We start from the raw sequence: 144,179 nt of genomic DNA on the forward strand, positions 1-144,179 counted from the left end.
AAGAAGCCAGGTAAGATTTGGAGGCAGATTTGTGTCCTTTCACCTTTTTACTGGGGGGTGCAGTGCCCTCCCCAAGGTCCTCCATAAGTGATTCTTTTTTTTTTTTTTATTCAAAAAGTTTTACAAAATTTTCCCCTTTCCCCTCCCCTCCCTTCGCAACCCTCCCCGACTTCCCGGAACGAGCACAAGGTATAGTTAAAAATAAAACAAACATATGCTAAAAAATTTTCGTCCCAACTTAATTATACCCCTACAATCATCAATTCCTAACTTCCCCCAAAAGCAATCAAAAATAATACATCATAATCATTCAAAAACAGTCTGATAACTCTTAGTCTGATATCTACGTTGAATATAGTCAATCCATTTTTTCCATTCCTTTAAGTATCTTTCTTGCGTATTGCTCCATAAGTGATTCTGTTACCCTGGAATGGGAGGGGCGAGAAGGCTGAGTGGCTGCCATTTTGAAATTAGAAGCATGTGGCCAGTCACAAAAATTGCTCAGGGACCCTTAACGTGGGTTAAAAAAACCCGCTACTCACTGCGCCCAACGTCCTGCAGCCCTCCGATCCTGAATCCTCAAGGGCAGAAATAACCAATGAAGGCAATTCGAGCAGCCGCTCGAAACAACGTTGCTAGCCATCCGGCTAGAATGTGACTGCAAAATGGCACCGGGCAGATCTTCGCGCCAAATTGTGCCACTCAGCAAAGGCTGTAAGCATGGCTTCCTTAGCCCATTGCTGATGGTCCTGCAACTGGGCTCTTGGGTCAGCACATCGAAGCTGGCTCGTAAGTGTTGCCTGTATGGTCCGCCAGCCGGCAGTCCAGCCACGAAGTGGCCCCCAGCAGAAGAAAAGAGAGGGAACCTTTTCTCTGCTGGATAACTTCCCACCAAGAAGATTCAATGCAGAAAGAAGAAAAACAATTTGCCGAAGGCAGGGAAGACATGTCTGTCCAAGCCAGACCGAGTCGATAAACTGGAGTACAAGCAGGAAGAGGCGGGACTTTAAAATCAGCAGACTCGGTCCTACTGGCTGACAGACAGAGTCTACCCATGTCTGACTGCCATTCCCCCCAAGCAGCAGAATGTTCTAATGCTGAGAAAGATACAGGAAAGAGAAGGAAAGAACAACCAGCAGCAAGAATGGACTCAGTGACGGTGGTGGTGGATATGCCACTGGATGACCTAACAGATTATTTAGGGCATATCACACGAAAAAAATTACCTATGTGATTGCTAAGAGTTGACACTTAATGGCATGTAATCAACCATTTGCTTCTATTTTATTTTATGGTTTAATTTATTATACAATTATTATTGTAAACAACCTCATTAATGACCTTTTGAGAAAGCAGAAGAAAAATAAATATAAATAAAATCTTACAAAATTACAACTCCAGCAAATGGCATTAGCAACTAGAGAGGGACAATATCCCAATATTCCATACCTTTACTCCAAGGATTATTTATTTCATTGCCCTATTTCAGCTTCAGCAAGTCAAAAAAATTAGAGTCCCCATTGACAAGAAAATAATTTTGGCCCAATTTATAAAAATTGAATAGCCAATGAACTTGGACAAGACAATGCTATGGAAATTAGCAAGGTTTCAAAGCCTGTTGCTAAACATATTTTAGCAAAAGTTCCCAATGTTTTCTAATATTATAGTACTGTTTTTATGTTTTTACTGATTTTTGTACATTTTAATATATTTAATTAATGTTTGGCCACTTTTATGCAGGTTATTTCAACCAATGGTCAAAACAATAAATAAACTGATTACTATAAATAAAATAAAAATGACCTTGCTATCGTCATTGTTGAAAGACCTGAAAGGATAGGTTAGAAATTGATCATCATGGAAAGATTCTATGTAATCTTCAAAAGTCAGAAATGACTTGATGATAGATATCTTCATTAGGTTCAAGCAATAAATTATCCATTAATGAAGAAATATCATTTTTCCTCAAGTCTCTGGAATAATTCAGCTTGGAAGGTTGCTAACCCCTAAGTCAAATCATATATATATATTCTTATAAAAATGAAATAAGTCTCAGTTGTCTTATTGTAACATTTTATTTGGAGTAGCAAAAGGTTAGTATCAAGCAAATTTATAATAATCCTAACTTAAATTCCAGGTGAACTTCTAATACTTCCATAAAAAAAGATAGAAATAGTAATGTACAAAACTGGTGCAGTGCAGCACAAAAACTGGGTATGTCAAAATTATTTTCATTGTTCAGTATAAAAATGGCAGTTGAACTTTCTGTTTGCATAATGACTAATAACTCAATCCAACACACATCTATATAGAAGCAAGTTGCATTGCATTCAATTAAAGTTTCTATTACTATAAACAGATATGGGTAAAGAATTGCTCCTTTGATCACCACTGGACTGAAAGCATTTTTTCTAGTTATGACAATTAGTCCTGTCAAAATCCTATAAACAGAGATAACAAGGTTCTTTGTTGACAATTATTTAGATAAATAGCCTAAGCAAATTGTAGGACTAGGCAGATCTGAAAGCTCTCATAAACTACAAGTGGTGTAGGCTTTAGTACTTGGGATCACCTGGCAATTCCTCAGCACTTTTAGTCAGAATTGCAGTCACTAAAAAGGAAAGGAAAAAAATCCCAATGAAACAATATTTCCATAACACTGTTACGAAAACTGTCTGGATATGGTTGCCAGGAATAAAGCATAATTTGTCTTTATCTTCTTATTCAGATAAATATCAGATTTGTCAGTCTGTCCACATACAGGTCGTCCTCTACTTATGATCACAACTGAGCCCAAAATTTCTGTTGCTAAGTGAAACATTTGTTACGTGAGTTTTGCTCCATTTTATGGCCTTCCTTGCCACAGTTGTTAAGTGAATCATTACAGTTGTAGAGTTAGGAACATGATTGTTAAGTGAATCTGGCTTCTCCCTTGACTTCGATTGTCAGAAAGTTGCTAAAGGCGACGTGAACCTGGGACATTGCAACAGTCATAATATGAGTCACTGCACTTGTTAAATTAGTAAATTGTTAAATGAATCTGGCTTTCCCATTAATTTTGCTTGTCAGGTCGCAAAAGGGTGTCACATGACTCCAGGATACTGAAACTTGTTACAAATGTGAGTCAGTTGCCAAGCATCTGAATTTTGATCAAATGACTATGGGGATGCTGCAATGGTTTTAAGTGTGAGAAATGGTCATAAGTCACTCTTTTAAGTGCCGTTGTAACTTTGAATGATCACTAAACAAACTTTTATAAGTTGAGGACCACCTGTATTTACCTTAGACTTATTCCAAAGTAAATAAGCATAGAATTGCCTCTGTACTTAGGCATATATTAAATTCAAACAATTTAATATTTATTTATTTCTTCAAACAAGGAATAAACAACATACAAATATGGGGTGTTGATTTTTACATTGTGCTTAATGTGAGGTTGTTGTTATATAGGATGTGGAAAGTTCAACTAATGCAAAGTGCTGCTGTCCTGATTTTTGAAATCTTTGCACAGGATGCCAATTTCTTTCCAAATATTATATAGTATACGTGTGTATGTGTGTGTGCATGCACACACATGTGTGTATCACTGTACTCTCGTTTAATAGCTTTCTCCTATCTATGATCTATAGCTGATCTATGTCAGTTATACAAATGATGCAAAAGGTGTAATTTGGTGTATTGTAAAGGTTAAGAAATGGTGAGTTCTAGGTCTCTTTCAGGCATAGAAGGGGTGAATTTGCCCCATCCAATTGAATTTTCTGTTGTTGGCCAATGTCAGCTGGAACTTTCTTTCCAATACTATGTGAGAAGATGCCATCTATAATGGCCTTTAAGATTTTAAACACAGATCCCCATCAGTTGTCATTTAATTATTTTTAAATAATAAACTTTGACAAAAATAATTTAATTCTACTTTGACATGCAGTAATATAATTGATATATTTCACATTTTAATGTATTAAGAATTTAAATAAATATACATAAATAGAGGCTTTCACTATTGCGAAAATTCAGTCAAGCAGTGAATGGCAGCAGATAGATAAAGATACTGTAAACCCAACTCACTGCTGCCTTCTAGGTGTCTGACTAGGTGGCTCAGTCACTGAGCTTGTCAATCAGAAAGGTCGGCATTTCAAATCCCTAGTACAGGTCTCCTGCGTAAGCAGAGGATTGGACTAGATGAACTCCTTCCAACTCTGTTACTGTTAGTAACAGTCCTCTGAATATTTTCAGTCAATATAATAGCCCCATCATAAACCATGATTTGGAAATCCATGGCTTGGATTCAGAGAGCACACTAAATACATTTATTTACATGCTTTGAAAATCCCATTGCAGTCATAAAAGAAAGGCAAGGTGTGTTCTAGTTAAAGAATGTCACTAAGCAACCTTGACAATTACTACTGTACAGGAAAGTCACTGCCAGAGACATTCCCGCTCAAATTCATATATATATCTAAACTTGTATTATTCCTGCATATTAGCCAATTTATTTAGTCATCCATCAATCCAAAAACAGGACATCAAACAAAATAAAAACAGAGAAATTCATTAAAACAAAAACTGCATCTGGTGCCTTCAAACTCAGGCACCCTAAATTTAAGAGACCTATGCAAAGGGACATTTTATACCCAAAAATATATAATTACCAAGTAGTTCAGGCAAAGCATTTATTAAGGGGGGTGGGTGGGTGCCAAGGCTTTTCATAAGGTACAGAAATAAATGATATGTACATTTGGTATATGCAATGTCAGAAAACAAATAACCAAACAGTAGATGCTCACTGCATAAGACTTGAATAGAAAACATGATTCTAGATAACATATAAAAGATGCAAATTATAGGTTACATTACACTTTTCCAGCTGAGTTTTATCTTTCTTAAAACTTGCAAGTATATACAAGGACTTTCAGAAGTTGTTCTCCATCGTTTAATTCTAAAAGGACAAGTTTTTGCGTACCAGCAAAAATGGCCTTGGCTAAAGTGCCCTTATGTTTTGTTGTTTGCCCTGTGCAAGTTTGCATTTTAATACTGTATCCAAGCTGTTTCATAATTAGTTGGATTAATACAAGTATGGCAGAAACAAACTTGTGTATTTGGGCAACTGATCTCCTTTGAAAATAAATTGGGACATTGGAGTGTTCCTGCATTATATTGAAATCAAATGCAATAATGTGATTTACTCACCAATCAGTACTTACAGCGCATGAAAAAGAGGATATGTCATCTCTAAGAAGTAATACAATTCTATTTTATAGGCCAGAATTATCAATCACATGCTGCTTGGGATGAATAGGAATTTTGCTCTCCCCTCCTGTCTCACCCCCACTTGCAGCATAAAAAATATTGTAAAAGTAGCAACATAAGCAAAGGTCCAAGGAAATCATGTTTTTTTTAAAAAGTAGTAAATCCAAAGATTATTTTTGGCAAATTCCAAATATCTGACAATTTCCATCTGTGAGGAATCCAAGGACATTTTTCTTTCACAAGGTCAGTGGGTTGGGTAGCAAAAATCTGGAGTGCATTCTCCAAGATTGGATTGAGAGTCCTGTGATGGAAATTTTAAGCAGTATAAATTCTCACTGCTGGAACTGATCACTCAGGGGAACTGTAGCTCCCATTGCTGTCCACAGCTCTCAGTGCTGCTTCTGTAAGGATAGAAACTGTTTGGCAGTTAATTCATTTCCTCAGCCATAGATGCACTGAACTAGCAGAGAAGTAAACCCCCCCCCTTAGTCTAGAAGCAGCTTCTGGAAATTTCCACAAAGGTTCAGGAATAAGCCAGTCTACCAAGTTCCTTTGGTACTTAATTCACACTTAATTGGTGAGTCAGAAGATGAAGAAAAGTATGTAGGGAAATTGAGCGCCCATTGGGAAACATGCAGAACCGTATCAAGATGCATTTATAGCTTTTATATACATTGAGAGCTTATCCACTGAATTCCTTATGTGTCCAATCATACTTGGCCAATTAAGAAATCTAATCTAATCTAATCTAATCTAATCTAATCTAATCTAATCTAATCTAATCTAATCTAATCTAATCTAATCTATTCCTATTCTATACATTGCAAGTGGCAATCCCAGCATCTGAAAAAACTTCTCATAAGCAATAGCAGAGATAACTTTAAACATAGATGGAAAGAGCATTCAGATCAGCGAAGTGATTGCCTGTCATAAAACAGAGAAGTGCGTCCAATAATGAAACCACCTGGTCTACGTGAGCGATATGGCAGCCTGAGGTCAAGATTCTTCTCAGCTACCATAAGGCATCTGTAGCATGGCAAACACCAAAAACATACATATAGAGTCAGTGAATATATTGACAGTTTTGTCTGTGGCAATACAACAAACATGAATTAAGACAGTAAATTCAACTATTCAGTCTCCCAAGTATGGTAATAAGGGTTCTGTTCAGGAGAGAAACAAAATTTGCTTATAAGAAACAAAAAACAAACAAACACCCAAAACCTAGTTTATGGAAAATCCATAACCAAGTCTTTTGATATTTGAATAGAAAGGACAGCAGTAGCCAAAGCTTTTAGGCAACTCCTTCTCCACAAGAAACACGGTCCAGCTGTAGCAGTGATGCCTTAACATTGATAATGTAACAACAGCAAAACCTCCTCTCTGCCCTACATGGACATAGGAATTTTTCCTCTTCACTTTTCAGCTGGGGAAAGAATATGACTCTATTATACAAGTAGGAGTGTTTATGTGGAATTCAAGCAAACCATTCAACAGGTAGAGACAGGTAAACAAAGACAAATTTATTCTTAAATAAAACAAAGATTGTGATTGTAATAGCATGGTAACACAGTAGTGGCATTTGGATACCAAATCTTCTATTAGCTTTAATAGCATCAAATTAGTCCTGCAATGTTCATCCAATTGTTTCCATTTGGCTTGTCCAAGTTGAGCAATATTTAAGGAAAAAATGTAAATATCTGTGACAAATTTATTCACAAAAAGAAAAATGCTTTAAAACCTTAAAGTCTTTTTCACTCTTAATATTAAGTTCTGCACACTTGAAAATTCTTTCAATCCTTGGTATGAAATGGATCACGAGTTTCATCAGAATGCTGAACAATGATGTTTCTTCAAGTACTCTTAAAAGGTTAATTTTGCTTCTTAATCAGACTATAAGAAAAAGGTCCCGAGATTGTTACAATTGGCATCTGATTGCAAGGACAATGCAAGAAAAATGCATGTTTTTCTGAAGTTTAAAAAGGGGCCTAGACAGCCATTTAAAGTACCATCAGCTTTTAAAATGCTAATAATGAAGGCAATATTTAGGGCAATACACCAAAGTTCAATAAAACTCCAAAGTTACAGATGTTAATATCCAGACACAAATTCCTGGGAGAAGAGCCAGGTCTTCACAGCCTTGCCAAAAGCCAATGGCATAGGAGCTGCCCTCTTTCAGGTTCCATAGGGAAGATAGGATCTCAGAAAAGCACCTGTTCCCAGGTAACACTATGCTTGCTTTCTTCGCCTTCACTTCTCGGTGGCAGCATGATCTTTGACATTCAGTATCTTATTCAATGTTATTAGAAAATAGTTAAAAACGTGTTTATGAATTGTATTTGGAGAGCACCTTATTTGTAACTTAGCGTCATAGCAATGCATCGGGTGTGCTTTTAATAGGCTTACTGAATACGACTTTCTATAATAATGCCGAAACATAATCCCACCTTTGATTATTTTTCTTCGTTCTTGTATCTCCTGTACTATTCCCAATAGTGTGCTGATCATCCTAAAGAGAAGCTTCGACATTATTTCTTTCCCGCCACTTTTGGTGTGACTGACCCCTCTTGCGCCTGCGCAATGGCACCACCTCCCAGTCTCCTCCCCCCGTCTGCCGTTGAATGAACGAGGCGTCGTGGTAACGTCACTAGAGTCCCGGATGTGTCAGGTCAGGGCGTTATGGAGAGACCACAAGGGGACGGCTGCAGCTATTGCGTATCGTTTGCAGGTGAGGTGGAACGGGTGACAGGTATAACTCACCACATCATAGGGACAAAGGGAGTACTATATAACGCTGATAGGCAACTGATTGCAAAATAATGAGCCAAAGGCCCTGACGCAAGAAGAAGGGGCGGGGCGGAAGGCTAAAAACCTCGGTTGAGGGTCGCGCATGCGCCATGGTGTAGTTTCGTCCGTCCGGAGTGTAGCCCATGCGCCTTCATTCAAAGGCTGGCAGAGATTGCGCAGGCGCCTTGCCTGAAGTCGTTGTGGGAGGGAGGGAGGGAGGGAGGCTCAGGTTAATTCCAGGGCACGCATGCGGTGCAAAAAGTTTGTGGCATGCCGCTCCTTTGCGCCTGCGCTGAAGGGAATGAAAGAGGAACAGTCACATCCTGCAGCTTCCTGGCTTTTCTTTCCTTCTCCTCCCACCCCTCTTCTTTTGCGCCTGCGTATAATGTTGCTGCAGGGGCCTTGCGGAATAATGATCCTGGTGCAGCTGCGTAAGGGGGAAAGGATTGCAAGACGGAGAGATGCTGCCAAATAGTGAGCTGTGAGTGCTGTTGCTGCTTTTCAAAGGGGAAAACAAGTAGAAGGGACCAAGAATGCTAATGGATTGGGGAGAGGTGTTATCTTATTCTGTTTCTGTAATGATCCCTACCCACTATACTGTCCGGGTCATTGGTTTACTCCTATTTATCTTGATAAAGAACAAAGTGGCAGAAGTTATTTACTGAGGCCAACAGGTAAGAGTCTTCATCCTGATCCCCTTTCCTGGAAGGCAAAGAATTAGGTTGAATAATTGGTGAAAGGTGAAATGATGCTAAAGCTCATCAGTCTAGTATGATAATTGGGACTAAAGGAGGTAGCTTTATATTCTAATGAAGTTTGGTGAGAATCGAACCTGGGCAGGCCACAGGCAAGAAACTTGCTGTTTTCTCATCAGTAAAATAATAAGTTTAATAAGTTTTGCACATTTTATAAGCTTAAAGCAGCTTTATCCCAGAGTTAATGATGCTGAAAGGAATAGAAATCGGATGTGATCTGTACAAGATGATTCTTTAAATATTTCTACTATACTGCTTTTCCTGTTCACAGGATGTATATAGTTCCTTTAAATTTGCACTTGAAAACCTTTATTATAAAGCAGCTTAAAAATCTAAACACCTGTCCATATTCAGTGCCTTGGCTTTTCAGTCAGAGATGCGATAAATATTAAATAAACTTTTTGGAATGCTCAATGGAATTTGCAATATTAATGATTTTGCAGGAAAAATAAACAACTGACAGGGACAATAGCTATTTGATGATGTACATAGTTATTATTCAGAAATTATCTTAGATAACAGGTAAGTAGGTTTCTAGATTAAGAGATGTGGTTTCTGTGATGTGCCTTTGGAAGAGAACTAGCAGCTGTAGTTAACTTGACAATACTACAAAGTTGTCAAAAATCTTCAAAGTTTTCCTTACAACAATCTTGTGCTCTGCAGACTTTGAAATCATGGGGATCTTGTTTTGAAATTGCCAGTAGTAATGGCAGATAGGCTCTTTAAACATAGATGCTGTCCATCATCTTGTTTGATGTTTTTGCTCCCCTTATTTTTTATTAGCATAGTTGTAACTTATCAAGCAAAATGTTTCAGCATTGCTGGAATCAGAGTCCAATAAATCAAAAATATAGATTTGAATTAAAGGGACTCTGATTACAAGAGACTATAACCATTACAGTATTGGATTAGGATATAGGTTCAAATCCATTCTTAGCAATAGAAACTCATGTGACCAGTTAGTGTCTGTATCATGTGACACATTGAGTCACAAACTTATCAACTGAGCATGTTATATGAACCCAGCCTCTGTGGATAGTTTATGGCACAGTAATACCATACAAATTGAAAACATTAGGCTATGTATTTAAGCCTGACATAGATAACAGTGAGTTAGTGTATCATGCAAATATTATCTGTTGTGCAGAAAGCTCAGAGAGGATGCTACATATACTGCTTTTGGCACCTGAAGAATAAATAGGATATCAGTCTAACAAATGAGTGCATAAACTGTCAATGCTTGATTAGCATTTAAAGTGATTAAATGTTTAAAAGTAAAGTGACTTGATTTAAAGCACTGATCAAGTTTATGGACAATAGGAAGCTATACAGGGTTGGTAAAATCCAAAAGTGATTTGAAAAGTTCCAGAAGAATACCTTTAAGCACGGTAAATGGTCAACCAGTTTTAATTTAAGAAGTGCAAAATGATGCATATTAAAACAAAAGCTACTCTTAATTTTGCATTTACACAGCTAGGACCTGAGTCTCAGTTGTCAAGGGAAAGATCTTGGGGTCCATAGTAAATAGCTCAGTGAAGATATCAGTGGGCAGCAGTGATGAAAAAAGCAAATGCTATAGTAGAATTCATTTTGAAAGGAATTTAAGGTACAAATATAAACTCCAAAAAAAGTACAAAAGGACACACAAAAATAAGACTAATCAGGGCAAGATTCTTCATGTGAGAAAAGGCTAGAATATTTCAGATTGGCCCAAGGGTAGGGTTAAGATTGAGATGTAAGATATGGAAAAATGGACAGGAAAAGTTTTTCCCTTTTAAAATATGATATCATCTGATGATGCTGATTTAGATGTTTTAAACAGGCAAGAACCCCTTTACAGAACAAGTAATTAATCTCTAGGATTCATTACTATTAGACTGGTGATGGCCACTCTTTTGTATAGCTTTAAAAGAGGACTGAATTCATGAAGAACGAGTCTTCTCAAGTGATACAAGTTAAAGGTTCACTTTAAATTCTGGTTATGCACATGCTTCCCAATACTAGTGGAAGGGGAACAACACAGGAAAAAGAAAATGTCTTGGTTGCCTGTTTGCAATAATTTATAGCCATATGGTTGGGGACTCTGAGAAATCTGGCTTCGACCTGTTTCAACAGGGCTATTTTCCTGCAAGTGCTTTTTTAAAAATCAATACATGTGGTCCTCTTCTTACAACCTTTTGCTTAATGACCCAAGTTACAAAGGAATAAAATGATTTATGACATGATTATTTTTCATCCTTGTGACCTTTGCAGCATCCCCATGGTCATGTGATTAAAGTTTGGATGCTCAGCAGCTAGCTCATATTTACAGAAGTTGCAGTGTCCAGGGGTCAGGTGATCATCTTCTGCTACCTTCTGACAACCAAGGTCAATGGGAAAACCAGAGTCACTAAATAACCATGTTACAACTGCAGTTGTATATTGATATACAGTTGTATATTGATATACTGACCATCAATTGTGTTGTAAATGTTGTACCTTGATGAATGTCTTTTCCTTTATGTACACTGAGAGCATATGCACCAAGACAAATTCCTTGTGTGTCCAATCACACTTGGCCAATAAAAAATTCTATTCTGTTCTGTTCTGTTCTGTTCTGTTCTGTTCTATTCACTAACAAATGTGGCAAGAAAGGCCATAAAATGGCCCAAAACTTACTCAACAACTGAGTGTCTCAATTAAAAACAGAAATTTTGGGCTCAGTTGTGGCTGTAAATCGAAGAATACCCATAGAGTGTTGATTCATTAATTATGACAAGAGTTGAATGCTCAGTCCTGATGTTGTAGGTTGAGAGTGACTGGCCCAGAGTCACCCAACTGACTTTCATGATTAAGTTGGTACTAGAACTCACAGTTTTCTGGTTTCTAGTGTGGTGTCTTAACCACTAGAGCAAACTGGTTCTCTTTTACGTCCTTCTCTCTCCTTCATAAATATTGCTAGAAGTATGCCTATTAGTTATCCATGGTAACTTGCTTCAGCAACTGTGTTCCCTGACTAGTATATTTTGAGGCTTGATCTTGAATGTACTTCTGGGGCAAGCTCTAGAGCAGGGGTGTCAAACTCAAGGCCCGGGGGCCAGATCCAGCCCACTGGGTGCTTAGATCTGGCCTGTGGGGCCACCATGGAAACAGCAAAGGACTGGCCTGCGGTGCCTCTGTCAGTGAAAATGGAGCTCGGGAGGGCTGTACATGGCTCTCCCAAGCTCCATTTTCGCTTGCAAAGGGTTGCAGGAGGCCGTCATAATTGAAAACAGCTTGCGAGGGCCGTGGGCGGTGCTCCTGATCTCCGTTTTTGCTAACAGATGGTTGCAGGAGGCCGTAGCAGCTAAAAATGGATCTTAGGAGCCCGTTTTCGCTGGCAGAGTGCTCGGGTCACCACAAGTGACGTCAAGCTGGCTACGCCCTCCCTGGCCACGCCCTCCCCCCGAGGTCAAAACACAACCCTGATGCGGCCCTCAATGAAATTGAGTTTGACACCCCTGCTCTAGAGCTTGCCCCAGAAGTACATTCAAGATCAAGCCTCAAAATACACTAGTCAGGGAACACAGTTGCTGAAGCAAGTTACCATGGATAACTAATAGGCATACTTCTAGCATACTTCTAGCAATATTCAGGTGAATGTGAGTTTATGAGCAATTTATTACAACTGTTAAGGAAGGTAATAATTCAATTTTTGGAGGAAAGCACTCAATTCACCCTATTTATATATCAATAATGAATAGAGGAAAAGAGTTAGAGGGCAAAATATTTCAAGAACTGGAATGATATGAAACATTCTATAATGCTATAAGCAATTTTAAGTGTGATGAGGAGACTTCTGAATAGGTTAAAGGTAATATAACAGTGCTGCAAAACTGGATAACAACTGGAAGGCATCAAAGAACAGAAAATTTTTACGTTTCTTTGCAGTCAACAAATTATCTGTGTTTTTGAGTTCAAATTTGTTAGTCTTAAAATAGATTATCCAGTGAAGGTAGTGACAGTAGTAAGGTTTGTTTGGAAGTGATAAGACTTTAAAAGTACATTTTTAAAATAGTACTCAGTGGTAAATTATAATAGGTATGAATTATTTCAAAATGATTCATCAGGAAACCTTTTTAAATTGCTCTTTTTTGCTTATTAGTAGTATATATATGCACTAATATACTAGTAATTTTTGAAAAGTTAATTTTCAAGACAGCCGTAGAAATCCAAAATAATGGCCACTTTGAAATGGCATATTGCAGGAGTGTCAAACTCAATTTCATTGACGGCCACATCAGGGCTTTAGTTGACCTTGGGTGGGTATGACTGATTGGGTGAGTGTGGCCAACTGGATGGGCGTGGCCAACTGGGTGGACGTGGGCGGCTTGACGCCACTCCCCAAACTGCTGGCTTGTTTCCTCCTTGCATTGGGTAGAGCAGGCCAAAGCTACTCTGATCTGATATGTTCCTCTTTCCACTGGGTAGACCAGGCCAAAGCTATGCTGGCTTGATCTTTCCTTTGGTGCTGAGTAGACTGGGCTGAAGTTACGCTGGCCTGATCTTTCCTCCTCACATTGGGTAAACCAGGACAGCCCTGCGGGCCAGATCCAACCACATTGTGGGCCACATCCGGCCTGTGGGCCTTCAATTTGACACCTCTGGTATGTTGCATGCTGCATGGAGAGATAATGAGACAGAGATGCTTGATTTTATTGAGGGGTTGTGTTTGACCTGGGGGGGCGTGGCCAGAGTGGGCATGGCCTGATTGACGTCACTCAAGTTGGGTGTGCCTGTGGTGGCCCGAACACTCTGCCAGCAAAAACAGGCCCCCAACCTCCCTTTTCAGCTGGGATGGCCTCCTGCAACTCTCTGCCTGTAAAAACAGAGCTTGGAAGGATCACACACGGGCCCCCTGAGCTCCATATTTTCCGGCAGAGGCACCACGGGCCAGTCCTTTGCTGTTTCCAGGGTGGCCCTGCAGGCCAGATCTAAGCACACTGCAGGCCAAATCTGGCCCACGGGCCTTGAGTTTGACACTCCTGTTCTAAAACAGTTGGTTATGAAATAATAGACTGAAACTGCATAATGCAGTTAATTTGAGTTGTGGAATAACTGATTTAAAATATCTGGATATCCCTTTGGAACTTCAGAGAAAGATAGGTGAAATAGATTCAGGACTGGTTTATTCTCAAATATTATTAAATAATACTTTTGGATTTGCATATAGCTTACACAAATCAATGTTCCTTTTTAAATACTGTCTGAAAAATTTATTTATTTATTTATTTATTTATTTCGATTTTTATACCGCCCTTCTCCCGAAGGACTCAGGGCGGTGTACAGCCAAGTAAAAATTCAATATATAAACATTAAAAGAAATTAAAAAACATATTATAATGTGGCCAAAATTTTAAAACAATTTAAAATCTTAAAATATAAATAACCCCAGTAAAATTTCAATCCAGTCCCGCTTGAATAAATAGGTGCGTTTTCAGCTCACGGCGAAAAGTCCGAAGATCAGGCACTTGCCGTAAAGCAGGGAGAAGTTCATTCCAAAGCGTAGGAGCTCCAACAGAGAAGGCCCTTCCCCTGGGGGCCGCCAACCAACATTGCTTGGCGGACGGCACCCTGAGAAGGCCCTCTCTGTGTGAGCGTACGGGTCGGTGGGAGGCAAAAGGTAACAGCAGGCGGTCCCGTAAGTACCCGGGCCCAATTAAACCAAAGGCCCAACAAATGCATTTTTTGGGCTAAGTCTTACGTTTTAGATAAAAAATGGAATTTTACACTGTTATCCCATTTAAAATATGACTGGCATATTCCATAAAATTGGCCAGGAGGTTGATTGGCTAGATAGTCCTCAACTTGGGACTGGTCATTTAGTGACTGTTCAAAGTTAGAAGGACCGCCAACAGTCTATATAATGATCCAGTTCTGAAGTTCTGACTGCCAGGAACATTATGGTCGTGTTACTGCATTTTGGGCCCTCGGCAACTGGCCCACATTTATGGCTGTTTGCAATGTCCCACAGTTGCTGCAGTTGTGATTGCAATTTATGATGTCTTTGCCAAAAACTGGTGTTACTTCGGTTTCTGGCAAACAACATCTTGTAGCAAACAATGACTGGGGCATTTGCTTAACAACCATTATGTTTTCTTAAACACCACAAAAGTCATAAAATCCAGTTGATCATGCTTTGCAACTGTCATGACTACCATCATAATTGCCAGACTCAATTATGGTCATTAGTTGTGGCCTACCTGTACTAAGCTAGAATCTTTCCTTGAACTTGATAGTTCTGAATATAGTAAGAGAGATTCAAACATTGAATTGGTCCTGTAGACTAAAGCAGTAAATATTTTAGCAAATTTTCATCTTCATCTTTGATGGCTAATTGATCAGAGAGTATAAGACAACTTAATTGTTTAATCAAAGAAGTATTGAATAATGCAAACTGAATACTTAAGTATTTTATCAACTTTTTAATTTTCTTCTGGAATAATCTATTTATGTTTTCCGAAGAAACCAGAGTGAGAGCTAAAAAGACTATTTATCCATATAAACGGATAAATCTTTTTTTATATTGTTCTGTTTAGGAAATTGTTTTTGTTTAGCATTCTCAAAGAAAATCAAACTTTACGTTTAAAGATTTGTATATCCATGTGCAAGTTATTCCAGACAAGAAAATAAAAAAATGTCAATTTCATTAATATATTTATTTAATTTTATCCCACCTTTATTATTTTTATAAATAACTCAAGGCAGCAAACATACCAAATACTCCTCTTATTTTATCCACAATAGTAGACCTGGGGGATGAGTTGGACTGAGAGAGAATAACTGGCCCAAGGTCTCTCAGTTCTCATGACTAAATTGGACTAGAGCTCACAGTCTCCTGGTTTCTATATTTTATGCATAAGATAATCTAGCACAAAAATGTATGTATATATTGCTGTGAATTTTGTCTACATAATATAAACTTAAATTAGACAACTTAGGCTGTTCTGAAAGGAATTACAGAATTCCTACCTAATCATTATTTTTCTCACTAAAACAGGCTTATGAGGATGGTTGGACTGAGAGTTGGTGATTGGTCCAAAGTCATCCAGTGAGCTGCTGGGTCTAGAAGTTGGCCTCCCCAGTGTTAGGATAGTGTTTTAACTTTATTTGTCCTGTGCTGCTGGTTCTCAGAAGCTTTTATCAGTTTTTGTTGCTTATCAACCTGAGGGAATATTTGTTGCTGTTTAACTCTCAATTTGCTTGATTAAAATTGCTCTAATAAAAATATAAGATCTAAAAAAAAGATCAAATAGATTCCCATCCAGAATTCACTTAGCACAACAAGGCAAATTCTTTGATATTCTTTTTTTTTTAAAGAGAAAAATACAAAACAAATAAAAAGATTGTTAATTTGATTTATGCTTATTTCAGAAAAGCTCAAAAAGTATTTACTACATATATTTTTCAATTTTTAATTGCCTCCTGTGTTACATTTAGAAGTGTATATAGTTCTAATCATAGGGAAAATATGCATATCCATTCCTCAAAAATATTGACAGTATTTTAACCAATCTTGGGAAAATGCTACAATGACTACTTTTTTGTTTATCTGATTTGCATTTCCAAAATCGAGGCTTTAGGAAGGAAAGATTTCGGCACAGTGCTATAATTTGAAATGTATTTTATGTTGTAAAAGGTAAACTAAAGCCAAATCATACATCTACTTGTAAAGAATATATTCTAAATATTCTAAACTCATATTTTAAGTCAGCCCTCCATAGTTCTATTTGCATTATGCTGTAAAATGGGAAGTGATAAAGCCCATTTATTTTCTCCTTAATTAAAATATCTTTTCTGCTATGCTTTCATGCAGTCAAAGTAGTTAGTTCCTCCATAGGGACTAGTTAATCAAACAGACAGAACAAACATTGGTTGAGATTAATTTAGACAATTGTGAGGGCTCTCTAACAGGTATTAGCGTTTCAAATAAAATCAATTCAGAAAATAAAATAGCCTTCTGGTTGGTTTTCCCCCCCATTACCTTTAACCAATAAATTTAGCTCATCTGTGCTAGAATTGCATGCTACCTACCTTAATCATAATTATCAGTTTCTTCAACGTTCTTAAGTAATAGCCAATTTGGTTTAATGCACGGGTCACCAATCTTTCGGACCTCAGGGACCACTAAATTCATAATTTTAAATGCCACAGACCACTAATATGAATTTTTAAAAAGATAAATAGTATTTAGTGCAATATAAAAATGCAAATAATTTTTCTGCGGACCATCAAAATTTTCTCAGGGACCACCAGTGGTCCGCGGACCACTGGTTGGTGACCACTGTTCTAGTGTTTAAGGCACAAAGCTAGGAAGCAGGAGACTATGAATCCTAGTCCAGCCTTAGCCATGAAAGCCAGATGGGTGACTTTGGGCCAGTCACATTCTCTCAGTCCAACACATCTCACAGGGTTGTTGGGAGGAATATAGGAGAAAGGTGTATTACCGCCTTGAGTTAGGCGTATAACCACCTTAAATTAGTTGTAAAAATAGTGAAGGTGGATACAAATTAAATAAATAAATATGCCTCATAGCAATAGCATTTAGACTTATATACCACTTCACAGTGCTTTACAGCCCTCTAAGCGGTTTACAGAGTTAGCATATTGCCCCCAACAATCGAGGACCTCATTTTAACGACCTTGGAAGGATGGTTCAACCTAGAGCTGGTGAGAATTGAACTGCCAAATTGCTGGCAGCTGGCAGTCAGCAGAAGTAGCCTGAAGTACTGCATTCTAACCACCGCGCCACCACGGCTCATGCCAGTATTTTAAAACCATCCTTGTTTCTCTGCTTTGTCTACAGTATTCTATCTTTCCCCTACCCTACTGCATTAAATTGCATGCTTTACCAAGCCTTACTGAAGAAACTAGAATTGGTTGGGGGATTCACAAAATATGTAGTTTATACAGCATCTAAACCAAAACCGGTCGAATTAGATTATGGCTTAATGTGAAGGTTCTAAAATTATGTGGATTAGGAATTCTCAAATTGGTAAGTGAATCTGTGTAATGATTCATTTGTATTAAATAAATATACCACTATTTGTTATTGAGTTTTAATTTTTAGCAGATGAAATAATGATAAAATCTCACAAGTGTGAGATAAACAATAAAATATAAAACGTATTTTTAATGGGAAAGATAAACTTACTGATTTTGCATAATTCAAGGAATCTGGCTTTTATTTTTAGATAGCATCCTTTACCACATTTATTTTGGACTGATGTTTGTTAAATCTAACTTTAAGACTTTAATTTGTCCATACAGAACTAGAGCTAATTTAGATAGCAACTCAGCTTTGTGTGTGCAAGCCATGAGGCTTGTTCAAGCAAAGCCAGAGAGAGCTGTCAGGCTTCTTGCCTAGGGAAAAGCAAATCCAGAAAGCTCAAGGGAAGTCCAGACCTCTTATGTCTAGGATAATAATTCCCAAACAACCTCAATAAGTTGCTCTGTTAAAAAGATTTGTTGGCATTGACAATAGTCAAATCAATCTGCAAGCAAGTGCAGGAATGTGGAATACTTCTGTGCACCTTTTGGCAAAACATAGTTGCTGCTGAGATTGAAGACTGAAGGACAACTCAATAATCCCTTCAATAGGATAGGCCAGTCTGCCACCAAAGATCCTTCCCAAAGGCCCAGAATGGATCACTTCATATCAATTTTTTTTATCTGTTTGGTGGACTAGATTTTAGGAAACCTGTCTTTCCTTTCTCTTTCATAAGACTAAAGGAATGACAGTAAGGTTTACTTTTTCCTTTACTGATAATGCATTGTGCCAGTTGATAGCAAACAGCTAATTAACTTGATGTTTCTGTAAGTGCTTGCCGCAGCAACTTCCAATAGGAAAAAAAAGCATAAATTGGCACTAAAGCACTATCTTTGACCTGCAACCAACAAGGGCCTTCTCTGACTATGACCAGCATTGACTGGCTGGCATATTTTGCCTGATTATGAGGCCGAATAGTCCCAAATAGTTGGATCTTGGTATGAATAAGAATTAGGGCTGCCAGATCTGAGCTTCAAAAAAGCTATCAAACAGATTTATTTATCCATTAGTCTTATATTCCAACTTTTATTCAGAAGCTCAAGGTGGTGTGCATAATGTTATCTTCTCATATTGTTTTCCTACACAACAATCCTGTGAGACAGGCTAAGCTTAGAGTACCAAAGTCATCCAGCGAGTTTCTGTGGTTAAGGTCAGAATGAAACCTGGTTCTCCTTGTTCCTAGCCCAATATCATAGCTATCATTTAGTGTTTATCACCAACATTTTAAAAATGCTACTTTAGCTCTAGTTAGAATAGTGTTGCATCTTATTGTGATCTGGATGTCTAGTTGTGTGTTTTATGTGTGTATGTGCAAAAAAAAGGAGCAAAATTCTAGATAACAAGGTGAAATAAAGCAGGTGATTGCATTATTTGGATTCTGTCTCCTTTCTTCCCTCCCCCCCCATCATTTTGGACCTACATTTGGATTATATATCTCATTTGACGCTGGAAAAATATAGGTATGTGGAGGATGAGGAACAATTATATTGTGGAGACATTTGATCTGAAATTGAAGGATGCACCTCAGTGCGCTGGGAAGTAAATAAACATGGGGCATTTCAAGTGATAAATATTCCTAGAAATCAGACTGGGGTTGAACACTCATTTTTCAGCCTAAACAGAGGAAATCAATCAAATATAGTGACAGTCTATTGTTTGCCACTGGGCCATCGTTGTGCTCTCTTCCCATCTCTCCCTCAAAACTACTGCTAATGCTTCTGCTTTGGATGCAGCTTCCTTTTAACTCAGTTGCTAAGCATTGGGATCACGGCTCTTTTTCTTTTTTTTTGTACCTCCATATCTCCACATAACTGCTAATGAAATAAGCAAAGGGAATCTGACAAAAGGGAGCTTGTTATTCTCCTGCTTGGGGGGAACGGCAGTCAGGCATGGGTAGACTCTGTTTGTCAGCCAATAAGACCGAGTCTGCTGATCTTAAAGTCCCGCCTCTTTCTGCTTGTACTCCAGTTTATCGACTCGGTCTGGCTTGGACAGACATGTCTTCTCTGCCTTCTGCCTTTTGCTATTTTTTCTCAAGGATTTTGCTCTCCTTTTCCTTGAGAGGAATTTCAGTGAGAGAAAGGTTTTTTACCTTTTCTCCTCTGAGAGCTGCTTTGCGGCTGTGGACTGCTGGCTGGCAGATCCTTCAGGCAGCACTCATGAACTTGCTCAGGAAAAAATTGTTCATAAAACAAGGATGTGTAAAGGGGGAATTAGCCAGACTTCCTAAAATAAAATTTTGTTTTGCAGTGACATTTTCATAGAAATAGACACTTGTCCCACAGCCTGAGTACTAGATTTACAGTAGGAAGGTGCTATATTATAGGGGTCTCCAATGTTGGCAGCTTTAACTTCAACTCCCAGAATTTCCCAGCCAGCTTTGCGGGCTGGGGCATTCTGAGATTTGAAGTCTTAAAGTTGCCAACGTTGGAGACCCCTGCTATATTAAGTTCGAGAAAAGATGAACTGGCTGTTCTGGATCAAAAAACTTGAGAAATTAGTTAATGTACTAGAGTCTTGCAAAAATTCTTGAAAATAATGTACCAGTATATATATTGTATATGTAAAAGATGGAAATGTGGAGAATAACAGATTGGGGATAACCTATTCATATTGATTCTTTCTGCTTGTCCGTATTGTGAAGGCAGAGAGATGAGAGCTTGATCAACCTTTGACCCTCCTTTCTGATTCAGTCAGCTTGTTAGGAGTTGGCTACTAGGGCCATGGTTAAATGAGGTGCCTTTTTAAGTGCGTGATGTGCTCCTGCCAGCCGAAAGGAAATAGTTACAGCATATTTATTTTAAAAATTCTCCTTGACCCAGATTTTCTAGTTATGTTGTGACCCAGACCCAAGTAGGTAGTAGGAAACTCAGTCCGTGAAAAAACAAACAAACTTTATTAGAACAGCTGAGAATTACTTCATTCCCAGCGTTGTTCAACTCAAATTAAAACAAATGCCTCCCAACACAAATTCCTCAGTCTTATCGCAAACCTTGGTCCAATTAGGCAAACTGCCAAAGGCCTTTCTTGGCAAATGTTCAGAAGTCACAAAAATAAATGCAAGACATAGACAAAGCAGAAAACGAAGCTACCAATGTTGTTTTCTGACAAAGCCCAAACGCCGTTACTGGTCTGTTTTAAGCCTTATGGGAAGGGCCAATAATCCCTTGGCCCTACTCCTGAGTTGTCCTTTTTGCTTGCGCTGCCCTTGCCTTCAGGCAGCTCTTCTCGTGTGTACATTAGGAGCAGGCTCCTCTGCCTCACTACTATCAGTCTCTGGAGGCTCTGGAGTCCGCACCTCATTCCCCAATAGCTGTAGCCTTACCTCAGCCTCATCACTATCCTAGCAACTCCGTTGCTAGTTCCGCAGGCTGCTGGCGGACCACAACAAGTTACAGGCTAATCTCATATATTCCATTCTTGGGAAAGTTTTTTGAGAAAATGGTGTCCTTGCAATTCCAGTTTTCTGAATCAACCTCAAACGTTGTTTCATCAAACATACGGTACTGAGACTACTTTGACCACCTCAATGGATGATCTATGCTAGAAATAGAAAGGGAAGTAAAACCCTGTTAGAACTATCTGGACGTCTTGGTGGGTTTTGATATAGTCAACTAGGATATCCTTCTAGACTGTCTGATTGGGCATTGAGAACCTTCTTTTGCAGTGGTTCTAGTCCAGTGCAAAAATTCTGTCCTCAGCAGTGATTTCTATTTAAAATTTGTTTGTATCCTGGCTTTTATTATTTTTACAACTATAATGTGATAAACATACCAACATACTTCATCCTCATTTTTCCCCACAGCAACAACCCTGTGAGGTGAGTTGGCCTGAGAAGAGAGTGACTAGCATAAAGTCACCGAGCCAGTTTTCTTGGCTAAGGTGGGACTTGGACTAATGGTCTCATGTTTCCTAGCCTGGTGCCTTAACCACTGGATCAAACTGGGTCTTCAATTAATTAATACCTACATAATTGTCCTACACATAAGATCATATCATATATCAAAATCTTTCATAAGATCCTAACTTTGTGCTGCTTGATATATACAAACTTTTGCTGACAAAATCTAATTCTAGTATAGCCTCCTTTCTAGCTCTATAGAAGCAATTACTTGATTGCCTAAGCTTCATAATGGCTGGATGAGAGAGAAGAAGCTGAGATTAAATCTGGACATGACAAAAGTGTTATTGTTAAGGATAAATCTACATTCTGAAAATAAATGATGCTTGTTTAAGATATATTCAGAGAGGGAAGGTGTGCGGTTTCAGGGTGCTTTTTGACTTGCCAGCTGTCACTGGATTTGGAACTGGTATTTTTGACAAGGAGTGCAATTCCAGAGTTATTGTTAATGTAGCAGAGCTGTGAAATTACTTAGTTATTTGGACCAACAAGAATGGCTCTTCTGAAGATGCTCCAGTTGGTAGAAGCATGATTTATAGATAAATTGGAAATTCTCCTGCTTGGGAGGAACGGCACATGGGTAGATTCCGCCTGTTAGCCAATAAGGACCAAGTCTGCAAAACTTAAAGCCGGCCTCTTCCTGCCTGGGCCCCAGTTGATCGACTCGGTCTGGCTTGGACAGACGTGTCTTCCCTGCCTTGATCTAGTTTTCTCCTTTCTCCTGAGAATTTGCCTTGCTGAAGCTTTTTGCCTCTATTCTGCAGCAAGAAAAAGTTTGGTCCTTTTATTCTTGCTGCTCTGCCAGCTGGTAAGAGCTTTGGGCAGCACTCATGAGCCAGCTCCGACGTGCTGGCCCAGGAACCCGGTTGCAAGGCCACAGGCATCAGGTTGAAGAAGCCGCAGTCACAGTCTTTGCTGAGCGGCTAGATTTTAGCATGAACAGCTGCTGGGCACCATTTTGAGTCACGTTTTTAGCCGGACGGCTAGCGACATTGATTGGGAGCTGCTGACTCATTTTGCCTCTACTGTTGCCCAGTATTGGGATCGGAGGATTCCTAGACATCGGATTCTGTGAGTAGTGGAGTTTTTACTCTGCGTTAGGAGTTCTGAGTTTATTTTTTCTGCTGCACCCCTCCCCCACGTGCTCCAGCATTCAAAATGGCGGCCACTCAGCCACCTCGTTCTTCCAGATCCAAAACTGCAGCTTCCTTGCTGGAGGATCCTAGGGAGGGCACTTCTGGGACTATCCCCCCCCCAAATCTCATCATTCTGCTGAAGCCACCAGGTTGGAGGAAAGAAGGCACAAGGCAACAGAATTTTTTTTTCAAAAGGCACATTCAGAGGCTAGTAAGCAAGCCTTGACTTCTATTGAAACTAGAATGTCTCCCAGAACAATTTCTACTACCCGTCCTCCTCCTCCTCCTGCTTCTCTACCTGTGGCTCAGGACATTACTGGGATATCCTTGTCACCTGATGTGCTTTCTGCTGGGGATATTTCCTCTTCTGCAAATGTAGCCCTTTTGTTTGCTCCTATGTCCAGGGAGGTTCCCTCACCAGCTGCTAAGGCTTTAATGGTTGAATCTTGTGACCCTGTGGTTCCTATTCCTCACAGCAGTTCTGCTGGTCCTGCAGCTGACCCTCTAGAAGCTCAGATTCCTGCAAATTTAGCTTCCATCATTTCACAGGCCATATGCCAAGGCATTGCCCAGGGCATTCAGTTGAGGCCTCCCTCCAGAGCTGCTTCTTCTGGTCCGCTCCAGTCAATCCTGAGGATCCCGTGAGGAGGGAGATTCTGCTGCCCCTCCAGAGCTTGCTTATTCTCCAGAATCAGCCAGCTAAGCCTCGATTTCTGAGGAGGGTGAAATTCCTCCAGATCCTGAATTTTCAGATGATGAAAGGCTTGAACCGGATCAACCACCCTTTATTGGCCTCTTCAGACCCCAGATGTTTAGATCTCTCCTTTACAAGACTCAAACCTCTACAGGGCTGGGTATGCCTATTTCGTCCTCTGCTTCTACTCCGGCTGGAGCTGATCCTACCACTTCTCTCTCTGCTGAACACTCTGTGCAGGCTGAACTGATTCCTGCTCCCAAACTTTTTACTGGTCCTCTGCCCAACGGGCTTGACAAACGTTTATATTACCTTGCTCCAGATTTATCTGATCTTTTACAGGTCCCTTCAGTAGATTCTCCTGTGGTGGCTCTTTCTACATCTGCTAATCTCACTGGACCTCCTGAGGAGTCTTTATGCCCGGAAAACAGGCGTGCAGAACTTAATCTCATTAAGGGACATCAGGCTGCGGCCTGGTCTATGAAAGCAGCTTTGGCTGCATCCTTTTTTAAAGAGGCCTCTCTTTTGTGGCTACAGCAATTGCAAGAATGTATTCCTGCTTCTGACTCTAGGGCTCACCAGGATATTAACAAAATCAAAGCTGCCATTGAATTTTTGGCTGATGTGACTCTTAATGCTTCCAGGTTTTCTTCCAAGTCCATAGGTTCAACTATCACTTCCAGGAGGCTGCTCTGGCTTCGCCAGTGGCAAATTGATGTCAGGAACAAGTGGCGCCTTGCTGCTTCCCCATATCTTGGCAACAAACTGTTCAGAGCTTCGCTGGATCCTATCCTGATCGAGACCAGAGATGGACGTAAGGTCGGAATCTCGACAGAGTTCCTTTCGGAGCTCAGAAAGCAGTTTCCAGCTCCACCGGCCTCAACCCTCCTTCCAGTCCAGAGGGAACCTGTTCCAGGACAGTCAGGTCAGACATGGATATAGGTACCAACCCAGGAAGTCATTCAGAGGCAGGAGGGGTAGTTTTTCCGCAGATCTAAATAGTCCCTTTCCAGATTCCTTTGTTGGTGGTAGGCTCTCTTGGTTCACCAGTGAATGGGAATCCACCTCTACGGGGTCAGGAAAATGGTCACGCTTGGTCTTTCCCTAGAGTTTAGGGCTCCTCCCCCAAGGGTTTTTCTTCCATGTCCCAGGACAGAGACAGATGGGATGGCATCCACCATTAATCATCTTTTGGATATTGGGACCATTCAACGGGTCCCTCCTGATCAGCACAGGAAGGGATTCTATTCTCGGGTGTTTTAGGTTCAGAAATCCTCGGGAGGATGGAGGGCTATTCTTGACCTTAAGTCCTTGAACCGGTATATTGTTTATCGCCGGTTCAAGATGCACTCCCTCCAAACCATCTTAGAATGCATCCGGAAGGGGGATTTCCTTTCCTCTGTCGACCTAATAGATGCTTATCAGCATGTTCCAATTCAGCCTCATCATCGTAAATTTCTCCGTTTTTTCTATGCTGGCACACATTACCAGTATTCTGCCCTACCATTTGGCCTTTCATCAGCTCCTCAGGTTTTCACCAAGCTGATGGATGCCCTCATTGGGCATATTCGCTCGCTGCCCATTCACATCCTTTTTTATTTGGATGACAGCCTTATTCTTTCTCACTCTCCTGAGTTGGCAGTCCCATGAGTTTTTGATTAATTGGTGCAATAGCCATCTCACTCCCTCTACACAGCTCCTACATTTGGGGGCCGTGATTAATATGTTTCTTCTGAGGTCTTCATTTCCCCTGAGCGTCAGTCTAGCCTAGTGGAGTTAGCTGGCCATTGTCGGACAGAAAAGTCTTCTTCCATCTTGTGACTGTCCAAGTTGCTGGGAAAGATGGTTTTCACCTTTGGTATCATCCCTTGGTCTTGCCTGCACAGCAGGGAGCTTCAGTGGTTCTTCCTCTCATTCCAACGGTCTCATAGAGACACTTCATCGACCATTCTTCCCTTGCTTTCAGCGGTACTCGACTCCCCGGTTTGGTGGACGGGCCCAACTATCTCCACGGGCTGCAAGTTTTGAGAACCCCTACAGCTGACTCTCACCACCGATGCAAGTTTGTCCGGATGGGGAGCTCACCTCGGGTTTCACCTGGCTCAGATCCAGTGGTCTCCACTGTACAGACAATAGAATATCAACTGGCTGGAACTTGGAGCCATTCACCTGGCTCTTCTGCAATTCCAGGAGCTGGTTCAGGGCCGGGACATCCTCGTCCTGACGGACAACATGTCAGCGAAGGCCCACGTGAACAGACAAGGGGGTACTCACTCCAGGGCCCTAATGGAGGAGTCTCTGCAATTGGGTCTGTCAGCAGAGGTCCACTTAGCCTCTCTGCGAGAGGCCCACATCTCAGGGTCGGCCAACGTTTGAGCAGATTACCTCAGCAGATCTCAAGTGGATCAAGCGGAATAGAGTCTCCATCCCTCTCTCTTCAGGGAGGTCACCAGTCGTTTCAGCCTCCCGGCAGTAGATCAGTTCACTTCTCAGACCAACCATCAGGTCGCCTGTTTCTTCACCAGGTTCCCGTCTCTGGGGGAGGAAGCAGTCGACGCCCTTCGGAGTCCTTGGCCTCCAAATCTTCTTCTCTACGCCTTTTCTCCCCTACCGCTTATTTCCAGGGTTGTCCGGAAGCTTCTGGAGGAGAGAGCAGAGCTCATACTCATCGCTCCCCACTGGCCCAGGAGGGCCTGGTTCGCGGACCTGGTGGCCCTATTGGTGGCCCCTCCCTGGAGGATTCCCAACTCCAGGATTTATCTCCTGCAGGGGATGCTTGTTCATCCGGAACCACAGCCTTTCCAGCTGACCATTTGGAGGCTGAGCGGCACATTCTAACTTCAGCTCAGGTTTCTCCTAGGGTCATCAGGACTCCAGGCCGCTCACTGTCCCTTGACCAATCGTATCTACCAGGCCACTTGGCACACATTTTCTTCTTGGTGCAGCCGTCATTCACTTTCTCCCACTTCCGTTTCAGTTTTGCAGGTATTGGACTTTTTGCAGGATGGGCTGGATTCCGGCTTGGCCCCCAACACCCTCCGGCATCAGGTGGCTGCTATTTCTTCGGTCCTGGACTATGGATCTTCTTCCCTCGCCCAGGAACCTCTGACACGTAATTTTATGAAGGGTGCTTCGAATCTCTGCTCTCCTGTGGTTCACCAGTACCCTACCTGGGACCTCAACAAAGTTTTGACCGCCCTTATTAAGGCTCCCTTTGAACCTCTGAGGGAAGTGTCCCTTCGCTGCCTGTCTCTCAAGATCGCGTTCTTAATTGCAGTTACCTCAGCTCACCGCATCTTGGAAATGGCTGCCCTGTCCATTTGTAAGGACCTCTGCATTTTTCATCACGACAGAGTGGTCCTTCATATGGATCCCACCTTCATCCCGAAGGTAAATTCTTACTAAGGCTCCCTTTGAACCTCTGAGGGAAGTGTCCCTTCGCTGCCTGTCTCTCAAGATCGCGTTCTTAGTTGCAGTTACCTCAACTCGCTGCATCTTGGAAATGGCTGCCCTGTCCATTTGTAAGGACCTCTGCATTTTTCATCACGACAGAGTGGTCCTTCATATGGATCCCACCTTCATCCTGAAGGTAAATTCCTTTTTTCATAGGGCACAACAGCTGGTGTTGCCCAATTTTTGCCCCTCTCCGTCTCATCGCCTCAAGCAGCTTTGGCACACTCTGGAAGTTCGTTGGGCACTCAAGATCTACATCTCGCGAACATCTTCATTCCGCAGAACTGAAGTCCTTTTTGTAGCTTTTCAACCTGGCTCCTTGGGCGCCAAGGTTTCGGCTTCCTCGTTGGGTCACTGGATTCAGGCGGCCATCGTCACGGCCTATGAGGCTCATGCCTTACCTGTCCCTCAACGGATCACCGCTCATTCGACAAGAAGTGCGGCCACTTCGGCTGCATGGGCGACACAGGTTTCCTTGGAGGAGGTTTGTAAGGCTGCCACCTGGTCCTCCCCGATGCCTTTCATTCAGCATTACCGTTTGGATTCCTTCGCTTCAGCTGATGCCTCCTTCGGCAGATGGGAGTTGCAAAGCGTTCATCAAGAGCGGGACCAGACAGCCTCCCTTTCCCTCCCATCGGACACAAGCTTTGGTATGTCCCATGTGTGACTGCCATTCCTCCCAAACAGGAGAATGGGCGTTGGATTTACCTGATATGCCCTTTCTCTGTAAAGGAAGAAATGGCAGTCAGCCCCACCCTGGACGTCGGGGAGGGTGGCCTCTAATTGTTTCTCATTTCAGATACAACACGTCAGTCTGCATCAAGCTCTTGCCGATCAACTGGAGCCAGGCAGGAAGAGGTGGGTTTTAAGTTTTGCAGACTTGGTCCTTATTGGCTAACAGGTAGAGTCTACCCATGTGAGACTGCCATTCCTTCCTTTACAGAGAAAGGACGTATCAGGTAAGTACAACGCCCATTCTCCTTTGTGGCTTCTCAGCCTATGGATTGCTCTTGCTAAGAAGTTGTGCTTGGTTCCCATTCTCCAGTATGTAGGAAAATGGCGAATACACATTTATTTTTATTTATTTTATTTATTTATCAGACACAACAGTATATATAAGTATAAGCATCAAATAACCATACGAATTGGATACAATCAAAGGGAACATTAGGACAGGAATGGTAGGCACGCTGGTGCTCTTATGCATGCCCCCATATTTCTCTCCAAGCTTTTAACTGTTAATTCTTTGTATTTTAATCACGTTCTTTTTTAAAATAGTTTTTATTAAACATTTTCCAACTTTAAAAAGCATGTACAAAAGAAAAGAGAAAAAAAACAAAAAAAACCCCAATCACATTCATTTTATTATGCTTTATATTATGACAGAGACTAAAAGCTTATGGATTTCATACAGGTACATTGTTTCCCATATTAATCTATTAATAAAAAGTAAAATCTTGGACATGATTTCTTATACCTCATAAGTTTAGTTGTGGACCCAGCAGAAGCATGAGAATTTTCTGAAATCCAAGAATCATTTATCTTACATAGAAGCTAACAATTACTTTTCTAAGTGAGGAGCTTCCTATTGGATAACTAATTTGCATTGCTAAACCAATAGTGCACTAATCAACCTTTTTTTAAATCCTCAAGCAAGCAAAAAAGTAATTTTATAGGTGGTTCCTTTTGACAGTTGAATAGGGAATGAAAACTGAAATCCTATGACTGCCTTTGCTAAATAACCTCTGTGTCAGGTCCCATAATTTCCTATTGGGACACTGCCATTCTGGTGGGAGGGGGGAGGCTTGAGTGGATTCTTTGCATGGGGTTTCATTTGCTTTGCTTTGCTGAACCTTGTGGGAAATAGGGAGGAGGGAAGGAATGTGCCTCGGGTCATGTTAGGGAGAGAGAGAGAGAAGAATGTGCTTTGAACCATCTGCTTTATCTCACCACCAAAAGCGAAACTGAAGCGCCTGGGAACTGACAGTTATCATCTTCTCTACCCGAGGGTCTCAATAAGTTGACTTCGTATATAATATACAAATGGATGAAGACTATTGCTTGACATAGTGTAAGCCGCCCTGAGTCTTCGGAGAAGGGCGGGATATAAATGCAAATAAAAAAAAAAGTCATCTTTGCATCTTGAGATTGACTCAATATTGAACTGGACATTAGGAGGGGCTTTGCTTGTACTGGTTTAACCTAACTCTTTGAGCAGGAAAGTTCAGATACTGCATCTCCTTTGCTATCACTGTCTTTCAATAAAAGTTCCTTTTGAAATGATAATTGTTTCAAGAGTTCTGCTTTCCTGGGAAGACTGGTGAGGCAGGACCTACACTCTGTTACTCTTTGTTATCCTAGACATGCTTATTAACCTTGTCCCTTGGAATGCTGGTATTGTAACTCAGAAGGTTGAGTGGTACCTGCCAGGATTCAGTGATTGCTTAGTGCAAGAACTAGGGACGCGGTGGCTAAGATGCTGAACTTGTTGATCAAAAGTTCGGCAGTTCAGTGGTTTGAATCCCTAATTTCCTGTAAGGTGCAGAAGGTATCAGGGGGTGAGCTCCTGTTACTTGTCACAGCTTCTGCCAACCCAGCAGTTCTAAAGCACGTAAAAAATGCAAGTAGAAAAATAGGGACCACCTTTGGTGGGAAGGTAACAGCGTTCTGTGCGCCTTTGAACAGTGCTGGCTCCTTGGCTTTGAAACGGAGATAAGCACCACCCCATAGAGCCGGGAACAATTAGCACATATGTGCAAGGGGAATCTTTACCTTTACCTTTAGTGCAAGAAGTTCTTGGAACAGCCCATATTCATCAGAAATTCCTGGTGAAGAAAACTGCAGGTAATTCTCAATTTATGATGGATTGCTTAGTGGCACCTTGAAGTTACACCGGACATCCTCCTCCCCATGTATTTATAATCTAGTTCTGATGGCCGCCTCTCGTAGTCACATGACCACATTTTGGGTGCTCAGTTACCAGTTTTCATTTGTAGTTTGAAGTTCCCTTGATCATTATGCAATTTACTGTGTTTTCACTGAAAACCATCAGTTACTTCTAGTTTCTGTCAAAAACACTGCATAGTGAGCAATAGGTTTGCTTTATGACTGCAGCATTTGTTTAACAACTGCTATAAAAAGGAAATAAAAATGGGCCCAATCAAGGGCAGGTGCCATTATGGTCATAAATGGAGGGCTATTGGTAAATAATCTATATTACATTAATCTATAATCCAAAGACAGTATGTAGGATTTGGTGGTAGTAGTGGGGAAATTGGTGCAAATGCTACAAATAATAATTGCAGCTATTGAGAAATTTGTTCTGTAGAATTTAATATTGCATGATTTAAGACTACAGCCTGTGACTCCAGAAATTCGAAACCCAAATACTGCAGATATTTTAACTTAAGAATCTACAAATAAAATATATTTTCTGCTGGTCCTGATTCTAGAAATTTCAGGCATGCATATACTTATTGAGTCTGCTGTACATACCTGCATTATTATTTTAGTTGCATACTTATATGAAGTTAACATAGTATAGTAGCCATTGATAGAGCTAACCATCTTTATGTTAAGTGGAATCTTGACACGTTCTAACTTTGGCTGTCTGAGTTAATTTGAGAGCATGTATCTATTTCATTGTCAGATTGGCACATTGATTATGAAGTTGGAATGCTTTTGTCTAAATAATATTTGCCTCTTATGTTGGCTTGGTTTGTGTTCTAATATGAATATTTTAAAATATTCTGATTTCTGACAATGGCATCTTAAAATGACACACATATATATGCTACATATAATACATCTGAATTTTAATAAAATGTCTGATTGGTATAGAATATTAATTGCTACCTTTCTAAGATAATGGTGTTGTCTTGCCTGTTGATATTGATGTGGAAGGGTTGCTGTATTTCATTGTATTGATAGAATATGTACGAGATTAAAAGAATACCTTTTGTAAAGAAAGGAATTTCCCCTTGTTTTCTCCTGCTGTAAATTAAGATATTTGGTGGCATATTTAATTACAGTAATAATTGACTCGAATTCTTAAAATCTAAAAAAGCAATTCTTCATAGTTGTGCATGTATTTTGAAATGTTTTACTTCTTTAGATGTTGACTCACTGCTTTTGCCTTGTCTCTGTTCAGTTTGATTCTTTCTATTTTGGAGCTAAATGTCTCCCAGGAAGGCTATATTATTTGAGCATCATCAAGTTTTCTTCAATTCAGAATAGTCCAAAGCAGTGCTGCTAAACTTTTATGTTTGCTATTTTCATAGGGAACTTCCAGGATATTGCCTCAGTGCCATTTTAGCACCCACCTATATGCACTTTATCTTACTCTAATATACAGTAGCCCAGTAGCAATTAATAAAGCTCTGACAATTTTTTTTAAAAAAATAACTGTTTTTCTTTCTTATTCATTAAGTAACTGTTCCTCTGCCCCCAGCTTTTTTAGAGCTTGTTTTTCAAAATCTTTGTCCTATTTTTCTCTGTATACATTAAATTATATGCAGGTTTTTTTCATTTTTTTATTGGTTGCGTAGTATGTAGCAATTAGTTTGCAATTTTCCCACTTTTTTCTATTTTTAAAATCTCTTTAACACCTTTCTCTTTTGTTAAAGGTTTGATATTACAGGTGACATAGCTGTCTGCGGCGTGGGTGTCTCCCTGATCCATTTCCATTTCTGTCTGCTAATATTCTATGGACCCAGCTGACCAGGTGCAGAAGGTATCAAGGCTTTCTTATTTTTCTTTTGCTTCAGATCTTACAGATATAGATACAAAATACAAACCTTACACTGCAGTGACTCAAATTACAATTGTCATCTAAAATATGGCAGCATTTTCACCCTGTACTCTTCCACAATATACTAAAAACTTCCATGTTCTAAGACATGTGCAAAATTATAGTTGTGCAGAACAAGATACAGTATCCTAAAGTTACTGCATAATACATGTTGAAAAGAAATGTTTTTTAAATAAAATTTACATTGGAGGACTTTGCCTTGTGTTCAAATGTTCTAGGCAACATATTGTAGCTTGAACTTTGGCAAACCTCCATAGGAGAAGAACATGATGCTGCCAACTGTTAAATTTTCCCTCCATTCTCTTGTTATTGAAATTTGAAATATAGCTAAATTTACTGATAGAAGTTTAACATTGCAAGGTCATGTAAGAAAGAAGGTAGTGATTTTCTGTGTTCTGATATGATTTCATGCTATACCAGGACCTTTTTTTGTGTGTAATTGGTGCTACATATCCGTTTATTGGATATGTATGTCAAAAATCAGAAAGAATAAGAAAGCAAAATTTCAGACTAACAAATGTTATTGAAAGACATAAGCTTTTGTAAACTGTAGCTTATTTCTTCAGATACGTGTCTTCATGTGTATGTGTGCTTGCATGCATATTTATGGATTATAAATTCAACTACACTTCTGTATTTAAGTAAGGCCCTGAGTAGAGATGTATAAAATTGCATTGATAATTCCATGAAGGCACACTTTTCTTGTCAATTTTTCTGGACCAGGTGATATTTTCCAACATGGTTGAAAGCATTACAGCCATATGCTTCTTTTTAGATGACTAGAATATATTGTATCAATAACTTATTTCAGTATTGAAGTTGGTGCTGGAAATTTGTGAAGTAAAAGAGTGTATTCCTTACCCTCACTAAGCTCCAAAACACTTATTTTATGTTGTTTTATAGATCTTGCAAGTGGTTTTTAGATTAAGGTAAATACTTGCATATTGAATTCTGTACATCTAATATTTGATACAAATGTGGAGAATTGCATAGTTGTTGCTATGGCCATGGTGGGGAAAAGGTTCTCTTTTTCTTATCTTATATCTAGCCCTCTGAATAATAAATTCTGTGGATATTCTGTAATAGAAAACATGTTTCTGCATGCAGAAGGAGTACATACAGTACACAATTCAGGATTTTACCATTATAATTTATAGTATATTATTTAGTTTGAATCTGTAATCCAAAAATTGTGTTATGTTTTGGATATATTAAAAATATGCTGAACATACACATGCTATTCTATCAAAGTAGGACAGTCTCGCAGTCCTTGCAAGTACATTTTCATGCATTAGTATTTTCTTAAGACAAACTCATGAGAAAATACCTATTGTTCTCTGGTGCGCTGCTTAGAGAGTCCAAGCAGTGGGTTTAATCTCATCTGATTGGCCAGAGACTGAGTTAACATTTGCATAAACATGCCTCCTTCCTCTTTGGAGCTCCAGTTTGTTAACTCAGTCAACCAAGAGAGACTTATTTCTTTTCAGCTCCACTGCTTGGACTTTCTAACTGCCTTATTCAGAGAATTTTAGATCTATACCTGATTTTCTGTATTTCTGAGGAGACTACAGCTTCAGAGCGCTTCTTCCACCCTTGCGCTGCTCAGCTGAGCCACGGGACCCTGAGTGGCATTTTTTTACAGACACCAGCCTGCACAGAGCTTGGATTGAAGGAAACAACCTGACCGTAAGTTTTGCAGCTGGATTTGTGAACTAAGAGCCATGGTGCCAGCTCCGACTCGCTTGTTACATCTGCGATATCCTCTTATAAGATTTAAAGACTTGGCGCGCAAACAGCCCACTTCGTTGCTCAGCGCTGTTTATTTTGCCTGCCATTGCATTTGCTTACTTTCTGGCACGCGAGGGGCCATGGTGCCGGCCCCATGGTATTTTACCTTCGGCCTAGTTGTAAACAACCTGTTCGTTCTCTGGCGCAGGAGGGACCATGGTGTTGGCTCTGCACAGTTGCCACACATTTATTATATTACATCTGGAGTGGCATTTTGAGAACTGTGGTGTCGGTTCCAGGGCTTACCCCTCCAGATTGTGGATTACAGGCAGAGTTTGGTGCAATTGAAGTCATGGTGCCGGCTTCACAGGTTGTCTGCTCCTCAGGAACTGCAGGAGCTGGCATAAGGGCCTTTGGCATGCAATGAGCCATAGTGTCGGCTCAGCGTTTATCCCTCCTGGCAGAAATGCCTTAATTGTTGGCTTTGGACTTGCGTATAAAGAGCTGTGGTGTTAGCCCTGTGTAATTATTATTGGGATAGGATCTGGCTACAACGATGGCATTCTGGGTGATTAGAACTGTTGTGTGAGATTCCCGCCATTTTGTAACAGCTCTTCAAATTAACAGGGCCTGATCACTTGTAATGCCTCAGAGCCGTGGTGTCGGCCTCTGCATTTCTCTGCTTCTCCCAGCCACCTCTAATCACCTTGGCCACACAGGCTATTATTTCTCTTGAGCCATCCTTGATTGTAGACCTATCTTTAATTGCCCTGAGGGATTATTTGTGTCTTTCAAAATGGCGTCTCACAGTTGCTCCTCTATCAGACATCGTACATTAGAGGCCTCATCTCATAAGTCTGGCAGATCCTACTCCAGGGGGGTTCAGCCTAGGCCTCAACCATCTCGCTCGGCCTCTTCCTCTGTGGCCTCTGAAAAGGATGCTCAAAGACGACAACGCGTTTTGGACAAACAATTTGACAAGGCCCAAAACTGGGCAGAAAAGGCCAAGAACTCTGCCACCCCTGACTGCAGCAGGTATTCTATTGACCCCATCGATAAAGGGCCTGTGCTCCTGGAAACAGCCAGAGCAGCTTGGCTGGTCTCCTAATGCATCTACTGACATGCAGGATCAGCAGAACCTGACCCAGGTTCCTATCAGCGTCACATCTTCCAGATTCCGGATCTCTCCACTCCCATAGATCTTCTCATGTTTTGATTACTTTAACACCGACCGCGGCGGGGCTCTGCCTGGAAGAAGGTGTATGCCCTTCTTTGTCATAGGAAATTGTGCCATGATAGCACAAACCATTTCCAAGAGCATCGATGCTGTCCTTGTTCAATGAGGCATTGTCGGCCCGACACAAATGCCCATGCCTCCTTTACTGCCCATTCCACCCCCGAGTCACAGGGAAAGAGAAGCCATCTCAGAATCTCATTCTCCTTTGCCATCTCAACATTCTAATATATCATATGTTTGCGAGGAGGATATGACTGACTACAATCTTTCTGACAATGGAAGAGTCATAACTGACAAACTTTCTACCATGGGCTATTTTGTCATGACCTTTTTCATTCCCTGTTATACAAGGCCAAGATTACGGCCAACATGGGGACGCTTGTTGGGCAGCAAGAGGGATTTTCGAACCCTCCAGATCCCACTGCTCTTCTGTTCACCGAACCAGTCACTGAACAGGAAGCAATCCCATCACTGACGCTCTTTATAGACGTTATCCAATGCCAGCAGAACCAATTGGGATCTGTCATGGCCCCCAGCTGTATGGACCAGAAAATGTATATGGTGAGCATGAGGACCTCTTAAAATTGCCCACCGTGGATGCTCCAATGGCCAGTTTGGCCTCACCCAATATTCTTCCTTCTGATTCAATTAAAGGTCTAAAGGCCGAAGATCGCAGGGCTGAACTCGTGGCTCATAAGACCCATCAAGCAGCTGCCTGGGCTATCCAATCTGCCACGGCAGCATCCTTTTTTGCCAGGACATCGCTGATTTGGCTTCACCAGGTGCAGTCGTGCACCCTTCAGAGGACATACATTTGAATCTGGACATCAATAAGTTGATTGCAGCCGCCACATATTCCATGGATGCCACTCTTACTTCCGCTAAATTTGCCTCCAGGGCCTTAGCGTTGAATGTTACCTCCCGACACCTATTATGGTTGTGACATTGGCAAGCGGACATGAAGTCCAAATGGCAACTGGCAGCAGCGTCTTTCAAGGGAGGTTCCTTCTTTGGTGAGGCCTTAGATCCTGTTCTAGTTGAACACAGCGATAAAAAGAAGGTACTCCTTCAGACATACCAGTGTTCAGACAGAAGGTCAACCTTCCCTTTCTGTAGACAGTACTTTCGGACTTCAAGCCAGGGGTCCCAGAACCCAGGCTATCAGAGATCATTTAATCAACCTGCGGATCGGTTGTTTGACAGACAGCCCTTTCGGGATCGATTTCGTCAGTCACAAGTCAGACGCCCCTTTCGGGGAATGGGCCATCGACCCTACCACTGTCCCAAGTGACTGCCCTGAGGGATCCTCCATTGGTGGTCATCTTTCCAGGTTCTCCACCATCTGGCAAAAAACAACTACCGACGCCTGGGCCTTACAAACTATTTCACTCGGCCTTACCTTAGAGTTCACTTCCCAACCTCCCCAGAGGTTCATTCAGTGTTCAGTGCCAGAGACGCCACCAAAAGGTCTCTGATGCTGGCCATCCAGGTCATAGAACCCGTGCCTCCTCAACATCAGGGACTCGGCTTCTATTCAATCCTTTTTCTGGTGCAAAAACAGTCCGGAGGCACCAGCTCAACAGACAATGTTGAGGCACCAGCTCAACATACATATAAAGTACAAGCACTTCAAGATGCACTCCCTGCATACCATTCTGGGCTGCATAAGACAGGGAGATCTTCTAACATCTATAGATCTCCGGGAAGCCTATCTTCATGTGCCCATCAGAACATCACACAGGAGATTCCTCCGGTTCTGCTATGCAGGAGCCCACTTTCAATACTGGGTGCTACCCTTCAGCTTTTCCTCTGCCCCGAGGACATTCACAAACATGGTAGCTGCCATCTGTTTGTTGTGCTATCTAGACAACATACTAATCATGTCCTCATCCCATTCAACAGGCGCAACTAGACCCCCATCTCACGATTTGAACCCTCCAAGACCATGGGTTCACCATGAATTGGGAGAAAAGTCACCTCATTTTCTCCACTTCCCTGGTCCATCTGAGAGCATAAATCAATACTCAGACCTGCTTAGTATTCCCTTCCAAGGAACGTCTGTCCAGCATTCATGCCACTGTGAGACAGGTCAGGTCCCACCCAAGGGTTCTCTTGGTCCTCCTATCTCAGCTGCTAGGCAGAATGATCTGTTGCCTAGCGATTGTACCTTGGGCGAGGCTTCATTCTTGCCCCCTTCAGTGGCTTCTTTTACCCAGTCAAAAAGCTGGCCTCAGCAACACCAACATACAAATTCGAGTACCACCAAAAGTGCGCAAATCCTTGGAATGGTGGACATCACCAACCATGGAAAAGGGGAGTTCCTTCTGGGAACATTCTGACCACGGATGCCAGCCTGTTTGGTTGGGGTGCCCATCTGCAATCTCAGGTGACCCAGGGTCACTGGTCATCAACTGACCTCCTCAACGACATCAACTGGCTGGAACTGAGATCTGCGCACTTGGTGTTATGACATTTCAAACACAAACTGTCAGGTCACCATGTGTTGTTGTTGATGGACAACATCACCTCCAAGGCGCGCATAAACTGCCAAGGGAGAACGCGCTCCAGAGCGCTGATGGAGGCAGAGGCGCTGAGTCTGTGGTCAGAGAAGCACCTTCTATCACTGCAGGCGAGTCACATCTCCAGTGTTGACAACACCTAAGCAGATTGGTTGAGCCAAACAACCATCAATCATGCAGAATGGCAGCTTTACCCACACCTCTTTTGGCAAATCATGGACAGATTTGGCCTTCCAGTAATGGATCTCTTTGCAAGTCCATCCAATGCACATCTTCTGTGGTTCTACACCCGGTTCCAGACACCAGGAGCCAAAGGTACTGATGCCCTCAGGTGTCTGTGGCCACAGGGCCTATTATATGCCTTCTCCCTCACCCCATTCATACCAAGGGTCATCAGGAAGGTCCTGGAGATGGGTGCGGAAGTCCTTCTCATTGTACCTCACTGTCCCCGTCGATCTTGGTTCACAGACCTCATGAATCTCTCCATATCTCCACCATGGAGGATTCCCCCAGACAGGATTTCCCTGTGCCAGGAGGCCATTGTACATCCAGAGCCGCAATGGCTCCAATTGGCCATCTGGCACTTGAATGGGAGACCCTACAGAAGGACCATTTCTCTGGAAGTGTAATCATCACCATTTTAGCGTCTCATCGCCCATTGACGTTCTGCATCTACGACACCACATAGGCTGCTTTCTGCTGCTGGTGCCTCCAGAAAAGCCTCGCTCAGACATCAGCGGCCATTCCACATATCCTGCTGTTCCTTCAGGATGGATTAGATGCCGGTTTGCCTGTCAAAACGCTCCACAGACAAATTGCTGCCCTGACAACTGTCTTTCCTGGGGCTGGAGGGGAATCCCTCGCCCATCATCCAAGGGTACTGTTGTGACCCAGGCCCAAGTAGGTAGTAATAAACTTAGTCTGTGGAAAAACAAACTTTATTCGAACAGCTGGGAATTACTTCATTCCCAACGTCGTTCAACTCAAAGTAAAACAAATACCTCCCAACACAAATTCCTCAGTTATCTCACAAACCTTAGTCCAAACTGCCAAAGGCCTTTCCTGGCAAACGTCTAGAAGACATATACGAAAACAAAGATGTATATGAAGCAGAAGGCGAAGCAGAAGACGCAGCTACAATGTTGTTTTCCAGCAAAGCTCAAATGCCGATGCTGGTCTGTTTTAAGCCTTATGGGAGGGGCCAATCATCTCTTGGCCCTACTCCCGAGTTGTCCTCTCTGCTTGAGCTGCTCTTGTCTTCTGGCAGCTCTTCTCATGCGTGCATTAGGTACAGGCTCCTTCTGTTCCTCTGCCTCACTACTATCAGTCTCCGGAGGCTCTGGAGTCCGCACCTCACTTCCCAATGGCCCTGGCCTCACCTCAGCCTCATCGCTGTCTGACTCTGTTGCCAGCTTCATAGGCTGCTGATGGACCACAACAGGTCCTGAAGGGTGCATCCAATCTACGACCTCTGTTGGTACACAGATATCTGTCTTGGGATCTTTCCCTTGTTTTACAGGCTCTTACTTCTCCTCCATTTGAGCCTATGGGAACTACCAGCCTTAAGCTGCTGACCTTTAAGGTCGCTTTTCTCGTAGCTATAATGTTTTTTACCTGTTTTAGGTAATTATCGTCCGGTCTCCAACCTTCGCTTCGCGGCGAAGGTTGTAGAGAGTATGGTGGCATATCAGTTTCCCTTACACCTGGATGAAACTGTCTATCTAGACCCGTTCCAGTCCGGCTTCCGGCCCGGTTACAGCACTGAGACGGCTTTGGTCGCGTTGGTGGATGATCTCTGGAGGGCCAGGGATAGGGGATGTTCCTCTGCCCTGGTCCTATTAGACCTCTCAGCGGCTTTCGATACCATCGACCATGGTATCCTGCTGCGCCGGTTGGGGGGATTGGGAGTGGGAGGCACCGTTTATCGGTGGTTCTCCTCCTATCTCTCCGATCGGTCGCAGACGGTGTTGACAGGGGGGCAGAGGTCGGCTCCGAGGCGCCTCACTTGTGGGGTGCCGCAGGGGTCGATCCTCTCGCCCCTTTTGTTCAACATCTATATGAAGCCGCTGGGTGAGATCATCAGTGGCTTCGGTGTGAGGTACCAGCTGTACGCTGATGACACCCAGCTGTACTTTTCCACACCGGGCCACCCCAACGAAGCTATCGAAGTGTTGTCCCGGTGCTTGGAGGCCGTACGGGTCTGGATGGGGAGAAACAGGCTCAAGCTCAATCCCTCCAAGACAGAGTGGCTGTGGATGCCGGCATCCCGGTACAGTCAGCTGAGTCCTCGGCTGACTGTTGGGGGCGAGTCATTGGCCCCGATGGAAGGGGTGCGCAACTTGGGCGTCCTCCTGGATGAACGGCTGTCTTTTGAAGATCATTTGACGGCCGTCTCCAGGAGAGCTTTTTACCAGGTTCGCCTGGTGCGCCAGTTGCGCCCCTTTCTAGACCGGGATGCCCTATGCACGGTCACTCACGCCTCGTGACGTCTCGCCTGGATTACTGCAATGCTCTCTACATGGGGCTCCTTGAAGGGCATCCGGAGGCTGCAGTTAGTTCAGAATGCGGCTGCGGGTTATAGAGGGAGCCCTCGTGGCTCCGTATGACACCAATCCTGCGCAGACTGCACTGGCTACCTGTGGCCTTCCGGTGCGCTTCAAGGTTTTGGTAACCACCTTCAAAGCGCCCCATGGCATAGGGCGGGGTTATTTACGGGCCCGCCTACTGCTACCGAATACCTCTCACCGACCCGTGCGCTCTCACAGAGAGGGACTCCTCAGGGTGCCGTCAGCTAGGCAGTGTCGTCTGGCGACGCCCAGGGGAAGGTCCTTCTCTGTGGGGGCTCCCACCCTCTGGAACGGACTCCCCCCAGGATTCCGTCAACTTCCAGGCCTCCGAACCTTCCGTCGCGAGCTCAAGACACATTTATTCATCTGTGCAGGACTGGCTTAGATTTTAAATTTATAGGGGTTTTTTAATTGGTTTTTTTTAATATTCATATTTAAATCTTTTAATAACTGGGCATTAGAATAAGTTTTTTAATGATTATCTTAATTTGTATATAAATGTTTTTATGTGCCTGTGAACCGCCCTGAGTCCTTCGGGAGATAGGGCGGTATATAAATTTGAAAAATAAATAAATAAATAAATAAATAAATAAATAAATAAATAAAGAAAGAAAGAAAGAAAGAAAGAAAGAAAGAAAGAAAGAAAGAAAGAAAGTAAGTCTGCTAGGAGAGTTTCAGAATTGGGGGCCCTATCTGTCCACAAGAACTTGTGTACCTTTTATCCCAACAGAGTAGTTCCCCGTCTGGACCCCACGTTTGTTCCAAAAATCAACTCCTGGTTCCACAGGGGCTTGCAAGTCATTCTTCCAGATTTTTGTCCACGATCCAGACACCCCAGGGAAAAACAATGGCACTCCCTTGACGCACACAGGGCTCTGCGCAAATACATAGACCGGATGGCTTCCTTGCGATGAACTGAGTCATTATTCGTCTCCGTCCAACCTAGCTCCTTGGGCACTAAGGTGTCCTCTTCCACCATCAGCTGTTGGCTTAAGGCTTGCATATCCAAAGCCTACGATCAGAAGACCACGCCTCGGCCATCTCACATCACGGCTCACTTGAACAGGAGTGAGGCCACATCTGCAGCATAGGCCACTCAGGCTTCGATCCTTGAGATTTGTTGGGTGGCTGCTTGGACTTTGCCCTCACCCTTCATCTGCAATTACAGGATTGACAAGTCTGCTTCGGCTGAGGCCACCTTTGGGCAGAGTGTGCTACAGCAGGTTCTTCCAACTGAAAGGATTCTGGACGCTTCCATTTCCCGCCCTAGAGATATTTAGCTTGGGTTTATCCCACTGTTTGACTCTCTAAGCAATGCACCAGAGAAAGAACATTGTACTTACCTGAACATTCATTCTGGGTGCGCTGCATGAAAGTCCAAACCCTCCCTTTTCTTTCATGGGAGGTCCAAGGTCTGGGAGTGAGTGTATTATTTCTCATTACAGGTGTCATCCTCTCCAGATCCAGACCTCATTAACAAACTGGAGCCCCAAAGAGGAAGGAGGCGTGTTTATGCAAATTTTAACTCAGTCTCTGTCCAATCACATGAGATTTAACCCATTGCTTGGACTCTCATGCAACGCACCCAGAACGAAAGTTCAGGTAAGTACAACGTTCTTTCAGTGAACACAATTCATGTAATACTCCAGGAATAAAATGTTTTATTGTTTAGATGGCTTTTAGGAGGCTTAAATTCTTATATGAAATTTCAAGGCTTTTTATTTTTATTTTTTAAAAAAAATACAACATTGAAAAATAGTGCTAATATAGTTGATTAACAGAAATAAGAATTATGGATAAGGCAGGAAGATGTTATTTTATAAAAAGAATCGGGTCAAAGTGAAAGAAAGTATGCCAAAAGAATATAAATGCTGAAAGGCTAAAGACTACAAAACAATAATAGAACAGATTTAAGGGTGCTTTTGTGATGCAATTATGCATGCTTGTTTAATTAAAATGAAAAGTAAGGACTAAGCCTTGGCAGGAATTTTTGTTTTCTCCCAAGTTCATTAAAAATACAAAGATCTTTGTTAGGTGTATTAGTACAGGGAAAGGCGACATAAGGTGCAAAGTTTATAATAGCAACAGAATGTAAATAGTGTTTTCACTTTTGTCATAATAGGTATTTTCTGCTATACAGAATAAGATGTATATGTATGAACAAGGTATTAAAATATATAATTTAATACACAATAATCAAGTAAAATTATTAATGTCAATTTAGCATAATGGTCTTAAAATTGAGCTTTTGATCTAAATTAGAATAAATGAAGCCATATACAGTATGTATGTGTGTGTGTGTGTGTGTATGTATGTGTATGTATGTATATGTGTGTGTGTGTGTGTTTTTGTAGGTTTTCACGGGTATAGGTATGCAACCACACAGCCAACCAACCACTCACAGCAACACTCCCCACCTCTCTACCAGTATTTATAGAGAGACTGCAGTTCCGACCACGCTTTGCTCACAGAAGCACGAAGCTGAAAGCACTAGCCTGAAGATGATGAGTGAGACCTCGTCGAAACATCGCCAGGATACTCTCAACCTTACACGGGAAAAGACTGGAATATGCCAAGACCTACATACATACATACATACATACATACATACATACATACATACATACAGATATATATATATATTTTCAAGGAAATTTATTCAGTTTACATTTTAAATATTTTATTTACAATACAGTGAATAATGCAAAATGCATCTAGCGTTGTTTAATTAACTGATCTAAGAAACTGGAAGTGCATACTAGTCATTCATTTGGCCTGGTAAAAATACGTTTAAATTCTCATCTATATTCTTATAATATTGATATCTTTTATTGGGTAGCTTTTGCATTAGAGTGATTTTCCAACATATTTGCTACCATATGGGGGTACTGAAATTCTTCCCTATGTTCCACACATACTGCCTCTGTGGCTGCAATTAATAACTAATGTATCATTTGGATTATCAAAAGGTTTAATAAAGTTAGGGTTTGGATTTAATATTCTCAGTTGCAATATGTCTTACTTTAATAAAGATTTTAGTCCCAAACAGTTGGACCTTTACAAGATCACGGTATATGTATCTATTACTTTACATTTTCTCCGTTACGTGAAATTTATACTAGAATTTACCATGTTAAGTTTCCTTGCTATTAAATAACATTTATAAAATGCTTTTCATGAATTTTCCTTTATTTTTGCTTAAATCAATTTCTTTCCTTTTTTATGGCAGTTGGATAAGCATAAATCATACTAGATATGTTTTATATTTAATTTCTTTATTGTTGTCAACCCATTCTAAAACTTTGTCTTCAGAATGTTGTAATTTTATTAATGTTTTTCCTTTGTCTTCTTAGACCAGGGGTGTCAAACTCGATTCCATTGAGGGCCGCATCAGGGTTGTATTTGACCTACAAAGGCCAGGGTGGGCATGGCTAGCTCGACATCACTTGTGTTGGGGGTGCCTGTAGTGGCCCGAGCATTCTGCCAGCAAAAACAGGCACCCAAGCTCCGTTTTCAGCTCCCACGTCCTTCTGCAACCCTCTGCAAGCGAAAATGGAGGTCTTTTTGCTGACAGAAGCACCGCAGGCTGATACTTCACTGTTTCCAAGATGGTCCGTGGGCCAGATCTAAGAACTCTGGACCGGATCTGGTCTTGAGTTTGACATCCTTGTCTTAGATGATGGATTTAGCCAAATTTCAGATTTAGTCATAGCTTTAGTCTATGTGTGTGTTCTGAAAGCTTGGATTGCAGCTAAGTGCAAACTTGATGTATTTGAAACCATGAATGAGACAAATTTACAGTATTTATTTCTTTTTTTTTTCAACATCATTTTTTTTTTATTTGGAGGAAATGTGAATCTTGGCCCAGCTATCTTTAGGACTGATCCTCTCTCATGCTAATTGAAAGGAAGTCTTATAAGAAGTTCTCTTCAACTGTATTTATTTTTAATTATTTTCTAAATAAGTCCATCATGTATTTTTTTAAAACGGACCTATTTTTCATCCCAATTCTGATATTATTTAATTTTATTCGTCATAGAAGGCATGCTGAAATATGAAGATTGAAACAGTGACTTTGTGGATCTGATTTAGGGAACCATCTTTTCCTATTTTTTTTACACGTTTAGAACTTTTGAATATCTTTCATTTTTAATGAGCATTTCTGGCAAAAGGAAATTCCTTTATTTTTGCTAGTGCTGTATGTACACAATCCATCTTGAATCAAGGGGCTAATTCTTCTGAGTTTATCAAGCCAAAAATGTTATTGATGTAGTTCTTAATGCTCTTAGCTTGGTTGCTTGGTTGCAGATATTTCATTACCCAATTAGGTAACCTTATCAATTTCATTGGATAATGAAATATTTGCAAGCAAACAGCTAGCTCAGAGAGCACCAAGAACTCCAGTTTAGTCCTGAGCTACAAATATTATCTTCTGTTGGAATGTTATTGATGTGATAAGCATCATAATTAAATTTAATACTGGAATAAAGGCCATCTTTATTAGTGTTTTACAAAGAATCTTTAATAATCCAAGATGTTTGGGAGGGACTTGATAAGTGGACAGAAATACCAAATCCAAATTAAACCTCTGGCAGAAATGCGAGGAACAATAATAATTTTGTTGCTGCGTATGCGTTTACTAATAGAGTTTTTTCAGATATATACAGTACATAGAAATTGTTTGGAAAAGATATAAAAAGCAAGGAAATAGAGGTATTTCACTGCTGTTTTTTTACCAAGCTATGGCAACTTTGTCCACTGTCATTTTCCTAAGAGAATAATTAATTAATGGATTGCACCTATAAGTTCTACAGGAGAATGTCAGGGTAATTGTCTAAAAGGTAAACTTGAAACAAATGTAATTCCTTTGGCATGACAATAATCCTAAACACACAAATTCATCAAATTGAATGGATGTAGCAGAAGAAACTGCATTTACAAAAGCCAAAGCAAAACTCTAACCTTAAGCTAACTGATATCTATGGCATGATTTGAATCAAGCATTTTAAGTAGGACAGTCTAAAGAGGAATGCCAAAATACCTGCAGGCATTGTTCAATAGGCACAAGTACCACTGGTTATTAAATCTTAAGCTTTGCATACTCATAAAAGGCCAGTAAATATTGATTCAGTGTGTTCAGTGAAGAATTGGATTTTTTTGTTTGTTGTTTATCTGTTTATTTCCATTAAATTATCAGAAACTCTTCATTAATAGGATTTAGATAGGAGTCAGTCCATACTGTAGGTCACAGTATTGCAGAATTATAAATAGTTAAAGGTTTCACAAACTTATTTTCATTAAGTGGAAGAATTAGAATTTCCCAATAAGCAATTGTAAGTCAATCAGAATGAAAAATAGAACTTGGCAGTTGATAGGTAAATGTCCTTAGCTGTCCATGATCTTGTTATCCAGCTTTTCCCATTTTCGAACTTGGAAAATACTGACCAGACCAGTATTGAAAATGTTTTGCTTGCAGGAAAATATATATGTGAGGCAAGTTTAGCATTAAGATAAATTAATAATTTTGTCTAAAGAACACATTTTTTTCAAGAAGCTGGTCGCATAATTGGTTTCTTATTATTACAACTTCATGCCTCTGAAAGATCTATGGTTTGTTTTTGGAAGACATGGTATCTTAGAGATCATCTAACCAGGAATCTATTACTCTCCTAGATGGTTGGTACGTTCCATCAATGTACTTCTCCTATCTCTTCTTCTGAAAAGACTAACAATTTCAAAAGTCCAATTGTGCAGAGTATCTTGTCTATCACTTGCATTTGTTTCTCATTCATGTTCATTGGGCTTCTTCCTTTGTTAGATTGTCTTCCTTATGAAATGATATTTCTACTATTGGTTCTACTACAGTCTCCTTCTTTTGAATAGATAAAACTTCATTTTCTCTTACAAGTTAAAATGTGAGCACTTACTCCTCCAGTCTTCTGATTTCTTTTTCAAGGGATACTGCAAATATATGTCTGAATGTTCTAAGATAGGAACATAAATGTGTTACAAGCTTTGTAACTCATACTGGCGTTTACTGGTTTTGTAAAGGCACATCATTTTAAAGGCTTATACTTCCTCTTGGTTTTTTCCCTCAGGAGATATAAATTTATGGTTTAAATCATTTATTTATTAAGAAAATTGTTAAACTCCTCCCTAAACTCCTCCCTAAACTCTCCTGTTCATTTATTTAGGAGTTCTTTGTAGTTTAGAGACAGTGGGAATTTGGAGATGTCCAACTCTGAATCCACAGAAAAGGAAAAATAAACCTGAGTGCTTTTGGCATACTGACGACAACTATCTTCAAATCTGCAAATGATCTTTCCTAGTTACTTTATTAGAAGTTAAATAACATGGAGGCAAGTTAGAACCTTGAAGATAGAACCTCCTAAGTTGCTTCACAAAGTATAGAAAAATTGTCTTTCGTTTTCTGTTTACATCCAGAAAGATAAATGCAGAATAACTGAAGACCTCCCATGTATTCCTACAATATAACACAGTCATGGTCAAAAGCTGATGAAATTTCCAGAATCCTTTCTCTTCTGGTTCTGTTTTTCAACAACATGTTCAAGGGCACATCTGCTTGCCATATTGAAATTTAAACTGAAACTGGGAAAGATCAAGATAATCTCTTCATCTGAGAGCTGCAGCTGGAGCGCTGCGTTTTTACCTTGACTAAGCATCAACTATTGGACACTAGCCAATTGTTATTAATATCAGTTGAGAGTCTAGCAACAATTTTCCTAAATAAGGACTTTCCTTCTTCCTCCTTTAGAATCGTGGGAATTGTACCCGCAAAGGAGAATAATTGGAGTGGTCATTAGAAGACAGAATCTGTAGATAGCCTCATGAACCAATCTGGTGAGCAATCTAACAGATTAAGTAGTGATACAAACAGACCAAGAACTGTATCTTCTGCTTGCAGAAAAAGCAGTGAACTGAAGGAGATTCTCTTGCTGTTGAAATAGCTGTATAAAGGTTGAGCATATTGCTATCGACATCCTGTAAAAGTGTGTTGTTGAATTAGGCCAGAGTTTCTATCCATAGCAGCTCAAGGCCTGAAAGCTCACAACTGTCCGGGTCTTGATGGAACTAACCGGATATTGCTTGTCTTTAGTATCTGGGTGTTGCCTCTGAACTTTCAAGTTCCTTTAGCTTAATAGTTGTTGATTGACTTGTTTGTCAATGGAAAGGAAGATCAAGTGACAAGCTTCCATTTCTTTTGCTTTGCTAGGCTAAGTCTGGCAGGGAAGAAAATACAATTCCTTCTTTGGATGGGCAGTCTTTATCCCCATTCTGCTTTCAGAAAGAATGTGCAGCAGACTGCTGTCTACCCTGCAAACATTTGCTAAACAGACTCATTGCAATAATTCATCCATTTGTGAGCCAGTCTTTGGGGCAAGTTATTAATCAGCAGATTCCAAAACTACTATAGCTTCTTCAGTTATGTTCAGACTCCTAGCATTTCCTGAATTTCACCTTTTGGCTGTAAAAAGAGTGAAATTCTAAGAAACAAGCTTGGAGTGATGAAATGGAGATTCCAAATGTCTCTATAATAAGAAGGTATTTCTTTCCTCTTCCCTCAGCCAGATCTCCATAAAGCAGGTCAGTGCTGTCATTCAGGATTAAATCCTAGATAAGCATATTTTAGGAGCAGCTGAATTTGAAGTTATAAGGCATTGCCTTTAGTTTGGTGTCCTGCTTTGACTTCCCAGTTTAGGAGGCCACCTGAAAGTAAGGGAAGTCAGCCTATGTCCTGCCCACTTTTTCATCCAGTGCCTGAACTGCCAGCCTCCCTTCAAATCTCTTCCAGTCCCCTTTCATTGATATATGTCCCCCATCTCACTCTCTATTTCATAGTTCCAAGCAATTAACGAAATAAAAAAATGATGCAGTTCTGTCATCTCTATTTCCCTCTATTGCTTATACATAAAATCCATACAAGAAGTCTTACTGAAAAAGATCTGAGGTTCCTTTTGTAATTAGGAAGCAAATGATGGTAACTGTAGAATCTTGTACTAGTCCTATAATGAGAACTGGCAGGGCAATTGTTAGCTTCACAATCTGTCTAAAAATGGTTGCTTGGGTAATATTTCTCAAGTGCTTGAGAACTGGAAGATAGTCAGTGGAGCATTAGTTTTTAAAAAGGATCTGGAAAGATCCAAGGAATTACAGGCTGGTTGGTATATCTTCTATATAAATTGCTGGAATAAGTATTTCTGAAGAAAAATAATGGATTCTCCTGTACGCTGCTAAGAGAGTCCAAAGCAATGGGTTGTTAACTTCATCTGATTGGCCTGAGACTGAGTTGAATTTGTTTAAACACACCTCCTCTTCCTGTTTAGCTCCAGTTTATTAACTCAGTCGGCCATAGAGAGACTACCTCCTTTAGCTCCATTGCTTTTGACTCTTTTACAGCTGTTAGGACTTCAATAAATATAGGAAAATTCTTAAAAAAAGTTTTTAAAGTGTCCAATTGTTTTTCTTTGACTGCTGGGAGCCGGAGCGGCAAGGAAAGAGGCTCGCGCTTTGCGCGCAGCCCAGCGCCGCTCAGCTGAGCCGCCCGAAGGCCGGCGGCCATTTTTTTACACTCCAAGCCTCTCAAGCCTCGTGGAATCACCGGATTGAGGAACGGACATCGCTGGGCCTCACCAAACTGTAAGTGGAGGCCAGCGGAGCGCAGGAGAAGCTGTGGTGTCAGCTTCGCGCCTGCAGGGGTGTAGAAAAAGATCCGTGGTGTCGGAGGCTAGCTCCCCCTGCCAACGCTGCAGTAAAAAAAGGCGCTTTAGGAGCAGTGGTGCCTGCTTCGCGCCATTTGGGCCCCCCCCCCAAAGCAACCCCCCAGGCAGCCTTTGAATGCTTTGAATCCAGCTGTGGTGTCAGCTTGGTGCTAACTGGCCCTTATTGTTTGATCTTATTCCAGGATTCTCAGATCAGGGCCACTATATTATTTGGGCATATATTCCAAGGCCTCTGATAACCACTAGGCCTCATTTCCAAGATGGCGGATCGCAGCAGATCTTCTTCCCGGGCTTCTGCCTCGCCCTCCCAAGGACACCTTACTAGCGTGGCTCCTTCCCCTCACAAGAGCAGATCCAAATCAAGGGCTTCTGCCACCAAATCCAAGTCTTCTACTTCTCTCCAAACCTCTGCTGCTGCAGAGAGAGATGCCTCGAGAAGACAACGGGCCTTGGATAGGCAATTTGATAAAGCAAAACAACAATTAGCAGAGGAAGGCAGGGAAACTTCTGTTCCACTAACTGAAGATTCTCCTCTATTAACTCAGCCTGGATGGTCTCCCACTATCTCTAGTGGTTCAGGAGAAAACCAGGAAACAATTTGTACAGTTTTTGGAGATTCTTCTAGAGCCATGCCTGAGCCTCCACATCAGGCACCTTCTGCCACCTTCACTCCCATAGCAGCGGGAGTCTCCCACAGAGAGGACAGTAATTCTGCCATTTCTCAGGATATACGTCACCTTATCATGCAAACCATTTCTCAAGGCATTGACGATGCCTTCACTCAGAGAGTTTCCCAGCTCCATCTCCTTCGGGCAGCTCTGACCAAAGACTCCATTCTGATAGCCACCCACCCAGACTATGCGCGCTGCGCACACGCTCTCCAACCCCTTCACACCATAGTGAGGACTCCTTTTTGGGGGAGGAAGACATAGCAGAGTATAATCTGTCTGAAGACGAAGAGTCTGCTCCAGACAAACCTGCTCCCACCGGCCTTTTTCGCCATGAGCTTTTCTACACATTACTACACAAGGCAAAAGTTACGGCCAACATGGGGGTTGCCTTACGCCAATCTGAGGGAGCTTCAGATCTGTCAGACCCCAATAAATTCCTCTTTACTGAACCAGTCTCAGAGCAACGGGTAATTCCTTCACCCAAGCTCTTCTTGGACACCATCCAACGTCAATGGGGTCACCCTGGTGCCATTCCTACTCCTAGTGGCTCAAACAAAAAGATGTACACGACGGATCAAGATCTTGAGGACCTCCTCAAGGTTCCTACCGTAGACACCCCAATTGCCACTTTGGCTTCTTCCTCCAACATTATACCTTCAGATGCAGCAGAAGGTCTCCGAATGGAGGACTGCAGAGCGGAACTCTCCACCCGCAAAACCCATCAAGCGGCTGCCTGGGCTATCAGATCTGCCACAGCAGCCTCATCCTTTGCTAGAACCTCTTTGATATGGCTCAGACAAATGCAGGAGAGGATTCCTCAGGATGACTCCAGATTACATCAGGACATAAATACATTGGTAGCGGCTGCTGAATACACTGCGGATGCCACCCTTAATTCTGCAAAATTTGCATCCCGAGCCCTTGCCTCCAGCATCACCTCCAGGAGGCTGTTATGGCTCAGACAATGGCAAGCCGACATGAAGACCAAATGGTGGTTAGCGGCTGCCCCATTTAAGGGTGGATCTCTCTTTGGTGAAGCCCTAGATCCTATTTTAGTTGAGGGAAAAGACAAACGTAAGATCCTTCCCTACGTCTCTAGACGTTCAGACAGACGTCCTTCTCTTCCTTACCGCAGACAGCCTTTTCGCACCCAGGATCCCGGGTTCCAATCCCCGGCCTATCAACGTTCCTTCCAACCTCCCCCTGATAGGTTTCAGGACAGACAGTCCTTTCGTGACAGGACCAGGCAATCCCAGACCAGACGTCCCTCCCGTGGATCCGGCTTCTGACCTTATCGCAGGAACAAATGACTATCCCGGCCAGGATCCCATCGGCGGTTGTCTCACCAAGTTCATCCCTACCTGGTCCCACACGACAACCGATGCCTGGGTACTGCAAACCATCACCCTTGGTCTCTCCCTCGAATTCAATTCAAATCCTCCGAGGAGATTCATCCAATGCCAGATTCCCAAAGAACCCACCAAGAGGGCTCAAATGGAAGACGAGATTCAACACCTGTTGTCCATCAGTGCCATAGAACCGGTTCCCACGCCTCACCAGGGGACCGGCTTCTATTCAATTCTTTTCCTAGTGGACAAAAAATCAGGCGGCACCAGAGCCATCTTAGACCTGAAGCAACTGAACCTTCACATCAAATATCGCAGATTCAAGATGCACTCCCTCAATTCAATCTTAGGAAGCATTAGAAGAGGGGACTATCTAACATCCATCGACCTCAAGGAGGCCTATCTACATATACCCATCAGACCAGCCCACAGACGCTTTCTCAGGTTCAGTTATGCCGCAGCCCACTTTCAATACAGGGCCCTGCCCTTCGGTCTATCTTCCGCTCCTTGTACCTTCACCAAGATTCTGGATGCTGTGGCGGCCCACCTTCGCACAATTCCAGTAAGAATGCAATGTTACCTGGACAATATATTGATTCTGTCGTCTTCTGCCCAGCAGGCATTACGGGACTTACAGGTAACAATTCAATCCCTACAGGATCACGGCTTTTCGGTCAACAGAGCAAAGAGCCATCTAGTGCCTACGACCGAAATTGTCCATCTGGGAGCAAGAATCAACACCAGATCCTGCCAGGTGTTTCTTTCCCGAGACCGTCTCCTCAACATAAGAGACACGACAAAAATGGTAAAGGCACTCAAGAGGGTTCCACTTTCACTGCTCTCACAGTTATTGGGAAAGATGGTCTCTTGTCTGTCGATCGTGCCCTGGGCACGTCTTCACTCACGACCCCTACAATGGTTACTTCTCCCACACCAAAGAACAGGCAACAGCCATACCGAAATCAGAATTCCTCTGCCCCCAAAGGTCAGAAAGTCTCTACAGTGGTGGCTGTCTCCAGCCCTGACAAAGGGCTGCTCATTCCAGGAACATTGCCGTCTTGTCCTCACCACGGATGCAAGCCTCTACGGCTGGGGTGCCCACCTATTAGACCAGGTGACTCAGGGTCGTTGGTCCCCCAACGACCTCAAGAACGACATCAACTGGTTGGAAATGAGAGCTGCTCATCTAGCTCTCAGGTACTTCCAAGCGCAGCTATCAAACTATCATGTGCTACTGCTGACAGACAACACTACCACGAAGGCCCATGTGAACCGTCAAGGAGGCACCCCATCCCGCATATTGATGAAAGAGGCTGCAGCCATAGGCCTGTGGGCAGAAAAACATCTTCTCTCACATAGCCCACATATCCGGAGTCGCCAACACACAAGCGGATTGGCTGAGCAGGACGACCATCGATCAATCAGAGTGGCAACTGCATCCGGATCTGTTTCTCACAATCACGATCAAATTCGGGCAACCCATACCAGACCTCTTTGCCAGCCCGACCAACAAACAACTTCCAAGGTTCTTCTCCAGGTTCCAAACCCCAGGAGCAGAAGGAACAGATGCCCTACGATGTCAGTGGCCCCGGGGCCTTCTTTATGCCTTCCCCCCGACTCCCCTTCTGCCAAGGGTCATACGAAAGATCTTGGAACAGAAGGCAGAAGTTCTCCTCATAGCCCCTTACTGGCCTCGACGGAGTTGGTTTGCGGATCTGGTGAGCCTGTCCATCAATCCATCTTGGCGAATTCCACCGGATCAGATTTCTCTACGCCAAGGAGCCATTCTCCACCCAGAACCTCAATGTTACCAACTAGCCGTCTGGCACTTGACAGGGAGATACTAAGGAAAGAAAAGCATTCCATGGGGGTCATCTCCACCCTTCTGGCTTCTAGACGCCCATCCACAACGCGTATTTACGAGGCCACATGGTCATCATTCCATCGCTGGTGTCTTAGACATCGAATAGAACCTACTTCTGCCTCCATTAGACATATCCTGCAATTCCTCCAGGACGGATTGGACAAGGGTTTAGCCACCAACACCATCCGCCGGCAGGTTGCAGCTCTTGCCACTGTTTTATTCTGTGACGGGACCTCCACACTTTCTCAACACCCCCGTATCCGACGTTTTCTGAGGGGAGCTTACAATCTGCGACCGCCTCCGGTACACAGATACCCTACCTGGGACCTAACCCTTGTCCTTCAGAAGCTTACGTCTTCCCCTTTTGAACCCTTGAGCTCCTCCAGTCTCAAGTTCTTAACCTTTAAAGTCGCTTTTCTCATAGCCATAACCTCAGCCCGCAGGATCTCCGAGATCGCTGCCCTTTCGGTCAGGAAGGACTTATGCATTTTTCACTCTAACCGAGTCATTCTCCGATTAGAATGACCTTTCTTCCTAAAATAAACACAAGCTTTCATAGGTCTCAAGAAGTCATCTTACCGGATTTTTGTCCTCATCCCAAGCATCCATCGGAGCGTCGATGGCACACGCTGGACGTAAGAAGGGCCCTGCGTATTTACCTCAACAGAACAGCTCCTTTCAGGAAGACAGAATCCCTATTTGTTTCCTTTCAACCAAGGGCTCTGGGCACCAAAGTATCCCCATCCACCATAGGCAGGTGGATAAAGGCTTGTATTTCCATGGCCTACGACCAGCAGAAACACCATCTTCCAGGCCGCATCACTGCACACTCCACCCGCAGCGCGGCCACCACAGCTGCCTGGGCCACCCAGGCATCTATCTTGGACATTTGCAGAGCAGCCACGTGGGCCTCTCCTTCGCCATTTATTAAAAACTACAATTTGCCTCAGCCGAGGCCTCATTCGGATGGAGGGTCCTGCAGCGAGTTCTTCCTGTTGCTGAGTCTTCCTAATCTTTCTTTTCCCGCCCTAGGGATATTTAGCTTGGGTATATCCCATTGCTTTGGACTCTCTTAGCAGCGTACAGGAGAAGGAACATTGGCTTACCTGAAGGTTCCTTCTATGTACGCTGCGTGAGAGTCCAACCCCTCCCTATTTCACTTATTGTTTTTTTCTATATACAGGAATCTGGAGGTTATTGTTCCGTTTTTTCCAGTTTTCAAATTAAGTTTGTCTTCTCCAATACCGCTTCTTCGTTAATAAACTGGAGCTAAACAGGAAGAGGAGGTGTGTTTAAACAAATTCAACTCAGTCTCAGGCCAATCAGATGAAGTTAACAACCCATTGCTTTGGACTCTCACGCAGCGTACATAGAAGGAACCTTCAGGTAAGCCAATGTTCCTTCTACAAAAATAAGTCCTATGTGACCAAACTTTTTGAGATTTTGAAAGTGTTTATAATACATGTGAATGAAATTAATTCCATCAGAACAGTATATTTGAATTTCCAAAAAGCCTTTGATAAAGTTCCTTGTTGAAATCTGATGGAGCAATGTCTATGCTTCCAGGATAATCACTTTCCTTCTACCATGTTTATCTTCTCAACAACAGGAGGAAGGATTATGTTGACTCTTTCTGTTTCACCCATCTTCAGATTTGCCCCTTACATGCACAGCTTCCCTTTAAATTCAGTTATCACATAGTTTTGTATCTTTCTCCAACTTTGTGTCAATAATTAACATAGATAATCTTATCAAGGCTTGGCTGTACCTTTGTATTTCCCTTTGGTATTACTGATACTTCTATATCGAAGAAGGGAATCCTTCTTCCAGGGAGCTTATTCTGTTCTGGGAGCATTGATATAAAATCTGCTTCATTTTTACATCTTACTTTGTAGATGTGGCCCTGATGTATTCCTCATTTCATTTTTATCTTGGCATACTGTAGACAATAGACCATAAGTGTTCTGATTGACCAGCTCAACTGTACCCAGTCAGTCACTCATGAATGGAGACTTCAGGCCACAGCTGTTTTCTGTACCAGTTGTGCCACGTATTGATTAAGATATTGGTCCAGGAGTGCAGAGACCCAAATTCTAGTCTATCTATATTTCTCTCAATCAAATGTATCTCAAAGGCTATTGGGGGAAAATGGAAGGGGCATTATGTAGGCATCTTGAGCTTCTATGGTAAGCTCTTCAACTAGGCGGGAGAGAGAGATAAAGAGGAACTTAAATTAATGTCAGGCAAAAGCAACCACAATATTTTATTGCTAGTTAGCATTCCACTACAGTTCCTGTACAAGACTGAATATAACTCACAAAAATAAACAAACACTGAGGTTGATCTTGTCTCAAAATCTTGACAGCCAAACTAAAAGAGGTCTTCCTGGCTTGTTACAAGGCCTTTATAAGAGCTTTTTACGTAACTAGGTTTAAAACTAGGTTTGCCTTATACACTGTAAGCCGCCCTGAGTCTTCGGAGAAGGGCGGGATATAAATGTAAATAAATTAAAAAAAAAACCTTTTGTCAAATTGCACAAAAATAAAATCTTCCTCCATGATATTATCTATTTGAATTTTGCCAAACACTTATTTTGGCTTAGCAGCTACTTACAGTCCATGTTATTATCTCTCTCTTTCCTACCAGAGGAATACAGTGTTTGAGACAACAGTTCTTTTTAAAAAATCACTTTATGACTATGAGAGTTTTCATATAATAAACTTGATACCATCACCACCACTTTTGTTGAATTGCAAAAACTGTGATGAGAATTTTTGTAGCTAAAATACTTTTAAGTGATCATCTATGAATTCATTCATCTTGCCCCCCCCCCACCTCATGGTGTTGATGATGTCTATGATCCTGCTGTGTGCATCTTGCAGGGACCGAGTATTCCAGAAGGGTCAATCTCTAGTCAGATATCAGGGAAGGTGGGACTCTGCTAGATTCTGAGCAGCCTCTTTCCAGGATCATACTTATAAGTATAAATCCATAGGTGACCCTCAAAGAATTCCAGTTATAGGTAAATAATTAGCATTTCCAATATAGGAAAGGTCTGCTAACTATTTACACACTGTACTTATGTTCTAAATTTCTGGATTCTGGCAACATGATGTTAAGGAGCACATTTGCCAAGTTACTGGTTCTGTATTTATTGGATCTGTTATATTATGGCTTCCTTAATTTAAAGTAGATAGCTCCATATTTAAAGATAAAGATAAAAAAAATTGAGCAAGATGATTAAGATACTACGGTCTGTGCTATAGCTTGTCAATTTGCAAGGGAAATAAAACCATATAAAACTGGCATAAAAATAGGGAATTCTGTTGGCTAATTGACAACAACATATGAGGGCAGCTTTTTTGTTGGAATTGGAAATTCCCATGTGCCTAAATCCCTGTCAAACTGGGCTAGCACATATTTTTCCAATCCTGGTTATTTTAGTAGTGAAATCTAGAAACAGACACACTGAAAAGTGACTGCAGAAAAAAAACTTTGATTCATCAAGTCTGCCCTTTGAGATTTTTGGGTTTTTTTATTTATTCATTCACTTTTTTAAAAAACAATTGTGGGACAATACACATGTGTTTATCCCCAAAAACATTTAAACTTGGTTACTGATGATTGTCTACCGGTACTGGAAATTGGTTCCAAGTTTCCACTACTATTTCTGTGAAGTAATACTTTCTAACATTACTTCTGAACTTCCCTTCTGTCAGTTTGAGGTTATGCCCCTGTGTTCTTGATTTTTGCTTAATATTGAAAATACTCCCTTCTAGAATCTGTTCTTTTATCAGTTGAAACAACACAATGGTAGATATGGAATTTAATATTTTACATTTTTTGGTGGGGGGTTCATTGTGGGGATCAATTTAAATTTAAAAATATTACTGGAACCAGAATCTGTACTGTAATTTAAAATAGTGAAATTAAATGGAAAAATCCATACATTGTCCTATCATTTAACTTCTTCTCATTCAAGTTCAAATTGTTCTCCTTATCTCATATGTAAAGGAGGGCTTCTAATATTATCTCTCTTTGCAGTTACCCTTAAACCTCAATTCCTGGATGACTTTCCAGCTCATGGTCCCAACACAGAATGGGCCTAGCACATAAGTTACTTTGAACTCTGAATTTTATTGTATTTGTTAAAAATTGGTCCATATTGTACTGTATTACAAAGCATTTCATTTGCTTCTTATGGACAGTTCACAATTTTTCAGAGATTTAGGTTTTCATAGACTATGAATTGGTAGTCTGGCCTCAATGACGAAGAATAAACGGGTATGTTTGTTTACATGTATAGATCAATAGATGTGAAGAACAGGGAAGGTGGTTAAAGCATTGTGTTTGAAATAGCCTTGAGCATTGCACAGTAGGAACACTCGTCTTCCACACCCTAAGAAGAGTCCTGGTGGCACAATGGTTAGAATGCAATATTGCAGGCAAACTCCGCCCACAGACTAGAGTTCAATGATAATGGGGCTTAAGGTTAACTCAGCCTTCTAGTGTAGGCAGCAATATGCTGGCATTGTAACTGCCCAGACATTGCTGTAAAGCACTATGGAATGGTATATAAGGTTAAGAGCTAGGTGCTAGTTTTTTGGAAAAGCTGTTTTTGTAAAAGCCAACAGTGAAACATTAAGGAAGTAAATATGAATCAAATAAGCGTTTACTTAGATACGTTTACATGTGTTCCTTACTTAAAGATGTGCTGGTTCTCTTTTAGTACATTATCACCCTTTTTGTCAACTATGAAATACAACAGTCATATAGACTCTCAGCTCAGCCTGATACAGAGACCATCCAGTTGCTTTGCAATTGGGTCCCATTCAGGTTGGCATAAATGCCTCAAACTGAAAGCCTGTATGACTAAAGTATCTGTAGTAAATGGGTAAAGTATGAAAGTATAAATAATCACTATAACTGCATTCTTGATCTATAATTTGTTCTGTGAATTTTATGTCCAGCTATAAAATATTGTCCAAACATAGGCAATTATTTGCTTTCAGGATGCTTTTGATTGCAGCTTCATTATTCATGGTGAACATTAACAATGCTATAGAATTTTAGGGCTGCAATCCAAATTGCTGTGGGTGACTGATTTTGAAATTTCACGTTTAACTGTTTTTTTTTTCAAACAAGCCAGCTTCATTTATAATGCTACGTTAAAATCAAATAATCACTGAGTTAAAGTCAGATAAACATTATGGCTTAGTGTTAGGCATCAGTTTTTTGTACTATATATGTATTAAGATTTGGGATGGAGAACAGTCACTTACCTACAAACTGTGTTCTGCTATTTATAAAGATTTTCAGTCATGATTGGAACTCTTCGTCAGCACCATGAAACACTTGGAGCCTTGGATGTACAAGGCGATTAACCTCTGAGCTTATACAAATTCTGTTTCTTCATTGCTGTATCACAGCAAGTGTCCATAAATTGTATATCAGAATGTTGCATAAAATCTGGGACTGCTGCTTTTGAAGTGTTCTCCACAGGCAAAATCAAATTAATGATTCTTTCAAAGTTTTAATTTGATACTCTAATGTAATAGTATATAAAAACTTGTTCTCCTCTCTCTCTCTCACACACACACATACACAGAAAGAGGAAGGAGGGAGAGAGAGAGAAAGACAACATGATGTTAATCTCTCTGTGCTAGGCTAATCTTGATATCTGCAGTGTTTCTAAAAGCTTTCTTGCCTTTTGAAAAATCTATTCAATTTTCTTTTGGCAATACAAAGTTGTATTGATAATACTCTTATTGGCTTACTGGCTACAGTATGTGCTGATTTGTTCTGTTCTGTTTTTAACACCTTCTGTTAGTTGACGCTAATTTTTTTTTACAGTTTGCTGAGAGATACCCATTTCTTAATGATGTGTTTTTTCATGAGGGTATGTAAATTAGCAATTGTCAAAACTCAGTTTGTATATAAGCGTTTTTTCACTGATATAAGTAAATCCATCCTGTAGTGAAATCAGATACTGAATCTGTAATCAGCTTCCTTATTGGCAGCAGAGATGTTGATGGAAGAACAAGAGGCTGGATTTGGGAAAACAGAAGCTTCTAGTGTAAAAGGGAATTATATTGACTCTCTGAAATTGACTATAGAAAAGTTAAGTTAAAGTTGTTGGATCCCTGTTTGTCTTTTTTTGCAAGCACTTCCTCCCTATTCAGGTTCTCTCTTGTAAAATGAAAATAATCACAACCTGTTTCACAGGGTTATGAAGGTAAACAGGATGAATACTTTAAAGCATCTGACATAGTAAGCATTGTGCAGTCAGCAATTTAATTTCATACTGGGCACAGAATAGTCAAGATATAAACAACTTATTTGAAATGGGCTGCTCTTTCGTTTGAAAACTCAGAATCTTATTTTGGTTATATCCTTAGATCTATATGTTACCTTTAGATGCCAAAATGTTTCTCACCATCTTCATTGGCTTTACTGGAACTACAGTATCTGGAAATAGCATGTAAGGTTTCAAACATTTTATCTGATGTCTGTTATGACTTAATTATTGTTTTGCAGAGTGGTTAAAAACAGACTGGAAATTTGTTTGGGTCAGACTATTCCTGGCCAGATATTGGCAATATTAAAGTACACATTTACATATGTTTCAATTAGTTAACATTAATGAGCTATTAAATGTTAGTCCTTTGATACCCTCATCTTCTTCTAGTCTCCATGACCATATCATGTTTGAGACAGGCATCAGAGGTGCTTGAAGATAAAACTGGAAGACACCAGAAGTGGGGATCAATTTGGTACCCTAAAATTGTAGAATTTGCCCTTTACATTTTTCTCTTTTTTATATGCGGAAGATATATCTATTTCAGTAAGGTTTCCATGTTATTTACTTTTTATACCGGATTTCTCACTTTTAAACCTTCGTTGTTTTACAGGATTATTTTTACAATATTTAATTGAATTGTATTGGTTTAGTACAATTTTGTTGTAAATTTATTGCAAATACTTTTATGAAGTTAGTTTCTCAAGCACAAGAGAATCCTGACTGATAAACCATCAATGCTTCTTTATAACTAAAAATGATTTTGCCTCATGTTAAGCATTAATCATAACAAATAGCAACTTAAAGCAGGAACGGTATTGGTCTAAATATATGTCTGTATGTCTCTTCATTGGCCAAAAGTTACTGTAGTGTGATTCCACAGCAAACTTCTGATTCTTTGGAAGTAAATTCATCCCTTTAAGACCAATGGAGGAACAAAGAGAGGCAGAAGTTGATAACCTTCAAGGATAAGGTAGCTGATCTCAGTCTCTGATGCCTTCAGCAGCTGTGATGCTTCTGCAGTTCTAAAAGTGATTTTGAGGTCTTCAAGGAGGAGGAAAAATATTCCTTCCACAGTATTTAAAGGGTGAAAGCTCTTCCTCCCCATCCCCAGGGACTAAAGAAATAGCACAGTGTGTTGGCCATGCTGTGTTCATGATGCGTTTGTTTGTTTGTTTAATTTCTATAGCTGCTCTTATGAATCAATGACTCTGGGGAGTTTACAATTCAAAAAAAAAATATTACAATCAAAACACAAAAACACTTTTAAAACAATAAACAATAAAAACACTCAAAATAAATATACATAGTAGCAAGATACTTGGCCAGTTAACAATACAGCCAGGAAACTGGACCTTTAACACATTCAGCACTCCAGGCTCTGGAAACTAGCCAGGGTTTTAGAGCCTTAAGAAAGTTTAACAGAGTTACAGCCATTCTAATCTCTGAAGGAAGGATGTTCCACAGAAAAGGGGCTACTGCAGGAAAAAGCCCTTGTCCCACCAGCTGACACTTTGGCTGATAAGATCTGCAATATGCCTATTCTGCTAGATTGGGTAGAGTAGAGACTCTTGGAAAAAGTTGATCCTTGAGATAACCTGAACCTAAGCCCTGTAAGATGACCACCAGCCCCTAGAAACACACCAGTAACCAATGCAGCTCATCCAGAATTGGTATGACGTGTGCCATATATCTAACCCCATTCACTATTCACTAACCCCATTGCCTTACACACTGTAAGGCGCCCTGAGTCTTCGGAGAAGGGCGGGATATAAATGTAAATAAAAAAAAAAACTACCCATCAGAATATTCTTCAGGAGCAGCCCCATGTAGAGTGCGTTGCAGTAGTCTAAACGAGATTGCAAGGGCATAAGTTACTCTTTGCCCAGCTAGAATGCAACTGGCGTACTACCTGAAGGTGTGCAAAGTCCCTCCTAGCCATAGCCGCCACCTACTCTTTGACTCGCAGCTTGTGCGCCAGGTTGTCAGGGAGCTGCAATCCCATCCGGGGAGGGGGGGGGAATGAAAGAACCTTGTTTCTGGAGGATCCAAATATTCACAGCCAATCTGTCTTGCTAGATTGATCCAGAGCCCTTTTTGTCCCATCCAGTCCCCAACAGCCTCCAGAAACTGAGATAGGGCATCCATAACATCACTCGAAGTGACGTAAAATGGCTATCATCTGCATATTGATGATATCTCACCCCAAACTAATGTATCACCTCATCTAGCAGCCTCAGGTGAATGTTAAATAGAAGGGGAGAAAGAACAGATCTCTGAGGCAGCCCATGAAGAGTGGGACCATTGTCTGGAGTTCTGTCTGTCTTTCAACACCAATTGGAACTGGCCCAGGAGGATGAAAGAGAAGCAGTACAATACATTGCTGCCCAGCCCCAAAGCTGGCTCTGAAGGATACCATGACTGATGGTATCAAATGTCACTGAGATGTCGAGAAGAACCAAGATGGATGTACTACTTCTGTCCCTCTCCCACTAGAGGTCACACACTAGCATAGTCAATGCTCTTTCAGTCTAAAACCCAGGTCTGCATCCCAATTATTTATTAATTACTATATATGAAAGTGGTCTAAATAATCTGCCTCATCCAGGTTTCTCTGAAGCTGCCATGTGACCATTTCTTTACCACCTTCCCTAGAAAAGAAAGATTAGAGACCAGATAAAAGCTATCCTGTCTACCTGGGTTAAAGGATGGTCCTTTGAGGAGGGGATGCAACAACACTCCTTTAAGAACTGGCAGAACATCTCTTCTCCTAAAATAGGAGTTAACTACTACCCAGACCTACTAAACTATCCTCTCCTGCATGACCTAAATTAGCTCAGAGGGACAAAGATCTAAACACCATTGCGAACTAGCAGGTGAGAGGACCCTGTCCCCTTCCTCAGGTTCCAGGGACTCATCTCACCTTGCAAAACGTAACTCCCACCACCTCAATTGACTGTGTTATAAGATGAGTCCAACATAGAATGAATGCAACCAACTTTGGTTGCACAGCATATTCTTTACAACAACACTTTAGTTAAACTTCAATATTGCAAGTTAACCAAAAGAGGAACACTGGCAACTAGTGGTAGATTCAACAAGGATGAAAAAATATTTATGTTTGCAACCTTTACAGTCATGAGGTAAGCTCTAGCTCAAGTAAATTTGCTTTCCTGATGCTAAGGTTACAGACATCACAAACCATTTAGTTCAGACGTGGACGCTTTGTGACCTCCAGGCATCATTTGGCCCTTTGGCTACCCATGTCCGGCCTTCATGAAGTCAATTGGAAATTAGAAATCAAATGTAAATAAGTGTATTGCAAGGGGCAGGTGAAGAAGCCAACTCTATGTGTTCCTTCAGTGAGCTGGCAGCCACAGGAGGGTAGGAAAGAAATGCTTTTCTGCACCTGCATAGTACCTGGAGCAGTAGTTGAAGAGATGGAGTTTTAGGACCTTAAATCAGGTGACATAACAGTCCCAGATTCTCCTGTGGCTTCTTGGGAAAATTAATTGCCCACCCCTGATCTAGACATTCCAGTAGATATTGCTGGAGTCAATTATATGGTCACTCTGGCACAGGTGGAGTTGAAAGTGTAGGGGGGCAAATTTGGATTGTTGAAATCTAAGGCTGCCATAATGCTTTTGTTGGAAATACTGTCTGTTTCATGCACAGGAACAGTTAATTGAACAATTCACTATTGGCACGAGATGACATTGCCAGGAGGAGGGAGTTTAGATTTGTGTGGGGCAGGTTATATCCTTGTATTCCTAGTATAACATGTAACAAATCAGTTTCTAAATGGATTTATTTTAGTGGGAATGTCAAGAAGACAAAAGGAGTTCCAGTATGGGAAAAAGCACTTCTAGATGAATTTTTTTAATTGTTGAAAGGATAATAACCATTTGTATGACCCGCTGTGGTGCAGTGTTTAGAGTGCAATACTGCAGGTTACTTCTTCATTGTCTGCTTGCAATTTGGCGGTTCAAATCTCACCGGGCTCACGGTTGACTCAGCCTTCCATCCTCCCGAGGTGGGTAAAATCAAGATCCAAATTATTGGGGGCAATATGCTGACTCCATAAACTGTTAGAGAGGGCTGTAAAGCACTGTGAAGTGGTATGTTTTAATCATATTGTGTAAGCTGTCTAGGGTCACTGTGAAGGAAACAGCTTGTAAATAAATAGGATGGGACTCTTTTTAAGTGCTTATGGGCAAGTAGGTGCCTCTGATCTAAGATGGGAGAGCTGGAGTGTGGTGCTGGGGGGAAAAACCAAATTGTTTACTACTATAGAAACCTAGTAGAATGGAAGCAATATACGACTCAGGTTTGAATTTCTAACAACCATCTTTAATGTCATCTGACTACATTTTGGGGGCTTGGCAACTGGCCTGCCTGTAGACCCATTTGCAGGACACACACCCCATCATATGACTGTGATTTACAAAGGTTTTGCTGGAAACTGGCATTTACTTCCATTTTTTGGCAAAAACTAGCTCTTAATGAAGAATGGATTCATTTAATGACTGCTGTCTTCATTTAATGACTGTCATAAAAAAGGTCATAAACGTGTTTGGTTATGTGACTTTCATGATTTAGGTCATTATTCCCAGGATCAATCACAGTCATAAGTCAAGGACTCCCTATAACATCTGTTTAAAAAGAAAGGAAAGGGCATACTAGGAACAGAATTGCCCTATTCATCAGAGGCAGCATATAGTGTCCTAACTAATAGCTTAAAAATAGGTGAAATTAATTCTTGGGATATACAATAACAGAAATAAACCTGATGTCCAAGAAACAAAATATTACCATCTGACTGAAAAAGAAATTAGATTGTTATATATAAATAAGTGCTAATAATGAATGACTTTATTTATTCTCACATAGATTGTGAAATCTATATTCTCGGCATGATGAGACTAAATTTCTAGATACAATAAATTATTATATTCTGAAGCAGCTATTCATAGAACCAACCAGTGTTTAAAGAATTATCATAAGTAATATTTAAGGAGCACATGACAAAGGACATTAAGAATAATTAATTATATGCTAAAGGAGACTAAGTAGCTAGAAAAGCAATTGGATAAACTTTTCCTGTTGACCTTGGTGGAAGTTGGGAAGTACGTAGGAGAGTTGCCTGTCCCTGAGCTGTTTTTTTCTCCCACAGGACGGAAAAACTGAACAGATAAACTGAAACAGGCAGTAAGCTATGACATTATAAGACAAATGAACAAACTACATACAAATAATTTCTTAAGTCCTGTTGGTTTCAATTAAAGAGTTTGAGATCTATTCCTGAGGATTAGAAAACAGCCAGTGTGAATTCTGATTTTTTTTTTAAGAACAAAGGGGTGATAACAAGAAACTATGGGCTAATTTGGATTAATATTAGGAGGAAAAATTGAAAATAGCATTAAAAGGAAAATAAGCAAACACAAAGTGAGCTTTATTAGAAAAGAAGCCACATGGCTTCTACAAATTAAGCCTTTTCTTGCTAATGTAGATTTTAGGATGCACCAACAAGTATTTAGACAAGGTTGACCTAGCAAATGCAAAATATTTTGATTTTTTAAAAGATTCTGATGAACTATACTTACCAGAGATTCCTTAGCAATTGCCAGGGATAAGAGGGCAGATACCTCCATGCAATTGACAGCTGGCAATGATTGATCAAAAACGAGGTTTGAAGCACAAAGGTCAGTTCAGTAAAGTATCAAAATAGTATGTATGTAATATTAATAGACCAAATTCACAATTCTGTGGTGGGGCTATGTGAAGTTCTAATTACTGCACCTTAGGAATGCTACAGAGCTAGTAAAGTTGCAAAGAAAAAAGTAACTAAAATGATTAGGAGAATAGAAAATGATTAGGAGAATGGAATACAAGGAGAGACATTGTTTAACTTTAAAAGAGCGTAATAGGTAGGTAGGTAGGTAGGTAGGTAGGTAGATCGATCGATCGATCGATAGATAGATAGATAGAAAGAATGAATGAATTTTTTATTAGCCAAGTGTGATTGGACACACAAGGAATTTGTCTTGGTGCATATGCTCTCAGTGTACATAAAAGAAAAGATACGTTCACCAAGAATCATAAGAAATCACTTAATGACAGTCATAGGGTACAAATAAGCAATCAAATCATATTAGGAAACAGTCAATATAAATCATAAGGATACAAGCAACAAAGTTACAGTCATACAGTCATTAGTGGAAGGAGGTGGGTGATAGGAATGATGAGAAGATTAATAGTAATAGTAATGCAGCCTTAGTGAATAGTTTGACGGTGTTGAGGGAATTCTTTGTTTAGCAGAGTGATGGCATTTGGGAAGAAAATATTCTTGTGTCTAGTTGTTCTGGTGTGCAAGGCTCTATAGCGGTGTTTTGAGGATAGGAATTGAAACAATTTATGTCCAGGATGTGAGGGGTCTGTAAATATTTTCACAGCCCTCTTTTTGATTCATTCAGTATACAGGTCCTCAATGGAAGGCAGGTTGGTAGCCATTGTCTTTTATGCAGTTCTAATAATCCTCTGAAGTCTGTGTCTGTCTTGTTGGGTTGCAGAATGAAACCAGACAGTTATAGAAGTGCAGATGACAGACTCAATAATTCCTCTGTAGAATAGTATCAGCAGCTCCTTGGGCAGTTTGAGCTTTCTGAGTTGGCGCAGAAAGAACAGTCTTTGTTGTCCTTTTCTGATGATGTTTTTGATGTTAGCTGTCCATTTTAGATCTTGTGATATGGTAGAACCTAGAAATTTGAAGGTCTCTACTGTTGATACTGTGCTGTCTAGTATTGTAAGAGGTGGAAGTATGGAAGGGTTTCTCCTAAAGTCTACCACCATTTCAATGGTTTTGAGTGTGTTCAGTTCCAGATTGTTCCGGTCATACCATGAGGCTAGTTGTTCAATCTCTTGTCTGTATGCAGATTTATCATTGTCTCGAATGAGACCAATCACTGTTGTGTCATCTGCGAACTTCAGTAGTTTAACAGATGGATTGTTTGAGATGCAGTCATTGGTATACAGAGAGAAGTGGAGAGATCCTGGGGGGGGGCCTGTGCTAATTGTACAGGTATCTGATGTGATTCTGTTTAGCTTCATTTGCTGCTTTCTGTTTGTTAGGAAGCTTATGATCTACTTACAAGTATGGTCAGGAACCTCTACCTGGTTTAGCTTAGTTAAAAGAGTGTCTGGAATGTTAGTGTTGAATGGGCGATACAACAGGTACAAAATATTCAAGGAATGGTTAATGTGAAGGATTCTTCTGCTCTCACAGCATTAGAACTTGAGGCTATCCATTTGAAGTGAATATGAGGTGTTATAAGAATCACAGAAAATTTCCCCCCTACAAGGGCATTGTTAAACTGGAATACATTGCCAGCAATTGCAGTGGCAACCAATTTGAAAGTTTTAAAAAGGGACTGGAGAGGTTTATGGAACATCAAGCTATTAGTGGTTACTACCATTTATGTTTCTTTACTACTTGCTGAATCCACACAGCTGTCTTAAAACCTGGTTGCAGGGAAGCAATAGTAGAAGGTTATTACACTCCAGTCCGTTCTTACGAGCTTTTTAGAATCATCCACTAAGCCACTATAGAATAAAGATTTACATATGATCCAGCAGTTTCTTATGTCAAGCATTTTAGCTTGAAAAACAGAGAATAAATGCTGTGATGCCATCATATAAAGGTATATCTCAGTAAGTTTACATGTTATGCTAATCCATGGTTCACTTATTATTTATTGAATAAACTTAATCAGATGAGTTCAGGCTGTACATTAAGTTTTAAATCACACATTACAAGCTACAATGGTTGAGTTCACATAACCGTTGAGACCAGAACTGAACAACCCACATTAAAGTGTGTAATTGTCGTGTAATTTATGCCTTTGTATCTTCTTTGTAGTCCAGATGTTGCTGAAATACAGCTAGCCTCATTCCTCATCATTAGCCATGCTGGCTGGGCTTCTGGGAGTTCAGCAATAATTGGAAAAACACAGGTTATTCATCCTTGCTGTAGCCTCTCCGTATATGGATGTAGAAATTAAATCATACTGAATGGGCATGAGAGACTGACTCCCAAGGTCATTATAAACACCTGGAGATAGCAAACTTAGATACTAATAATTCCTGTCCTTGAATAGGCGGGGAGAGAGGCACAGACATAAGGAAAGGGGGTGGTACTCTTTCACTGACCTCTGAAATGATAGGCTGGTGAAGGCATAAATGAGGGAAAGTGAATCTGCTGCTCACATGGGAGTTAGATGCAAGATCGCTGCGGATCAGAACTAGAAGACTTGTTGGAAAAGTAGCACGTGACTAAGGTTCGTATAGTTATACCTTCTATTAGTGTAGAGAATTAATGGGGATTGACTTTAAGACTTAAAATTAAGTTGTGTGAAGCTAATCCTAAATATTCTGAATTGTTGCATTGTCTGCTTTTTTATGTCTTGAAAATTGTGCAAATGTTGACTGTTTGTGTGGCCAGCCTTTTTGATAATGAAACTTTGAAGGAGAGATAAACGACATATAGCTGTATGTCTATTATTTAAAGTGCTTAGGATATTTTTACTATTTAGAAAAGATGAGTTTTATGTGAGTTGTGCAAAATAGAAAGTGTTAAAATTATATTGGAAAAGGTTAGAAGAATTCCCTTTCCTCTCCCCCTTCCGCATTTCGAGGGGGCAGAAATGTTAAAGCTTGCTTTCCAAAGGCAATATTTATTTCTCTTCTCTTTCCTCCCCCATTTTGAAGCACAATTCTGTGGTAACATCTGTTTTTCTTAGCTTAACTCTCACACTTCTGATGTTAGTGGTAGTATTCTTGATATTTTTTTTTAGAGTTATACGGGGCTGGTGGATATGTATATCTTACCAGATGCTGTACAAGGCAGTAAACATTTTTTTTTGTCTGTGTAGACTTTTCAAAAGTATGCGAATGGGGAGGGGGGTGGCCGGGCTCATATCTAAAATGCATGAATACAGCCACACTTTTTCGCCTTCTAACTGGAATAGATATCGGGTACTGCTAAGCTACCGTAATAGCCCTGTGGTCACCTTCTACTGTAAGTTTTTTTTTCTTTTCCGTAGAGCCAAGCCATTAGAAATGTATGTTGCAAAGTTAGAAAATGTTGAAGAATGATTGCGGATAGTTTAAATAACTTTTTCCTTTATTACTTGCAGTGCTGCATTAACTTTTCCTCTCAGAATAATTGTATTTCTATTTAGTCCATTTAGGTATCTGACTGTCTACTCTCTCATCCGCCAGTGGAATTCAGCGTTTTCCCTTTGCCTACTTTTTTTTCTGTACTATTCTGTGAGTTCTCACAAATATGGTTGATGGTACACATGGGTATACTATAGATGCAGTAGGAACTGGCAAAGCTCCTAAATTAGCCTATTAAAATCAATCTTCAACCAAAGAGGACTCATTTCACATTGGTTCAATTTACACAGCTATAAAATGTGCTGCCACTTCGGGTGGATGGAAAGAGGTTTGCATAAGGTTCCTTTATAAAAGTGGTGGCCACCCATACTCTGATGTGGTTCCATTCCTTTTTTAAAAATTATTATCTCAGGATCTCTTTAAAATTTCCTATTGAACTTAAGACAATGGGTTATGCTTTACTGAGATGTAAAATTCCACTTTTTAAAAGTGGGTTACTGCCTCTAGTTGGTTTTATGCAACTACTATATTTACTCCTCTTGGTCCCCATAAATTCTTGAAACCTTAAAAAAAAAACTTTGTCCACATACTAGCTCACAATAGTTATATTTGTCAGAAGTATTCAGCAATAACTGGAAGTGTTTTGTGTGCTAGATGTTACATGACGAAGTAAAACTAAAATTGTTACCATTACCATATTATTTAATATTGATATAATCCATGGCTGAATTAAATAATTTGGTTTCGTACATCAGAGCTGGATGACATTTGAGGCAAGAACCTTACCTGGAAATGATATGGTAATATCACCTGAGAGGATAGTAGATAATATTCAGGTTTTTTAAAAAATACAGTATTCTAAATGTGGTCTCACCAGTGCAATGTAAAGTGGTAATATTACTTCACGTGATTGTGAAACTTTCCCTCTGTTAATGCAGCCTAGGACTACATTGGCCTTTTTGGCAACAGTAGCAGTGAGGTTATTGAACTCAAATGTCACCCGGCTCTGATTTACGAAACCAAATTATTTCATTTTGTTTAGCTATGGATTATGTTAATATTGAATAATATGATAATGGTAACAATTTTAGGTTTTTTCACGTAACATTGATTTTTTTGGGGGGGGGGGCGTTGGCATGCAAGAAAGTTCAACAAACAGTTATTTCTGAATGTCTCTAACTGTGATAACCAGTGTAAACTAGGGTGTGAGCCAAAGTTTCAGTGATCATTGTAATACTATAGGATTATATCCCATATGCTCAAGTCAACTTCATTTTGTTTTCAGTATATATTGAACATTATTAAGCTGCTACTGATGTCAAAAGTCTTTCTGATGAATGCTTGATCATAGGATATACCAACCTACATTGAAAAAATAGGAACATAATAAAGTTACTGTATGCTGTCATATATCCATAGGAAGGATAGCTTTCTACTCAACATTTATGTGCTCCCAAACTCATTTTATTCATATTATTTTTTTCTTTTCAAATTATTTTCTTCTTTAAAAAAGATTGGGACCCTAGAAAAGAATACAGAGATGAGTAACAAAGATGATAAGGGATGATATGATGAACGATTGAGGGAATTAGGTATAGCCAGTCTAACGAAGACAAAAACTAGAATTGATATGATAGCAGTCTTCCAATATTTGAGAGCCTGTTACAGGGAAGAGGGGGCTAACCTATTCCTCAACGCACCTGAGGGCAAGACAAGAAGTAACTGGATAGAAGAGCATTAAAGAGAGATCCAACCTAAAACTAAAGAGAAATTTTCTGACAATGAGAACAATTAATCAGTAAAATTGCTTACGTCTGGAAGTTGTGGGTGCTTCATCACTGGAGCAGGGTCTCCTGCTAGAGCAGGGGTTGGACTGGAAGACCTCCAATTATTCTGTGTTCTATGTTTAGTTAATGAATTACATTGTACAATCTTGCTTAATCTCTTATCACCTCATTTTTAAGACCAAGCCACTCTGACCTCTATGTGTCAGAGTAAATACTGCAAAGTTTTCCCTCTTGTCATGGATTTGCATCATGTGGAAGTACCTGCAACAAAGGAAGATAATTCTGAATGTGGTAAAGGAGAGTTGGGAATTTGATAATGGAAGGATAAGGAAATTGATAGCTGAAGGGGAAAAATCACTATCATTTGTGAAGAATTGAGAAAGATATGGGTGTGACCAAGGGTCGACAAAGTACTCCATCCTTGGTCACTACCAATTCCACATTCATTTTACTATATCCATCATTCTCATGTGAGAGTGACACTTCCTTTAAATAGTCTCTCAGTTTTGGCAATTAGCAGTTGACTTCCTGGCCCTCGGTTCTAATGGTATTATTTGGACAAAAACTCTGTTTTTTCTTTAAATGAGGATTGTAAATATGGCATAGAAATAAGTTAGAGGAAAATCTTACGGACTTGGAAATTCCAAAATGTTCCCAAGCCTGGGGAACAGCCAACCAGATTTTGATGATATTTCATTAAGTGTAACAATTTGGCGAGACATATATAGAATAAACTGTACATTTCATACAAAAACACAGCAAGAAGGAGGTGATTAGATATTGCTTAATTGAAACATCATAAACTAAGTTTGGTATCTTGCTGTGTAAATAGAAATAAACAGAAATTGCTACATATTTAAACTCTTTCTCTCTCCCTCCCACTCCTGTGCAATCAGGGTGAAGATTACATACCCGTATTTCTTTAACCTGTGAAATCCTATCTGCTCTCCAAGCTGGCGATGTCAAGGGTACCGAGTCCTCCTCCTCCGGCAGAGATGTCAAGCGGACCTGTTGCAGAGAGCTGGTGTTACACTCAAGTATGCCTGCACTTTGGAATATCAATTTTAGACTTTAGATCAGTTGGCATTTATTTTCCTCTCTTTGAATTGGATTCAAGCAAGTGTTTTACGGAGTGACATAATTTCAAAATAACTTGATAAATTGAAATATTTGTACATAATTGTAATTTGTACAATAACTGTAATTGGAAAGTGTGGAACTCCCAAGTTCATATATTGTTCTTGCCAGACTTCTCAGGGATAGATGGTAACCATTGTCGTCATCTAGAACAGGGGTCCCCAACTTTTTGGACCTCAGAGACCACAAAGTCCATAATTTTAAATCCCAGGGACCACTAATATGAATCCAGTGCATGGCTTGCTGAAGCGCCTGGACTCCCAGTGACGGGATGGGGTCCTTCAGGCACTGTCCCTCCTCTCTCTTTCTCCCCCCCTCCCCATCTCTCTTGCTCATTCTCTCATTCTCTCTGCCCCCTCTCTCTTTCTCATTCTGTCATCTCTTCTTTCTCTCTCCCCTCTTTCTTTCTTTTTCTCTCCCTCTCTCTCTTTCCCTCTCTTTCTCCCCCTCTTTCCCTCTCTTTCTCCCCTCTCTCTCCCCTCTCTTTCTCTCTCCCCTCTCTCCCCTCTTTCTCCCCTCTCTCCCCTCTCTTCTCTCTCTCTCTTTACCTTTCTTTCTCTCTCTTCCTCATTTTGTCATCTCTTCTCTCTCCCCTCTTTCTCTCTCTCTCTCTCCCCTCTCCCCTCTCTCTCTATTTCTCCCCTCTCTTTCTCTCTTTTCCTTTCTTTCTCTCTCTTCCACTCATTTTGTCATCTCTTTCTCTCTCTCTCTCTCTCTCTCTCTCTCTCTTTCTCTCTCCCACCCATTCTGTCAACTCTCTTCTCTCTCCCCTTTCTTTCGCTCTCTCTCTCTCCCCTCTCTTTCTCTCTCTCCACTCATTCTGTCATCTCTTCTCTCTCTCCCCTCTTTCTCTCTTTCTCTCTCTCCCCTCTCCCCTCTCTTTCTCTCTCTTTCTCCCCTCTCTTTCTCTCTTTTCCTTTCTTTCTCTCTCTTCCACTCATTTTGTCATCTCTTTCTCTCTCTCTTTCTCTCTCTCTCTTTCTCTCTCTCTCTCCCACCCATTCTGTCAACTCTCTTTCTCTCTCCCCCCTTTCTTTCGCTCTCTCTCTTTCTCTCTCTCTCCCCCCTCTCTTTCTCTCTCTCCCACTCATTCTGTCATCTCTTTCTTTCTCCTCCTCTTTCTGTCTTTCTCCCTTTCTCTTCCCCCCTCTTTATCTCTCTCTCTCCCACTCTTTCTCATGGGCCAGCCAGTGTCTTGGGGCTGAGAGGAAGTCAAGTATCTCCTTGAGAGACCGAGGTGCAGGAGCATCAACAAGGGCCGGAAGAAACAGCCGCGAGAGCCAGCTCCTGCTCTGGAATATGGAGCGAATCTCCATTCTCCCCCTCCCCTTCCCTTGCCAGGCGAGGAGTGACTGGGAAGGGAGGGCGAGGGGCAGAGACAGATACTGGTGGATTCAGCCGACAGGAAACTATAGCAGGGGGAAGAAATAGTCTGGGGTTCCCGTCACCTGTTGCTTCGGCCTGCCTGCACCGCCATTCCCCCCCCCCCCCGCACCATTACCTCATTCCAGCCGTCAAGGGCTCTGCTGCAAAGTTACAAATTGCCTGAACCTCCCTTAACAGTGGAGATTTACAGCCCTACCATGAGCTGCCTGGCCAGTCCCATCTTCCAGAGCTCTAGTCACAGAACTGGCCATTGCTTATCCCATAGCAGCTCCTCCACCCAGGTGCGCCACGGACCACTAACATTTTCTTGCAGACCACCAGTGGTCTGCGGACCATCGGTTGGTGACCGCTGATCTAGAAGCTATGTTAGGTTTTGGTGATGCTCCTAATTCAAAGAATCTCTGGCATATATAATGCCATGAAGATTGTTGGAAATTCACAAAAAAACAGACTTGCAGAGCCTGAAACCAATTTTTGTTGTTGCTTTCCCAACAATATTAGATTTAGAATAGCAAAGACATCCACTCAACAAAATCAAATGGGGATCAGATTAATAACATTTTATGCCCATCTTTGACACTTTTAATAATAATAATAATAATAATAATATTTTTATTTATAGACCGCCCTTCTCCCGAAGGACTCAGGGCAGTGTACAGCCACAAATAAAATACAGAAAGAAAACAACAATACAAAACTAAAAACACCCTTAAAAAACCTATTTAATTTGGCTACTTATAGATAAAAAATAATCCCACTAAAATTTACTAAAAAAATTTAAAACCCATAAATCAATTTAATAATATAAAATTTAAGCGAGTCCAGCAAGACGAAATAAGTAGGTTTTGAGTTCGCGGTGGAAGATCCTAAGGTCAGGTATTTGTCTGAGTCCAGGGGGAAGCTCGTTCCATAGGGTAGGAGCCCCCATAGAGAAGGCCCTCCCCCTGGGGGCCGCCAGCCGACATTGCTTGGCTGACGGCACCCTGAGGAGCCCCTCTCTGTGAGAGCGCACCGGTCGTTGGGTGATAGACGTTGGCAGTAGACGGTCCCGTAGGTATCCCGGTCCTAAGCCATGGAGCGCTTTAAAGGTAGTAACTAACACCTTGAAGCGCACCCGGAAGACAACAGGCAGCCAGTGCAGACTGCGCAGGATAGGTGTTACATGGGAGCTCCGAACGGCTCCCTCAATAACCCACGCAGCCGCATTCTGGACTAGCTGGAGTCTCCGGGTGCTCTTCAAGGGGAGCCCCATGTAGAGAGCATTGCAATAGTCCAGACGAGAGGTAACGAGAGCATGAGTGACTGTGCATAGGGCATCCCGGTCCAGGAAGGGGCGCAACTGGCGGATCAGGCGAACCTGAAAGAAAGCTCTCCTGGAGATGGCTGTCAAATGGTCTTCGAAAGACAGCCGCCCATCCAGGAGCACGCCCAAGTTGCGCACCCTCTCCATTGGGGCCAATGACTCGCCCCCAACAGACAGCCGCGGCTGCAGCTGACTGTACCGGGGTGCCGGCATCCACAGCCACTCCGTCTTGGAGGGATTAAGTTTGAGCCTGTTCCTCCCCATCCAGACCCGTACGGCCTCCAGACATCGGGACAGTACTTCGACAGCTTTTTGAGGGCCTTATAACATATATTACACAAATGTACTTTATATTGAAACAGGAAAGGTCCAATCTGATAGGTTTGCTTTTTATATTCCTCTTATCATTGACATTTACTGTATTTACTATGCCTAGCATTAAAAATACATACAAGGTAGTCTTCAACTAACAACAGTTTATTTAATGACCATTCAAAGTTAATGACCACTCAAAAATGCCTTATCACCATTTTTCACACTTATGACTGTTGCAGCATCGTCATAGTTACATCATCAAAATTCAAACATTTGACAACTAACTCATATTTATGACAGTTGCAGTGTCCTGGAGTCATGTGATCACCTTTTGCGCTCTTCTGATAAGCAAAGACAATAGGGAAGCAACATCATTTAACAACCATGTTACTAATTTAACAACTGCAGTGATTCATTTAACAACTGGCAAGAAAGGTCATAAAATGGGACAAACTCACTTAACAACTGTCTCACTTAACAACAGAAATTTTGGGCTCAATTGTTGTCATAAGTTGAGGACTACCTGTAGTTATGTTAGCAATTGTTAAGCTGTAATTCTTTGTGCATATATTAATAATAATAATTAATAATTAATAATTAATAATAATTGTAATCAGAACGCCTCTTAATACAAGCTTAACACAGAGGTTAAAAATAGGTTGTGAAGGGGCAGGCAGGCATTCTGGAATCAAAATACATGAAACACATCAAATTGTATTCCTCATGAATGCAAGTACAGGTAGTCCTTGCTTACTGACAATAATAGAGACTGGGAATTCTGTTAAGACAAGTGATCATAAAATGCATCTACATCTGACTTCATCGACTATGATGAGTCCCAATTTCTATCATTAGGTAAAACCCACATGGCATCAATGTCCCATAAAGATGGGACAAACTAGTCCTTGTTGGAAGCTGGTCATGAAGATTGTTGGAAATTCACAAAAAAACAGACTTGCAGAGCCTGAAACCAATTTTTGTTGTTGCTTTCCCAACAATATTAGATTTAGAATAGCAAAGACATCCACTCAACAAAATCAAATGGGGATCAGATTAATAACATTTTATGCCCATCTTTGACACTTTTAATAATAATAATAATAATAATAATATTTTTATTTATAGACCGCCCTTCTCCCGAAGGACTCAGGGCAGTGTACAGCCACAAATAAAATACAGAAAGAAAACAACAATACAAAACTAAAAACACCCTTAAAAAACCTATTTAATTTGGCTACTTATAGATAAAAAATAATCCCACTAAAATTTACTAAAAAATTTTAAAACCCATAAATCAATTTAATAATATAAAATTTAAGCGAGTCCAGCAAGACGAAATAAGTAGGTTTTGAGTTCATGGAAGATCCTAAGGTCAGGTATTTGTCTAGAGTTCTGAGATCCAATTTTCCTTATTCTCATATTCTGTTTATTCTTGACCCTTCGTGTCACCTGCTTGCCATATGGCTGTTGTATGTGTTAAAAAATTTGAGTAAAATTCTTATTTTAGATAAGAAAAATGAAAATTTACCATACCTGATATGTATTTGTATAAACCTTTTTTGACTAATAAAACCTTTTTGATTAAAAAAAAAAAAAATAACCCACGCAGCCGCATTCTGGACTAGCTGGAGTCTCCGGGTGCTCTTCAAGGGGAGCCCCATGTAGAGAGCATTGCAATAGTCCAGACGAGAGGTAACGAGAGCATGAGTGACTGTGCATAGGGCATCCCGGTCCAGGAAGGGGCGCAACTGGCGGATCAGGCGAACCTGAAAGAAAGCTCTCCTGGAGATGGCTGTCAAATGGTCTTCGAAAGACAGCCGCCCATCCAGGAGCACGCCCAAGTTGCGCACCCTCTCCATTGGGGCCAATGACTCGCCCCCAACAGACAGCCGCAGCTGCAGCTGACTGTACCGGGGTGCCGGCATCCACAGCCACTCCGTCTTGGAGGGATTAAGTTTGAGCCTGTTCCTCCCCATCCAGACCCGTACGGCCTCCAGACATCGGGACAGTACTTCAACAGCTTTTTGAGAGCCTTATAACATATATTACACAAATGTACTTTATATTGAAACAGGAAAGGTCCAGTCTGATAGGTTTGCTTTTTATATTCCTCTTATCATTGACATTTACTGTATTTACTATGCCTAGCATTAAAAATACATACAAGGTAGTCTTCAACTAACAACAGTTTATTTAATGACCATTCAAAGTTAATGACCACTCAAAAATGCCTTATCACCATTTTTCACACTTATGACTGTTGCAGCATCCTCATAGTTACATCATCAAAATTCAAACATTTGACAACTAACTCATATTTATGACAGTTGCAGTGTCCTGGAGTCATGTGATCACCTTTTGCGCTCTTCTGATAAGCAAAGACAATAGGGAAGCAACATCATTTAACAACTGCAGTGATTCATTTAACAACTGCAGTGATTCATTTAACAACCATGTTACTAATTTAACAACTGCAGTGATTCATTTAACAACTGGCAAGAAAGGTCATAAAATGGGACAAACTAGTCCTTGTTGGAAGCTGGTCATGAAGATTGCAATTGGTGATCATGTGACCTCAGGATACTGTGACTGTCATAATTACAAGCTGGGTACTAGGTACCTGAATTGCAGTCAGCGACCATGGGGGCTCTATGATGGCTGCAACTGTAGGAGTGCCATCATAAATTTGAACAGTCACTAAATCACAGGTCATTAAAAGGGCTACTGCAAAAGAATTCAGTAGCAGCAAATCTTTTCAAAGCAGAGATACTCCTCCTGCCTTTTCCACATAAATTGGTGTGGGTCAAATATATTAACCTAATAACCCTGTAAATTTTCCTCCGAACTTCTGATAGAGAGGGACAAGAATAGAAATATTGTAGAAAGCCTTTGATAAACAACAGATTACAGTTTCTTGAAAAGGTATTTATGATATTTCAAGATGATGGAGTTTTAAATTTATTTTTCCTTCATTCTGAAATAATGGGGTTCTTTTTGGTTGTCTTGTATGTAACGATGTATGTAAATTTCTAACCAATATTTTCCTTTTTTTCCATTCTTTTTCAAGATTAAAGTGGTCAAATTTTCCTACATGTGGACCATCAATAACTTCAGCTTTTGTCGAGAGGAAATGGGTGAGGTCATCAAAAGTTCAACATTTTCATCAGGAGCTAATGATAAATTGAAATGGTAAGGACCAGTTAAATGTCAGATAGGAAACGCAGAAGATTCATTTATTGTTAGTGGTTCTCAAAGCTTGTTTTAAAGTTATACTTTAGCTCAGTGGTGGGATTCAAGTAATTTAACAACTGGCAAGAAAGGTCATAAAATGGGACAAACTAGTCCTTGATGGAAGCTGGTCATGAAGATTGCAATTGGTGATCATGTGACCTCAGGATACTGTGACTGTCATAATTACAAGCTGGGTACTAGGTACCTGAATTGCAGTCAAGCGACCATGGGGGCTCTATGATGGCTGCAACTATAGGGAGTGCCATCATAAATTTGAACAGTCACTAAATCACAGGTCATTAAAAAGGGCTACTGCAAAAGAATTCAGTAGCAGCAAATCTTTTCTCAAAGCAGAGATACTCCTCCTGCCTTTTCCACATAAATTGGTGTGGGTCAAATATATTAACCTAATAACCCTGTAAATTTTCCTCCGAACTTCTGATAGAGAGGGACAAGAATAGAAATATTGTAGAAAGCCTTTGATAAACAACAGATTACAGTTTCTTGAAAAGGTATTTATGATATTTCAAGATGATGGAGTTTTAAATTTATTTTTCCTTCATTCTGAAATAATGGGGTTCTTTTTGGTTGTCTTGTATGTAACGATGTATGTAAATTTCTAACCAATATTTTCCTTTTTTTCCATTCTTTTTCAAGATTAAAGTGGTCAAATTTTCCTACATGTGGACCATCAATAACTTCAGCTTTTGTCGAGAGGAAATGGGTGAGGTCATCAAAAGTTCAACATTTTCATCAGGAGCTAATGATAAATTGAAATGGTAAGGACCAGTTAAATGTCAGATAGGAAACGCAGAAGATTCATTTATTGTTAGTGGTTCTCAAAGCTTGTTTTAAAGTTATACTTTAGCTCAGTGGTGGGATTCAAGTAATTTAACAACCATGTTACTAATTTAACAACTGGCAAGAAAGGTCATAAAATGGGACAAACTAGTCCTTGTTGGAAGCTGGTCATGAAGATTGCAATTGGTGATCATGTGACCTCAGGATACTGTGACTGTCATAATTACAAGCTGGGTACTAGGTACCTGAATTGCAGTCAAGCGACCATGGGGGCTCTATGATGGCTGCAACTGTAGGGAGTGCCATCATAAATTTGAACAGTCACTAAATCACAGGTCATTAAAAAGGGCTACTGCAAAAGAATTCAGTAGCAGCAAATCTTTTCTCAAAGCAGAGATACTCCTCCTGCCTTTTCCACATAAATTGGTGTGGGTCAAATATATTAACCTAATAACTCTGTAAATTTTCCTCCGAACTTCTGATAGAGAGGGACAAGAATAGAAATATTGTAGAAAGCCTTTGATAAACAACAGATTACAGTTTCTTGAAAAGGTATTTATGATATTTCAAGATGATGGAGTTTTAAATTTATTTTTCCTTCATTCTGAAATAATGGGGTTCTTTTTGGTTGTCTTGTATGTAACGATGTATGTAAATTTCTAACCAATATTTTCCTTTTTTTCCATTCTTTTTCAAGATTAAAGTGGTCAAATTTTCCTACATGTGGACCATCAATAACTTCAGCTTTTGTCGAGAGGAAATGGGTGAGGTCATCAAAAGTTCAACATTTTCATCAGGAGCTAATGATAAATTGAAATGGTAAGGACCAGTTAAATGTCAGATAGGAAACGCAGAAGATTCATTTATTGTTAGTGGTTCTCAAAGCTTGTTTTAAAGTTATACTTTAGCTCAGTGGTGGGATTCAAGTAATTTAACAACTGCAGTGATTCATTTAACAACCATGTTACTAATTTAACAACCATGTTACTAATTTAACAACTGCAGTGATTCATTTAACAACCATGTTACTAATTTAACAACCATGTTACTAATTTAACAACCATGTTACTAATTTAACAACCATGTTACTAATTTAACAACCATGTTACTAATTTAACAACTGCAGTGATTCATTTAACAACTGCAGTGATTCATTTAACAACTGCAGTGATTCATTTAACAACCGGTTCTCTGCTCTAATGATTTCTTCCAACAACCAGTTTGCCAAACTGCTCAGAAAGTTAACAACCGGTTCTCTGCTCTAATGATTTCTTCCAACAACCAGTTTGCCAAACTGCTCAGAAAGTTAACAACCGGTTCTCTGCTCTAATGATTTCTTCCAACAACCAGTTTGCCAAACTGCTCAGAAAGTTAACAACCGGTTCTCTGCTCTAATGATTTCTTCCAACAACCAGTTTGCCAAACTGCTCAGAAAGTTAACAACCGGTTCTCTGCTCTAATGATTTCTTCCAACAACCAGTTTGCCAAACTGCTCAGAAAGTTAACAACCGGTTCTCTGCTCTAATGATTTCTTCCAACAACCAGTTTGCCAAACTGCTCAGAAAGTTAACAACCGGTTCTCCCGAACTGGTGCGAATTGGCTGAATCCACCACTGCTTTAGCTTCATATTCATTTACAGCTGTTGCTGAATTTACTAATGTTACCTTTCAGAACTGTCACTTGTAAAAATACGACAGTAAAAGACTGGATTGATAAAGTTGGTTGTGAAGGGGCAGGCAGGCATTCTGGAATCAAAATACATGAAACACATCAAATTGTATTCCTCATGAATGCAAGTACAGGTAGTCCTTGCTTACTGACAATAATAGAGACTGGGAATTCTGTTAAGACAAGTGATCATAAAATGCATCTACATCTGACTTCATCGACTATGATGAGTCCCAATTTCTATCATTAGGTAAAACCCACATGGCATCAATGTCCCATAGAGATGGGACAAACTAGTCCTTGTTGGAAGCTGGTCATGAAGATTGCAATTGGTGATCATGTGACCTCAGGATACTGTGACTGTCATAATTACAAGCTGGGTACTAGGTACCTGAATTGCAGTCAAGCGACCATGGGGGCTCTATGATGGCTGCAACTATAGGGAGTGCCATCATAAATTTGAACAGTCACTAAATCACAGGTCATTAAAAAGGGCTACTGCAAAAGAATTCAGTAGCAGCAAATCTTTTCTCAAAGCAGAGATACTCCTCCTGCCTTTTCCACATAAATTGGTGTGGGTCAAATATATTAACCTAATAACCCTGTAAATTTTCCTCCGAACTTCTGATAGAGAGGGACAAGAATAGAAATATTGTAGAAAGCCTTTGATAAACAACAGATTACAGTTTCTTGAAAAGGTATTTATGATATTTCAAGATGATGGAGTTTTAAATTTATTTTTCCTTCATTCTGAAATAATGGGGTTCTTTTTGGTTGTCTTGTATGTAACGATGTATGTAAATTTCTAACCAATATTTTCCTTTTTTTCCATTCTTTTTCAAGATTAAAGTGGTCAAATTTTCCTACATGTGGACCATCAATAACTTCAGCTTTTGTCGAGAGGAAATGGGTGAGGTCATCAAAAGTTCAACATTTTCATCAGGAGCTAATGATAAATTGAAATGGTAAGGACCAGTTAAATGTCAGATAGGAAACGGCAGAAGATTCATTTATTGTTAGTGGTTCTCAAAGCTTGTTTTAAAGTTATACTTTAGCTCAGTGGTGGGATTCAAGTAATTTAACAACCGGTTCTCTGCTCTAATGATTTCTTCCAACAACCAGTTTGCCAAACTGCTCAGAAAGTTAACAACCGGTTCTCCCGAACTGGTGCGAATTGGCTGAATCCCACCACTGCTTTAGCTTCATATTCATTTACAGCTGTTGCTGAATTTACTAATGTTACCTTTCAGAACTGTCACTTGTAAAAATACGACAGTAAAAGACTGGATTGATAAAGTTGGTTTTGAAACAGTTGAGGAAAGAAAGTGCTGCATTTACTTTTGAATTTTACTTATCCATTTGTAAGTGCGGCTTAGCAATTTCCTTATTTAATAGTCTGTAGTAAATGTAGACTAAAATGTAATAAGCATAATAAAACAGACTTTGTAATTCATGATACAATTTTTGAAAAGAAAATCTGTAGATAGCAAGTTGTTTCACTGTAGTTGAATCATTTATATAGAGAGAATGAACGCAATTTTTCTGCTTTTGCAGGTGTTTGCGTGTGAACCCAAAAGGCTTAGATGAAGAAAGTAAAGATTATCTTTCGCTCTACCTGTTATTGGTCAGTTGTCCAAAGAGTGAAGTCCGAGCCAAATTCAAGTTCTCTATTTTGAATGCAAAAGGAGAAGAAACAAAAGCAATGGGTATGCATAGCCAGTACTGGGTATTGTATTTTACTCATACCCAAACAGAGCAGAAAATAAAGACTTCTGTTTGGTGTGTCTTAATTCTTTCTCTTTATTCGATTTTTTAAAATTGCCAACCTCTTTGTATATTGCTAGAGAGCCAGAGAGCCTATCGGTTTGTGCAAGGCAAAGACTGGGGATTCAAGAAGTTTATTAGAAGAGATTTTCTTCTAGATGAGGCGAATGGGCTCCTTCCAGATGACAAGCTCACTCTCTTCTGTGAGGTAAGGAAAGATGTAGAACTTCATGGTTTCATTTGGGAAGGTGTTTATAAAATTAGTTTTGTTGTCTCAGCTCCTATCATAAATTTATGCTTTTGGGGGTGGAACTTCAAAATCTCCATTGTGGCTGAAGATTTGGATAGCTCAATTATTCTAGATAAGTTGATTCTTGAAATACCTAGGTGGCACAACATTATGGGGTTTATAGATTGTAACCAGCATTTGGAATTTGAATTTTGAAATCTATCGGTAACAAAATCATCCCTTACAAAACTGACATGATATGACGTGGTAGTTCTTATCCACTAGCTTGCTGTTGCTGTATTTGTATCTGCTAGAGCTTCCGAGCAGTGTTCAAATGTAAAAATGCTAAACCCTTGTCTTAAGCATTTTTTGACAGTTTAGAAATATAGACTTGATTCACAGACAGAAAAAACTTGCATTGACTGATCGTTGCTGCTAAGGTGGTTTTGGACACGTAAGTAGGTATTACACCATACACTCGCCTTATTCCTTCCAGCTGGAGGATCTCAAGTATTTAGGGGAAATATGTTTTAGTTTTGTTTTCTGCTCTGCTAACTTGCTCTGAAGACTCAATGAGTTGGTGAAGTGAGAACTATATAAATGCCCCTATTTCCTTTAAACTATTTCTTGCTGGGAAAAGATTTGTCACCTTATTAAACTTCTGTGGCTGATATGACAGGTTGTCCACTGGCTCAACCTCCTGCCTGATTGTGGAAGGCTATTTTGTCTGTATTTGCATGACATTTCAGTTTTACCATCTGGATACCTTGTGCATGCAGAGGGATGGGATTACCATGTCAAAGAGGAAGGAATCAGAATTTTTGTATCTCATATATCTCTTTGTTTAATAAGTAGTAGGGACTGCTACAATATGACTGCAGAGACTACTGGATGCAATCCAACTAAAATCACGGGCTTTTAAATCCATGGATTTTGATGATAGAAGCTTGAATACATATAAACTTTTATTTGGAATCATCATCCTCTCGGTGCTGGATTTTGTCTAGATTTATGTGAAAATCAAAACACTTAAGATAGTTACACCACTGTGGTATTCGCAGAGTATTTTGAGATATTGAAATTGAAATTGAAATATTGAGAAATTGAAATATATAATTAAAAAAAACTTTAAAAATACATTTTCTGTGAAGGTTTCCACATGTCATGTAAGTAAATTATGCAGTAAATAAGTACATTGTATTTTAAAGCACAAGTTTACTTTAAAACAAGCAGAAGTATTTATAAAATAATTTATCGTAGCCTTTTCCAAATATGTGGGATAGCATCTTCCAAAATTTCCAAGGTAACTAGGGCATCATCATCCTGCCTCAGAATTAGATATCAGCTTAGTAATATATTTACACTTTTATCAAGATGGAGAAGAATGTTCTACACTGAGTAAGACTTTTTCTCCAACTCAAATTTTTTTCATTGACTTCTAAAAGCACTCTAACAAACCGTCCCACTCCTAGTTTACACAAGGAAGACTAAGCAGCCACACTAAATCAATATAAATCGCTCCTTTAATATGTTCTCTAATAATTACATTTTCCCAACTTCAACCAGTAAAGAAAAACAAAGGCTGACACCAGAAACTGATCTGGTTTGCACTGAAGGGGACTCATTCAGGGAATGCCAGTCTAAGGAAATGATAGAGTATCCTGGAAGAATACAACGACAAGCCATTTCCACATTGCTGTTAGGAAACTATGTGGATGTGGTTCTAAAATCATGGAGATGACTTGAAGTTGGCCTAACCATTTTAATTAAAATAATAAGGGACTGTTGGGATTGCCTTTGCTAAGCAATGCATTCAAGTGATTTGCACTTTAGAATTGCATTACTTAGAGAAATTCTGGTCCTAGTTGCGGTTGCGAACGGGGGACCTTTTTCAATAACTTGCAGCAACTTGGGTATACTTTTGTAAAAGAACCATATAGCAGATTGATTTCAGATTTCTTCAGTTATAAATTCACAGCTAACAGTCACAGTGGCACTTTCCTTTTCATAAGTTCTGAGCACTTTGGGCTGAGAAGTGGCAGTTAGAAAACAGGTTTTTTCCCCCCTAGATTTGAGTTTGTTCTTCCTACAGATCAAGCATTCTGCAACATAATCTGCCAGACTAGATGGATTTTTGATTTGATTAGAGATAGTATTTTTTCCTCTGTATATTAAAAAATGAATTAGCTTTTAATTTGTGAATCTGTGTTCCATTACTGGAGCCTGGGTTTTGTTCTTTCTTGGGGACCATCAGATGGTACACCAGCTCAGAAAGGCATGTGACTAGTGATAAACACAGCCTGCTGTTATAGTATTAACTTGCTGCCTAATAGAGAAGAATTTTAAGATATGCACATCCACATCTGATCAATCATTTGGGAGATTTGGCCCAAACTGGCATAAAATTGAATTTTCATTTATCTGCACACATGATAGTTTACTATTTAGATTCATACAACATTCTAAATCCAGGATTGCAGCAGAAATTGCTATATTCTCCATATGCTCTGCTCATACAGACTATATTATGGCTTAAATTGAAAGGCTTCTTCACACAAATTGATAAATAGGTAGTTTCCTACAACCCTGAACCATAAATTACATGAACCCATTTTGCCTAACCTAGTGCATTATGTGAACCAATCCCCTATTTATTAAGTGACCATTTAGGGGTGGGGTATAGAAGACTTGATAGATATTCTGTTGGAGAAGCGGAGAGGGATTATAGCAAGTTTTCTACACTGTCTCTGAATTTTTCCCAAAGTTGTATAAATGTGTAGATTTATTTCACATACTGTCTTGAAGAGGTTGTTAATCTGTCTTAATTTCAGTGTGGTTTGGAGAGTGGGGTAGGAAAGCTCAATTTTTTCCTCTGTGATGCTGGGTTCTCTTACAATAAGGTCTGCATCACTCTAGAATTTATTGATAGGTTGTTGTTTTTTGTTCAGTTCTTCTATATTTTTCACTGCTATTACCAGTATGTTTATAAAGGGCATGGTCTTCTATGCTTCCTTCAGGTGAGCGTAGTACAAGACTCTGTCAATATCTCTGGCCAGAATTCCATGAACATGGTGAAGGTACCTGAATGCCGTTTGGCTGATGAGTTGGGAGGTCTCTGGGAAAACTCTCGCTTTACAGACTGCTCCCTGTGTGTAGCAGGCCAAGAGTTTCAAGCTCACAAAGCCATATTAGCAGGTTGGTATTGACTACAATTCGTTATACTAGCTAAAGCACCAGGCTAGAAACAATGAGACTGTGAGTTACACTCCTACCTTGGGCAGATAGGCAGCTGGGTGAGCTTGGGCCAGTCACTTTCTTTCAATCCTAAATAGGAAGTCATGACAAACCACTTGTAAAAAAGCTTGCGAAAAAAACTGCAGGGGCTTGTCCAACAGTCCCTGAGAATTTGATATAATTGAAAAGAAGAAAAAAATAGGACTCGTGAAGAAACTACTATTGGTGAGCCCAAGACGAAGGGTTCACATGTCCAACACTTGCTTCACAAAAGGTTAGGCCAGGCACGCTTGGTCAGCAGCAGGGGCAAGAAGTCAGCAAATTTCAGCTAAGGGTGGCAGAGTGCAGGACTATGGATTGCAGGGGCACAGATGGGAGTGCAGCATGGATTGCAGGGGCACAGATAGGAGGGAAGTAGGTGGTAGGACTTGAAGTGTCCCTATAGTCATAAGTGTAGGTAGGCTGCCAACCACTTAAATTTTGACCATGTGATCATACATGCACTTCAGTTTTATGGACAGGCCATAATTATTTTAAATTCTGTATTTTAAATTCTTCTGAAATTCCACAGATGGATGTTTATTGTGTTTGATTATTTCTTAATTTAGTACAGATCATACAAAGCCTTTATATTCTGTGATGATAAGTGCACAACAACACAAAAGCAAAGGACCTCTAATATTGTAGTAAGAAGAAATGGAATTGAGGAAACCTGAAAATTGAATTAGTTGCATTCCAGAGTTTCTCTTTGTCTCATTGCATAGGTGGGAATAAATTGCTGGGAAAGTATATGCATGTTCCCTTGGGCAGAAATTTTGATTTGATTCTCTTGCGAGCATACCATTTATTTTTTACTTGTCCATTTTATACATTACTTGAATTTGCAAGTACTGATGGTATATATTAGTTCCTCTCTAGAAAGAAAGAAAGAGTATCTGTTTCACATTTTTAAAATGGTATTTTTTTTCCATTTTTCCTTATGCCAATCCATCATGCATACAGCCCGCTCTCCAGTTTTCAGTGCAATGTTTGAACATGAGATGGAAGAGAGTAAAAAGGTAAGCCACGAAGAAGAGCTGCCCAGACAGGAAGATATTGTGGAGGCAAACCTTAGCTAATAACTGAAAAGTATTGCAGACTTTTGACCTCAACCCACAAAGGTTCCGCTCAGACAAGAGAGGCACAATGAAATATAGTCTTGTTAATGTGTCAAGGTTGACAAGACATTTTGCTCTGGGAACAGAGAGATATGAATCTAGATTGCAACTTGGATAGTTAGTTTTCTGTAGTGGGTTGACAAGAGATCCATCATTGCCCATGAAAACAAAACTCTCAGTGTTATTGGGCAATTGATTTTAAATTCTTTATTTCCAGCAGTTAGATCTGAAGGACAGGCTGCTAATCTGAGATTGTAGTCTCAGTGAAACTGAATAGAGTCAGGGTCCAAATAACTATATAAACATTTCACCTTACTTGTTATATATAGGATATGGTAGAGATAAGTATATTTTAATTTATGGTGTAGATTCTTGAGGAAATAAATAAAATAACACATTGGAAATGTATTTACTTATTTATTAAATTTATATGCCACTCATCTTCCTTTCCAAATTGACTTTAGGAAAAAAGCTGCTCTTCTGTTTAGAATGATTCTATAATGTTCATTGCTAGTGATTTCTTTTATTACAAGTAGACTTGGTGGGAAAAAAAGGCTAAGGAAGAAGTTGTGTTTGCCTTCTTGTAGAGCTACAAGGAATATGTCATTCTTAACCTATGTTTGCATATAGTTTACGGCAGACTTTATAAATACAGGCCCTTAAACCTTTGGTCTGGCACATAGAACATTCCAAAATTTGCCATCAAATTCGTTTTTTTCAGTAATATAATGAGAAAAGTATTAAATATTTTATACTCAAATTAACAGTTATTTATTTTGTAATAAGATACAAAAATCATATTTAACCTGTTTTCTTAACCTTAACGTATCTTTTTGAAGGGCAATCCTTGTCATTCACCTGAAGTCAAGTGCAGTCATCAGCCTAAGAGGTTTGGAGATGCCCAGAGTCACTAAATGAGATAAGCAGCAATATAAATACAAATAAACAGGCTTCCATCCCTGCATACAGAGAGTTATTCTTGCTGAAAGAAAGATTTAGGCTCGGAAAGGTTTCTCTTGCCTCAGAAGAATAATCTTCCTCTCCTCTCCTCTCTTCTCTGGTACAGAATCGAGTTGAAATCAATGATGTGGAACCTGAAGTTTTTAAAGAAATGATGTGCTTCATTTATACGGGGAAGGCACCTAATCTTGACAAAATGGCTGATGATCTGCTTGCAGCTGCTGACAAGGTAAAAGGGAAAGTTAGCTGTTATCTTGTAGAAAAACAAAAATTGGGAGAGGCTAGAATAGAGATCATGATGTCAATGTATTTGTGGTATTTCTATATTACCCTCTTAACTCTTGTTTAACTCTACTCACATTCTTGAGTAGGCATATCTTAAGTTTTTATTTTTTGGAACGCCAGTATTACAAGCTGAGCCCTATTGAAGTATAATGTAGCACACCCATAAGTCTATTGTCAAAGAGGATAGCATAGGCAAAGGAAACCAGTCAGGATAAAAAAACATGAACAATTTCCATCACAGCACATTCTAACCCCCAGATCATCTCTGCTGGTGTGCAACCATTTAACCATTGTTTCACATAGCATAATATTTCGATGTTAAGAATAAATTGGTGGATATCAGTGAAACCAAGTTACGTTTCTCTTTCTTTGTACATACTTCAGTGAATAACTTAAAACTGTTCCAATCAAACTCCACGTTGGCCATCTGTCTCCAATCTAATATTTCCAACTTGTATACTTAATTGTATCCCAGCACACCAGGAAGTAGCCAGGCTGCAGGCATGGAGCTAGAAGCAGAGATATAGCTGAGAAAGATGGGCTTCCAAAAACATGAATTATTTGTGTATTATCCAGTAAACAGTAAAAAAAAAAAAAAGAAAGAAAACTTCTGAAGAGCCAAGCCATATTTTAAGAGAAGAAAGCACACATGAACTTTAGATTGATTATGGCAGTTGAGGTGTTATCATTTTTAAGTAAAAAAAACCTCCACTCCTTAAAAATTGAAATATTCCCTATCTTCTACATATTTTTCCACCATTCATCCATTTGTGCTTGCACAGTAAAAGCCTACCTTGGTTTTCCAGTATGGTTCAGTAATAAATATGTTTAACACCCACTTAGCTGCAGCAACACTTAATAACGAGAGTAGAGTGGTGGTACTGAATGGGGCTTTAATTGTTGAAGAGCTTTTGTGACTTTTTATATAGTTCCTTTTTCTAAACATCTCTGGGTGTCTTTTTGAAAACAGAAAGCAAAATCTTTTATGGCAGCACATAAAACCTCTTAATACTTGCCCAAGAGGTTATGGAACAGTTTGTTCTGTCTTCCTCCAGTCTCTTGGGAAAAATACGTAATTATTCTATAAACAAAATGCAATGCCTATCTAAAACCTCAGAGACCTCCATTGGGCTCTTGGGTGAAGATGTGATTAGAGAGTTCATTTTTGTCTTTCCAATGTTTATGAGGAGGATGGGAAGAGATCCTGAGATGCTGTGGTACCTAAAGAACTAATATAGGTTCACATGCAAGCATGCATATTCCCTATGCTCAGTTCTTCAAAGTTCAGCCCAGGAAATAATTTCTGCTAATTAATCAGTGTATTTTTTTTAAATTTTAGTTCTGGGATCAAGGGTTGGCCCGAATTTGAATATTTTGTGGCTAAAAAGAAGCACGGCAATGTGAAGCAGGAAGTATAGCACTGTTTCTGTTTTTAATTTGTTGACATTTATTTTAAGAAATAGGTTTCTCATTCTTTATGAGCAACATTGACTGATACCCAGCATCCATGAATGATTGTACATGTGTTAGTTATTAGAGATTCCTATTGTATAATGTGGTGGGGGATTAGCTCCAAATGGATGCTTACTGAAGCCCCATTTAAATCCACATATATTTAAACTAGGTATTTTGTAAGCACGATTATCTAACTCATTATGCTTTGTGGCCTGGGTTCTGATGCTGTTTCAGGTTGCTAGAAAGTTATGAAAAACTTGGCATACATGTTTAAACAGTCCACTTTGGGGGGATATCTTTTGCAGTATGCTTTGGAACGTTTGAAAGTGATGTGTGAAGATGCTTTGTGCAGCAATTTGTCAGTGGAGAATGCAGCAGAGATCCTAATTCTGGCTGATCTACACAGTGCTGACCAGCTAAAAACTCAGGCAGTTGACTTCATAAACTAGTAAGTGGGCTTTCTTTTTTGATTCTAGTGAGTTAAATCTAGCAAGGATAATCTTCAAAGCAAAGTTTGGCATTTTACTTAAGTTAGGATGGGCGGAGTGATGGCTCAGTGGTTATAACACTGCGCTTGTCAACTGGAAAGCTGATAGCCTGGGTTCAAGACCTGAGCACTGTGCAATGGGATGAACTCCCATTACTCGCACCAGCTCCTGCCAACCTAGCAGTTCGAAAGCATGCAAATGTGAGTAGATAAATAGGTACCGCTTCAGTGGGAAAGGTTACTGCATTCCGTACTTTCATGCAGGCCACATGATGACGGAAGCGTCTCTCAGACCATGCAGGCTCCCTCGGCTGAGAATCGGAGATGAGCACCGCCCCCTTGAGTCGGTCACGACTGGACAGGGGAAATATTTAACCTTTTCTTTTTTTTAAATTAGGATATCTTTCCAGAGATATATAGAGTCTGCACCTTAGAGTTACCTTAGAATTATCTTACTCTTCTTCTCAGCATAGGAAAGTTGATTGGGGATGGAAATCTGCATTCAGATCCTCTGCAGGATACCAGGGGAAATAATTGTGTCTAATAGTAGCCTAAAAGTTCTGTGTCAAGATTCGTTTCTACCCTAAAGATGTCATCAACTCTGGAGAGATGGCAAATAGCCAGCAGCTGTTCGAATGTTTGTTCTTGTCTTGAATAAACAGATTCTTACTACAGCATTCCTCAAGATGGTTCTGTCCAGTTGTGTTAGAGCTGCAACTCTCAGGATTTATCATCCAACAGCTTTACTGCACATATAGATGAAGCTCCTTTTTGGAAAGGAACATTTTTGTTCAACTGTTTTTGCCAAGGAAGATGGCAGCAGCAGTAATACTATTTCTCCTTCATCCCTTTTAATTGGGATTATTTGTCTTTTTGATTTATTTGTTTTATTGTATACCAGAGTCACAAATAAAAATTTGAGTTGGATGGCCATAAAAATGTAATAAATAAATAAACAAACAAATAAATAAATATGCCTCAAAATAGTCGTACAGGAATAGAGACATCTTTATTAAAGAATAATGTCCAACAGTGCGCAGTGAAAAATACAGTTTTTTGTGTTGAGAGACATTTTTAGATAGATAATATTTAGCTGAGATATAGTTGATTTTTATTAACATTTTTCAGTCTAGTAATTTTGAATTCTTAATTATTATTTTCAGCCATGCTTCTGATGTCATGGAGACTGCAGGCTGGAAGTCGATGGTAGTGTCTCACCCTCATTTGGTAGCAGAGGCTTATCGTTCACTGGCCTCTGCACAGTGCCCCTTTCTGGGACCCCCACGCAAACGACTGAAGCAATCCTAAGGCTGGGTCCCCCACTGCACAACCCTCTGTCTGTTTTTTTCTTAAAAATTTTTTGAAGTAGCAACAGAAGCAGTTGCTTCTCCAAACTTGACCATCAGGTAGATGATGCAACCCGTGGAGCTTTTTATTTTGTTTTGGGTGGGTCAGGGAGGGTTGGGAGGAAAAGTGTTTTGGGACATGCAGACTTCTAAACAAAACAAAAAACAGTACCAAATCGACTTTGGGGCAAACAGGGGAGGGATACGCTTTGGGAAAGGGGATTGTTCAACCTTCTGTTGCTGCATTTTCTGTGTGTTTTCCTTTGAATGGCTGAGTCAAGAACTTAAAAAATTGACTAGGCATACAATTCCACAATCTTAAATGGAATTTAAAGTGAAAAAAAACCAACAAGAGGCTTCTTCATCTAATAGCACAGAAGAAAATGGCATGCTTGGAGCAAAGAAGACATTTTCCTTTGTTTGGGAAATCAATTGTGGGGAATGGGGGAAATGAGTTGGCCGTGGCAAACCAAATCCCATGAAAGGAAGCATCAGTGGAATTTCTGTTAAAAGATTTTTGAAACAAGGACAGACCTTCCGACCCAACTGAGATTTCTACAGTTACCGTCCAGCCATGATGAGATGATTGCTGTGTCTTGTACATGAATTGGGATGGAAAAGAAAGAAGCAAATGAATAAATCCTGTCTAAATGACAGCTTCTTAAAAATGCTGATAAAGGGACTGCTCCAGGATACACTTTCTGGAAGACAGGGGTAGGATGGAGACAGCCATTATCAGCTTTCAGGAACCATTGTGGTTCCTCTTCACTTGGAATGGGATATCCAAGAACAATGGTTAATTGTTTAGATATTGTGGGAGCTTTGTTCCTCTTCTCTTTTTCCTTGCTTAATTTTTTTTTTTTAGTTCTCAACTCCCGTGATTCCTCTTCCACATAAAAATCCTTTTTGTTTTGTTTTTTAAAAAGAAATTTAATTGTCCCTGAATACTCATGTCAAAGATTTTTGTTCTGAGTTGCTAAAAACAACTGAGTATTTGTATTCATCTACTGGTATGTAGAAAATTTGGTCCTGTTTCATTTTAAGCCCATTTTCTGTTACAGGTAAAATGTTCCAAAATTGTGGTAAAGCTCTTTTTCTCCTTTTGAGTTTTTTTTTGGGGGGGGGAGGGGTATAATTACTCTTTTGTACTGTGCGCTACTATGTCTTGTCTTCATGGGTTTTCTTTTCTTTTCTTTTTTTTTAAAACACATTTTCTCCAAGTTCAGATTTAGTTCTATGTGTCTGTTTTATTGATGCAAATATTTCACACCCAGGGATGATAGCAGCAGCTGCTAAGGTATTGGTTTAATACTTTGGTAAGATCTTGCTCTGAAAGTTGCCCTCTTTGGGGTCATGAAGGCAGGTATTAGTTCTTCAGTATTTTGGGGGGGGGTATTTTTCTCTTTATCCTTTTCTACAAAGGAAATTGGCTCAAGAGATAAGTATCTGAATCTCTCAGCCTATCGATACCTCAAATAGAGATACTGCATACCACTTGGAATGGATAAAGTCTGTCCTGTGGGATCCTCATTTTATCTCTAAGCCTGAGAAAAAATCCCTAAAGAAAAACAGAAGTAATATGGTACGGAGGAACACTTCCCCAATTTAATTATAATAATTTACTCTGACGATAAGCATAAAATTTGCATTTTAGACAATGGGAGTGCAGTTGATGCAGTGCTTTTTTGGACATGTCCTCAAAGTCCTTTGCCTAATGTTGCCTTGCCTCACTAGAGCAGTGAAGTAAAGGTAAAATATTCCTCCGTTACAGAGATGGTTTCTGGAAGATTTTTTCGGTCTACTGCACAAACTTTGGCTTTGTGAAGGTCTTCCACACAAATTCTGACCAGATTTAATCTACCTAGCTTTTCAGCCAATTAGATACTGCCACCTAGTTGGCACAGTGATGAGGAGGACCTGAACAGAAATTTAAATTTGCTCCTTTTTATGGCCTCATTTATTTTTCCCATTTGATGTCCCCGCTCACCAACTTCAGTTTTCAGTCTTCCTTTTCAACCTGATTAAACTTTTTATAGTTTGTGGACATGATTTGTTTTCACCAGACTCTTTAATTAGCCTTTTGGTCCCAAATAATCTGCATTCAAGATATTTTGTAGAAACCTTTGAATTTTCCTTTGCATTTTGTTATCTCCCTTTTATTTTACCACTGGCTTTGTTTTTAAGTTTTGGTTCCACTCTTCCCTTGACTTTGCTTTTAGAAAATGTCAATTTCTTTTGAGAAGCTGTGGCTGCCTTATAAAATGGAAATAGGGGGTAACACTAGCAAAAGTGGAGCCCAATGTTCTGACACCTTTATGTTCAGATAAATGGGACAGTCCTTCAGGTAGAACTGTTTCAATTTTAAGCTGCCTTAATAGAGAACTGTGCCAGTTAATGGTCCTATATCTGGCAGAAGTTTTCCAGAAGGTGAAAACAGAGGAGTCTTAATCATGAAGCAGAGCAAGCCAGAAAGGAAGTTAATGAGCAAGTGATCTATATACTAACAAGCAGAAGTATATAGAGAAAGGAGATTCTTGAGTTAAAAAATACCAAGAAAGAAGAGCAGTTTGAACTTAACTTAGGATGGAACTGTTAGCCCATGCCCATGCCGGAAACAGGAGTGAAATGATCATCCTTATTAGTGGACAAGTGTTAAAGAGGTTGATAAAGACTCTGGAAACCTGTGCAAATTCTTGCCTCCAACGGAAATGCGCTGTTTTCTTGCCCTTCCATCATCCCTGTTGCGAACTGGATGAGGATAATATTGATCTATCCTGCAGTATTGTAGGAGTTCTGGGATTTTTCTTAAAACACACACAAACACACATATAAATCCATAGCTCTGTACTGTTTACTATTTCTCAGCAAAAAAATTGATTCAAAAATGACACATATGTGGTGGTGACTCAGGTGGGAATTTTCAACTTCCTTTTCACAATATTAAAAAAAAGACGCCTAAAGAAATTGTCACATGTATGACAGGCTGATCAACACAGTCATAGCAAAGATGCCTTAAAAAAACTGACTTTAGTAGCCAGCTAAAATACTATTTTTACTGGCATATTTCTAAATAGATTTGCCCTTGTTAGCATTTTAAGGAATAGTTAATGGCTTCTGCATTTTGGCTAATAATTTAGACTACAACTATGGATCTTCCATTCTACAAGGCAGATTAACATGGAATCATTGCATTTGACCTTGGAGAAGAAAAAAAACTTTATGTATCACAGCAATTTTTAAGATCTTAAACTTGCTTGAAGCCTTGTCCATTAAGCTTGCACTACTCGTGTTCAGCAAAATTCCAGTAAACCCAATTTCCCTGCTTAAACAGCATTTTGAATAAGAAAGCAAGATTTGTTAGCGATGCATCACATCTGCTTCTCTAGGTATGAATAAAAAGTTGCTGTAATTACTCCAAGAAAAGAAGCTGGGTTGTTTACCAAAAGGTTTGCTGTTACTTGACAAAGATTTCATCCCCATTGGATTTGCAAGAGCAGCTATAACTGCTCAGGGAGTCTCTTGCCTCAGCTTCTACTTGGAAGATGCAGACATTCTTGCAAGAAGTTAAACGGACTTTGACATCACCAGCCTTGCCTTCTCTTCAGGGAGGCATTTGACTGGAAAGCAAGGCTGGTTTTGGCAATCACCTCCCTGGGGGAGCCATAGGCTCAGGGGCAAGAAAGGCAACCTCTTCGGGGACCTGTTTGACCCTTTCTTCCCCAGAGGAAAGAAGACCAAGAATGTGCATCCTCAGTAGTTTAGGAGATTTCTTCCAAGCAAGGAAGGGAAATTTTATTTCTGTGACCTCAAGCAAAGAGACACATTTTAATCAGGGAGAGTGATGGATGGTTCATTTAACACAGGTTATAGGAGCCTGGGATAAAGAAGTACAATTAGTATAGAAAATAGCCAAAAACATACTTTTGAATCCATATTTGTTTCTCTTAACATAAGTCCATTTCTCAATCAGAAAAAGCTAAGATGATCTCGGGCAAGGATTTGATGACAATTCAAAACAGGAGGAGGAATTGTTTTATTCTACCAAACATGTCCACCGATTCATTAATGCCACTTATATCTGTTCTGGTAAGAGCTTGTTGTGATAAAGAAAGAGTGTTAAATGACAAAATCAGGAAAGGGAAAAAATAATTGTAGGCTTCCAGGCTTCCTATTTTTCTATATCCCCCCCCCCAAAAAAAAATGCTCTGTGTCATAAAACGCTCAAATTGCAAGCCAGACTAATGTATTGGTTTTCTCAGTTCTGCTGTAGCCTAACTGGCCATACAAGTAGCCTTTTATCCTATCCCATTATGACTGTTTCTCGTACTTAGAAAATTGTCATATTCATAAAAAATTAAGAAAATACACTAGGAAGTAAAGCAGTCAAAGCATAAGTAAGTCTGCTGCTATTTTAGCTCTCACGCTGATTCTTTGTTCTGTGCCGAACTCTTATCTTTTCTGTTAATTCACAGCATGAGATGCTTTTGTGTGTTCTAACCAGGAATAAGACTTGATGGGGTGCATTGTGCAAGTACCAGGGGAAGATACATATAGCAACAAACACTGAATTGGAGGGGGCATCATTTAGAGCTACATTTTTAGTAAACAAGCAACAAAGCTGTGTCCTGATTAATAATCCCAAGTCAATCACAACAAAACAACAATCTAGTAGAATATTCCTTATGAAGTAGAATGTTTCTTACGATTGCTGTACTTTAGATGCTAAGATTATAATATACAATGAAGACAAAAGCATGATTGATCTCAGGAGAGGGAGAAAGGTCCAATCAGAGCAGTCTGACAATAGAGCCAATTATGTTAGGAGATGGTGGACTCATTTTCAAGCAGAGACTGGTCACCATCTGTTACTGATGCTGGATAGAGAATGAGATTCTGCGATCTAAATGGCTTATTCCAGCTATATTATTCTAAGGGAACATACAGAAAAATAAGAGCTGAAACTACCTACTACCCAAGTGGCACATACAAAAAGAATATTTCTGATGAAGATTCACTGAGTTCAGAGAGTTTAGGCTTTTGAGATGTTCCATTTTCCTTGGACCTGTGGTCTGACGCATAAGTATGTGTAAGAAATTTGCCACAGGGAAGGACTTGAAAACCTTGTTTTTTGTTTAGTGTAAAATTAAGGAAACCTGGTATGCATTGTTCTCTACAAATGCCCCCCCTCCAACTGTTAGAACTCTAGCTGTTGTTAAATATTAATAGATGTTCACCAAATTTAAGGAGTGCAATTAAAATTTAAACATTGTAGAGACTTTAGTACACCTGTTCTATGAAATCCAAAACAAAATGGCAAAAACTGGACTGGTCTTTCTAAAAGATATTCCAGATTTAAGGCATTTATTAACACTACTCAAAACATGAAAGAAAATAGAGAAGGGGCATTGGGCTTAAAGCTATGCCATCATGTTATCAGAACAATAGCATAACTTGTATTTATATATGATTGTGCTTATATTTGATACATAGAATGCCCTATTGTTCTTAGGGTTTCTTATTCATACTACAACTGTTATTAGGAAAGAAATAGAAAAGCACTCGATTGACAATAGCTTTAATATTGACCAAAGTGCACCAAATCTATCTGTACCATCCTGACCTCAGTATGTATATATATACATGAATATGTAGCTATGAATAGATCATGGGACACTAAGAATTTAGTGTGGCCTGTGGCTCAATTCTGGAAATAGATGAAGATGCATTTCATATGGCATAAGGGCAAATTTTAAGTAGTAGTTGTAAGTTGTATTACTATCTCCTTTGGCAGATGTTTTATGTCTTAAGTGTTAAAATACATAGATATATTTTTATTGCAAGGGGGAAGGTAGTACTTAGATCACATTTCATATGTTTATACTCAGTTTCTATTCAATCTATAATCAAACTTCCCTAAATGGCATGGAGAATGTCAAAAAGCAACCCAAGATTATACAAATAGCCAAAAAGCAAAATAAATATACCAAAACAGCAAGTTGATAAGGTCATCTGGAAGATGGCACTTGATGATTTGATCTTTGGAACATGCAGTGATAAGAAACTGACTCCTGGTAAAGTGATCTTAAGGTGTTACATCTGTAGAGTGCAACCTCCCCAAACTTGGTACCTTCCTTCCCATGTTGGTTTTAATCCCTCATCAATCAATTGGGAAAGAGTGGCACCATCCATCTACTGACCTAGCATGTTAGATAGTATGGGTAATGTAAGGTTTAAGGATAAGGTCAGTTCAGCCTAATCTCTCCCTTTCACCCTGAGATTATAGGAGGCCAACATTTCCTATATTCTCTAGAGATAAATGTACCATTGTGAAAGATTCATGCTGAACAAACAGAAATCATCCTGACTTTTTGATTCTGCCCTTGGACTTAAGCCTTTCCTTTAAACAGATGGAGTAATGGGACTTGTGGAAGAGGGTATGATTTCAGTAGAATATTGATGAACCTGGAAAAAAAGATATACAGCCAAAATTAAAATGTCCATATCCTTGGAGGAAACTATTAATATATTGTATAAATAGTTCCCAAAAGAATTAACATTTTAATATATTATTCAGAAACAAGTTAATTCCTGTAAACTGTTTATTACCTCTAATCACAAAATATCTCACCCTTGAGATATATTTCCAGAAGTGGCATTACTTTGAGCTTTTGGGGAAAAATGCATCCAAAATTGAAATACAGTGCAGTAGTTCTGAGAACATCCATCTGGGCAACTTTATATTTCAGGGAGCTGCTTAGGAACTGTTCACGGAGAACTCCAGATCAATATTTAAGTGAGAAAGGAGGACATGTTCAACAAAGCAAGTAAAAAAGATATTTGAGTTCTTTGAATAATGTATGTACTCTAATAGATCTGCAACCCAGTGTCCCCTGTGCTTGTGTTACATAAAAAAAATTCTCTGTTAATACTGTTTAATTAATTTGATAAAAATTTTATTTTGAGATGTTTCTAAAAAGAGAAGGTACTTTGGGAGAAATTTTCATATATAGTGTGTGGCATTGCTGCACTGACCGAAGAGTTGTGCAAATACTGTATTTCACTTTATTCAGTCACCTCGCCTCTGGTAGTTCATAGGCTCTTTGGCTTTCCATGTTCAAATTAAATATTAAGAGAATATATTTTGACACAGATTTTCAGTTTTTGACAAGTATAGGCAAGCAGGCAGGTTTCCAAACATTGGAAAGTTATGTAACAGAACAACAACACTTGAAGTAGTAGTTCTAGCCATAAGTAAGTTCAAGAACATCAAGAATAAATTTGAAATGAGATTCTTATATATCCAAGAATAAGTAAACAATAAAAGCACATTTTGGCAATTTCTGACCAGTGTTAATTACACTCAGTGAATAGCTATGGTGCTGAGGGATGATGGGGCTGCAGTCTAAATATCAAGCTCATCCCAGCCCTAAAATTACAGGGAAAAAAGCTACCTTTGATCCATATGTGGAAATAAATTTTATCTAAGCATCTTGCTCATTATTGTCCTTGGAATCTCATCAAAAGAGGGCAGGGCAGTACATCTGTGGTTGATGAAGGATATGCCTTTATGGCCAAAGCAAATTGTCTAGCAGCCCACTGCAAAATTTTGGTTATTGCAAAATCCTTTTAAATGGTTAATCAAAGTTACCTTGAAGAGAGATGATTAGATGATGGTAGTATATCTTATCCTCAAGCTTCATTTATCAATTTAAGAGTGTGGGATTCAGTACCTTTTAAAAAAATAAGCAATAATTGATACAGCTGAAGCCATCTGGCAATGATAGGATCTGGGTTGCAGCAAACTGTTCATAAACCTCCCACCAATGCCCCTCCTGTCTGCCTTCAAAAGCCAAATTGCAGTTCTCCATGTATGGCTTGTGTCGTGCTAGTGCTGCCGTGGAGTGGTGTGAGCCAGATGAACAGTTGGGAGAGCTGAATCCCACAACAAAGGGAGGGCTTATTTATGTAAAGCATAAATTAGCTCCTTATTTATTTGTTTACCTATCTAACAAACAAACAAGCCACTTGCAAGTCCAAAGATGGTAATAAGCAATGTTCTTTCTATTTATTTGATTCTTTAGGGAAACTCAGGGCACTTTTCTTCCAACCAGTCTACGATATTCGGTAAAAATAGTTTTTACCTTTTCCAATTCTGCCTAAAGTATGGTTTCCCAAGAGAATATACTGAACTCAGATTTCTGGTTTTCATTTTGTAAAATAAGGGACCAAATTAGAATCCAACAAATCTTTATATTACATTTGCAGTTTGTGTTGTCAAAAATAACCCTGTGGGTGTCCACAGATTTGATCTTTGGCAGCTCTGAAACAAATATGAATATAAATGGATCTTAATTTCAATTTTAATTATTTTTTAAAAGCCTATTTTTTTTAAAAAAAGAGAGAGCCTATTTTGACAAATATATGGCAGTTTTGTTGGCTAGAGAAAAATGTCTTGAAGTAGAATTTGAATGTAATTATATTTGTGATCTGTAATATTTTTGGAGGTCTAGTGAAAACACTGGTATCCATGGAACTTTGGAGCCTAACATGTATTACTGCCTAAACTTTTATATGCCAGGCTATTTTGGTTGTGTTTTGTGATATATTTCAGCCCCAGTGAGCTGTGCAGAGTGTACCAGTATTAACACTGGCTAAGTTAATCACATAGGCATATCATGGAAATATAAATTGTCATTTGGCATATAAAAAGCTTACAATATACAAGGGGTGAGAAACCTAGAGATATTCTAAACCTTAAATCTCTGCATATAGTTCCAGTACCCAAGATGACTTAGATAGCTCAGAACTGAATTTCTGTAGCAATTGAATAGCCAAAGTTTTAGAATTCTATTTCCCTCCATGCAGTGCCCCAAACAAAATCAAGCCATTGCATTTAAAAGTAGGAAATTTAAAATATAGGCATAGGCAAGTCAGAAATAGGGAAATAGGGGGATACTGCAACAAAGGCTAAACATTGCAAGGGAATAAAAAAAAGTCAAGATGGTTGCAAAGGTGTGACTGAAAATTAGTTTATTAAAATATACAGTCATGGGTCAAACACTGGGATTGAAGCTACATATGAACAGGAAGGTACTTCGTGGATTTAGTTGTGGTTATCACTTTGAGTTTTTGATCTGCCTCAGACACTCCTTTGAATATCAACCATAGTTTCTTCCCCATTTTTACTCACTCATTATATTATGCATTTTAGTTGTCCTCATAAAAATGTTGCCACAATATGGATTTATGTTCTTATGGCCAATAGAGATGCTATTACTTTAAGCTGGCTATTCTAAATGAAATATTTTTTAAGGAAACGTTATATTTGTTTTATATGAAATAATCACACATTTAAGAAGGTCCTCATTAGATTGGACCAGTTTAATTTCATCTGGCATTCTGTGGTTTGCATATTATGCTACGTAATATGGTGATTTGTTTTGTTTTATTTATAAGACTGTATACTGCCTCATTTGCAATCATCTCTTGGTGGTTCACAGTCCAATAATAAATGCAATAAAAATAAATATTAAGAAATAAATAGTAATAATGCAATAATATTCTATCAATATTAAGTCACATTGTTGTATTTCTATAAACAGTATGGACTTCACTGGATTTCACATTTTGTGTGAAATCAACCATCATGTATATGGATCAGTATGATCAAACAACCAGCTGTAGTTTACTTAAAAACTGTGGCTAAAAGTGAAGTTCAGTTGTTTTGTGGAACTAATTCTTAAAAGTACCCACTTCTGAAAAGCTTCTCCATCAGATTCACAAAAGCAAGATTATTCTCCCTTTGTCGTCCAGTTAACTTGTTCTATGAAATGAATTTATTTATTTATTTATTTATTTATTTAATTAAACTTTTATACCGCCCTTCTCCCGAAGGACTCAGGGCGGTGTACAGCCTGCATTAAAACAATTTATATACACACTAAAATAACAATTAAAAAACTTATTCCAAAAAGGCCGAAATTAAAACCGTCCAATTGACCATATAAAATTGACTAGAAAATGTTGGTTTTTTTAAAAAGACTCTCAGACTTGGCTTTTGATAATCAAATATCATTTTAAAGCAATCTAAACTTCCTTGGTGGCAATGAATTCCATAATTAATGTTAGATTGTGTTAAATTCCTTTTCCGGTCTTGTACCTACTGCCCATCAATTTCTGTCATTAATGAGTTCTTGTGTGATGAGAGAGGGGTAAGCAGAAAAGGAATGACTCACTTTCTCCACCCCATGCCTACTTTTATAAAACCCATATCTATGTATATGAGTTCTTAACTCAGAGGCCTTTGGTTTCCTCTTTGCCAGTAAAATGAAAAAGTTGTCCATTGCCTCCTTGAGGCAACAATAAATTTGGACAGCAAACTTCAAACCCCAGAAGCTTTGTGGATTGTTTCCAACTATCAGTCTAACAGTGAACCAACCATTATTGACTAAAGAGATCTTTCACTCAAACTCCCTTGGGCTTTAAATTATTATTGGTGGTGGATTCTGCCAAGATATTTCTCATTTTATTGTGAGAGATTATTTTATTTTTTCCCTTTCAGCAGTTTGTTCTCACCTTATGAAAGACAACAGCTTGTCTGTTCACAAGCAAAACAACGAACTAAGCAGAGGGAGTTGCTGTTTTTTGAAAATGCCTCAGCTTTTGCCTTATGCTTTAAAAGCCAACTCTACTTCATTTGTCTGTATGAATCTACAAATAGAAAATACTGTTATCTTCTTTCGTTTCTTTTTATTTTCAAAAGAAAAACGTTTGGAATTTCTAACAAAGGCTTCAGTGCTAAGCTAATTGTCTTGGCAGTGTATATGTGTGTGTGAAAATTAAGCATAATAGTGAGTACATAACTTTTTCCTCTGCATTATATCTACAACCACCCTGCTAATAGTCTCTTGTTAAAACTATGCAAGCCCTATAGATACACCAAGGCACATAAAAACAATAATAATTACATTAATTCCTGAGGATGGGAGAATGCAAGGTATAAGTGATACCTTGATTAGAACACTCAAAAAGGAAATAAAATGGCGTGCTACAGAAAATAGGGATAAGAAAGAAGAAACTATGGAGTTAAGCACGAAAAGAATCTTTAATTTGGACAATTTATGGCCCTGTAGAATTTTCTGCATTACAGCTCCAATTATGCCTCCCTGTCAGCCCCTGATTAGTGTTGATAGGGGCTGGATCTCAATGACATTTGGAGGGTTGCATTTTGCATAACTCAGCTTTAGATTTAGATCTTGTATGCAATTGCTCATAGTGGCTTTTAAATCATGCTTTTTTTTTTTGCATAGTGTTTAATGTGAACCCAGCTAATTAGGGCCGAATCAATAAACTATAGTTAAGCAACTCATGGTTTAGCATGATTTATGAACCCAGGCTAAGAACTCCATTAATTGCAGAATATCCCATGTGTGTTTATACATTTGCACACGGATGCTCGATCTCAGCAATTAACCTCTTGTGGATAATTTCAGAGTGGGTTCATTCTCTCCAAATCTATGATCACCCTAGCATTAGGAGATCAGCCCTGCCTTTTCAAGAGGACAATACTACAGAAGGTGATACTGCTTGTTTAAAAAAAAAAACTACCCGATCTGCCATTCCAGGATATCTGATTCTCATCCAGTATTGCAAAACACATTGTCCCTTGAGTTGTCTGCAGTAATCCCCCACCCCTGGTTTCTGCATGTTGAATAGAAAAGGTTGGCTTCTTGTCCTGGGGTCAGATAGCAAAACATTTTGGATAGGCCTTGAAATGAGCAATCCTTTGATAGCTGAGCTGTGGGCTATACTTCACATTTGCTGAGGACAAAAGATTCAGAAACTTGTCACAGAAATTAGTGGAGACAGAAATTTTATTTTTAACATCTCTGCTTTAGAAGTCTCCTTTAAGACATCTTATACTTTGGTAGGACAGGTATGTTTCTTGTTGAAAAGTGATATCACTGATTTCAGATGGTCAGAGAAGCTTTCAGCCATTATGAACCCCCTAAAGCTGCTATAAGGAAGAAGTGTCTTAAAATCCCGATGCCATTCTCTATTCCATATTGTTTGAAAATATGAAACAAGTTGGCATTAGTAAATTGAATATGGATTTTAAATTTATGTGTGAGAGAGAGAGAGAGAAAGACCGAGAGAGAGAAAGACCCTTCAGATTCTGAACTGAATGAATGTAACTTCTGAAAGTGTTTTGGCTTATGTTTTTGTATGAGCAGATTTGCAGGAGGTCCTGTAATACCTGGGAGGGAAGGAGAGGAAGAGACGATGGACTCCAATAGATGGAGTTTTGCTGCTATTTCTACTCCAAGCTGCCAAATGTCTGCAAGCTGTTTGGTTCAGCTCTGATTCGTCTGCATATTTACAAAAGGCAACAGAGCTGCTTTTGTTCTAGTAGAGAGGATTTGGAAAGGTGAATAGTGAAGTGTATTTATATATTTGTGCCAGCATATGTTGGGGAAAGGTTCTGTGGGAAAACAGAGAACGCTTGGCTGTTGCAGATGGTATTTTGACCTGCCTGCCCTCTTCTCCAAGGCTGGCTACTACCTATTTCTCAACTTGGACATATTGGATTCAAAAACATTGCAGAGACTCCCTTCCTAATAATAGCTTGTGGTGGCGGTACTGGATTTTTGTCTTTTCTCTGCTAAGAGAAAATAAAATTTTGTTGTGCCCAGGCACACCATAATTAATACCTCTGTACCAATAACACACTAGGAGGTCATTATTGGTGAGATGGATCATAATTTAGTGAAACACTTCAAAACTTTCCAAATTTACTTCCTGATATTTTCAGTAAGGCCATTATCTACAGCATTAAAATTTCTGCCAGTCATTGTACATTAGCTTTTCTTACTCTTAATGCTCTTTTAATACAGGTGATTGAAACTCCCATTGCCCAGCCAACACTGTCGAAAAAAATGGAAGGGATCTATTTGGAGGACGCTCATTGGATGTTCTTAAGTAGAGAGAAGAAAACTCTTCTTTGTGTAGATAGCTTTCTGTGATCTTTGGCATGGCTCTTTGGCTTTCTGGAAAAGTTTTCCCCAGGGAGGAGTACACAGGCTTAATAGAAAATAGCATGCCACATGCTGGATTGTATGTGGCATTTGATCAGGGCTGGCATGAGGGCTACTGTTGAATGAGACCCAACAGATGAGTTGGATTCTCTCAAAAAGAGCTGCTCTGGCCAGAAAGAAAAGAATTGCCATAACGATGATTGCTGAATGATTGGAAAAGGCTTCACTTATACACGCACATACATACATCACACATAAAAAAAAATACACAAGCAAAACATGCACACACACAGAACACCCTTCATTTGCATGCTGTTCATTACTTGGTTATAGCCTCAATCCCCTGGTGGCAGCAGAGAGGCCTAGCCATCTGTTGGGTTGCTGAATGACTTCTGGAGAATAACTTGGTGGTCTTTGCGGCTGACAGATATATCTTCTCCCCCCCCCTCCACTCTCCCGCCCCCCCAAGATTACTGCAGCTGCCACTGGATAGCTCCTTTTGTTGATGCTTCCAGGGCACGTTTGCCCAAATACAGGTCGAAATGATCCTTAATAAGCTTCACCCTGTTGTGCTCTCTGTGGTTTTTATGTGACTTGAAAAGATGTCTCTCCAGAACGGAGGAGACAAGTTGGCTTAATTATGGAAAGTTCAAAAGCAAACCAGACAGCTCAGGCAGTGCCAGCCCCCCCCCCTTTTCACTACCACCCACTTTCTTTGCTTTTCTGCCCTTAGTCTCAATACCCTGCAGGAAGCACGGGAAAGAAGCAAGAACTGGAAAAGGCCTTTCCTCAGAGGAATCTCAGGCTAATCCTGGCCTTCCATCCTACCATCTGATGTTTGGGACAAAAGTATTAAGATGTGATCCCAAACTGCATGGTCTCCAGAGGTCTCTATATTGGGTGCCGAAAGCACCTTCCCTCAAATTAATCAATCCAAATTTTCAGACTTTTTTTGCAATTGGGGGTTCATGGTCAAAATGGGTCTCTTAAATCTTACAGCAATTTAAGACATATTTCACGGCTTAAAGTTTGCAAAGAGAATCATGGCACAACTACTTCAAGCTGACAAATTGCGTCCAGAAGTTGTAAATGCTCCAACACTGGATGTTTTTAAAAAGACATTGCATAACCATTTCTCTCAAATGGTATAGGGTTTCCTGCCTAAGCAAGACCCACAAGCTCCCTTCCAATTCTTCTCTTCTCTTCTCTTCTCTTCTCTTCTCTTCTCTTCTCTTCTCTTCTCTTCTCTTCTCTTCTCTTATACTCTACTCTACTCTACTCCTATTCCAATCTACTCCACTCCATTCCTATTCCTATTCCATTGCATTCTATTCTGTTATTATTATATTGGTATATTACTTCTGGATCAGAAGAAAATAATGATGCCTATTAGGATTGGCTGAAGACAATTTGCAATACAAAACAAAGAACAAGATTACTCGGCTTCCATTTTGCTTTTTTCTGGTTTATTTAATATAATTTATATGCTTTCTGGGTTTAGTCTTTCTCTTAAGATTAACCATTCTACTATTTCTTTGGCATAATTGCTATTACTAACCTGGAAAGTTGATTAGGCTGCAGGAGTCACTGACTGAAAGTCAATGAACTTCATGGAGCTCAAAGTAGCATTTGTGGTTCTATGCCCATATTATCTTTGCAGCACCCCTTTTGCCCTTTGTATACAAATAGTACTCAACTAATGTTCACAGTTGGGACCAGAAATTCCATTGTTAAACAAGGCAGTTGTGCCTGATTTTATGATCTCTTTTGCCATGGTTGTTAAGTGAATCATGTAGCCTTTAAGTGAATTTAGCTTCCCCCACTGAATTTGCTTATCAGAAGCCAGCTGGGAAGGTCTCAATTGGTGATTACATGACCCTGGGGTGCTGCAATTGTCATAAATACATGCCAGTTAGAAAGTGCCTGAATTTTAATTCTATGGTCAAAGGAATGCTACAGTATATAGTTATAAATGTGAAGACCAGTTGTCACTTTTTTCAATGCTGTCATTACGTCGAATGGTCACTAAGCAAAAGATTATACATCAAGGACTATCTGTATTAAGCAGAGAGGAGAAACTAGCCTAAGATCAAACGGGAATCTTTGTGGCTAGAGTAGGACTGGTGGTTGTCTCTCTCCAGCCTTAAAGGGCTGTGATAGTGGTAGCAGTTTGCATCAAGGCACAATGAAATACAGCTGATTCTCACTGAGTGACCACAACTGGTACTGGCAACTCAATCATTAAGTGAAGCAGTTGCTAAATGCAACCATAGCTGTGCTAATAATCTTACTTTGGCTTTCTTTTGCTTTGCACACTTGCAAAGGTTGTAAATATGACGATTGGTTGCAAAGTTGCTTTTTCACCATTGTAACTGCAAATGGTTGCTGTATGAGGCAGTTGCTGAGTAGAGACAACCTGTATTGATTCACAGTCCTTGGCTAAAACTGGACCATTTAAGATTTCATTTATCCTGTACTTGCTGGCCTCTTTCTAAAGTTATTAGACGTGCAGAGGACAGATGGGTGCATCTTGAATATTTCACACAATTATAAGGAATATAAAATTAAAGGAGGGGAAGTAATTTTGCCTTAATAAAATAGTTTCACATTGCATAGCAAACTTCTCAGATTGGTAATGACTTTTGTTTCTGATTATGGGAGGAGACTGCTGATATGGGAGGAGGGGTACAAAAAAAATTAAGATAGCAATATTTCAAAGTTCAAGGTTTATTAAACATCAAGGGAGGAAAATTTTTGGAAAGTTCTCTTTTTCAATATACTCAATGAAAAGCAGGCGTCCTTGGGAGATATAAAATACTGAGGGTTTGGAGATGGAGCATAGGATGTAAGGACTGAGAAACAGAAGCAATAATTTGTTGCTGGAGCTGGAAATTAATAATAATGAAGCCTTTGCCACAAATCAATCTATTCAAGAGATTTATTTATTTATTTATGCCTTGCTTTGCTTCTTCCATTAGTTCTCTTTCTTCCTTTTAAATTCAGAATGTACATTCTTTGGGGCAAAAGCATTTTTTTTCTTCTGTAAGAAAGAAGAAGTTTGAAATCTGCATCCACAGTAGTGTTGGACTACAACTCCCATCACCTCTTGAAAAAGCAGCTGGGAAGATGCCACGCTAGGAAAGGCTGTTGCCTGCAGGAGGCCTCCTTTAAACATTTTAACAACAGTTTTGCAGTTTATTGCTGATGAGATCACTTGCTTCTGATAGCTGATTTTAAGGAAAATTAGGGGACAGGGGAGGCCTGGACACAGGTGGAGGTCTTATTATCATAGGTAATTAAAGTATACTAATTAAATTAAGACTCCATCTGTTTGAGTTGTGCAAGCCAGCCAAGTCCTTTAATTAAGATACTGTGTTTACCATAATGGAGGCTATGAGCAGAAGGCTTGATTGCTGAAAAGGTAAGTAGAGATAACTCAGCCAGTGAGGAAGGATGTGCCAAGGAATGAATCTCTGAAGCTGCTGAAATGGTTTAATAAACTAAACAAACCAAACAGCAGCAACAAAGGCAGTTTGAAAGAAACCCTGGCTTTATATCTGGCTCAGATAGACAATCATTGCTACTACTTCCTGACCTTTTCTTTTTAATTTTATCTGGTTTTGTGAAAGGCATTTCAGAATAATCCCACCCTAAAGTGGGGATTTGTGTTCTGGATCAATATGGCCCAGGAAATTTAGCATAACCATGTTTGAATATTTCCTGTATCTAATTTTCCTTCAACCAAAATGAACATAATAGTTCTATGCAAAATGTGGACACTTCTGGTAAACTTGTTTGCTTCAGTGAATTCCTAAGAGAACCAATACTGACACAGTCCACAAAGGTAGAAAGTTAAACATCTTTCTACGAATGTGAACATACACTTATTTATGTACAATTATTTATAAACTGTTTGGACTCATTTTCAGTCTTTGTAATACTTCCTTTGGCAGATAAACAGCTTCCAAATACAGGTAGCCCTTGGCTTATGACCACATTTGAGCCCAAAATTTATGTTGCTAAGTGAGACATTTGTTAAGAGAGTTTTGCCCAATTTTATGATCTTTTTTGCCAGAGTTAAGTAAACCACTGCAGTTATTAAGTTAGTAACACAGTTGTTCTAGGTTTGCGAGTTGTCAGAAGGTTGCAAAAGATGACCCCAGGGACACTGCAACTATCATGAATATGCACCAGTTGCCAAGGATTGAAATTTTGATCACATGATCATGAGGATGCTGCAACAGTTGTAAGTGTAAAAAATGTCATAAGTGGCTGTTCTATCTTCGAACGGCCACTAAACAAATAATAGTAAGCCAAGAACTATATATATTTCCTGAAACCAGCTGAAGCCCTTCTAAAACTTATTATTGAATTTTTTTTCTATCTTCTAGCTCAGGAATCTTCTTAAATCTTGTGTTTTCTTACAGAGGATCAATAATATTGAAGTCTAGGAACCATAAAAGCAATTCCATAATGTTTATCTTTCTTTTTTATAAGGATCGTGGGTTGTTTTGGAGGTATATTTTAGATCATGGTTTTGTTAAAATATCCAACGTCAATTTCTTCACTGATTGTTGAACATTAATGTTAAGACCAAGAAAATATCTCACAGAACTGCTCTGAAACTTGGTAAGATCTGCAAATCAGATCATTCAAATGATCTGAAAACATAGAGAAATTCTTCACACTATAAATATAAAAACTAGTGCTGCTTATACAATAATAATTCTGCTTGGGAGAATTGTCAGGAGATCATTTTTCCAACCTCATGAGAAAAGTGTCTGTCTGAAGTATGCAGAGAGAGTATAAACCTGAAATATTTGGGAACAATAAAGTACTTTGAATTGATGGGACAAAAATCAAAGTTTTAGGCCCCAACTATTCAAGATAAATTTTGAGAGGAAAAAGGTTGAAGAGTTGAATAAAAGAATATCTTGCTAGCTGTTAAGCTTACAGGTGACTCTATAATGCTTTGATATTGTGTGGTAGGCAGTAGTGTAGGAAATATTGTGTGGGTGGAAGATGAAGGAATTCAACTAAAAATATTCTAGAAGCTGATGTCCCAAAATCATTAAATACATGAGATGAGAAAACAAAAAGCAAATCTTAAATTTAGTTATACCAGATGTAAATCCTTGGAGGTGAACCATGTCAGGAAACAGGCATGGTATGAATTACTGAAACTTTGATTATTATTTTAGATTATAGTAATAAAACCTTGAAGAGCTGCCAGAGATTCTTTCTCTCCGTTCTTATGCTATAGACAATCAAAGTGGGGTAATCTTGAGTTTTGTACTCACCCTTTGCTGCCTATCCAGGTAAGTTGACATTTATACAACAGATGTTAATTCCCCTTTTCAAATCCATCTCTATACTCTTGATTGTGATACTTTCAGTGAGGACATGGCAACAGATATAGACATCCCTGAAGGAGTGGGGATAGTATTACAACTAAGATTAGCAATCAGAGGATGGATCCTGCCTGGAGAAATCTCCCCAGAAAAAGGAAGGATTGCAAGATGACCCATAGCTACTCTGGACAACTGTTCTTCATGAGTAGACTGTTGGAACTGAGTGGATGAATTTTCATTAGAAAAAGAAGTTATAAGAAAGAATTTAAGACTTAGAAAAATTCTAAGATACTAGATAAAAACGGGGAAAAAATTACAATTAAAAGAGAAGAACACAAGTTCAATTTGTCAACAGGGTAAGGAACAAAATACTTCAACTTTGGTCAATTGAAGAATATTTGTGAACAATGGATTCAGAAGTTAATTTTAATAATGTCTGCCATTATAGATAGACTGTGAGTAAATGATGTTATGGAAGAGGAACAAATTCTACCAGACAATTCTGAAATTGATTTGAATTTTCCTACACTGGATTTACAAAATAAAAAACAGGAAAAGAAATAAAATTCTAGGACATTATTTGAAGATTTAAAGACCAGTAAAAGTAAAGATAAGTTAGAATTCTTTATTAGCCAAGTGTAAATGGACACACAAGGAATTTATCTTTGGTACATATGCTCTCAGCGTACATAAAAAGAAAATATACATTCATCAAGAATCATAAGGTACAACACTTAATGATAGTCATACTGTAGGATACAAATAAGCAATCAAATATACTAGGAAACAATATAAATTGTAAGGATACAGCAACAAGTTATAGTCATAAGGAATATAAAGTTGGTTTACTTGATTAAGATTAAAATAGATATGCTCCTCTGATTAGCAAAATTGACTTGCTGATTAGGATTGAACAATAACGTGTTAATTTTTTTATAGATAAGAGATGAGTGATGAGAAGAAGAAATTATTTGTTGTATTTCAAGAGAAAATTATCAATTATTAAAATTGTTTATATTTGTTGTGAAAAAGTAAAAAGTTATCTCATTTTTTTCTTCAGCTTATTGTTATTTTTTTTCTGCATTATCTATTTTTATTTTTATTCTTTTTTAGTTTGTGTTAGCTTTTATCTTGTTAATTGTAACATTTAATGAAATTTATTGTTTTAAAAAGCCATCTTTGTACTCTTCTACATCATTCCTTATACAAAGATTCATACCTTTTTCTTTGCAAACCATCCTAATTTCCATCAAATCTACACATCCCAAGCAGTCAAAATGTTCCTTTGGCTGAATTGTGAGACACTAATAAGTGTGCTATGCATGGAATAAACATATGTATCATTTCATGCATACCACTAATCTTCAGAAATATTTTTGAAAGTCACGCAGCCATAAGCAAGACACATTTATATTTTAATATTCTCCAGTTATACTATTTATACACACAGCCTTACTATTCTCCAAAATTATCAGATTGATATTTATTTACTGTTTTTCTCCCTTGGGCAATTATATTTTGATGTATGACAATAATTCCAATTCAAATGTGGTTTTTTTAGAAGTCTCTCCTTTCAGTTTCACCCCTAAATAATTTGTTGTTATTTTTAATTTTATTCTCTCTGCTGAAGGCTTCTTGTTTAGACCTTTTTACTCTTTCCAAACAAGTGTTTTATTTCCATTAAATATATGTTGTGTTTTCTCTGCCCTTAATATTAATAATAATTTCTTTTTGACTACATTTTATGCAGCTATAATGAAATCTTGTTTTAACAAATAAACTAGAAAAAGGTGTGTCCATTATAACTGATCATTAAATGCAAAAGTAATGATTTCATTATGCAAAGATCCAATTATAGCATTTATATCCTTTTATTTCATTTGAATCATACCAACAATTTATAAGTTTTGGATCTTTTTATGCTACATAAACAATACAAATGATGTAATTTGTATTATCTGCATAATGTCAAGGTGCAAATGACATGAACCACTGTGGATGTTTGATCAATTACAAATGGTCCACTGTATAGAAGTCTGTATCTTTTTCTATTTATACATATTATAAAATATCCTTCATGCTCATTTTTGCAGCATTCTCTTATTTGCATTATTTCTTCATCTGTAATGACTTTCATTTCCTCATCTCATGAACTCTTCTTTTTCATTTTTCCATTAGCATAAATCTGCACATTTCCACAACATTCTTATTGTGGAACATATTTTTGTACTTTGTCCAAACAGCCTCCAGGTCCTTCTTCTCTATGTCCACTTCCCTTCATTTGGTTGTGAGATTAATCTATTAGTCTTCTAATATCTTGTTCGAGGCAATACACTGACTCTGTAAACCTCTTAGAGAGTTCTGTAAAGCACTATCAAGTGGTATATAAGTCTAAGTATTATTGCTATTCCTCCACCCACCCACCCCGTCTTTCCCTCCCCATTTTTAAACTATAATTCTATCTTTGATTGTAACTCAGTAACTTTATCATTTGAAGAATACTTATCTTTTATGGTTCTAATGCTTTTAATGCTGTAAGCTGCTCAGAGTCTCTTCAGAACAAAATGGGTGGCAAATAAATCTGGTAAATAAATAAATAATAATAAATTCAAGATTCTTACTTGGTCTTCATATAGTTGTTCTACTTTTGCTTTAGTTTTTTCACTTCTTTTCTCTTCAAGCATATTCATTTCTCTTTGTTTTCAATATTACCAAGAAATAGTCTATTCAACAATCCAAAATCTTCCATTGCCCTTCTCTCTCCTCCCTTAATTCCCGCGGTCTTCAATCAGAAAAAAATTGTACCAATTATAATTCCAGATTTATGATGACTCTTTGACATTCATATGCATATCTTAACGAAATAATTAACCATCTTTCTATTTAACTCCATGGGCTGAAGGAAAAGTTTTGGGAAGCACTGCTATGGTGGAAAGGAGAAGGCAGAAATTACAGTTAGGCTTCGTTGTTTCAGTTTATCCCCCTTTAGCTAATGGGAAAACATTTTGCAGTAGAGCAGATGGGTGATTCAAAGGATACAAATTATCTGGAAAAGAGACCTGTCCATTTGTAGCTGCATCTTTGGGATATTTGAGCCACGGTGGTGCAATAGTTAGGGTGCAGTACTGCAAGCTAATTCTGCTGCCTGCAGGCTGCGTGCAATTTGAACTGTGTGCAACTGCGTGCAGTTCAAATCTCACCAGGCTCAAGGTTGACTCAGCCTTACATTTATTTATTTATTTATTTATTTATTTATTTATTTATTTATTTATTTATTTATTCACAACAGTATATATATAAGCATAAGCATGAACTAACTATATAATATATAAGCATATATATGAGTATAAGTATGTAATAACTATATAAATTGGATATAATGAAAGGAAACAGTAGGACAGGAATGGTAGGCATGTTTGTGCTCTTATGCACGCCCCTTAAAGACCTCTTAGGAATGGGGTGAGGTCAACAATAGACAGTTTTTGGTTAAAGTTTTGGGGATTTTGAGTAGATACCACAGAGTCAGGTAGTGTGTTCCAAGCATTAATAACTCTGATACTGAAATCATATTTTCTGCAATCAAGATTGTAGCGGTTAACATTAAGTTTAAGTCTATTTTTTGCTCTTGTATTGTGATTGAAGCTGAAGTAATCCTCAACAGGAAGGACATTGCAATAGATGATTCTATGAGTTAAACATAGATCCTGTCGAAGGTGACGGAGTTCTAAGTTTTCTAAACCCAAGATTTCAAGTCTGGTGATATAGGTATTTTGTTATATTCAGAGGAGTAGAGAACTCTTCTTGTAAAATATTTCTGGACACGTTCAATTGTATTGATGTCCGAAATGTGGTATGGGTTTCAGACAGGTATTGGTCTAGCAAATGTTTTATAAGCTCTGGTTAGTAGTGTAGTGTTTCTGGAGAAGAAGCTACATAAGATTAGGTTAACAATTCTTAATGCCTTTTTTGCAATGTAGTTGCAGTGGGCTTTGGCACTTAGGTCATTGGATATGAAGACTCCAAGGTCTTTGACTGGGTGGGGATCATCTATAAGGTAATGTCCGTCGAATTTGTATTTAGTGTTTGGATTCTTTTTTCCAATGTGTAAGACAGAGCATATGCTGGTTGAGATTTGGAGTTGCCAGGTTTTAGACTATTCTGAAACAAAGTCAAGGTTTTTTTTGAAGAGTAGCTGTATTATTGGTAGTGTTAAATAGTTTGACATCGTCAGCGAAGAGAACACAATTACTTTTAATATGGTCACAGAGATCATTAATGTATAACATGAAGAATGTTGGTCCAAGAACACTGCCTTGGGGAACGCCGCTATTGACAGGAACAGGATTTGATAGGGCACTGCCTATTTTGACCATTTGTTGTATGTTTGACAGGAATGCTATTATCCAATATTTTTTTTATTTGAATTTATACCTGACTCACGGCGGCTTACACTGTGTTAAGCAATAGTCTTCATCCATTTGTATATTATATACAAAGTTAACTTTTATTGCCCCCAACAATCTGGGTCCTCATTTTACCTACCTTATAAAGGATGGAAGGCTGAGTCAACCTTGGGCCTGGTGGGACTTGAACTTGCAGTAATTGCAAGCAGTTGTGTTAATAACAGTCTGCTGAGCCACCAGAGGCCCCTCAATTGTGGAGGGGTCCGGAGATGCCGTAAGATTTTAGTTTTAGGAAAAGTTTGTCGTATACCACTGAATCACTTTACTGAATCACTGAAGCTTTACAGAAGTTTATGTATATTGCATCTATTGTTTATCCTTGATCAAGATTTGTAGCCCATATGTTTTTGCAGTGAAGAAGTTGTAAGTTACATGATAATTTTTTTCTGAAACCAAATTGTTTATTAGAGAGTAGATTGATTGTTTCTAGGTGGAGGGTAATGTATTGGTTGATGATAGATTCCATGACTTTGCAGGTAACGCAGCACAGAGAGATTGGTCTGTAATTTTCAACTAAGCTGGGGTCTCCTTTTTTTGAAGGTAGGAATGATTGTGGCTAGTGACCAAAGTTTGGGAAGGGAACTGGTCGTAAAGGCTTTTTCAAAGATTATGCTTAGGGGTTCTGCTATATTAGTGGAAAGCTTTTTTAAGAAGTATGCACATAGTCCATCAGGTCCTATAGATAGGTATGGTTTCAGTTTGCGAAGAGCTTTTTCAACATTTTCTTCGTGAAATCTATATGTGTTAGGTTGTTGTTGGTGCGGTTGGGGAATGTCGGGTATGAGCCATTGCTATTGACAAAGACTGAGCCGAAGAATGTGTTAAAGAGGTTTGCTTTAACTGTTTCATCATTATTTTCTTTGCCGTTAGGTTCTTTTAGTGATGGAATGGATCTTGAGTCATTAAGTTTGTTATTCACAAAATTATAAAAAGCATGATTAGAATTTGTGCGCAGAAGATTAGAATTTGTACATCCTTCCAAGGTGGGTCAAATGAGTACCCAGATTGTTGGGGGTAATATGGTAACTCTCTAAACTGCTTAGAGAGGGCTGTAAAGCACCATGAAGTGGTATATAAATGCTATTGCTATTTAATTCATTCCTTTTTTTTAAGGCTTTGGGTGAAGAATGGGGCAAGAATAGCCCAAGAATAGAGCACTTGTGATCTGCCAGATCAGCCCTGATAACTTTGGGATGTATGGACCTCAACACCTCAAATCCCCAGCCAATTAAACTGCAATTCCCAGAATTCCAGTTCCACTGGGGTACCAAGAATTGAGTTCAACGCTATCTAGAAGGCCACTTGTGATCAACCTGATTTTAAAATCTTTTTTGGTGGCAGTTGTTAAGCCAATGTCACAGTCGTTAAAGAATGCTGTGGTCATTAAGCAAATGCCATGTTCATTAGGCATATGCCACAGTCATTAAGCAAGCCAATTGTTTGGTATGGGCTTTTGCCAAAAATTGTAAGTAAATGCTGATTTTTGGCAAAACATTGTAAATTGCAGTCACATGACCACAGGTGCTGCAAACAGACATAAATGTGAGCTTGTTGCTGAATGCTTGAAATGCTGTCAAATGATCATGAGGAGTGACCATCAGAACTTTGAAACCAGGTCATAAATATCTTTTAGGAGCAACATAATTCTGAACGTTTGCTAAGTGGATTCAGCTTTTTGTAATCCCCTTAAATTATTCTCTCCTTTTCAAAATCTCCTAGAGTGTGTATATGTACATACACACATACATTTTCTTTCCCTACCTCCTGTATTGTAGCAAATACCTAATTTCATAAAACTTGAGCTATGAGACCAAGCCATAAGCAATCCTAAAGGTCATCACTGCTTTCTTAGCTTCTCTATAAAATACACAGTATGGAAACCCAAAATAAGTTGCACTAAGAGACCTTTGAAAATTGAGAGGCTTTTGAATTTGTTTGAATCCTCCCTTTCTTGTCTCTGCATCCTATACTTATCAGGTTTTTTTTCCTTTTTTTTCTTTATTTATTTTGTCACAACAGTATACACAAATATCAACATAAAATAACTACATATCATATAAGCATATATATGAGCAAAAGTATGCAATAACTATATTAATTTGATATAATGAAAGGAAACAATAGGACAGGAACGGTAGGCACTTTTGTGCTCTTATGCACGCCCCTTATAGTCCTCTTAGGAATGGGGTGAGGTCAATAGTAGACAGTTTTTGGTTAAAGCTTTTGGGATTTTGAGAAGAGACCACAGAGTCAGGTAATGTGTTCCAAGTGTTAATAACTCTGTTACAGAAGTCATATTTTCTGCAATCAAGATTGAAGCGGTTAACATTAAGTTTAAATCTATTATTTGCTCTTGTATTATTGTGATTGAAGTTGAAGTCTTCAACAGGAAGGACATTGCAATAGATGATTCTATGAGTTAAACACAGGTCTTGTCAGAGTCGGCGGAGTTCTAAGTTTTCTAAACCCAGGATTTCAAGTCTGGTGGTATAAGGTATTTTGTTGTTTTCAGAGGAGTGGAGAACTCTTCTTGTAAAATATTTCTGGACACCTTCAATTGTATTGATGTCCGAAATGTGGTATGGGTTCCAGACAGGTGAGCTGTATTCAAGAATTGGTCTAGCAAATGTTTTATATGCTCTGGTTAGTAGTGTAGTGTTTTTCGAGAAGAAGCTACGCAAGATTAGGTTTACAACTCTTAGAGCCTTTTTTGCGATGTAATTGCAGTGGGCTTTGGCACTTGGATCATTTGATATGAAAACTCCAAGGTCTTTAACAGAGTGGGGGTCGTCTGTAAGGTAATGTCCATCAAGCTTGTACTTAGTGTTTAGGTTCTTTTTTCCAATATGTAAGACTGAGCATTTGCTGGTTGAGATTTGGAATTGCCAAGTTTTAGACCAATCGGTTTCAAAGTCAAGGTCTTTTTGAAGGGTAGTAGTATTGTTGGGGGTGTTAAATAGTTTGACATCGTCAGCAAAGGGAACACAATAACTTGAGATATGGTCACAGAGATCATTTATGTATAGTATGAAGAGCGTTGGTCCAAGAACGCTGCCTTGAGGGACGCCACTCTTGACAGGAACAGGATTTGATAGAACATTGCCAATTTTGACCACTTGTTGTCTGTTTGACAGGAAAGCAGTTATCCAATTGTGAAGAGGTCCTGAAATGCCGTAGGATTTTAGTTTTAGGAGAAGTTTATCATGTACTACTGAGTCAAAAGCTTTGCAGAAGTCTCTTTGCTTATTCTTTATAAAGTCAAATATTCAATAAAAGGGTGTATGTGAGGAAACCAAAGTATAAAAATAACTCTTGTGGTTATACTGATTAGTTAATTCTTGAATTTAAAATAAAAATCCACCTGATTATGTTTATCTACTTACAGCATATTGTACGGGGCCCATTTGTATCTTTGTGTCAAGTCTGGGGTTATTGTCCTAAAAAACAGAAAAAGTGCTTGGCTGGCTGCTTTCCTTTACTCCCTGATGGTAAAAATCCACTCTGCACATGTTTAGAGGTTGTTGGGCAGCACTTTACGAATTCCATATAGTATCCATAGCTTATATACAAATTAAGCCTTGATTTTGTTTGCTTCCGCTCCTACACTCAGAGTGCACACATTCCTCCCCATCAACATTTCAGTGTTGCTGACTCTTTTATTAATATATTAGGAGTGGGAGGAAAAGAGCATGCTGAGTTGAACTCGTTATTTAGTAATTACAGGCTACAGTTTGCATTTGGAGTGTGCCTTGGGTACTTGTACACTTGGTGAATAGCCCTCTTGCTTCACTTTAATTTGAGTTATAAGCCCTGGCTTTGGGTTTGGGTGATTTATTTGATGAATGAAGAAGATAATTCTTAAGAGGATGATGTAGGAAGTGTGGAGGACAAACCATATAAATGACATTGTTTGTGTGATGATGCTGTTTTCCCACTTCTTCCCTTGTTGAGAAGCTGGAGCGCCAGGGCCACCTATGTCCCCAAAGCCTCATGTTTACACCTTGCCACCGCCTCCAGCAATGAGGGCTGAGAAGAATGGTGTTGAGTTCTGCCATTTGAGGGAGAAACTCAAACTGTGATCGAACCTTCATTAGTTCTGCATTAACCCATCTTCTGAATCTGTACATTACTTTAAGCCATAAGCTAATCGAATGACCTAGGTCAGGAGTGTCAAACTCAAGGCCTGTGGGCCGGATCTGTCCCATGGCGTGCTTAGATCTGGCCTGTGGGGCCACCCTGGAAACAGTGAAGAACCAGCCCGCGGTGCCTCTGCCAGCGAAAACAGGCTCCCAAGCTCCATTTTCACTGGCAAAGGGTTACAGGAGGCCATCACAGTCAAAAACGGAGCTCAGGAGCTTGTTTTTGCTGGCAGAGTGGTCGGGTCACCGACATGAATGATGTCAAGTTGCCCATGCCCACCCCAGTCCCTCTGAGGTCAAACGAAACCTTGATGCAGCCCTCAATGAAATTGAGTTTGACACCCCTGACCTAGGTTATGACAATATACCCAAACCCCCAAATATGTCCAATTAACACTAACCAAGCTTAGCATTTCTTAGTTATGTTTCTTATTTAAATTGTTACTGATTGATCACCATCGTCCCTCTTGTTTTAAAAACCAAACATTGGCTTTTCCTCAGTTTATCGCTGCATCAACCTATGTGTAAATTAAGTTGAACTTAGGGGGTGCCAGTCTCCAAATTGCCCCATGGTCTTTATTGACACAGTCAACTATATTGCATGAATACAGGCAATCAATGATGCTATCTATCTAGACCCGTGCCAGTCCGGTTTCCGACCTGGATACAGCACGGAGACAGCTTTGGTCGCGTTGGTGGATGATCTCTGGAGGGCCAGAGACAGGGGTTATTCCTCTGCCCTGGTCCTATTAGACCTCTCAGCGGCTTTCGATACCATCGACCATGGTATCCTGCTGCGCCGGTTGGAGGGGTTGGGAGTGGGAGGCACCGTTTATCGGTGGTTCTCCTCCTATCTCTCCGACCGGCCGCAGACGGTGTTGACAGGGGGGCAGAGGTCGACCGCGAGACACCTCACTTGTGGGGTGCCGCAGGGGTCGATTCTCTCGCCCCTCCTGTTCAACATCTATGTAAACCGTTGGGTGAGATCATCAGTGGCTTTGGGGTGAGATATTAACTGTACGCTGATGATACTCAGCTGTACTTTTCCACCCCGGGCCACCCCAACGAAGCTGTTGAAGTGTTGTCCCGGTGTTTGGAAGCCATACAGGTCTGGATGGGGAGGAACAGGCTCAAGCTCAATCCCTCCAAGACGGAGTGGCTGTGGATGCCGGCACCCCGATACAGTCAGCTGCAGCCGCAGCTGACTGTTGAGCAGTTATTGGCCCCAAAGGAGGGAGTGCGCAACTTGGGTGTTCTCCTGGATGCACGGCTGTTGTTTGAAGATCATTTGGCGGCCGTCTCCAGGAGAGCCTTTCACCAGGTTCGCCTGGTTCGCCAGTTGCGCCCCTTCCTTGATCGGGATGCCCTATGCACAGTCACTCACGCTCTTGTCACCTCCTGCCTGGATTATTGCAATGCTCTCTACATGGGGCTCCCCTTGAGATGCACTCGCAGGCTTCAGTTGGTGCAGAATGCAGCTGCGGGTGATAGAGGGAGTCACATGTAGCTCCCATGTGACACCTCTCCTGCGCAGACTGCACTGGCTTCCTGTTGCCTTTCGGGTGCATTTCAAGGTTCTGGTAACCACCTTTAAAGCGCTCCATGGCTTGGGACCTGGGTACTTACGGGACCGCCTTCTGTTACCTCATGCCTCCCACCGACCCGTACGCTCGCACAGAGAGGGCCTTCTCAGGGTGCCGTCCGCCAGACAATGTCGGCTGGCGGCCCCCAGAGGAAGATCCTTCTCTGTGGGAGCCCCCACTCTTTGGAATGAACTCCCCCCTGGTTTACGCCAAATACCTGACCTTCGGACTTTTCGCCGTGAACTGAAAACATATCTGTTTGTTCGTGCGGGGCTTTCTTAAATTGTTTAGTTTTAAATTCTAAATTTCTCTCTGGTTTTAATTGGGGTTTTTTAGATTCTTAATTATTTTAATTTCGGCCACACTGTATAATAAGCTTTTTAATTGTATTTTAACTGTATATTGTTTCTTTTTACTTTGGCTGTACACCGCCCTGAGTCCTTCGGGAGAAGGGCGGTTTATAAATCTAATAAAATAAATAAAAATAAATAAAATATAAAGACTATATAGAGGAAGATCCCACAAACTGCCTAAAGCAGTGATGGCTAACCTTTTTGCCTTCGTGTGCCAAAAGCTGGGGGGAGGGGGGGAGTGTGTGTGTGTGCCCACACCCATAATTCAATGCGCCCCCCCCCCCGGTCCCCCTGCTTTTGGCACCTGATGGCATAATGGGCCCGCCAGGCCCGTTTTTCATTCTCCCCAGGCTCTCTTGTAGGGCAAAAACGGCCTTCCCCACCTCACTGGAGGCCAGAAACAGCCCATTTGCCAACTTCCAGTGGAAGGGGAAGGCCCGTTTTTCGCTCTAGGTGGCTTTCTAGGAGCTTGGGGAAAGCGAAAGCGGTCTTTCCCACCTCCCCAGAAGCTGGAAACAGCTGTTTTGTGACTTCTGGTGGGCCCAAAAGGCCCGAAAATCACCTGGCCAGCGTGCACATGTGCGCTGTAGCTGAGCTAGAGCAACGCTCACATGCCCACCGATATCATTCTGCGTGCCACCTTTGGTACATGTGCCATAAGTTCGCTATCATGGGCCTAAAGTAATTGTTAGAATGTGATCTCCAATCCTTCAAAAATGTAAATACAGATTCCAAGCCACAGAAGGTTATCCATCTCTGCAATAAGGAAACACATTAGAAAACTCAGTTGGTGATTCTGTAATATCTATGTGTGGATTAATCTACTTAGGTTTGCTGGAGGCAAAACCTTTTTCTAATTTCAACTCCAATACAATAATGATAACTCAGTAGATAAACAGGGACAGACAACCCACCCCCTCCTGGCTTGAACAGCCTTTTTTAATTGCTATCTTTTCAAAAAAAGAGGTTTTTCTCTGTGTTACTGTCGGGGGGGGGGTGTTGCACCACAATGACTTAACTTGGTTACTGAATTAAATCATTTTCTAGGTTCTTAAAACACATTTAATAATTAAATAATCAAATGGTATTGTTTTAATGCCTTACGGTAGCAAGAAAAAGAAAGGATGGTTAAAATTAATCAAATTTTACAAGTGTAGTTTTTGGTCTTTTACTGCGCTGGGTAAGGATGTTGTGTGAATTAACCACTATATGGGAATGTGGAGAAAAATCAGAAGGAAAATATGGTGTGAATTTTATAGGCTAAGTTATGGAGTAAGTTCCTCTCGGCAGGACTTTGAATCAATACTTTAATTGCCTTGTTCGCTTCCCCTTTAGAGAAGTCTAAAAATAATATAATATTGTAATAAGCTTTACAAGTATTTCCCAATCCCTGTACATTTGTGCGTATAAAGAGAAGCTTTTAGAATTTATTTTTTTATTATTTTAATTCTAGGTTTACCTTTATATTCTATCTTTGCTCTGAAAATTCTAAAATGATGCAAATAGGAGATTGCTCTCATTTTATCCTCGCAAATAACAACTTTATGGGGTAGGTTGGGTTGAGGGAGGGTTAAGTGGGGTTTTGATAGTCCCAGGCATTCATTTGAACTTTGATGTCAGCAATATTTAGTTTTAGTTGAGAAATGTGCCTATGATAAAAAAACAAAAAGGTGTTGGAAGAGGAAAAAGACACTGATGACTTGCTCCAACATTGTACGAGAACTGCTGGGGAGAAATGACCTATTTGGAGTATTAATATAGGAGCATTTACAACTTCTGGAAGCAAGTTGTTCCACTGATAAATTGTTCTGTCAGGAAATTTTCCTTAGTTCTAGGTTGCTTCTCTCCTTGATTAGTTTCCATCCATTGATTCTTGTCCTACCCTCAGGTGCTTTGGAGAATAGTTTGACTCCCTCTTCTTTGTGGCAGCCCCTGAGATATTGGAACACTGCTATCATGTCACCCCTAGTCCTTCTTTTCATCAGACTAGACATACCCAGTTCCAGCAATTGTTATTTATACGAATCCCACTTCTTCCTCACTGCCAGCATATACATGGAAATAAAAGTTCTTGCCTCACAGAAATACCACCAGCCTAGAATAGCATCATTTCAAAGGAAATTAGGACATTTTTAGACTTCTAATGTCTCAGAAGTAAAGAGTGCGATGCAACTGCTTTGAGAAAATACATATCTTTCGATTCATAATAATGTTCTGTAAGCAGAGAAAAATATTCTTTATTCAGTCAACTTAACCAGTGGCCTCTTAGGGCTAGCATTCAACATGGCTGTTGCTGCTCCTCAAGCTCCATTACAAGCACAAAAATAAACCACTGTGTCAGAGACACGACAGGAATCTATTATTTTTTGCATCACCCCAGGAAAGTGACTCTTGAAGGGTCAAACTGCACCAGCCAAAATTGGAATCTGAAAGCGGTGAGGTGGCAGCTATCCAGTTCCCCCCTCTGTGAGAGATGACTTTTTTTGTCAACATGGAGACTTGTGCAGGCACCCCCACCTCTGTCCTGCTCTTCTTTGGCCTTTGAAGAGAACAGAAACAGTCCCAGATGTGGAGGCGGATAATTTTTTCTTCAACTTTTTCCCTGCAATATGACATATTATTTTGGCAGCAGCTTCTTATTCGGCAAGTCACTTGCCCAATAATTGCTTTTTTTTTTCTGTGAGGTTTATTATTTTTTTTTGTAGTTGTTTGCTTGCTGCATTTGATGAAGACTCAGAATATGCCAGCACTTGGCCTCCAAACTGTGGAGAGCCAGATGGCCCTAAATAGCTCACAATGAACAGGGCACAATGACTGCAGACTTTGCTTCCTAGTGTCTCTTCTACGGAGGTATATTCAAAGTGAAGGATCCTATTGTCTCCAGCTCTTCCTGTTCATCATGGTGATATCTTATTTTTAAAATAATTTTGCACGTGTACACACAGCGCACAGAATTTTTCAAGCGTTGGAACTCCAGGACAGTGTTTTTCAACCTCAGCAACTTTAAGGTGTGTGTGGAATGCTGGGAGCTGTAATCCACACATTGTTCTCACAAATGACCTTGAAATTCCTTCTGCCATCTTGTTGATCTATAGGGGATAATTTATACCTCAAAGGAAAGTGGGCTGGCCCTCTCCTTCCCCATTTTTGTTGCTGCTGCTGCTGTTGCTTTTAAGTAATCATCTGTAATCATAAATCTATGATGATGGTGATACTACTGGTCACTTGGGGGTGAAGAATACTCTTAAGAGGAAAATCAGAGAAAATTAAATATAAAATGAACAAGCTGTGTATTAACATAACATTCCAGGTTTTAAAATATATATTCTAGTAGAAATCTAACAATAAAAATCAAGATGTCCAATAAAAAACGGGACTAAAATTAAATATAAGGAAAACCAAACTTACAATAACAGATATAACAATTTTAGAACCGACAATGAAGATATCAAAATGCTGGATATTTTCTGGCTTTTAAGATCAATCATCAACATTAAAGGAACAAGTAGTAGTCAAGATATATACCAAAGACTAGCACTTTGCTAGACTTTGGAAATATTATTCAGATACTGTAATAAGTCTCCACCTACAAAGATCAGAACACTGCAAGCAATGGTATTTTCAGTGGCAATCTATGGAAGTGAACCTTTTAAAGCAGCTGGATAGAATGAATGTTGATCTTTGGAACACTGGTATTGGTAAAGATTCCTGGAAATACTGTGGACAGCAAGAAAACAAACAAATGGATCACTGAACAAATCAACCCAGATTTTTCACTTGAGGCACAAATGAACAGGCCCACATTATCTTGCTGTGGACTTATTAGGTGAAGAACTAGCTCTCTGGAGAATGTTCTAATGCTAGGAAAGATGAAAGGAAAGAGAAGACGAGTATGACCAATACCAAGGCAATGGACTAAATTATAATGAGAAGAATAAACTGAAGGACCAGGTTAGGAGCAGAACATCACAGAGAAAATTTTATTTATGTGGGTGTTAAGCGATGAGACGTGTCACATAATCATAATTAATCTATTATTTACTTCTGTATTATTGTATACTTTGCTTAATTTACTACAGAATTGCTATTGTAAACTGCCTTATTGAAGATTTTTTTGAGAGATCAGAGCAAAATCAATATAAATAAAATAAAACTGATAATATGGCATAGATTCCTTTTATCTCTTTCCCTCAAATTGCTGCTATGAAAATTTAAACCATGCTACTATGGTTACCTTATTAACTCACTTTGCTTCAGAAACAAGTGGACAACACAACATACTATTGTAATAGGATCAAATAACTACCTACAAGTGGATTTTTTCCAGGTTAGAAACCTATCATGCCATTGCCCAGCCTCGATCATAAAACTTCAGTGGTGGAGGAGATAAGATACAATCTTCCACTAGCAAATATTTTCACATTGCTTCCTTTGTCTTTTCCCTATTGCAGAAACTTCTATTAAAGAGGAAAAGATCCAAGTAGCATAAAAGTGGGCAACCCGCAAGCTACTTACTATCCTTAGTGCCAGCTCTCCAGATAGCTCCCTAGGTCCTTGAGCTTGCACTACTGAATTTTGGTGGCAAAATGCCCAAATTTCAGCTGCATAATTTTTTTCCTTCCCTCAGATCCCTCCCACTCCCTACTCCCTCCAAATTCCTAAATGGCTATTTTCCAGGTCAATGGAAGCCTTGTTTTTGATGTGGCAATTGCATTTTCACCCTCAAGATTTCAGAAGTGAGCGGAAAATCTCTGGGAAGCAAACCACTCCTCACTCTTTAAAAACTCTCTAAAAAGCCAGGGAAAAAATCCAGCAAAATTCCAAACTGAAATAAGCGCCTCATTGGATAATTTGGGATCATTTTCAGGAGCAAGGGTATTAAGAATGAGCTCAGGAGGTACAATATTTACCTCACCGAAGTCTCCTTTTCCAATTCCCACTCTTAAAGAAAAAAATTAATATCCAAACACAGACTGAAAAAAATTCCTTTTGGTGATTATGTCGTGTCATCATACATCCTTTTGCAGCCCTTTGACAAATCAGAAGGCCCAATTACACAACCTCAAATCTCTTCCCATCCCCCAGAATAGCTGCACACATTTACAATTGTAGAGGTATGACCATAAATGGAGCCTACCCAATTTAATGATGTTTTCTTCCGTGATCATTATGGTCAAAGATGTGAACAAAATAGTCATAAGTGCAAATATAGAAATTGTTCAGTGAACCCATTGTTACCTATGACACAGTTTTGCTAAAATCAAGAAAAAAGTTCCAGTTTTTAATGGCAAAACCATCATAAAATGCAGTCCCATGACAGCATGACATCACAAGCAGCCACAAATGCAATTGTGAAGTCAAGTGCCCAATGTGTGCTCATGTGACTGCTGGATGGGTCCATTGGAACTTTGGAACCAGAACCAGAACATAAGTTCTTTTTTCCAGTTATTAAGTGACTGGTTGCAAGTCAAGGACTGCATAATATTGGGAGCTGAGCATTATGTCACCTGAGCCAAGAGGTGGGCAGGAAATAAATATGATAAATAATAAATAAATAAATAAATAAACTCCTCCTACCGTGGTGTGGAGGAGTTTCAGCACCAATGAGAATGGGGTCTCTCCAACATAGAAAAGGATAAATATCTTGCATGTCTCTGATGGTCTATTTTTACTTGCAAAATAGAATAAAATAGAATAGAATTTTTTATTGGCCAAGTGTGATTGGATACACAAGGAATTTGTCTTGGTACATATGCTCTCAGCGTACATAAAAGAAAAGATACCTTCATCAAGAATTCTAAGGTATGATAGTATAATTCTAAGGTATGATTCTTAATGATAGTCATAGGGTACAAATAAGCAATCAGGAAACAATACCAATAAAACCATAATGATACGAGCAACAAAATTAGCCATACAGTCATAAGTGGAAGGAGATGGGTGGTGGGAATGATGAGAAGATTAATAATAGTGCAGATTTAGTAAATAGTTTGACAGTGTTGAGGGAATTATTTATATAGCAGAGTGATGGCATTCAGGAAGAAATTGTTCTGGTGTCTAGTTGTTCTGGTGTGCAGTGCTCTGTAGCATCGTTTTGAGGGTAGGAGTTGAAACAGTTTATGTCCTGGATGTGAGGGATCTGTAAATATTTTCACGGCCCTCTTCTTGATTCGTGCAGTATACAGGTCCTCAATGGAGGGCAGGTTGGTAGCAATTATTTTTTCTGCTGTTCTAATTATCCTCTGAAGTCTGTGTCTGTCTTGTTGGGTTGCAGAACCGAACCAGACAGTTATAGAGGTGCAGATGACAGACTCAATAATTTCTCTGTAGAACTGGATCAGCAGCTCCTTGGGAGCTTCCTAAGTTAGCACAGAAAGAATATTCTTTGTTGTGCTTTTTTGATGATGTTTTTGATATTATCTGTCCATTTTAGATCTTGCAATATAGTAGAACCTAGAAATTTGAATGTCTCTACTGTTGATACTATATTGTCAAGTATTATATTATATATAGTAGTATTATAGAAAAAAGATTTTGTCGTCTAGTGAGGAAAAATATGCCTCCACATAGCCAATTCCAAGTACCATTGTGTCTATACTAACACTCAGAACAATATTCGGTAACATTGTATTTCTTCTTCCTTAATGAATTTATTGTAAAAATATTAGAATATTGGAAATAGGTGGGGTTGTTATCTACATTACTAGTTCATAAAATTCATTGCGTGACATTGAGCAATTATGTCATAACACTGTTGCTTAGAAGTGCTAGGGCTTTATTTAGTGGTACTCTGTAGTTGGTTAATAAGCTTATTAAACTTGCAAGCTTGAATGAGCTGATAGCATTTCATCAATGGAAGCTTTTCATCAGAGATGAGGAAACGATGGCTCTGCAAAGGCCATAGGAATACAACATATTTCATCTGTGAAACATTGGCCATGCTAGCTGGGGATGTTGAAACCATTAACATTCAGAAATCTATCTTCTACCACTTGGCTTTATAAAAAAATATACTTGGAAATCTCACTCCACTCAGTTACGTTTATATCCAGTTTAATTATGACTAAAAGCTTATGTAGTTACATGCAACATTTTAGGCAACCTTAGTCAAATTGTACAATATGTTTCAATAAATCTATGAATGAACAATAGCTAGCACAAGCACCACATGATAACATGACATTATTTTGCAAATATGAATGCATATTTATTATTTATATACAACCGTTTACGTATTCATAATAAGAAATGAGTGAATATGGCAGATGCAAAAGTTTGGAACCTTTTCAGTCAATACTTTGTAAATACCTTCTTTGGCAGAATTAACAGCTTTCAACATTTCCTGTAGCCAGCTAAAACCTTTTCTAATCTCGTTTTTCAATTTTTGTAGTTTTCCCTGCATGCACTGCAAGTTTGAGATCATTCTAGAATTTCAATTATATTCAGGATGGAATATTCTATAAGTACTTCATGGTTGATTTGGAGGTATGTTTTGGATCACTGTCTTAGTGAAATATCCACCCTCTTTTCTATTTCAGTTTTTTCCCTAATTCTGGAACATTAGTTTCGAAGTTATGTTGATATTTAGTTGAACACATTTTTCTTTCCACCCACCCAATATCTCCTGTGCCACAGGCTGTCACATAAACCCAAAGCATAATAGAGCCACCCTTATGCTTAACAACTGGCAAGAATATTTTTCTTCAAATGCATCACCTTTCCCCCCCAAATATAACTTGTTCAGTTGAGACTGAGCAGTTCCATTTTTGTTCTATCTGTCCAAAGGATTTCTTCAACAAAACTGTTTCAAGCTTATTGAGTTTTTTTCTTTGCGGTTTTTAGACAGTCACGTTTCTCATGAATTCAGAGAAAAGATTTTTTTTCTAATAATGATTCACCCAAGCAGAATTGTACAAACAATATTTGTACAATTGTGTACAGCATATTCCAACCTCAACTTTTCAGCCAAACTTTTCAGAAGATCATTTGCATTTCTCTATGGGTTCTGCTTTGCAGATCTGACCAGTTTTCATGTAATTTTGGAAAGATTTTATCACAATCTTCAAGCATATATCCCTCTGTTAGTAAAGATGTTGAAAATGAAAAAAGACTGGATATTTCAGCAAGGCAGCAATCCAAAATATGTCTTCAAATTAACCATTGAATTTTTACAAGAAAGAAAAATAATTGTTTGGAAATAGCTTTCAGAGTTCTCAGATTTGGACATGGTTGACAGACTCCGCATGCAAGAAGACGTCAGAATATTTTTGAGCAACAAGAGCTCTTTAAGGAAGAGTGGGAAAAATCCAGTAACAAGATTAGAAAGGATGCAGAAAAAAATTGGAAGGTGTCAAAAACAGAAACAAAGTCACTGTTACAAAGTACTGGCTGAGTGTTATTCAAAGTTTTTCATAGCTATATTGTTTTCTTATTTGAATGCAAAACAGCTATACATAAACAGAAAGCAAGCAGTTAAATTTGCCAAAGGATAGCAAGTTATTTTTGCACCATGTAGAACTGTGTCAGCTGGAACCGAACAAAGATTAGGGAACAATGTTTTAGTATTGTTGAACTGATAATGCTGAACTTTTAGCATCCTTCATTGTTAGCCATGCTGACTGGCTACTAGGAATAGCAATTCATCAATATTTGCAGGACTATAGGTTGTTCACCCTTGATTTATGCTGCTGAAAACTGGGCTGAAAAATTTCATCCCTACTCCAGTGGTCTCACTTCCTTATCTGACAAGCTCCTTGCATCTTCTAGCAAGAAAGAAATTGAAAATGCAAATCCCAGATTAAAATAGGATACCCGCTCCTGAATCAAGCAGTATTAGGCAAGTGGACGTGTTGTCTTGCTCATGATCTTACATTTCTTTCTGTTTCCCTCTTTGGGTTGGCAGCTCTACCTAATTGTATGCCACGCCAATTCTGAGTAATTTAATTCATCCCCATTGGGCTGTGCACCTTGAAACTTTTTTTAAAATTACTCTGCAGCACTCTGATTTGATCTGATGTGATCTTCATCTTTAGTTGGATGCAGACGTGAAGAGTAGAAGCTGGCTTCTTTAGTGCTGTGAATATAGAAGTATGAGATCTTAAAGAAGTGAACCCCAATTTTCCATTTCACATAATTACTGGTTTTTTTTTCCTTGTACACAAACATATTCCCCTTTGGTCTCCCAGTTACTTCTGGTTTTTGTTCTTTTTCCTTGTCCTTTATAAGGAGTTCAGCCAGGCAGATGGTTGCAGTGAGCGTGGGCAGCTGTGCTAGCTCCCTTTCACTGTTAACAGCTAAGCATGGTAGATTTGACTTAGGTGTTTGTTCTAAGCGGCTGCTTTTCTGGATAAGCTGGAGCAAAGGTTATTGGAGGCTCTAGCTTTAGAGGCTCATTAAATTTAAATTAGAGGACTTTTTTCCCTCCTTTCTCAGTGAGACAAGGGAATCTATTTATTAGCAAATGAGCAGGAAGCATCTTCTGTAAATGGGAATAAATACAGCCTTTGCTCCTGATGTGATCAGAAAGCTGGAGAGACCATCAAGTTCTGACATTTTCAGTTTTGGAAACCAGATTCTCTGCCTCTGCCTCCCCCTGAATTTTTTTTTTTGAAAGCTAGCTTATTAATTTTTCTAAAGACCTATCAACCCCCAACCCTCAATGTAATATAATTCCAACTTTTAGAAAAAGTGTGGACATCTTCCCTTTTGCATTTTGTTTAACAGTGCTATTGATCACCAAATATTTTTTGGATTTCCTCAGCCCTGCCCTTGTTTCATAGGGTTTTTGCTGTTCCCAGTTCCCAGCTGAGGGAGTATTAACGCAGAGGGCAAAACATTTGCCACAGTAAAACACAATTGGGATTCACATTGTAGGATTTTCAAAATGTAGGAAGTCATTAATGTTGCGGCATGTTGGGTACATAGACTGTATGGAAAAACTCAGGGTTATTTGCTCTTGTTTAGGAGGAACTGAACCAAAGCTTATCCTTTATTTGTAATTGTTTTCATGTGTTATTGTATTTCACCCAAATATGATGATTATGTGTTAAATGAATGTTTATCTCAAAGGCAATTGTATCTCAGTCAAAGAGATAAATAGTATAGACTAGATGCAGGGGTGTCAAACTGGTGGCCCACGTGCAGGCCACGCCCACTCCAGCTCCGCTAAGGGGGAAAAAGTCACGAAACGTCATGTGACGGCAACGTGATGCCACAAATTTGATACCCAAGGACTAGAGCAATTGGTACTCAGCTTTAGGTTCAGGTTTATATAAATATTATGTCCCTGTATAAAATATTTACTAACTCTATTCAAACTGAGAAATGTAACAGTCATGAGAGGTAATAATCAGTTTTAGATCCCTCATATATATTTTTTGTGAATGTGTGCACGCTAAAATGAATACAGCTTTGGGTCCTCCATAAGTTCCAACAGATGATTAGTGGTTTTTGTCCCACCGACGCACAATGGTATCATAAGGACTTGTTGCAATGTTTTGCAGTCATTATAGCTAGCCCTTCTTGTTGATCTTCAAAGTTCATATTCTGACTAAGATAGTTTCTTCTCACAAGATAGAAGCTGATTCTGTCAAATAATAAAGATTGAGATAAAGCTTCTTCCTTCCAGGAGTGGTAATTCAAAACATGGACATCAAATTGCCCTTGCAGCATCTTTATTAAGCAGTACTGCTGGCTGTTTTTGTGTTAAATGTGTTGCATATCAAATTTTATTTTGAGAATGATCTGATTCTCTTCTGATTTCTTATTTTTTTCTTTGCACTACACATGTACTCTGATTTGCACCAAGTACTTTGCTCAGATGTGTTCGGAATATAGTTGTATCTTTTAAAACACCACAGACCATATCCAGTGGTGTAACACATGTAGATCTTAAAGTGTTACTTATATATTTCAGCAATTTTGCACAATTGGGCATTTGCCACTGAGCAGCTCCACAGATGCTCTGGCATCTGTGCATCCTTCTGCTGTTCAGTGGAATTGGATTGGGACAATAGCCTAATAAATCATCTCCAACTACCATTTATTCTGTGTTTTTCTCCCTGCCCCACCAATCCTATCCTGATACCAAAATGTTACTAGGTGTAATCCCCCTGAAGCAGGAGGGACTCCTTGGAAAACAACCTACTTCAAATGCAGAGCTGAGTCCTGGTTTAAGAGAAAATTAAATTAAATTAAATTATCTGGACATTGCAGACCTCTTTAGAAAGCTGGGTGATTTGGCGTAACGAATACTGTTTGCTCACATTCTCCAGCAGGATGTTATATCATTAATACTATGAGCTTAAATCTGGGCCAGAATGAAAGTTCAGGCTTATTTTGTGTTGAAAGGGAGAAAAATATAAGGAGTCTTAGGAAGTCATTTTTATTTTATTTTATTTTTTACTCTGGCAGTTACTCAAGACTCTGAGCCTGATGCCAATTGCTCAGATGCCGCTCAAAATGGATCATGGAATTTAAAACCCCATTTCAAAAAAGGAGCAATGAATCCAAGTGAGTTTTTTTTTAAAAAAAAAAATGGGAATGACATATCTTTTTTGGAGAAAAGGTAAGTTGTAAACAACTTACCTTAAAATTAGAGAAACGCTAGCAAAAATATCATTTGATATAGATGTTCATTCTTCATCAAACACATCTGACTTCTTTTTTTAATTTGTGGGGGAACTGAAGTCCTCCTAGAATGTTCTCTTTTGATGTTAGTAATTGTTACTGGTTGCACTTCTTTGGCAAAAATAGCATCTAAGTCAGAGTTTTTCAAATTATGTTATGTGGATCCCTACAGCTCAGTGGAGAAGAGATGTGATGCAATGATTAAGGCATCAGGCTAGGAACTTAGGCATGAAACCAACTGGGTGACTTTGAGCTAGTCATTCTTCCTCAGTCCTAGGAAGGAGGAGGAAATGGCAAACTACTTCTGAAATCTTGCCAATAAAACTACAGGACATGTCCTAGCAGTCACCAGTAGCCAACACTAACTCATTGATTAAGTCTCGCACATACACACACTCACCCCTATAGTGGTGGGGTAGGGCATAAGAATTTTAGGGGCGTTTCTTGAGAGAATAAGGGGAAAAACACAGCCAATTATCTGTTTAAGTAAAAGGTTAATGCAGCCTGAAAAAGTTTGCAAAATCGTGTTCTTAGTTTGTGAACACCATTTTTGAAGGGCATCCATCAAATATGAACCAAATCAAAGTTGCTGAAGAGCAAAATTCAGACCAAAAAAAATCCCTCCATAGACAAGACTAACCCATTTCCCCCAAATTCTGCATTTTAGAACTCATTCGATGCATTTTTATGATCCAGCTCTTCATAAATTTGTTACCCTAGAGAAAAGCGGTTTCTGTTAACTTTCATAACAAAACCAAAAGCCACTTTTCATACTGCACCCCTGCGATGCAGAAGGAAGCTTTATTCTCCATTTCAATGACAGTATTAAAAATAAATACATGATACAATCAGTGTGGCCATTTAATCAGAGAGAAAGAGGAAATTATGGAGCAAACTGTAGGCAAAATAGTGATCTGGCACAAAGAAGCAGGAGAACCCTTGGAGAAAGATGAATGTTAGGTAGATTGATGGGAGCAGCATTGAAACTTGGAAAAAGCAGAAGAGAAGCAAAACTTTTTCCAAACATTTTAAATAGCAATTTCTCACAGCTTCATGTTTCCTAAAGATATGGGGCCATAACTCCACAGCATTATCCATACTAGCTGGGGATTGTGGAAACTGAAGTTCAGTTCTTCTGGTGGGCACCACTTTGGGGAAGGCTGTTTGATAGCACCAAAGATTCTATAAATTATAATCTCATCTCTTATGACAATAACCTGTGAGGTAGGTCATCAACGCATAGGCAGTCCATTCAGGATTAATTGTCTGGGGCAATCCAATGAGTCTAGGTCTAATGTTAAAACGAAGCCTCAAATCTGAAACCAGAAAAGCTGAATTAGTAACTCCAAAATACATCCTGGGAAATATTTCTACAAGTGAATTTGCTGTATTAGGCATGGAAGTACCTATGTATAACTAACTTGACTGTGTACTGCATTTGCACAGTGGTTGTCAGTAGTCAGCAACCTTTTCATGTCCCAAGTGGCATCCCCTGGGGGCTAAATTGCTCTCCCCCCACAAATCATTTGTAATCTCCTGAGATGGTGATAGTCTTATCCTGCATTCTTACTAGAATCAGAGACACAGGATTGTAATGTATTCACATGGTACTTTGTGAGATCTTAAACAAGCTGAAATTTTATGTGAGGAGGAGGAGGATGTTAAATTTTGAAAATTTTTATTAGAGGGCATGTGAGGCACATCTTCAGATGTGGTGACACATCAAGCAAATTAACATTGCCTCAGAGCTTTGACCAGCCATTCCAACAGCCATTAGAGGTTTTGTCCTCTGCTTAGGGATATGCAGAACATCTTTTCTGTCTGTTGGAACTGCCAGGAGAGGCCTCGGAACTGAGATAAAATGAAGTAAAGTGGCTGCTTTGTTGATGTTTATAAGCAAGGGTTCCACACTGCTTTGTGAAACAGTTTCATCGGGATGCTTTACACAAACCTTTGTTGAAGCAAAGAACCCTTTAGAAGCTTAACACAAGCTTATTTTCTTCCCCCTAACGTTAATTTTATTTTAATTGGGCTGGCTGCAGATGCTTTTTCTGAGGACCAAGAGATGCCCAGGTGCATGTAAGCTCTTTATGACTGCCACTTGCTGTGTTCATTGCCCTACAGTCCCTCCATGTGCTTCTGTGCCAGTGAGCATCAGAAAGCATTTGGTACAGATGCAGGATTTCAAACAAATTTGGCATCTTTCCCTGATGTGAAGGTATATCCATTTGTAATGAAAGAATAATGAATTTCTCTTTGGGAAAAAAAGCATAAATTTGGGGACTGAGAAATAGTATCATTTCTTACCGGCTGAATTTGAATAGCACCAAATTCTACCTTCATGCATGCTATATATTGATGATCATCAACTAAGTCATTAAAAAAAAGGGTTGCTTGGGCAGGGCATTAGAAAAAGGTGGACTCTGATTTTCTTTTCTATCCTTTCCTTTGTTATTTCTCTCTTCTCAGAATGTTAAAACTACAGCTAGAAAATATGTAGCCATCCAAGACCAAGTTCTCTGTAGGAGGCTTGCTAAATCTCTTTTATAGATGACTAGCGGTGCGTTTAGGGTAAAAAGATAGGGGGGCAAATTTACTCAGCACAAGGCTCCCTAGCATTGAAATGTGTGCCTATTTTCTGCTAAATAGAGACTCTCCGAAGACAATTAAGCCAGGATCTAAAATATGTGAAGGGTTAACCAGTGGGGTGGAAATGGTTATCAATGCAGATGTTACAAGTGGTATATCTTTCTCCACCCCCTTTTCACATCTCAAGGGGAAAATTGCTATTAAAAATATTTGGGATCTTTTTCTATGTATCCCCTATATCTTTCAACATTCTAAAAGCATTTACAGCTGGAACCAAATAATTAACTCATCCTTTAGAGTAACCTTTAGACTAGGATTCTTCAACCTGGTGCCATGCAGATGAGGATAACTCCTGTAGTTCAACACATTCTGACAACGTTGGATTGGGGAAAGCCATTTCTAAAGTGCCATCTGTCATATTTTCTCATAATCTTGTAATAGTAAATAATATCTTTCTGCAGTGCTTAAATCCCACCGAGGGGTATATTCTCAGTACCATTTTCCTAATTTCTTGAATCTACCTGTCTCTTCCAATATGACATTTTCTGCCTTAGAGAAGTGGTGTGAACTCTGCAAGGCTGCAGCCAAGGACCAATTTCACAATTCTTAGCAAACAAGCTATCTTTCCCCTGAGACAGCTTCACCCAGATTTGAATCAATCTTGCCTTGTCCAGTAATGCGAGGATGTGCCTTGTCCTTCTACTTTATCCTCCCTGTCTCAAATATTAGAAGAGAATGTAATTGAAAAGGTATGGTCCCGTCCCCCACTAAAGCAGCAATACCCAATGCTGGCAAAATCTAATAATCAAGAAGCAGATACAAGCTTCCAACATTTCAGGGGACTTAAGACTAAGTAGATGTAGATGAATGAAAAAGTTTCTCCATCTTCAAGTCATATTTACTGCTGCTGAAGTTCTTGCTATGACTCAGCCCCAATCCAATTCTTCCCAATTTGTTTCTGCAGATTCTGACCAAATCTGTTTTAATATTTTTTTTAAAAAAATCATTAATATTAATTTAAATCAAAGGCACAACGTTATGATTCCATTTGGGTAACATTCATTTTCTCTGGCACTATCTGACCCAAACCCTCAGTGTTTTGATAGAGATATTATCACATCACATAAACTATCTTTGTGTTCTGATCAAGGAAAATTGACCCATAAGAATGCAATTAGGATCAATATATTTATATATATATATATATATATATATATATATATATATATATATATATATATATATGTAGATCTTTGGTTATTCGGGTTTTCTCCCACGTAAAATTGGAAGTGTCTTGGCGACGTTTCGATGAAGTCTCATTCGTCATCTTCAGGCTAGGTGTTTACAGCTTCGTGCTTCTGGGAGTAAACACCTAGCCTGAAGATGACGAATGAGACTTCGTCAACGTCGCCAAGACACTTCCAATTACGGGAGAAAACCCAATATATATATGTTTTCTGAGGTTTTCACAGGTGTTTATATGTAGGTCTTTGGTTGTTTGGGTTTTCTCCGTGTAAAATTGGAAATGTCTTGGCAACGTTTGTGAAGTCTCATTCGTCTTCTTCAGGCTCTAGCTCCGTGCTTCTGGGAGCAAATATATATATATATATATGTATGTATAATATATATATATATATATATATATATATATATATATATATATATATATATATATATATATATATAGTATTAGTGGTAAGGGATCAGGTTTCCCACCACTATGTCAAGTAGTGGATCTTTTACAACTTAAGTCCCAGCAGTGGCCCTTTGGAATGCTGAATGTTCTAGTGCTTCCATTCAATTTTTTAGTTTCAGACTTAGAAATGTTCAGGGATCAGAGTAGAGAGGGCAGGCTGGGAAAGCAGAAGAATTTTAGCTGTTTTGAAGAGTGGCAAAAAGAGAAATAAGACAGATCAATCCCAAGAGATGAAAAATACTCCTTAAACTGTAGTGTGCCATCTGAGAACTCAGATACAGATATCCCAATAGAGCCTTCTAAGTCTTTTTTATTCAGCTCCTCTTACTGGCTGTTAATTTTTAGTGAGTTAAAATTAAACTTAGAGATATTAAACTGGATAAAATGCAAGGGGATAAATGAGATGGTGAAATGCTTAGGCAAGGAAGTGGATGTGGTAAAAAAAAAATAGTTTATTTCTACCAAGGTGCCATTGGATCTCTCCCATCTGAAACCCTGATATCATCCATGTGACCCATGGGGGTCCCTGTTACTGGAAAAAGTGTTAAACAGCACCCATTCATAAAGTTAACCTTTGGGTGAACAACGTGGCTTAGTCAAGAAGGATCTTATCTCATCTAATTTCTATGAATGATTCCAAAGTTTAATTTCAGGCAAGAATATTCTCTCTTAGCAACAGTCACAGGGATGCTGAGAAAGAAGCAAAGGGAAACTAGAAAAAGCAGTAACAAAAAGAGAAAAAGACACATCAAAAGGCAAAATATGGCCTCTTTCACTTTTGACTCTGACCATGACCACTATTTGCTTGAGCTTTATGCATTTTTGATACACAACCTCCTACAGATTGCTTCCCCCAAATGTGGTTGTTGACAGATACAAACCTCAACAGTAGTACCCCCTGATGGATTACATCACTTGTTAAATAGCAATGATGAAATGAAAGTGCAGTCTGGGCTTTCCACCATAAGCACTGAAATATTTTGGCTAAATGTATATATGAAAGGGTAAAGTGTTCCAACGATGATATGTCCATTCATGTTCTCTCAATCTCTTCTCCAAACTCAATGTCTTTTAGTAGAAGTCAGGTGTATGTCTGGCATTGGTGAAGCATGGTTTAATCTTTTCATAGTCTATTTTTCTTCCCCAGTCCCCAATGAAGTGACATTTGAGACATGAGTTGCTTTAAATTCAAAAGAGGTATGTCATCACCCAGAGGGGTAATAAGGAACATTGTTGTGGTAGTTGTAGTCAGGACACACTTTTTGCACAAGTCTGTAATCTATGCTGTAGAAGGTTATGTAGATACAGATAACTTTGAATGGCTTGGAGCAAACCCAGGAGACCTGGCTCTGTGTGTGGTTTAGGAAGCAGGTTTTAGAAGGGTCATAAGTGCACAGGGTAGTCTTCTTCGCTTTGCTCACCTTCTCAGACTCCACCCGGCAGTTAAAGATCTTTGATTCTTTTGCCTCTATGAAGATTTGTTGCTCAAGATCAAATTCAACTGCTTTGTTTGGTGGCACCAAGCTGACTGAGATGTTCCCATGACCAGTGGAGTTATGCCGAAAGAACACATTGACTGTGCCATTCCCATGATCAACCACTTTGCCTGTAATTAAGAGGTTGAGTTTTACTGTCTTGATGTTGGAGTAGAAATCACCCCACCCAAATATTTTCTTGAACTGACTAGGGTTGGTGAGGGAATCTCTTCTTCCACGAGATTGTTTGCCTTTTCCCTGCTTGGACAAGCTATCTAAGATATTCCAAAATTCTGGTGCATTACTGGAGGCCAATTCTAAGAGAGTTGTATTCTGGAAGTAAGATGGGGTTACAGAGGATTTTAAGGAGACTTGGGTTTTTTTCTTTTGCACTCGGGGTCTTTGTTGAGCTTTGGAGGATTTTCCATTTTCTTCTTCTTCCTCTTCTGTTGCCTCATCTTGGCCACAGATTACCTATATGGAACAAGAGGACAGCAGGACCTCATTATCTGTTTTTCCTTTAGGAGGCAGCTGGACTCCGTGATTTTAATTCCACCTTCCAATTCCAAGACTAATAGTTAGAACCATGGCAAAACACTTTCCCAATACGTTGTCCTTCAGATCAGTTGTATCTACAGCTCCTAGAAAACTTAGCCAACATGATTATTGACAGAGAATACAGACTGCTAGATAGAATTTTATTTGTATGACATATTGCATTTGTATACAGATTGTATTTGTATATAATCTGGCCCCTAAATGGAGAGAACTTGTGCAGGATAACTATGAAAATTCTGACTATTGTCTAAAACTTGATATTCACAAAATAATGTGGGTTTTTTGGTCTCTCATATATGTATGATTTTACCAGTTAAGATTTAGTATTACAAGCAGATCAAGGCATTTTGATTATTGATCTCTCTCTCCCTACTTCTCTCTCTCTTAAATTGTAGTGTAATGTGATATATGAGTAGCCTATAAGTAGTTTCTATATATTTATAAACCTTTTAATTTCAGGAAAAAATTGGCTTTTACAGCAAACTAAAAGCCCAGTGCCCTGGAAAAAGGAAAGACCTGCTCCTATGTGGGCAATGATCTTTTAAACTTCCATCTGTGCTAAATTTGGTTTTTTATTACATAATGCCATGAATAGATTTAGTGCTTGACAAAAAGGTCTCTACCCCAAATTTGGTTCTCAAATGGGGAGACGTCCAAAATTAGACATAAAGTTAAAGATGAGTTGTATGACTTTGGGTTTTGTTATGCCTGGAAACGAAGAAAAAAAGGCAAACAATGAATGGGAAAAGGTTCCAAAATTCAGTTTAAAAGAGTAGGAGAAGAGAGAAGACAAGACATATTTTAAACATGCACAAAGCTATAGTTTATCATGATAAACTTAAACCCAGTTAATCCTCAGGTTTGTGTGTGTGTGTGTGTGTGTGTGTGTGTGTGTGTGTGTCCCATTTACTCCAAGGAAATACATTTCAATGATTAAGATGTTAAACTGATTTTGGAAATTATGTAATTATTGAATTAGGAAAAAACAACAACCCCAAACTCTACTTTTCTCTTTCATGGCTCTCCCATACTTTATAGGGAAGTGGAACATTAGATCCCATAGATCCAAATTCATCCCTCTTCATGACACCCAGACATGGAAACTCACAGTATTATTTCCAGACAAAATGAAGTAGGAGTACAGTGTATACAATCGTCAGCTTCTGGAGGATTTAAATCAAATAAACAATCAAGCATTAAAGAAGCAAAGAGTATACTGTAATATTGCTATCCAAAAATTATTGTTTGAGTTGAGGAGCCCGAGAAGCCCATTAAATAATAAACTAATTAATTAAAAAATATTTGAAGGAAAATAACTTCTTGAACTACAGTGAGAAAATTGCTTTTGCAAGCAAACAAAAGTGAAGATCAGCCATGGTTTGGCAGGATCACAAAACCAATTAATGAAAACAATCAAAAGCCATAGGATTTTTTTCTTACAGAAAATGTGAAGAAGGGAGAAAAGAGATATAGACCAAGGAGAAAAGCAATGGTTATTTTTGAACTATAAACAATAATTCCTCAGTGATGCCACGCCTAGAATAAAATTGCATGCATAAGGAACAATAAAGTGAAACAAGCAGAACAACAAGTAGAACAATCCTATGTATACTTTTGAAGAGTTCTAGTGTTGGAAATTAGAATTGGAATTGTTGAATTAAGATAAAAAAAGAAAAGGAAAAGAAAAACCTCCTCACTTTTTTTCTTTATTCCCCTTGATGCAGAAAAATGCTTTATTGCATAAACCCCAATACTAGTTGGAAATCCTTCACATATTATGATTCTATAAGGAAGTGGAATGTTAGATCCTACAGGTCCAAATTCATCCCCCTAGATGTTTTTAAACCCATTTTTAACTGATTCTGAATTCAGAATTTTGATGCAAAAACTTCCAAATCTTTGGGAGATTTCTAGAATTTGATTTCCTCCTTCAAGATTGTAACACATCCATCCATTCCCTCTTTTCTTTCTGCACCCCACTTCTTCTCCGATTTCAGGAGGAAATGAGAAGAATTCATATCCAATTCAGAGGAAGGCATCAGGTAGAATTAAAATAGTGCATAAAAAAGGAAACCCAATTCTAAATTTTCATAGGAACTAGCATGGTGTTCCTTCCTTCCTTCCTTTCCTCCCTCCTTCTTTCTCTTTTTAGAAAGGACAAACTCTTTCTTCCCATAACCTTCCCAAAGGGTTCTCAACATTGGCAATTTTAAGATATAGGACATCTTAAAGTTGCCAAAGTTAAGAAGCCCTGCTCTGGAAGGAAGGTCCATCCCTGAGTGTTGGCCTTAAACATGCTAACATTTACTTAATCCAGGCATTTATCTGAGTGGCATTTTAACTGGTGTGCTGACCCAGTGAGTGATTGAAAGCTGTGAGCAAAGAAAATAATAGGTAAGCGTCTGGATATTATCAGCTTCAAATGGAAGAGAAATACTAAAATGAATGGTACAGACTGATAGTTGCAAAATGTTGATTCTTTCCTCTTGTCCAATTTTAACATGGCCTGTGGATCATTCAATACAGCTTAACTAGCAAGGGTTTAGGAACTGGACTGTCTTAAAAAATATATATATAAATGTTGACTTGCCCATCCATGCCCATTTGTGTGTATAGGTAGGCAGGTATTGGGTTCTCCATGCTATCTTGCCAAGCTCAGGACAAACAAGGAATCACTTGCTGCAGGTTTGGGATATTCAATGGTTTTCCTGCAATGCAGCCTCATTCTGGGGCTGTTTATGAGGAACCTACAGCCTTTCTGGATTGCCTGGGGAAGCTTAAAGAGAATCCAGGCTGTTTAGTCAGAGCCTCCTCTTTCTCCAACAGGAAATTTCATTGATCAGATTTGTATCCCACATTTCCATCAAAAGAAAGAGCACTTGAGAAATTAAAACAGAAAGCAATTAATTAAAAACACAGTGAACAAAAGTAAAATGAGCATAATGGAATAACTGCAGACGAAAAGTTTAATATGGTGAAATTGTGCAACCATTATAAATAAACAAAAACAATTCAGAAAGCTATAAAAACTGTTTCACTAATCTATATACCATCTCTTAGCAGAGACCACCTTAGTCTTTTATTACAATGTAACCCGTCTCATGAAAAAAGAAGGAAATCACACCATTTATTAAAGGGAATAAAAGAGATACTAATATTTCCCTGAGATTCCCAATGTGCGCACACACACACACACACACACACACACACACACACACACACACACACACGCCCAGTGGATTAATCAGGATACATGTTGTCCTCAAAATCTCCAATCAACTGTCATGCAAATCTAAAGCTTATGAGAATTGCAGTCAAAGACATTCGGCAAATGATTGGTTCACGACTTTTGCTATTGACATTTACTGTTAAAATAAATGCTTTTGCAATGCCAATTTAAAGTTTTTTCCTGCTTGAAGCAAATCCCAGATCATGCCCATCAACCTATGCTAGATCCAGCACTTTCAATGGTCCAATGACATCTTTTGAATATCTACTTCATTATCTTTCTCTATTACGATTGGAGCAGCCTATAAATGCTATATAATAGTGATTGTTCTTTAGACATGTAACATGAGCTGATTCATCAATGGAAAATATGATAATGCTGGGCTAGGTGGAAAGGAAGAGGAGGAAGATTCTACAGTGCATGAAGTGGATATACAAAATAGTGGAAACTACAGGAATGCAATCACAAGAATTGCCTAAAGTGGCGTGAGAGAGAACAGACTGGAGAGTTTTTATTTATGGAATCACTAGGGGTTGGTTACAGTTTGACAGACCCTATCAACAATAGAAATGCCATAGAACAAACTCATGTCTGTTTATGGTATAAGGTTTGAAGACTGCCCAGAGACAGTCTGGACACATCCTTAGTCTTAAAACCATCAGTGAAATAACTATAATTATAGAAGCACTAATACTATGATGAATGCTTAAAAGTTGATTTCATCAAAAGGCCTTTTTCCAGAAGGGGTATATTGTAGGGATAAAGGAATGTAGTTACCAGCTGTTGCCCCTCCCCTTATCTCCCATTAGTATTCATGATAAGGACATCAAAGCAATCTGTTTGATAGATGGCCAGACTACATCTCCACCAACCCCCATAATGACTATTCCAAATTTTCTGAAGTTGGCAACTCACAAAAACCATCATTCTTATTTAGTTTGAGCATTATGCTGTTTGTGTAAGTATGAGAACTGTCATGCAGCATATCTTGGAATAGGGCAAAGTGACAAGGACTGTATATTTTGATGTGAAGCAAAAACTCCATGTACCATTATTACTCCCCGACACCTTCAACTGAGATATTCCAGAGATTGAAATAAAGAGGGTTTACATATGGCTTTAGAATATGCAAATTCTAAAACTGTTGCCCTGATATTTTATTTGGTGTGTATTTGGCAGATAAGGAAAATTAACAGAATAATAGAACAACAGGAACATTGGAGATCTTCTTGTCCAACCCCCTGCTCAGGCAGAAGATCCTATACTATTCCAGACAAATGGTTGTCTAGTCTCTTCTTAAAAGCCTACAACAATGGAGTACCCACAAGCTCTGAAGGCAAGCTGTTCAACTGATTAATTGTTCTCTCAGGAATGGTGGATTTTGGATAGGAACCCATAAATATGGCAAGAATATATAATAATCTCTTATGACACACTTGGATGTACTCTGCTTCTGATCCTGGAGGTTACACACACACGCACACACACACACGTGTGTGTGTGTGTGTGTGTGTGTGTGTGTGTCTTGGCATATTTGGGTCTTTTCACGTCCAGATTTTGGAATTTGTTTCCAATATTATATAATGATAGCCATCAGCTTAGATTGCATGAAGAGAGGATGAGACCAAAGATGAAGAATAAATTCATGTACCCTAATGCACTATCTGTGGCTGTTAGTCTTAATGGCTGCATATGATCTTCTGAATCAGAGACTGTGGTTCCTTAAATAGTAGTTGCTCTAGACACCTTCCAGATTGTGCTTATGAGCTCCCTGGATCCAGCTCTCTGGATCTGGTTAGACAGTTTGTCACACAAAATTGAGATCTAGAATGTCCCTTGGCTTGTCCAGCTATGCTCTTCTTATGCTCTTAGTATTGTAATTCCCTTTCAAACCAAACTAAATTGTGGGCATCATTGTATCTTGCGGCAGCAAATTCCACAGCTTAATAATGCTGCATGCAAAATATTTCCTTTTCTCCATTTGGCATTAATGGATGACTAAGGCTTCAAGAATTGTAAAAGAAGGGGAAAAAAACCCTATTCCTTCTTCACTTTCTCTGCAACCAGAATATTTTTATACACAGTTTTTATGTTGGCAGCTTTGTTTTTAATTGCTTCCCTAACAATCCCCAACAAGCGCTGTTTCTTTTGACAACAGTCACAGTAAATATTTTAATTAAAGTTTCTACCAAACCCTTTGGATTCCATTTTTAGCTAATCACATTTTCCCCCCGACCTTATCAAATGAAATCAGGATTTCTCTCCCTCCATGTCCACCACTTCCGTTGCTTACCTTGTACCATATGTGTGAGTTTAATGCCTGCTTTCGTTGTTTGAAGAGATCATTTGGTAGCCTTTCAAAAGCTGCATTTCTTTTAACCATTCCAAATAACTTAACGCTGTTAGAAAACTTGGCCACCTTCCTGATTGCTCCTACCTCCAAATGGTTTAGGAACAAGTTAAAAAGCAATGATCCTAATAAAAATCCTAGGGCTGGCTGGGTGAAGTATTCAACTACGTTCACTGCACGTTCAGTCCATCTATTCTTATTCTCTGCATTGGGCACTTAATCTGACATTGATCCATAAAATGACCTTGACTTCTATCTCATTATCGTCAGACTTATTCTGCTGTTTCCGATGTTTGTGTTCTATCTCATTATTGTCAGAATTATTCTGATGGCTGGGAATTCTGGAGTTGTAATATTGGTGGGTATACTAGTGCCTACCCTAATGACCCAGATTTATCTATATTTCACTTTTTGGTTATATGTTTATATGTCTACCTTCTATCTCATCGGGGACTGTTATTTCTGAATCAGATATGGCCATCACCTCCTGGCTTTCCCCAAGGAACTTCATAAACATTGTTCTTTTAAAAGCTGCTAAACTTTTTTTTTACCACTAAAAAATATTTGAGAAGAGGAGGGCAGGGGCAGATGCTGGGCAAGGTGATCTGTTCCGAACCCCGCGGCACTGTTGTCAGGATGACTAACATACTGGAAGGCTGTATTACTCATTCACATGAGCTAAGCATCATTTTCGATTCATATATTTGCTGGCATATACCATCTTAACAGGAAACCAGTGCATGCCTGTTGAGAATATCACCAAATTCAATGGGGTTTTCTCTCAGCCTGAGATGCATATAGCGACAGTGGTAAACCCATTGCCCTCCACCATTCATTGAAGACAATTCCCAGCATGCCTAGCCAATAAAGCCACTGGGGAAAGTTGATGGCAACTTTAGTTCATCCAGAAGACTGCATGTTTTCCCTTTCTAGAAAAGGTAGAATTATAACTGAGGGTGGGATAGGAATACTGGCTGCTTACCTTCAGACTAGTGCAGCAGTTCAAAATATTAACTTGGTAAATAAACCTCTGTTCAGAATGGGTTTTTGGTATGTTAATACTAGCTTGTCCTTCAAGATGGTTATTTACTTGAATATTACAAAAGGATTTCCTCCTAGAACACTCATTCACTCACTCATACACACACAAATGGATTCCTTCCTAGAAACACACACACACACACACACAC

The 144,179-nt window shown here is 39.3% G+C and overlaps 2 protein-coding genes across 3 annotated transcripts in view; one reads left to right on the forward strand and one right to left on the reverse strand.

The window, feature by feature from the left end:
• Positions 1-8,431: 8,431 nt before the first annotated feature.
• Positions 8,432-112,205, forward strand: SPOP (speckle type BTB/POZ protein). 2 transcript variants are annotated; one of them, XM_058180270.1, is made up of 11 exons: positions 8,432-8,515; positions 31,666-31,772; positions 70,679-70,819; positions 76,991-77,112; positions 81,179-81,330; positions 81,469-81,596; positions 84,635-84,812; positions 85,854-85,909; positions 87,075-87,197; positions 89,014-89,156; positions 90,359-112,174. In XM_058180270.1, the coding sequence occupies exons 3-11, from the start codon at positions 70,742-70,744 to the stop codon at positions 90,501-90,503; spliced, it is 1,125 nt and encodes a 374-aa protein (XP_058036253.1). In that variant the 5' UTR covers positions 8,432-8,515; positions 31,666-31,772; positions 70,679-70,741; the 3' UTR covers positions 90,504-112,174. The 2 variants fall into 2 exon arrangements, with proteins under 2 accessions (XP_058036253.1, XP_058036252.1); XM_058180269.1 differs by lacking the exons at positions 8,432-8,515; positions 31,666-31,772; positions 70,679-70,819; positions 76,991-77,112 and adding an exon at positions 80,474-80,589 and having other exon boundaries at positions 90,359-112,205.
• A 23,227-nt stretch (positions 112,206-135,432) lies between these two features.
• The window catches only part of NXPH3 (neurexophilin 3), a 12,586-nt gene continuing 3,839 nt past the window's right edge, over positions 135,433-144,179 (reverse strand). The window contains exon 2 of the mRNA XM_058183976.1: positions 135,433-137,326. Coding sequence (XP_058039959.1) covers positions 136,583-137,326 — 744 coding nt within the window. The 3' untranslated portion in view covers positions 135,433-136,582. The remainder of the gene's footprint in view (positions 137,327-144,179) is intronic.

The sequence above is a fragment of the Ahaetulla prasina genome, chromosome 4 (assembly GCF_028640845.1).
Source record: "Ahaetulla prasina isolate Xishuangbanna chromosome 4, ASM2864084v1, whole genome shotgun sequence".
Taxonomy (NCBI): Eukaryota; Metazoa; Chordata; class Lepidosauria; order Squamata; family Colubridae; genus Ahaetulla; species Ahaetulla prasina.

What these genes read in the sequence shown, in the direction of transcription:
- SPOP (XM_058180270.1), top strand. Translation starts at nt 70,742, where the DNA reads ATGTCAAGGGTACCGAGTCCTCCTCCTCCGGCAGAGATGTCAAGCGGA. An exon ending in AGAAGAAACAAAAGCAATGG is followed by an intron (nt 81,331 to 81,468) that starts GTATGCATAGCC and finishes GTATATTGCTAG; the next exon opens with AGAGCCAGAGAGCCTATCGG. An exon ending in TCACAAAGCCATATTAGCAG is followed by an intron (nt 84,813 to 85,853) that starts GTTGGTATTGAC and finishes TCATGCATACAG; the next exon opens with CCCGCTCTCCAGTTTTCAGT.